Source organism: Buteo buteo, chromosome 12, assembly GCF_964188355.1.
Source record: "Buteo buteo chromosome 12, bButBut1.hap1.1, whole genome shotgun sequence".
In the NCBI taxonomy this organism is placed as follows: domain Eukaryota; kingdom Metazoa; phylum Chordata; class Aves; order Accipitriformes; family Accipitridae; genus Buteo; species Buteo buteo.
The window spans coordinates 23,227,636-23,370,110 of NC_134182.1; the positions used below are offsets into that span (position 1 = coordinate 23,227,636).

Sequence of the window (142,475 nt, forward strand, 5' to 3'; positions counted from 1 at the left end):
CTTGTTCACTTCTTGTGTGTTTATTTTGAACTTTAAGGAATACTAAGTTCTTAACTACCTTCACTCTCAAACTCTTCCAGAAAATGTACCGTTGATGTTTCCGCATGACAAGCCATACAGACTTTCATAGCTCATCAGTTGGAAAGTAGTTTTCCATACACTTATCACCTGAACATAACACAGCACCTTAAAACACGGATTCTTTTCTACACTTAAATCCCCATTTTCCTTATTCCAGTCCTTTCCTTCCTATTGCCAGTCCTTATCACATCTCTGCACTATTGTACAAAAACTTTGAGGCCTTTCAGTTTCCACACCTCTATCGGTGCTCCACAGACAGTTCACGTTTCACTATGTCAAGATAGATTTTTTTGGGGGATGGGGGACGGGGGACGGGGACTTAAAAGCTCAGGTGACTTACAAGATTGAATAGGAGGCTAAATAAGAGATATTCCACACACGTGGAAATACAAACTACTTCAGCTCACTACATTTTGCAAGTTCTATGGGTTATTGAAAAAGCCTCCGGAAGACAAGACAGGTTCAAGCATCTCTTCAAATAGCACTGCTTTCTCCATGGAGTCTCAGAAGGAAGATATTCTACGTAGCTCGCTATTCCTGGGCGTTACACATGCTGACCAACTCGGGCATCAAACAGAACCCTTACCCTATGCCACAAACCAGTACAGCCAGCCACTTCAATGGGCACACAAAGCCCATTGCATTAACTGTAGCACACATGTTCTCCCGCAAGCAAAGTTTTATGGTTGCTTCTTCCAGCGTGCACTAATAACCTATTTTCCTTACGGCATAGGAGGTTACAGCTAGTTCTGAAGACCAGACTCTGGGAGCAACACAAAGTTATTAAAGGGAAACGCTTATAAATAATACCATTTACACAGATTGTACTTCTGTGGAGAAAGGTTATGCTCTAAAGCCTGGGCATTGGAATCTACTATATTTCAGGTCACAGGCACTCTACCTGAGAACATGTTCCAGTATCTTCTGCCAGCATGAAAACAACGAGCGCGTGAAACGCAGGCAGTGTAAGCCAGGGTCCCGCACTAAGCGCAAGTCAACCTTTGGAAAAAAAGGTTGCCGATGGCAAAGCCAGTATTGCAGGACGCTGCTGCAGCCGGCCAGCCTGACCGCCCTGCCAGCATTCACAACTAGCACAGGTCAAGTTCCAAGTGGGACAACTCATTTGCAGTAGTTTTCTCGCGTTTGCTTTTTGGTACTTGTCATCCTTTCACAGGGACAGCGGGATGAACTTTTGCACTGCATCCAGGGGCTCCAGACAGTAAAAAGCCCCACAGTTTGACCAGCCTTCCGGCTCAGTTTAATTGTAATGATTTAATCCATATGTTTTATGAGTAACCCATAATACCAAATACAAATACAGATCTATTGGGTTGGTGAATAGCATCTCTCAAAGGCCTTCAACGTCCAGCTGTTTTGACAGGTGCCTTCAGCAATACCGTGATGCTGAATAAGAAAGGAGGAATGACCAGAGAAGATTATCACAGGAAGAAATTTCAGAAGAGGAAGAACAAGAGTCACCCTGCGTCACCCTGCCTTTGCCACTGCCTACCTGGACAGGCCAAGAGCACAGAACTTGGCGTGGCCAAATTGCACATCACATTTTAAGATACTCTACTGGGGAGAGTTGAGCGTAAAAACAAACCACTCGCCACCCCAAACTCCCCACCAAATCAGAAAGAATTCTTCTCTGGTGGAAAGCTCACACCTTGACACAGTGTACTCCTGCCTACAGTACACAACAAATGTGCTTATCAGGCCCATACCACCGCTAAGAACCATCAAGTACGTAACACTCCCATGCCCGGACCATTCATGGAACTTTAAATTTAATTCCGCTGCAGTTATTAACTGCATAGAAAAGCACGTGAAAACGCTAGACCATCAGGCATGCCCAGGTTTCTGCCAGTACGCCAATGGCCGTTTGAAACATTTTGTTCCTAGACATCTGGCTTGGTAATATGGAACTAGGAAAATAAACTCCACAATAAAGCCTGAACTGTATATACAGTGACCTGGCTATCAGGACGTTTTACTTGCATCATTCTGCTAAGTTGAACCAAGGATTACTGGCAAATCCACACAGTGGGAAAATAGTTAGATAGAACTAGGTTAAAGGCGTGAAGCCTCTCCTTTAAGAGCGATATCCAACACTAACTGCATTTCTGCTCTCTTTGAAAACAACAACTACAGTCACATTCCTCCTTCTGTCTGGTAGAAAACAGATCAGTGTAAAATGCCACAGGCCTACTCCATGTTCAGGAGGAAGCCAGAATCCAACCTCCCCGCTGTATGCTACACCAAAGTGGTCTGTGCACAAGTTGCCAAAATTACCGTTCTTCTTCACCCTTGCTACTTATGACCTCTAAACACCATGAACTGTTTCCAAAGAAAGGAACATGCCACAAGTCATAGACTGATGACAGATTTCTGGATTAAAAATCCCCAGGGGGAAAAAAAAAAAAAAAAAAAGAGAAATTACATGTTCAAGTGGAATCACATACAGCCAAGTCAGAGTTCTGTGATGTCAGTTCTGACTGACGGTAGTCCAGGAAAATCAAAGGCCAACAATGTTACAGGCTTACTGAAGAAAAAGCTAAAAATACGCTCAGTCGCAGCTGAAGACACGGTTTCACAAAACACGTTGCCTTCACTGCCGCCGGAAGAGAGGCCTTGCTGCCGCCTCCCATCTCTCCATCTGCTCCTTTGTTCTACTGCTGTATTCCTGCGGCTTACCTTGCACTGACTTGAGCACTTTTTAGAGCACTTTACGAGCCAGGTTAACTGCCTAAGCAGATGGGAAACGAACCCAGAAAAGTAGATAGTTTTCCACCAGCTTAGAGAGTTAAACTGGCTGGCAGAGAGAACTAGCAAGCATGAAAGTTGGCACAAGGAAGGAGGCAGGACAGTGCGTTGGGAAGAAGGAGAGGGAATTCGTCCGTCTCCATTTTGTGGCAGTAAGCCGTTACGCTAGCTCATACACGTGTGAAACTACACACGCAGTTTGCAAGGAGAGCTGCAGAACCCTTTCCTTTTAGAAAGGACACCACCCGAGACACAGTCAGTCAACTTTTAACTCCCTCGTGCGCGTAGAGACTCACTGTCTCACTGAGAAAGGCTGCAGCTGACAGGCGTCATTCTTTCATTCAGCCAGACGTGGAAGCTAAAGCGATTTCAGGGAAGCACTACCTGGTGATCAGAGAACGGACAACAGCGTGCAACACGATTCAGGTCACATTTTCCAAGGAAACAGGACACAGAGTGGGAAGAAGCCAAAGAAGAAGAAATGGAAGAAAAACTAAGTCCTTTTGAGAAACCAGCATCCACTTTGTTGAATAACAGCTAAAGATGACAATGACAGAATTTTTTGAATTATTATTAACGACTGGTTCAATGACATTTTCCCCAGAAAAGCAGGAGGCAGCTCACAAGCGCTGGAGGAGCAGTGGATGGAAAAGACACTTTCTGCACCTTAGTAGTCGGGTTCAGTGAATTTGCGCTTTGCCATATTTTACTCCAGCCGAAAGAGGATTTAGTGAGTGAGTTAGCAGGTGACTTTGTGAGTACCACCGGGTCATTTCTTTCCCACTTAGGCAGAAACATCCCCCCCGCCCCGATGCTTTAGGCAACCACCCTACATTTCATCCAAAGCCTAAGTTCTAGTCTAAAAAGCCACTAGCATAACAGAGACGGTCTGTATCGGAACTCCACAGCCAGGCTTATTTCACTCAAGCGCAGCCTACAGATTCTCTTGCAGAGTTTGTGCGGATGCTCCACAAGCCCAAACCTACAGCAGAAGGCAAGGAGAAGGAAGAATTTCAGCTCTCTAGCCCAACAACCCCCAACAGCTAAGACCATAGATTTGACTTCCCTTCAAAGGAAAACACAAACAAAACCAACACAGCTCAGAATTTGACACTGGAGCCAGTTTACCCAGCCACCTCCAATGGTTATTCTCTAACACGACCATACTTTCATTCAAGAGTCGCAGCCCCTGTCTAACGTGGCTAAGCTAGCAAAAGTTCCTAAAGTCCCTTCTGAACTTACGCTCTTTTTACATTGCTTGGCGTACCTGGACAGACAGACATAGGCGCTAAGTGTCTCAGTACAGAACACACGCGCAGCCTTCCTAAGAGAGGGAGACAGCAGCTGACATTTCCAGCATACCACACCGGTGTGCCATCGCCCCGGTGCCTGCCCCTCCCAGCACAAATTCTAGAATCACAGAATCACAAGGAAGAGAACTTCCAGAAGTTCTCTTCTGGAAGCAGGCGGCCTTCCAGAATCACTGGAGGTCATCTGGTCCAAGCCCCTGCTCAAGCAGGCTCACCTAGAGCAGCCTGCCCAGCACCACGTCCAGACGGCTTCTGAGTATCCAGCTCTGAAACGTACTTAGACAAACAGCAACCTGACAAGCTGAACCGCAAAAACATTGGCAACACGTGCAACAGGCCCAGGCTTTTGGTGACTCTCTCCTACCAATTTAAGTATTCTCTCCACCACACAGGTGAAAAAATACCACACCAGCAAAGGCTTGTCACCATTACTTCTCTAAAACTGTATCCAACAGCTTGCTGGGGAGAAGACTCAAAACTAATAGAAGCCCGATTAAGTTCATTTCACCGTCTTAAAAAAGCACACCCCGGGCAAATCAATGCAGGAAAACGAGCCGATGCAGTAAGTGGATGAGGAGCTGTCCTCAGCAGAACAGGGTCCTGTCCTGTGTGCCCAAACACCTGTGACAGCTGCCAGCCAAGACTGATGCCATCATCCAGACCGATGGGCCTAAGGCGGCACTTGAACTACCACGTTTAGCCATACACCCTACACGGGGTTCAGCATTCCCGACAGAATTCAGCCCCTGAATGTCCCCTAGTTTTACCAAACACCATCAGCAAACAATTACTAGAGCTGAAAGACTGACTCCATGCTTCCTTCTATTGGCAGAAGCTCCAGACCTCGAGTCAGGAAGAAATCAAGCACTTTTGTTTAAGTCAGCAACTTTGCTGCGTGATGCAGGCTTCATGCAAAAATCAAGAGACCCCCACAAAACGCGCAGGATTCCTGTAAAGCTCTGCTCTCCCCATCAAACCCAGCCCTCTTCCCGCAATCGATCGCCGCTCTATGCAGAGAGCCGATTTCCCAGCTCCTCTGTTTGGCAGTTACCCATGTTGAAGCAATAAAATGGTTCGTGAGAAGCAGCTGGGAGGGGAGCAGCGTATGGCCTTTCAGTGAAGGTGTGCCTTGAACGACTTATTCATCAAGTCACCATCAGGCCCCTTCTTTCCCAGAGCAGCCCGTCATGCACTCCTTGGCTCTCACGCACCGCCACAGCCTCCTACTGAAATGCTTCTGGCTGGCTAAATAAGTCATGTGAACATTGGTTGCTTTCAGAAACATGCCCAAAACTAAAAGGGGGGGGAGGGGGTGTTGGGTTTGGGGGGTTTGTTTGGGGGGGGGGGTTGGTTTGTTTTTTGGGTTTTTTTCAGAAAGTGCAAAGAACACATCTGCCCCAAGTTCTAGGGTGTTCATCTCATGACTGGTTTTAAAGGGAAAACCTCTGGTACTCCCTGTCAAGGACTTTGAAGTGACCCAAGCCTGAGCTGCTTTGACACGGCTCGGTACATTCACTGGCACCTTTTATTTCAGTCATGATTTCTCACAACTACAAAATGAAACCAAGAAACCGTAAGGTACTCAGAAGTAGACAGAATATGCTGTTATCTGAGCTCATGAGAGATTTGCTATTATGTTGTGGACCCGTAACCCAGGGCTACGTTATTGCCAGTTTACCCAGGCTGAAAAGCCCCTGGAGGGTCTCATCGGGGCATTGTTGGCACAGAAGTGTGTGAGCAACGAGTCTTAAAGATGACAAGAAGGGGAAAACATCAGAAGCAGAAGAGCAGAGGTTAAGGTATCTGGCCGCGATGCCCATTACTGGGAAACTCGCCTGAGCCACTGCAGCGTGCTGGTGCTCCCACTCCTTCTGGGCTTCCTCCAGCCAGGACTCCCACGTCGCCTGCGTGCTCCAGATCTGCCACTTGTTCTCAGCCAGCAAAAACCACACCTCTTGTGAACAGCAAGACAGCTTTAACCAGGGTACCTATGTGTAAAATATCAAACCCCGTGAGAGACGAGGACCAGCAGCGAGGAAGCCATGCAGTGGGAGGCGGTCTGGCCTCTTGCAGAGCAAGCCCTTCCAACCCAAACCTCCTGGGGACCGTACGGCACGTGGGGACACAAACCCACCTCGCTGCGGAACAGCCGAGACGTTTGTTGCTGCTGTCAGCATCCTGAACTGGAAATGAAAGCTGCCATCTTCCTTGTCCTCGTCTAACCAGAAGGTGATCAACAAAACACGGTGCCCAGAGCGTGCACAGGAGCCAACCCCCGCGAATCCTCCTCAGCTCCATTCCCACCGTACTTCTTCGGTGTTACAGATTACCAAAAATGCCTCCTGAGAATGTTTTGGGAAGTCAAAATCTGCTTGCTATTCATAGCTGTATTTATGCTGAAATACGTACGTGTTCCATCGGCTATTGGTCGCCCTGTGCTCCCGAGCCCAGCCAGTCTGCACAACAGTTTGTTATTTGCAGCCTGCGGTTGGTTCTCTTAGAAGCTTCTCACTGGGACTGGCATTTACCACTGCTTTGTTCCTGACCCGTTTTGTCCTTTTAAATATGAAAATACATAAAAGACAAAAAAGAAGCTGTTACCCAGACAATCCCAGCAAACGACAACGTTTCCAATCAAACGTGACTTTTGGTTTGGTTTTGTTTTGTTCTTTTCCCTGTTCGGAAATATCCCATGTAGCTCTGGAACTTCACAAGCGAAAAAGTCTCACAGCCACTTTGCTCCTTGGGTGGAAACATCTGATGCCCTCTCCTGTACCGCTACCAGCAATCACAGCCCGGTTTGGTTTTGCCCCTGCCAGCCCACGAAAACCCTTCTCTTCTCCAGCTAACCCTAACTTGCAGCAATGGAGCCATAGCCGCTCTGCCTCTAGTATGCAGGGCAATATGGGATGGGGTACTTCAAAACCACACCTCACCCACTGTAAGTGTGGGTACGGCAGGTAGGCAGGCAAAGGACAACTCCAGCTGCCCCTGCACGGAGCTGGCTCAGGCGTGGGGAGTTTGTTGGTCTGCGTTCATATCGGCACATGAAAGCAGTTCAGCTCTCTGCAGGACTGAACTGCTGCTGGAGACATTAAATCTTCTGCTCCTGACACCTGCGAACAGCCAGGCTGCTGCGGCTACAAGGTCACCGAGCCATCACCCGCTTTGGGATAACGGACTGGGGTGTAAGTGCCTGACCTCTTTTTATGGGAGAGGGAATAAGAAGGCATTAGTGCTGGAGTCCAGCAAAAGCCTGCCTGAAAGGACTGCAAAGAGAGCGGTTTTCAGTCCTGAGGCCCAGGAAGCGCAGGAGGAGAGCAAAGGGGAGCAGAGAGGGAACCTTCTCCTCCAGAAGGAGCTGACGGACTGGGAAAGTGGCCGGGAAAGCAAGCTGCTCCTGGGCAGGAAGGAATAGCTCTGTGTGGCACTATCGCTGGGATCTGGGATTGGGAAGCAGAGACGACAAATGCCTGGCAGCAGGCATCACTTCTATGTTCTACGTTTCAACCACGGTTGGGCTGTGGGACCCCAAACTACAGCTTAGTTTTAGAGGTGCTGTGTTACTGGGAGAGAAAGGGCAGGAAAGAAGCTCAATTAAGTCACACATATGAGGGAGACCTGGAATCCTCAGGAAATACAGTTACCTCTGTCGTACAACTTACCTGTAAAAACACATGCCGTTCGTTAATAAGGGTAAAGAATAAGCTCTTCATGTGCCGCCCCTGCCTATGGACAGATTCACCCTCTCTTCCTTCTGAGCTGTCAGTCCCGTTGAACTGGTATCTTCTGTCATTTTGCCCAGCACCTGACCGCAATGTGCACCAAGACCAGAAAGGGAAAACTTATGAAAGCGGACCTTTCAGCATATCGTAAGGTTGACAAAGTTTCTTCGTAACAGATGTCTGCTGGACTCAACGGCCGCAATCTCTAAGCATATGAAAAGTATTAAGTGACATTAGATTTTGAAGGAGGGTTTTTAAAATAGTTTTAAACGCTACCAAAAACCAGACAGGGATTAACGTGGAAAGATAGACCATTAAGTCCTCAAATATAAAAGGAGAACCCAGGTGTCTTAGCAATCTGGCCATAAATTAACTCTTTCTAACACTTGTGCCAGAAGAGAAATGAGACAGAAAGAAAGATGAGAAGATAGAGGTGGGTTTTGCAAAAATTAATACTGAAGGTGCTCGAATCCTGCTAACTCTGCCTTAATGCTAGCACCAACGCAAAAAAAAAGGGCGCAAAACCACTTTGATGGTCTTTGTACAAGTAGCAATTGAAGGATCTGTCCTTCAGTTTGTTCAAAACATCTCCGATGAATTACGCAAGCTAGCATTTGAAGAAACCCAGGTAAGCTGTTTTGAGAGTATCAGCATTTACAGTCAACCTTTTCACATGTGCACATTTTCTGTTCGTATTCTTCCACCTTTCATTTAATTGCACTTCCTTTAAAAAAAATACCTCTTCCAAGATGCTGGAGCATACAGTTAATTCACCTGAGACAAGGAAGAACCTAGGGGAGTTTCATCTCATTTAGGAATGCAACCTCTGGTGCACAGCACAAACGATAATCTCAGAAGTCAGGGAAAAAAGGACTTGTTTCATAATGCAGCCTAGTTTTAGGTAGGTAAAGAACACGGGTTTTATATAAAACAGGTGCCTCTGAGTTTTATAGCTACATTTACCTATATGTCAATAAATTTTTACAGATATGCAGAAAACTCTTTCAGAAGAAACAGAGGTTGTATCTCTAACGTAGACAGAGATATCTATTTTGCGCCAGCCACATTTCTGTTCCGAAAACAGAAGTGCTCTCCATTTGAGTAACACGTTTAGTAGTGGCTAGAAGCTTTTGACCAGCAGAAGGGTTCTCCCCTTTGTGTTGCACAGGAAGCAAGCTTAACTTTTAAATTACACTCACTTTCACCAATGTCAGAGCCGCACAATTCTATTTCAATGGGCAAAGCGGGTTATAAATTCAAGAATCAACTTACCATGATGGTCCTGCTTCTTCCCCCCTGAGCAGACTGCAGGAGTCTCGTCAGGACCAAGTCCCTGTATGGGATGTGCACCACTCTCTTTCCTGTAGCAACCTCAGCCAGAGCACTAAGGGAAAATAAAGTGAAAAGTAGAAGCATGACTATGAAAAGCAAATCTGGGGGGCCGGCGGCAGGGAAGAGGCTACCAGATTAGAACCTTCTGTATATTCATGCTTAGGCACAGGCTTCAGTATGTTTGCGCTTGTGGACATCTCAGGCTTTATTCATTTAAGTAACTTCTTTAGCCAGACGGCAAGGAATCCTGAATGGAGGGAAAACTATTTTTCACCTGCAGAAATTTAATTTTTACGTCACAGGGAAGGATTTTTTTAAAAAAAAAGAGGAAGAAAACCAGCTGGTGACATTTCCTAATGTGGTTAGGCTTAGATTTACCCACCTGCCTTCCTTCAACCTGTCTCCTTCAGATCCTTCAGAGGATTTTTGCCTTTCGCTTCCTGCCAAGTCCGCCAGATTTATAACTGTCTGTTTGGCGATGGCTTCGTCGAGAAAAATCTGTTAAAATACGGTATCAACAGCAGGAAAAATTACCAGATCCGTCCCTCAGACATTATGAAGTAAGATACAGAAAACGATACTCTGCAGAAACGCAGAGGAAATAAATAGGTTGCGACAGTTACCGCTCTTGGAACATCTGACCTAGGAAGAATTGCTGTAAAGACGAGAACCACAAAGGTGTGCCTCAAAGCAAACGACCTACCGCCTCTCAGGATGAAGCAGCAGACAAAGCCGCTCATCCCCTGCACCCGCAGAAAGGGGGTACGGAAGCACCGCTGGCTCCCAACCTCCCCCGGCTGCAAAGACGACGTCTCCCTCCCATCCCCGTCCCAGATGAGCCCGGGACTGGCCCTGCCTGCCAGGGCTGAGCAGCTTTCGGAGCTGCCTGCGCGAGCAGCCGTGGGGAGCTGAGCTCGCTTGTGCTCCAGAGACGGGTCACGCACGTCCGGGCCAGCCGGAGCCCCCTCCTCCTCAACCAGCCCCAGCCCGGGCTCGTCCTGCGTAAGCGGCTCTGCAGACCCCTCTCCAGCTCTGTCGACAGGGGACTTCAGCAAAAACGGTAGTTCTGGTGTCCGTCTCCCGAGGGGAAACGTTGGGGGAGCGAGCGATGATAGGAGCAAGGCCCGTTGTCCGGAGCAGAGCCGCGAGCAGTCGCCTCCCCCGGCCCGGCTGCTCTGAGGTGGTTCAGCCGCCCGTCAGCAGCAGCACCACGGTCACCCAGCACCCCTCCGCCTGGCCGGGGGCACACACAGCGAGGACAGCAGGATTCGGGCCACGGTGACCCTCTGGGGTCACGTCTCTGCCACCGCCGCGCTGCGGCCTTCCCTCACGCGGGGTCGGGGAGGTGCCGCAGACTGCCCCGCGCTTGTGCCGCGCCCTGTGAGCTTGCTCGCTGCAGGGCTGCTTGTTAGCGCGAGCCCAGGAGTTCTGCAGAGCTTTTCTCTCAACAGGCCAGATCCCCACCAGAAATCAACACCTAGGCTATTTCGGATTAGTTACATGGGAACCGATGAAACTCCAGCAAATAAATGGATTGCACTGACAACCCTGAGAGTTATCTGCGGCTTTATTGACACACTAGGCATGTTCTTGTAATACGATCCATTACAGATCTTAATATTGCAGCACATTTTGATGGGTTTCACTCTTCAAGCATCATAGGACTGCCACCAGGTCCTTGGGGGAAGGCCTCCTCCTCTGTGCTCTCCTCCAGTGCTAATCGTCTCTTTCTGCCCCGACGCCCTGTTCCTGCTGTAGTCCTGGGTGTGCTTGATTCCTCGTTTGGCTGGGCAGCTCTTTGCTCAGGAGCATCCGTTTTTTCTGGTTTAGCATGTGGGACTCCTCTTATTCTTCTGAACATGAAACAACTAGAGTTTTTACTTACTGCTTCTTTCACAATTTGGGAAATCCTAGATTTATTTTTTCTCCTCGACCTCAACAGAGGGGGTGAAAAGACAAATTGAGAAGACAAGTCCGGGTCTATATCCTTAAGCTGCACAGGATGGTCTTCTTTTCCAGCTAAAATGACAAGGCATTCTTAACATTCATGTACGTTATACATAAACGACAGTGACATTAAATTACAGCTAATAATCAAAAGCACAATAGATTCCTGACATAAAAGGTCCAATTGGGTTTATAAAAAATGTGCAGGTATTCTTCGCCTAGTAACTGCCTCTTGAGATCCATTCTTTTACATTATATAGTGAAACAAAAATAAGCCAGTGTAGCGATTTTACCTGCACTTACATAATGAAAGATACTATGCTCAAGAGGCATCGACAGTCCTTACTCATCTCAAAAAATATTTTTTTATCATGTACTCCAATACAAAGAACCCCATGAGCAGTAACTTCACTAACAAAGTATATGCCCATGAAAAACAATCATATAACTAAACAGCTGTATAGTTTGTTGCAAGTTGCAGCTCATGTTAAGTTAAAACATTAACAGAATTTGAAAGCATGTCTCCTTTATTTCTCCACTGGGGGGAAGTGATGACAACCACATATTAAGATATGTCCTCCAGTTTTCAAAACAGATAGACATTCAGCTCATGACAAAAAATTAAGCTTAAATTTCATTTCAGTGTACTCAGATCAGCCTCCTCTCCTGTCTCCACCACAGCTAGCCAGGCAGTCATAGAGAGTTCAGAAAAAAGATGAAATGCCTCTTTCCCAATTTTTTATTTCCTATGGTTATACTCTCACCATACTTAAAGCCATCCTCACAAGCTGTTTTCTGTGGTTTACAAAACAGCAACATGCCCTATTTTGCATATAAACATAGTGCACCTACCTTTACATTTCTTTGTCAGCTTTGTGAGAGGAGGAGAGAAAAGGAAGGACTCTTTTTCCTCAAGAGACAGTTTCTGATGCATAGAAGTTTTGCGGGATCTGGCTCTTGTAAAACGATCTGTTAAAGCATGTCCTGATGGGTTTCTGTCTTCAGGCAGCAAGGGACTGTCACCAGCTCCCTGGGGGAAGGCCTTCTCCCCTGTGCTCTCCTCCAATACTGACTGTCTCTTTCTGCCCCAATGCCCTGTTCCTACTGTAGTCCTGGGTGTGCTTGATTCCTTGTTTGGCTGGGCAGCTCTTTGCTCAGGAGCATCCGTTTTTTCTAGTTTAGCATGTGGGACTCCTCTTATTCTTCTCTTAGGAGTATCGAGGATTCCCACTTTCCCACCTGCACACATGTCTTCCTGAGCAGAGAGAGATTCTGTGTCTGCCAGGAGATTTTGTGCCCACTTCCTAGCACTTCTCCTCGGAGTGACGGGAAGTTTGAATTCTGTTTGAGGAAGCGATGATTTAGACAGATCAAGGTCAGAATTTTCTGAAACTTCTGATGAACTCATCTTTCTTCTTCTGCCTCTTTGAGTTGCCACCGGTAAAAGGAGTTGGGCACTAGGCTGCACCTCTTGATCCTTGACAATATTTTCCATAAATTGTAAATTAACGCTTTTCAGTTTTCTTGCACTTCTGCTGGGACTGACTGACGTTTTTATCTTATGACCCGTGTCAGTCTGGCCAGTTTCTTGACCTCCTGCTGAACTTTTCCCTCCTCTAGTCCTTTGGGAAGTAGCAGAAGCGATAACGCTACCTTCAGCAAGAGAAGTTTCCTCATTAGCCTCTCCCAAGAGTTCAGCTGCAGCTTCCTTCGCTCTCCTTAATCTTCTTCTTGGAGTAGCGGCTACGGACTGTGTAGGGAGGGACAATGTTTGTCCATCAGAAAGGCTGCTTTCTACTTTTCCTGCAGTGCTTGGTTTAGGCTTCCTGCCTCTCCTAGGAGTAACAGGCATCACAAGCGTTTGCTCCTCTTGAGCATTTTCTTCCGTTTGAAGACTAGAAGTCTCAGGTGCTTCTTTTGTTCGCCTGCTACTTCTCCTAGGAGACAGTGCAAACAGACCTGGTTTGCCTGTCTTCAGTAGCTGCTGAGTGCCTGCCGATGGAGTACTTAGCCTTCTACTCAGCTGTCCCCTTGCACGTGTTCCAGGAGCGATGCCGTACTCTACTTGACGTACGCTGGTTTCGTCTTCCACTCCTTCCGGCACAGTTCTTAAGGGAGCTTTTGCCTTCTGGAATCCAGTTACCTTTTTACCTATGGTTTCATGAATAGATTGTTCTGCAACTTCAGATGTAAATTCTTTACTTCTTGTGTCTTTGATTGCATCCATTAAGTTCTCAGCAGTAGCTGCCTTAATGGGTTCAGGCACATACGGGAGCGACTCTGCAATATTTTGAGATGCCTGATCACTAGTTACAGTGGACACCGAGTTGGTAACATGTTCTTGGTTTTCAGTATTGCCTACACTGTTGACAGGTTTTTCCTCTGTTGTTGTGCCAGCTGCTTTAGAAGCATCTACTAATGTAGGGTCTCCCATCTCTGCTTCACCTTCTTCTCCTTCCAAGACTAAAGTAAAATTACTCTGAGATAGAAAAAGCTCTCCATCTCCCTCAGCTGCATCACATTCACCATCTCTGTTATCAGGCAAATGACATGCAAACTGTTGCTCTGTACTATCATAGCTGTACTGAAGATTGCCTGAGGGATGTAGTTCACTACATGGTGATGTTTCAGGTGCTTCTTCTGAGGTTTGTGCCTTAACCGCACCATCTTCAAGAACCTAAAGTTAAAAAAGGTCTCTTAATGCAGTATCAGTTACCAAACAGACTAACTTCAGGCTGAGCTAGATGAAGCTGAGGACACTGAAATGCTGCTTTTCCTTTCCGATCACCACCAAATGTAAAGTTAGAAACATACCATGTACTCTCTACTACAGGTAAAAGTTTATGCGTTTAAGGGACAGAGAACAGAGTATCCCGTGTATGCAATCACATGCTCCATTTCTGATACTTCTGTTCATGACTAATGATTTGCCACCACCCGTGAACAAAGTGAGCAGTTTTACAATACAAGCTGTACACCCAGCTGGCAGTAATCATCACATTGCAGTACTTTCCGCACTGACTACAAATCCACACAGAGTGACCGACTCTGCATCTAACGGGGCAAAGTACAACGATGTCCCCCAAGCTTAAAGTTTCGCTCATCATAGGTGTCACCGCAACACTTAGTCAAACTGGCCAGGTATCACATCGCACAACTCAACACCGCACTTTAAGGAATCACTTGGATTGCAGGAGACAACACATAGATTCTAAATACCTCCATCGCAGCCTTTGTAGCTCCCCGTACTGAGCAATTATTCTCTCCTGCTAGAGCCACATGAGACACTCAAGCTTTTATGCTGAGAGCAAAAGTAGTCTCTGTTATGTATTTCAAGTGACTCAGGTGGCCAAGGTAATTTAATCAGCGCGTGAAGACCTTTGCCCAACCCTCTAAGTTATAGGGCTAGCCAAAGAGGGCAGAAGGAGGAAGCCACTCAGCGGGAGTCTCCATAGAATCTGCTTATTTTCTTGCCTCCTGCCTTGCCAAAAGTTGCTAAAGCATCATCTTTGATCGTATTCTTAAACAGTTGTTCAACCCTAAACAAGACCTGAACGACATGCAGGAGACCTCGCATAGGACCATGCTGGTTTCAGCAGCCCAAGGATATGCAAATTTTCAAAGTCCTCAAACACTATTGGAATTAGCCTGGCAGAGAAGGGGAAGATGCGGGAAGATTTCTCCTCCCTAGGCTGGCTCCCCAAGGAGAAAAGGTAAAAAGTGGAATCATTAACAGTCTCCAGGCGATGGCACCCGAAGTACGGAGATGCCCCCCATAGGCGGGCTCACCGAGGAAAAAAGCTAAAAGCTGTAATTACTGATAGTTTCCGATGGATGGCTCCCGAAGTACGAAGGTGACGGCAATACCGAGTACAAATACCAGACTAGTTTCACGACCACCAGCAATTCTACCCTGTCATAAGCCGGCGTTACAAAGTGCAACGACAGGGTAACTCCAGCCCGGTTCCCACCGGCCATTAACAGCACGGCAGGGAGCACAGACTGCAAGCGAGGTATTAGCGCAAATTTGAGAACAAGTGCATGGAGTTGCGCAACACGCATCTAGCAACATGCCACGCTTCAAAGCTAAATTCGAGAAATACTAGTCATAGAATCATAGAATCGTAGAATCATTTAGGTTGGAAAAGACCTTCAAGATCATCGAGTCCAACCATTAACCATGCCCACTAAACCATGTCCTGAAGTACCCTGTCCACTCGCTTTTTGAATATCTCCAGGGATGGTGACTCAACCACTTCCCTGGGCAGCACATGCCAATGTTTGACAACCCTCTCAGTCTGCATAAACTTTCCTTTTATGCTTACAAATCTACGACCAAGAAAGTAGTAAGTAGTTTGTCCTAAATTCAGTGAAGGTAGACAAGCCAAAAAGACACGTTTACGTATAACTCAGTAAGAACCACTCATAACGAAAGCAGGAAAACCTTCACTCTACTGCTACAGGAATGACTGCAGCAGCTTTGTGACCGTCTCACGTACCGGCTCCCTTCTTCCCATCACAAATTCTCCATTTACTCCCATAAGTGAGTGATTTATGTATTCCCAAGTCTATAATCATCTTCTCTAGAGCGTTGTCCTAAACCCCAAAGCCGAGACGAGCGACGTAAGCGACTGCCTATTCAACTTCATCTGAAATCTGCGACACCGAAAAGCATCTTCTGTTGCTTGAGACCAATCTATTTGTGCTACGCCTACCTTTCAGTTTGTATTTCACTCTAACTATTACTAATTCCCGTGAGTACAACCCTACAGGAAATCGACAGCATACTCTATATGGTACTTAGAGGACATCCACAATGAATCCAAACCACTCATCGGCCCCAGCAGAAGTGAGAACAATGGGGAAAACCTGCGACAACTGAGGAATCTCTGGCTCTGATTTTCAGCCCTTGTGAACAACCTTTTAAAATTCATACTTTACAAAGTTGAGATGTTAAAACCCCCGCATTTTCACACGCACACAAAAAGAGTTTTAGGCAGCTGGAAATATCTTGACACTGAAATTAACTCATTACTGGGAATCCTCTTTATGTTAATAAGGAACAAATAGCAAAGGATCTAAGCACCCAAATCATTCTGAAAATGAGTTTGGTTCCCACGCCATTTTGTCATTTGGTAAACGGCCTCCGGTATTGAAAAGCTGCACTCCCCAACTTTTCTTATTGTCTTTAACATTAAAACTATTTCTTTTTTTAAGTCAAATAAGAAACATTTACAGTCTAGCAAACCAAATGAAGGCATGGTGATTTTAAAAAATATTTAGGCGGGTTTTGGCACTCCTACAGCTCTCAAAGGCCCAAGTCTTGACAGGTTCTATTCTGTGTTATCGGTACAGCAAATGCGTAGGAGAAAAACCTATCTGCCCTTACCCAACGAGGTTTGGACTTGTGTTACCCAGCTAAAGAAACTGAGACGGTTTTGCGTGCCTTCTAATCCTCAGTTAGACAGGACTGTCCTCAATTTGCAAGGTGTTTTCTCTTTAGTAGAAAATGGGAAAATAGTTTACTTACATTAATTTCCTCAGTTTTAGGAAGATTGTTAGAAACAGTTACTTCTTCCTGTGGAAAAGGAACGTTTCCTTCATCTCCAGCTGCTTCTGGGTTACGTTCTTCAGGTAAATCCACACACTTCCCCTCAAGGCAATTTTCTGAATGAGTACTGACCACTTCCTCGCTGTCAAGGATACGTATCACAGCTGGAAGAGATTTATATCATTTTAACTTAACTGCTCTATAAATGAGATGCGTTTAAGCAACAGGAAGTAACAGAGGGAGCAGGCGCCAAGAATACAGTTCTCCATCCTGCCACATACATCGGGCTTTCCCCAAACGCTAGAAACCAGAACCATCTACCCGGCAGCTAGTAATTCTTCACAGCCTGAGTACTGAGGGATGCATCATCTTTCAAAATAGTAACTCAAGCAGCAGATCCCACAGCACACAAATTAGTAGTGGTGTACAACACCGAAATACATAATGATCTCTCCTTCTAATATTTGACATTCTACCCGTTTTCTCAGTACCTTTATCCAGAACAGGAACATTGGCTATGCATTTTCTACAAGGACTTTCTCTGAGGAGGGTATTCTTCTCTCTACAGTTTAATGAAAGGTAGCAGTAACATGCTAGTACTACTTCAGTCTGAGACACCTGTAGCGCTATGGCAAACTGCATGTTTTACTTGAGGCCTTCAGCTGCCTTAACTCACATAACATCTCCCACATACTGTACGTACATTCACCCTCTGCCTGCAGGGATTCAGAAAGCTGTGGGTTTGTTGCAACTGGTATGGCTTTTTCTTCCGATGAAGAGGACATTTTGGACTCCTGCTGGTTTGCTTCACTGCATGAGCAGAAAGAGAGAAATCCATCACAAAGCTTCAAAACAAACCTTGAAGAGCTTTACAAATTACTTTCTCACTGTAAGGTCTTCCAGTTTCCAAACAGAAAAAAACTAAGGAAAATGAGAAATTCCTTTACCAACACATCAACATTCAATTCCCGACTCATCTTGCGCAACGAATCAAGTACTTAACATTCTTCCCAGCTATCTCACACTGGATAATAACATAACAACAGAGTTGTATTAAAGAATAATATATTCTTTGTCTTCTGTAGAAAGAGTGCAACTGCCATACTCGAGGTCTAGAACCAACTGAACAAAAGTTTGTGCCACTGTAAGTTACCACTTGAAATTAAGGGTTATTTCATCGCTAACGTCTCTCACTAAGCAGTTGCAGCTTTTAAAGTACCTGGTGAGAAAACTGCTTCCCTTTCCAGAAACAAACAGGTGCTAATTGACCACACACAGAAAATAGAAATTAAGTGTATAAAATACTGCCAGAAAGTATTCTGGCCCCACAATAAACCCACTAAAGTTACAGGAATCTCAGGTGTAATTTGCACCGACATAACATTCAGACAAAAGCAGGGCTTCTCTTCACAGTATCTGCTTAGTAACCCCCTCAAACTGTAAAAAGGTGCATATAGCCTGCTGAACAAAATCCTTATCCCGCTACTTTGGGGTCTGCAATGATTTGAGAAAAAAAGGCTCAAACTGACAGCTCGTCAATTTGACTTCTATTCATGCCACATTAGTTCTGTCCACAGACAGAAAGGAACAGGAAACCTGTTGTATTTAAGAACACAGGAGAGAACCAATACCAGCTCAAAAATCATAGTTTTCAAACACAGGAAAGCCAGCAGTCACATGTTGTGTGAACCTAAAGGTGTATCTATATTTCATAAACTTACCCTTCACTTGCAGTCCCAGAAGTAGCAGCCTCAGCAGCTTTAAACAACCATTTACCATCCTCAGGAAGGGTAAGACGGTCAGCATTTGATTCTTCCACAAATCCTACAAAAACAGACAGATGGGTGACTTCCCTGTTGCACTTAACATCATTTCTTTCAAAATGCTCATATGATTTTCAAGAGAGCCGTAACGCATTTCACCTAGGATGGTGATCTAACAAAATAACGCTACCAAGACTTCAACTGCACAGAAGGTCTGAGTTCTTCTGTCCAGTAAAACCAGAAGTCTGATGCATAGTTTCCGTCAAGAAAACAACATGGCCATTGACATTCTGTTTACAAACTCAACTTGATATGTTACTGACCTAATACATAAAAACCTCAGGAAACATCCCTCCTTCTTAAAATTGGGTCAGAAGTTTTTCTTATTTCTCTTTGGATATTTAACTCATCCCAGCAATGCTTCTTTCCTTTCCTGATTTCGTTTCCCCTCTTCTACAAGAATGCATCTAAGGTCGTCTCCTGTTCTTTTCTCTAGCGGTTGACTGGTGGTGTTGAAACCCAACTGCTTGCTAGCCTGTTTTTCTCTCAACAGGCCAAATTCTAGAAACACCCTCCTCCTTTTCTTCTTTGTTTCTGCCATCTGCTTCCTCCAGATCCAACAATTACCTTTGCAGACAGTACGCAGGACTGGGATAATTTTGCTAGCTCAGCCCAAACAAGAGCTATACTGACTGCCCCCTAACGCTTCCAGAGGACTGAAATTGTACAGAACTGTTTGTACCATAGTCCGGCAATGACAAACTTTCTTCATAAGGTTATTCTTTAATGATTAGGACCTTATCATTGTTTTTAAGGAAAAGCACCCTTGATTTCTTGTCCAAACACAGGGCAGCTAAAAGCAGACAGGCAAATGTTTTGACCTATCTTACTAGAAACACTCAGACCTGGAGAACCCCTTTTACCCATGTACACGGAGTCCCTGTCTGGGCACTGCTCTTATTGAAAAAGAAAAGGAGCTGAGGAGCTTCAGGAGCAGCAGTCACTCTCCAGGATCCTCCGGAATCATCTCAGGCTTAGGACTGAATCAGGCTGCATATGATGCACTGATACCGGAGTACACGCTCCCCGCTACAAACTGTTTCGAGACCTCGGACGCAGAACTCCCGACACTTGCATACCTCTCCCAGGAATAGCAAACTTTTGTTCTAAGGAGCTGAGCGGACTGAGCTCTGTTTGTCCAATCCTGACTGTAGCTGTGTTTACACATCTTCTCCCTGTTCCTGCACCACTGTCATTCCCAGCTCTTCATCACTGCTCACCACCTAGTGAGCTACATCTCTTCTAATCTGCCAGCAGACCTGCTCATATGAACACATCCTCAGCAGCTGCACTGGCTTGAATGAGTTGAATTGAGCTGAATTACCAAAGACCAGCTGAAATAGGTTTGGAAAAGGCTGCAGAAGCTGTTGAGCCAGCAAAAGGAGCAAACATGGCTGTAATGAGAAGCAGATACACAAGCAGACTCACTTCCCAAAGAAAACTACTTAACTGAGCACTAACGAGGGGGGTAAAAAAACAAAACAACAAAAAATTACCTATCTAGTCAAAGCACGCCATAGGCTAAACGTGCTGTAAAAAAACCTGCAGCCTACAGAAGTCCCCCTAAAACAGAACCAGAAGCCTAAGTTTTCAGCTTGTACCCCTCTCAAAACTCCCACAAGTCGCTGCTGCCTCTCCGCTGCAATTACACACAAGAAATGCCAGCCAAAAGCAGTATACATGCAGAATGTCCACGAGACCTAAAAAAGGGCTCAAAACACAGTGGCAATTTTGAAAGCCTAGGACAAGGAAGTGCCTCGGACATTTGTGAATGCTCATCATGGACTGTTGCACCCGTCAGTAATTTAGCCTTTTGAAGACATTTGAAAAATGCAGAAGCTTAGGTTATCATAGCAGGAAACACACCAGCTGCTTTTCTCAGTTCTGATGAATCTGGTTGTCCCATCGGGAAGGGTTTCTCTTCAACTATTTCACTGTCTTCCTCCTTCTCCAGTTCTTCAAAATCGGCAGTTTCTTCAGCGGAAGAATTAGCTGGATTAGCAGCTATAAAGATGACTTCATCTTCAAAATCGCCAGGTGATTTTGCATCATGATACTCCAAAGCAGCTTGGTCTGACCTGGCAGAGAAGTTACTGTTTTCTTTGCTGACATCCGTTTTCTCCAAACCGTCTCCAGACTCTTCCACTTCAGCACCACCTTCCTCGGGATTGCTCAGAGGAAACAGAGCTGGTTTATCTCTACTTTCCGACCAAGCATCCTCCACCACTCCGTGATGATGCTCAGATGAAACTCCAGATGGTGCTTTGTTATCTTCCGTTACCTTTATTTTTTAAAAAGAAAGTTCACAATCAAGATCACACATATGCTTTTTGTCAAAGCAAGACAAAAAAAAAGAACAAATATATACCGATATTTGTCAGATTTGCAAGTGTCGCCTTAAGCGAGGCGCTACAAAATTAGTTCTCATGCTAGCACTATCTTAGCTTTTCAAGCGGAGTGTAAAAACCAATCCCACTGTTGACTGCTTATTGAGTTTCCACCACCTTGGAGAATTAAGATGAAGTGGGCCTTGTAAGTGCTTGCTTACCCTGTCGTCTCAAGGCTGTTCATTGGGTTCACTACTGTGTTTTCAAGAAGAGGGAGCTTTGCATACCTAAAATCATAACTCCAAGATTTCTCTTTTTTTATGCTTGCCCTTTCAGCTTGTATGCACTACTAACATATTTTAGCGTTCACTATGCCTGTGGCGTGGAACAAGTAAATTAATCCGGCCACACTGCACTATTACTAAGAACTTCCTACAGGAGAGAGAGCCTCTTCTTACAGTTGAGTAGCTCTTTATAACAGGCAATAACAGGTACGATAAAAACAGGTTAAGACAATTTGTTAGTACAGGTACGGAAAGCTCCTCCAGGTAGATACTAGCTTTGGAACATTACTTTGGCAACTGCATGACGAGCTGAATCAGGGAAGCCACCTGACAGAACAAAAGGAGGAGCAGAAGGGGGCAACTTCCAGGTGGACAGACTTCATTTGACAACTACACAAATGCTATCGCTGGTGCAAGGCAAGAAGCAAAACCAAGAACTTTAGGGCTAGAGAAGAGACAGCCATACAGCTCTCTTCATTGGCAGTCTATTTTTACCATAGCTTAAGGAAACCCAGGCCTTGCAAAAAGAGAGACTGAGAGTAAATGCAGCTCACAACTTTTGTTGCTTTCAGAGGTGTTTCATTCACAAAGCTTAACGAACCCAAACAACTGACTCAATCTGTATTCCTTACCCTCCTGCCATACCACCATTTCAAAAGGTATAGCGGGAAGCTGCACACATGCAATTTGGAACAATCACAGCGCCTAGTGATGCTGGAGTAAAAACCACCAAGGTGGCTGGTATTTGTTAAGAATATGTTCCTGCAGGCAGGTGATGTTACAGAAGGTCTAACATAACCTTTTTGGACCAAATTCAAGTCTGCCGTTCTGATTTGCTATTCCAGTTCTCAATATAAGGAGTATTGGAAAACTTGAAAAAAACTAAATCAAATCACAGTCTGTAAAGCCTTTAACTATAAAGATCACTAACTACAGGCCAGCTTACCCCAACAGTCCATTTTGCATTCAAGTTCTCTTCCCTGAAAGATACTCTACGCTCCTTTGCTCGTAGAGGAGGAGGTAGAGATCGTCCTGGAGATGCAGAAGGAGTTGCTAGGGGTGTAGTGCGAAGGCTGGATCTGAGAATAGACCAAGGAGTAAACGCAGGAAAAACAGAAGCAGCTGTGGCCAAAACTTTTGTTACTGTTGATAACGGCTTTGGTCTTGCGACTGTAAAGCAAGAGGGGAAAAAATATCAGCCTTGTGTGATCAAAGTCGTGGTCAGTTGTCCATTGTATTTCCCTCCTCTAAAGAATTACCTTCTCTTGAGACCGATGAAGGCAAGTGGTAAGGCTTGGCTCTCTCTCTGGCCAGCTTCCTTTGAACTCTAGGAAGGTTCTTGCCACATTGGTGCAATGTAGAATTCCTGGCAACTGCTCTCTCTCTCAAGCCAGGCTCACGATCATTCTGATGAACAAAAAGCATAAAGCAAGAAGGTAACTGATTACAAGAAGTTCACTGCACACAACTAAAGTATTAGTTCAAATTAAACCGAGTTTGTACCAGCAGAGAGGACAAAGTTTAGCCTCTGCACTGCTGTTTTTTCCAAAGGGACAAAAAACTTAATGGTATAAAAACCATGCATTTTATGTTTCTTATGAATCTACTGGCTTCTTTCTTCTTTTTTTTTTTTTTTTAATTAATGCAACATAAAATGTTAGCGTTCAAACTAACTTCCTGAAGAAACAAGGATATGGCATCTTCTTGTCACAAGCATCAATACGTAGAATCCCTGCAAAAAGCCATCACTGAATTTGACAGAGACTGACATCGCTTACCTGGCATCACTTACGTTGTCATTCCCTTTAGTGGATTAAGAAACTGAATCATATACCTTCTTGCTTGTCGGCATGCAAGTCAAACTCCACAGAGCTATCGAGCACTTAGACAATGAGATGGTTAAGCTACAAATTGCATCTCTAAGGATCTATGTGTACTCAGAAGTCCAATTTTTAACTTACACTCGTTTTTATTGCATGGAACAAAGTATTTCACAAAGCTATGGGACAATGTGCGTACGGCAGTTAACTTAGAACTAAACTTTCCCTCTTCAAGACTGTTCCCAACGTCCTGCTTCCAAAAGGATTCTACGTCCAATAACCACACGCATGCTGAAAATATTCCACAGTCTGAATCCAACAGGGTTTGTGTTAAATACTTTGGTGGTTTCATGTTAAACAAAGTTTACAGGCTTTTGGTTCGGTTGGTTGATCCTGTTTTCTAAAACACAAACCTTAACCACAAGAGGTGTCTCCAGTAAATTCAGCTCCGATGCTCTTGAAAAATTCTTTTGTGAGATGGAACCAAGCATATTTGATTTCAATGGGCTGGATGCCATGAATGAAGTAGAAGCGCTGCATGGTGACTGCCAGCTACCACCCTGTGCTGCAGAACTTGAAGGAACAGGACGAACCACCAAATCCGGCAATCTGTGAAGATACACAATTGAAAATATGAACATAAATAAATACATGAAATAAAATCTTGAGCTGCACTCAAGACATCTGAGATGATACATAACAAAAACATTCAATGAACAAGAAATACAGGTGAACCCGCACTGCTGGGCTGATGGATCAGGCCCATGAACAAGTTACAGGCCTTCTCTTGTTTTTTCATGATTTCGTGACATGTCACACTTAATTTCCTAAATCCCTGCCATCTGAGGCAAGAGTAATGCAATTTTACGTTGCACCAGTGATGTAATTCTCATGTCAGAAGAAAATTCCTCTGCATTTCAATGCTGGGGCCACTTCAAATTCTCCACTTAGTTGTGTCCCCAAGCCGACCTTTTCTTTAACAGGTACAAAGCTAAATTTTGTTAACGGGTGTCCCAACAAATGCGTCGGGCAACTCTGCATCAGGGAGAGGACGTGTTATGACTGGTGGTTCTGTAGCTCTAGGCCTAGAATTAAAAGGAAAATGTAACTGACTTGCACTCCCCTCAAGTCCAAACGTACCAGAATTCAAGTTTCACCTTGAATATACTACCTCTAGGAAAATCATCTGACAACTGCTAGCTTCTTTTTTGCTCTTTATAATTCTGCCTGGTTTTGAGTGAAAAAAAAAAGAAAAAGGCAGAAACGAAGCAGAAGCTGGGCACAAAGTGGTAAAAGATTGCTATTTGATCACACAATCAAGTCTACCAAAACCTGTACACCAATAGCTTGTTGGCAATCATGGGTTTCGTTTCAGCTACCTTAAATTCTGTAAACACTTTTACTGTAATGTAAATAGATGTATTCGCATAAATGAGACTATCATAGCAGAAGAACTCTCGCTCCAAGTATTACTTAAGATGAATTGATTCTTAAATGTTATATCTTGTAGGTGCAAAAAAAGCCAAAGAAAGCTTTATTCAGGTGCCCCTTCCCTCCAAAACACTAACATAATTCAAGTGGATTTCTCTCTCTCTCCCTCTCTCCAAACACGCAGCTCAAGACTAAACTTTGTTAAAAGGCTGCTTACCTCTCACGGCATGAGCAACTGGTTTTCTGCTCATTTCCTACCCCTACTTCTCCAATTTTGGACAATACATTACTGATGAACGTTGCTCTTGTACGCACATTTCCTGCATTTGCTTGTTTTGTTACTGTTGATAACGGCTTTTGTCTTGCGCCTGTAAAGCAAGAGGGGAAAAAATATCAGCCTTGTGTGATCAAAGTCGTGGTCAGTTGTCCATTGTATTTCCCTCCTCTAAAGAATTACCTTCTCTTGAGACCGATGAAGGCAAGTGGTAAGGCTTGGCTCTCTCTCTGGCCAGCTTCCTTTGAACTCTAGGAAGGATCTTGCCACATTGGTGCAATGTAGAATTCCTGGCAACTGCTCTCTCTCTCAAGCCAGGCTCATGATCATTCTGATGAACAAAAAGCATAAAGCAAGAAGGTAACTGATTACAAGAAGTTCACTGCACACAACTATCTCTGCTATTTCTAATTAGTGAATACATTTCCTCCACAGATACTGTATAATACCGCCACTGCACAGAGGAGCAGCAAGTTCTACTCCTTGGCACACACCAACTTCACCTCGTAATTTCAGCAAAGGGCAAGGCAGACTAGGATAAGAACAGAACCTACAACTTCAAGTTGAAACAATTCTGGCACTCGGCAGAACCTCACTCCGATACGCTTGTTCTCACCTGCAATTTTCAAATGGCTTACGAAATAGCAGGCTTTCCCTTGTTTTTCCTGAAACACCAATGTCCGAGATGACTGAATATTCAGGGCAACTGCAAATTACAGTGGACGCAATGATGTGAATATTAAAACAAGTAAGAAAAGGCTACCTACACACACCTTCTGGCCAAATGAAAGTTTTCAAATGCAGGACCTAAACCTTCCAAGACCACCTTATAAGTGCGATCCACTGGAAAACTATGGTTCCGGAAAACAGAAAATGTATCACAGATTCATAACAGAAGTTCGCAAAATGCAAAATTTAATGTGTCTGTTTTGAGAAATACAAGTTAGATAAGAATTTCTGTCATCAAAGGGGTAAAACAGAAGTTGTGGAGTCACAGAGCTCATGCTGTAACTGGAGGAAATAAAAAGAAAACCAAACCAGCACACAGATTTTACCTGTGCATTGGCATCCAGACTGCTCTCAGCTAGAAAAATAAAGTTGTGTGCAAGATTCAAGAGGTGACATACAACATACTCTTCATGCCACAGAAAGGAGTGACACAAACAGCGTTCAGCAATCTAAACCATTATTCCTTAGATGCAAACAAACTATTTTAAGTGGAGTCAACAATGGTCTGCAACACTTAGTTTATAACTTCACGCAGTAGCTTTGGAGTAGTGAAATATTTTGTTCAACTTTTAGGTTCAGCTGGAACGGAAAGTGTAGGAACTTATTCCTAGTATTTCAAAGAATGGTATAAAAACCAAAGCGTTGATTTTTATTTTATTTACTACCAAAAATGGTTAGTAACACCTAACAGAAACCTGCACACTTGACAGAACTTTCATGCTTACCGTAAGATTAACGTTCATTGAACGATTCGACTGCAGCGCTGGGATATAGTTGGCACGCTGCACATGGTGGTCTAAAGGAAATCTAAGATTCCGGACAGCAGCATCGCTCTGTAAAATCTTCTCCAAACACTCCTATGAGAAATAACACATTTCAAAAATCTGTTATGATTCTGCCTCTTCTCTTTTCAAAGAGACCATTAAGATTTTTTTCGTGTCCACACTTACTTGTTCAGTGCCTGTGAAAGGTAGCTTCAGTAAGTCTTCCATTAGTCCCATCTCCTGACAGATTTCATACACGTGTTTTAACAGCTCTTTGATGTTTAACCTGGTGGCATGTTGCTGCAACAGACCCCAAGCCTCCACCATGCACCTGTAATTCAATTTTTTGAGATGTAAAGGAATATTAATAGTATCACCAAAAAGATGCCCCCAAATGACTGTATTCAGAGTTTAAAGGGAATTTAGGGCATGGTGATTCGTATTAGTTGTTCTCCACCTTTCACAATATTGGAATGCCAAAACGGTGGGATAGGTTTCTTTACCTATTGGACAACAACACCGTGAGGAAAAGCCGCACTTCACTGCTGCTTGACATTGCTGGCTTCATCATCTGTATGTATCTGAGGGCTCGCCTACGCTCTCCTTGGCACATCAGGGATTGAATAATTCTCCTGTGCTGCCATGACACAGTTTTGATTGTGGCTGGATGAAAGAGCAGGGCCAGTGAATTCTGTAGAGGTTAGAGGTCAGGTATATTATCATATGCACATGCACGCACGCCACAAGAGCATTCAAAAGTATCTTAAGTAAGGGTGGGCGTGTGTCAAATAAACTTAGATGACTAACTACTGTAGATAAAAATTCTCACGTATTTGAAAAAAAAAATAATCCAGTTAGCCATACAGAACAAAGCGAGTGTTTTAAAAGGAGTAATTCACACTTTTCCAGAGTAACCAAATCTCTGTGTACAAACACCACTTTCTATAAATACATTACTAAATAATAAGCTATTCTCCCAGACAAACAGATATATTAACTTTGTGACAGGCAAAGAACAACCTTCAGCATCAGAAAGAACATGAATTAGGTTGAACAGTCACTTCTGCAGTCTTCTGCCTCAAACCTTGCTGCTATGATCATAGTTTTAATATTTAAAGTACCTAAAACACTGTCTTTGAGAAAGCGCTCCATCGGTCTGCTGGAAACAACCTAAATGGATGGCTTTGAAAACTCAAGTATCAAGCATTATTAAAGTTGATTTCTTCTTTGTTTTAATCCATTTCCTGTCAAAGTGGCTAAAAGAGAATTTCAGATTATAACTTATTGCTAAAGATGTCGTAGCAGTATGACAAAAGGGCTTCTAATGTTGTAGCACCTGTAATTAGCTAAGCACCGATTTTTTAAAATCATTTTACAGATTACAGCTTTGGACTGTAAGGGATGTCTAACTGAACTGTAACGTACTTACTTCGTAATCATTGTGATCTAGAAGCCAAAAACCTTCAACAAGCTTAACAAGTCCCCAAGGGATAGCAAAGGCAGTTGGGAAGGAGTCGATTGAAGCCTCTGTTTTATTCGGAAAGGAACGCGTGATATCTAGCAGCAAGTAAATTGTCTGACATCAAGTATCTAGTTAAGGCTAATCAATTTGGAAGACCAAACATTTATCACATCACGTTTCGAAAAACACAGTGAAGTCAGGATATACAAGTGGTAGGAAGCAGAAAATACTGCCGTATTAGTCTTGCCATTTTGAGCTATTCTGACTTGAGGACGGTCAGGTCCTAACCACAAAACTGCATTCTGAATAAATAGCCACAAAGAAATACTCTTTGATTTCTGTAAGGCATTCAGAAAGGTTAACTTTAGATACTTAAATACTTCCGTTGTTACAAACTCAGGCTCCCTCTTTAGTCACTGGAGCTACCAGTTGGACATTCAAAACACCTGAACATCCAATGCTTAATTATTAAAGCAAACAAATTCTACCGTTGGTTTTTTCCTCATTTCCAGAGTATATAGAACAATGTAAATTAAGATGTCCTTACAAGACAATGTAGCACTGAAAGATTGACACTGGATTTCAAACAGGATGCGGATCACTCATCGGTAGTGTCATTTTCTCCTTCTGACATCCGTTTTTAGGGACATATTCTAATAAGACAGCTCTGGGCTACAACCGTTTTTAAACCCCTTGCTCTCTAGGCTCCCCTCTCGGGTTAGGCAGCAAACAACAAAAAGTAATTCTGTATATTTCAGCAGCTTAAAAATTAAGTTTCTGCCTGATGACTTTTCTCTTCTCTCCCTTTCTTATTCGGTGTGCCTGCACTTCTAACAGAACAAAAGCAAGCACTGCTATCTGGGCTGGAAGACGGATGAATTGGGCAAAAATCAGGTACCGGTTAGAAATCCTTCTGCTCTCAAGCAGCACATATTACTGCATCATCCTAGTAAGCAGCCATTTGCTACAGGTACGGGTGCTTTAAAAAATTAAACACTGTGCTAAGTTTTGAGAAAAACCAACGGAGATTTTTATCTTTAACATTTCTCAGTAAATCTGTTTTCGCATGTCAGAAAAGACTTTGCAACAAAACATTAAAAAAAAAATCATAAAGAATCCACGGTACAAAGAAATAAAACAATGCTCCTGTCCACGCCTTCATTCTAAACTAAATGTTTTCACTTGCACTGTGTTGGAAGCATAAATTCAAAAACGTTATTAAAGGCGCAGGTGACAAACATTTAAGAACATTTATGTGCGTATGCTGAAGGTGTAGTAAAAATAACAAGAAAGGATACAATTGCATGTTTGTAGCTTTCTTCAATGCCTTCTAGCAAATAGAGATCCAGCAGTGCCTGAAAATGAAAAATCAAAAGTTTTTTAAAAAATCCTGTCTTTCATGAATCATGGGCTTTTGGGTGGGGCTTTGGGGGGTTCGTTGCTGTTTTCAGTGAACGTAACACTCACGTGTAAACTAGCAGGTGGGTATTTCCCAGTTCCTCCTTCATCTCTCCGCCACAACTTCTCAACTTGGTCTCCTAACTGGGAAACCATTCCATCAATCATCAAGCAGTCAGAATCCCATTTTCCTCTGGAACAAAAGGTAGCAAGGATTTGGAGAGTCAAACACTAATTCCAGCCTCTCAGTGTAACAGATCTCCTCCAGTCAAACCAAACAGAAAAAAGCTCCCATGAGGCAAAGAAAGTGACAAACACACAAAGGCATGATTATGACTTGAAACGCACATGAAAGAAATGTCCGAGTCAGGTGAAAGATGTTTGTTAGATCATAGTGAATGATTAGAGGAGTTCCAAACAGACATCCTGGAAAGCTCCCCTACTAAGGGACCTTTTCGTTTTCAGGTTCTCTCTTTTGCTGTCTTACTTGTAGTACAAAGGAAGTGTGAACAAAGTTTTTTATGTGCCAGAAATAACCACTCTCCTACTGTCTAACAGAGGAAACGGAACAGTATCAAAAGACCAGGACTATTCTTTAGCGCAAGTCTAATGCCTCCCGTTGGAGTGTCCCAATACACAGCTGTGAGAAGACAACACCGCGGAAAGTTCAGATTTTGTTCTCAGCAGCTCACTTTTGCTACTGAAAAAAAGTTGTTTTCAGAAAGCTGAGCATACAGGTGAAGCTTAGTGTCATCTTAAGCAGCATTTATGTTTCTGTGCACAGACCATTACAACCATGGATGGGTGAAGCTTTAAAAATTGCTTTCTTCACAAGTCCATCGCAATCTTTGGCTGACTGTGACACTACCCTTTAATTTCCCCATAATAAGAAGCAGAAAGAGCACACTGGAGGTTGTATGCTTCTAAGGAACACCTGAGCCGGTATGGAAGTTACTTGAGAAGTAAGCTAAGTAAGATGAACTTTAAAGTCAATAGCTACTACACCGCAGCTTGCACCTTAACTCATCTTGCAGCATCCTGTTTTTGTTTGCGGTACCATAGCCTAAGCTTCTTTAGCTCTTTATTTAGTTTTCAGCACAATTTCCAAAGAAAAATCTATTATCGTCTAATCCAAGGCATATCACCTATATGCTAGTGAGCTAGCGCAGCAAAGAGAGTTCACGTTCAGCAAGTGACTTTTATCCAACAGCCAGTAGAGTGCTAGGTGTGCCAACTACATCGAACTCTGACTATCTCATTAAATCACACAAATGTACTTGTGATTTAGGCCAATACAGTTATTACCCTTGCTCGCTAGTCAATAAACGAGATGAGGTTTGGTTTGGGTTTAAAACTGGCTTTCTTCTCTATCCAAAACACCTGTTCTGTGAACACCGTGCTTTGCTGAACGGGAGATCGCTGACCCTCTCCTGAACACATGACCTTTTTCAGTAGTACCAAATGATACAGATTGGCTGCTGGATTAAGTACACTACCAAGAAACGATGATGCCAACAAATGGTACTAAGCAGAGGTATACACAAATATTGTAACACAGGAAAGTAACCTCCGTGTTCAAGAGAACGCATGCATCACTGAAGCGAAGAGGATTGCCGGCAACTGCATTAAGCAGAGCAAATACCAACTGTTGATAGCAAAGCCACTCACTGCCACTTCTGATTTCGCAGTGGAAGTGTTCTCGAGTTCTCCTGTAAGGCTCACCTTGATAAACACTCAAGTTTCTGTCGATGACCAGTGTAGTAGCTCTGAATCAGAGGGTAATTGTAGAAAGGTCTACCCAAACGCGCATCATCATCTACAGGCAATAAAGTAAAAGCAAGTTAAAGAAGCAATATCACATGTTGAAACTAAAACGTTTGACTAAAAAGACAGAAGATCATACGAGCTAAGCATCAAGAAGCACAGGCAAGCCTCCCACTTTGAAAGAAGCCAATCCTCTTTCTGCCTTTGCTAACGGAGCGGTGAGACACAAGACTCAACTCCTTCTTCTCTCAAGTGCCATTTCAAGTTTACAATTGAGGTAGCATTCAGAACACGTACTGTAAGCAGAAGCTCACTACAGAAAGGACAATTCTCAAAGGGAATGGTTTCTTAAACATGTCATGTGAGCATTTGTGAGACAATGAAGGCTGACAATAGACTTTATAATCCACCCAAATAAAGAAGTATTGCCGAGGTGTATTTTTTCCTCAGGCAATGAATAAAAAGTTCCAAACACGCAGGTAATGCCTTTGCTGTAAAAACAAGCATTCCAGGATTTGTTGTGTAATAGTAATTTGTTTCAAATCCCAAGTCTTGCAAGCTGTGGACACAAGCAACTCCTTCAAGTCAGAGGCTTATTGCTCTTTCTAAGGAACATCCAGGAAAGAAACTGCTTGCATTATTCTACACTAGGTATTTGAAAAAAACAGTAAATCTCCGTTTCACCAACACAACTTCAGCACTGACAAAACATTTACAAAAACATGGCTAAGCATGTGTTCATCAGAATCACTTACTGGATAGTCTCCCTGTTAGAAATGAATTACAGTTCATGCTTACCTAAACCCTCTGGAAGGAGACTGGATCGACAGAACCAGATGACCACTCGTGCATACAAAGAAAGGAGACCAGTTACCACCTGCTTGTTTGTCAAGTCTGTAAAACCTGAAAAAAAGGCATGAGATGATTCTTGTTATCCAATTCCTTTCATTTTTACAAAACCCCCTTCATCATCCCAAATAGAAAGTATAAAAGTAAGGCGGTAGACATCGCGGTCTTTGCATTTCTCACTCTGTGGCACCTTCTTATTTGAAGAAAAAAAACACATTCACCACCAAACCAAAAAAGCAACCCCTACAAAGAACCAGATTCACTAAAGGTTCAAAGAAAAAAAACCTAAAGCCGGAACTATTACATACACTCACGAATAAGACATTTGTTTTTCACGTAGCGGGGGATTTTTACCGTAGCAAAGGGATAGTCTTCTTTTCCCCTCAATGTGCCAAGGACAAGTGATAACATAAAAAGCTACAGAAACTCAAGTAACTTACTTCACAAGTTACTCATTTGTGCTTCCTTTGTATTTTCTAGCAATTTGCAATACAACATTCGCATGCAATTATAAATTGCTAGCTAAGAATTAAAAGGAATCATTTGCAGCGCTACCACATCCGGTTGCTGGAATCTCCACCCAGCTGCTTACACAGCTTCTCGCTGAATGTAGCCTCCCCTACCCACTTGCATGAACCCCACAACCAACTATTTCCCTGAAATCAATGCATATTAAGTGGTAGTCCCAACTTCTCAGATTTCAGCCCCTTCTCCCAGCTAAATTTGGCTGTCTTCCAATCATCAAAACCAACAGAAGCTCATCTTTCCACACTTACAACTCAAGCATAATTCCAAATCTTAGTAAAACATACCAAAGATTTCATATATACGATTACAAACCTTTTTCAGTAAGCTCTTGTGCTTCTGTTAGAAAACAGGTTAAGACCGTGCTCAGGTTGCTCCAAAGCAACTGGCAGTGCTGAAGAGACTGTAACGTCTGCGGGTCAACAAAGTTGCGAGAGCCATCAAACAGCGGAACACCTTTTCAAGAATAAATATTACATCATTAGCCTTCAGAGCAATTTCAGAGTTTCAAAGTACGCTTAAAGAACCCCGTGCAGTACCATATACCGCCACGTTCCTGAATAAGCTCAATTAGAAAGAACCATTTTGTGTTGGCAGAATGACTACACTAGTACTCACATATTTGGTCAAACTCATCTTTTGCATAGATCACTTTCTTCCATGTCCACTCAAGAACAAACTGTAAATTAGCAGCAGAACTTGGCTGCGCTTTAAAAAAAGAAAACAAAAAAAGAAATGAATCGACAATTGCAAACTAGAAAAATATATAACGTAAGAACAACGTAAGAAGCATTACCTTCAGATGCCCAATGTTTAATGCATACAGTCAGAAGTTCTAAAGAACCTGTCTGGACGGCAGCTGACAATACCGCTTCTAACTGCTCCTCCTAAACGTAACCAACAAAATAAACTGAGAATCTTACATGCTTTCAATATCTGAACCAGCAACAGCAAGCGTTTGTTTCTAACTGTACACTCATTCAAACATCACACAGTCCACTAGTACACACGCAGCTAATTCCACATTCCTTTTCTTAACTCTAGCCACAGGCTGCACTGCTTGTTGGTCTGAGAAACACGTTAAACTTTTCCTCTAACATTTCAACTTACTGAAGGCTGATTCTAACCTTTATTTGCATGCCTCTGCAGTATAGTCTCAGTTTACCGAGTTCCAACTAACTATTTCCGGTAACATCCTCTGCTAATACCTGTCACGCATTTTGCACGTAGAAGTTTGCCATCAGGAATGCGTGAAGGGGACAGAGCAAAGACAACGGTGCAACGCTTGCACGGAAACAGGGAAGCTAAGGGCAAGCAGCTTCCTAGACTCTGAAGACATGAAGCAGTTCAGACACCCAAAACTTTACCATTTTCTAAAATGACAGAAAAAGACGTGACACATTTAAATTCTAATAGGTTTAAATTGTAGGCTGCTCAAATACTGTATTATAATGCAGTGGTAATCCTTGAGAAGGATAATGCACAGCTATGCACAGACGTGCGATTATTAAGTAGCAGCTTATTTCAGCTGGTGGTGTGATACTTCTTTCAGGTGAAATGACCCTTCACAAAATTTTACTTCTTTCTTTTTGTTTTTTTCTTTGTTTGTTTTTTTTTATGTGTTTTTTTTAAACACATTCAAAAGTAGCTTTCCCTTCTAGGCAAAATCATCACATTCAAAGCAATTTCTACACATTAGAATACACATATGATATGTCCATCTTTTTCTGAAAACGGGTTTCAGACAAGGAAACACACCAGATACTACTTACGGTGGCAAACAAAACTCCAAACCCAGCTTCTCGACCCTAATTCTGAAATTTGTCTCACTAACTTTCAAAAGAAATCCCTGCTCAAATGCATAACAAGTCTCTGAATGATATGGCCACAATTCAGCAAAGGTTATTAAAACACGTCTTGGTTGCCCAAGCTATTTCCAAACCGGAGCTGACATCAGAACATCCCATTTGAATGCAAGAGTCTACGCCAGGCTTGCAAAATAAGCAGTCTATGGGCTAGGGCAGCTTGCCAAGAAACTTCTTTTAGCTACCACACTGTGCAGAAGTGTTATTTGCCTTAAAGCATTTCCACAAATCTGGTGAACAGTCCAGTAGACAGGAAGATGAGGGCAGCGAGAAGACCGCTCTCCCCTTCCTACTAATGGCTCCACTGTGTGACGACTAGCTAGCTAATCGTTTAGCTTAGATCCTGCCTGGGTGAAGAGGGGCTGTTCATCACAAAGGCTCCGTCTCTCATGAAACTCTTCAGATGAGAGAGAAAGGTTGGTGCACTGCAAGTGGAAAACCTGTGACGAGGCAGGGGGAGTCACTATGGTGGGACAAAGCAGAGAGAAGATAGTGGGTGTCAGGAGATAAAGGCGATTCAGGTGTTGCAGCAACAAGGGGGCAGTCTAAGCAGAGTAAATTGGGCTACGAGGCTACAGAGGTGAAGATCTGCTTTGAGAGGCTGCAGGAAAGCCTACTGATGAAGGGAAGATGAGGGGGAGCGGTGATGAAGTTGTCGGGCAGAGCTGACAAGAGTAATTGTTTACCACAGCCCAATTCCTTGGAAGCAAGCGATCACGTCTAGTGCAGCAAGCTGATGTTTGCAACAGCTCGCATCCGAGTGAGGCACCCCCATAGTCAGCTACTGCACTGAACATAATGCTTTGAGAAACCGATGGGGTGAAGGTTGTTGTGAGGGAAAGATGCTTTATGCTGCGCATGACCAGCACTGCCTGCACGCTTCCTTGTGCGTATCTGTGGCACGGAATTAAGAGATGGGTCTCTCAACGCAGATCTCTTAGTGCTGCCCCCACTCAAACTCGGTAGTTTGGATTGAAGAATACTATAACTTCTGCTAACTCAAGTCAACACCTGCATTTCAGTGCAACTTGCGAATAATAGGAAAATCAGATTATCATGTCTTGTAGCCTCTACAGCCCTGTCAGACGAGATGGATGTATTTCCCCCTTGATTCCCTGATACGCACTCACCTGACTCAAACTGGATGGCTGGACATCAACGCGTCTTGGAGACAGCAAGCCAGCTACAAGACACCTGTTGTAGCTATCGTGAATGGTTTCACTTATAGAAGGACCACATTTCTTTAAAAATTTCAAGGCCTGAAACATTAATCAAAAACTACGGATTAAGACAGCAGTATTATTCAGTCACTAAGGTTCTGAATAATCGCTAAGAGAAATAAAAAAAAATGTTCACTTAAATTGTTAGAAAGCTTGCATCAGTAAGCACTACTACGTAGAGTCTTAAAGACGGCAGCCAAACTAACCGCTACGGTTTATAAAAAATATCCTGTAAAACAAAAGGTCAGCCCTTGCAATGCTTAATTAAGTATTCTCTAGCTTCTCTGTCAATACACAGACCTTTTTTTACCCTGAACACTGACACAAAATATATTCTATATAAGCTAAAGCTAGCACACAACTTTAAATCACGCTTTGGAAGACCCTTTCTGTGCTTGTTTGTGCAGAAGTTGATTTATGTTGGAAACACTTAGCGAGCTGAAGTTTAATTCAAAATTATTTGTCACAAGCTGTGCAGTGGCTTGGAAGTTTTAATTCGGGCAAGTGCGGGAGAAAAAAAAAATAATCGTTTCTTCTCAAACAGTTAAGTAATATTTCATTTTCTCCATTCTGCCCTCCTTTTTCAAGTTAATCAGGCATCAAAACCCTAACTCAAGACTATGGAGGCAGTTCCACTGATGGGTAATGCAGAAGTAACAGCTTTCCCCAACTTCCACAACAGTTTTGTTCCTGCTCCTACAGCAACGTTGTATTCTGCTCTAGACATTCAATCCCTCAGCGTGCTTCAACAGGAGACAGTGGTAGTTCTACAGTCCCAAGAGTGGACCTAAAATGTTACCATTTGCATAAAACTGGCAGGACACCATTGCAATCATGCGTGTGGATGGGCAGGATGGGCATAAAATGGTCTCCGACCCTGAAAGCAGTGCAATAGAAAACATAGGAAAGGTTCATCTCTTGCCATTCTCAATAAAGATACAGTAAAAGATCACCTCCTTCTGGAAGCCGGTGCAAGTCATACGAACAACTCCGGAGCTCAGCAAGCACGTACCATCTGCAGAGACAGTGAACGTTTGACAGCCTTCCATACTCTCGCACTTAGCTTATGACCAGTTTACGTTTTGTAAATAGCAGTATCTGGAAAGCTGTAACTGAGTACCCATTTTCTTCATCAGATCACTTCCAAACTTATTTTTTTGAAAATAATTACTGCGTGTAGCAATTTTATCTCTAGTGCTATCGAGGTGCTCTGCTCTGAGCTTCAGTTCAACGTCATTTCATTTGATGACCATCACCACTTCACAGGCTACATTACAAAAGCACCACAACCCAAAACTCAGCAGACTGTCAGATATGTGTCACAGTGTTAAACACCTTGTTAGTACAACGTAATCAAGGGTTGGGCTTGTGGGCGTTTGGGGCTTTTTGGTTTCGGATGGGGTTTGAGTGACAAACAATGAACAGGAGAACCAATAAATGGCATTTGACCTCACTTTAAGCTTCTCACTATCAAAAGCAGTGAAATACCTACCAAAATTGTAGGAGCTTGGATGAAAAAACTGCTCAGGTGGTGGACGAGAAAGAGGAACTCCCTGACTTAGACTCCGCTCGTGTACCAGAATATCCAAAATGGGGTTTGGAGAAGTCATGCTTATTACAGTATCCAGTGACCACAACGCAAAATAGGGGCAATCGTGAAGGAGTTCTTCTGGCCTGAAAGCAAGCAAGTGCATAAGCTAAACACCGACTTCCAAATGATTGATTTGTAGGGATATTGAAAACAACTTAATAAAAATATACCTTAGTGAATCTGGCATTTGAGCACGATACCAGCGATTAATGTCAAATACACCCAAGTAAGCAGATGGTTTTCCCTGACCACATGTATTCACTTGCCAGCTGAAGATTGATACACTGGTGTCAGGCGATATTACTGTAAAAGACAAGACATTGTTTCTTGTTTGTAGAAAATAACGCTATAGCTGATATGTTTAAAACACCACTTCCTATTTTGGCTTAATTCTGTTATATCACTCACTAAGCACAACACTCACTGAGAACAACAACAAAAAATTTACGGAATAGCAAACATCTCTGTGACAGGTTTCAGTCATACTGCCCCTTCTTCTGGTATCACTCAGCAGGCACTACTAATTTCCAGATCGGACTCAATTACAGGTTTTAAGAATAGCTCCTTTCCAGCACATTCAGAATGAACGAACACACTTATCACACAAAATAAATACAAAAACCCCAAACCCAACAAACGGGAAATTGGAACAAAGATTTTAACATAAAACATTCACGATGTTATACTCCAGTTCTCTCAATAAGTGGAATGGTTTGTCTTCTCTGGGGAGAACGCATTCTCCAGATGTAAGCAAAGGATGTGGTATATCATTTACCCTAGTAGAGTAAGGAAGAAGGCGACAGTTTGTTTGGCAAAAGGTTTCTCTGTTCTCTGCTGAATTCATCATTACGTTTAGGGATCCTCACACACTTTACTATGTTTCATTGTGAACATCTGTGCCGCTTCCGTTTTGTAGCTGCTGCAAGTGCCTTTGAAGATACCAATTATTTTCATAATTCAGAAGACAGCTTCTTTGCTAGCCTCAACCCACATCCAACAGCAGCTCATGTGTGCCTAGAACTTAACTCGAACAGATTCTGAATGAAAGCTAATTAGAAACCATCAGAGAAATTACAGGTATTTCTCCATGCCTCATGCTTCATAAAAAGGAGACAGAAAGGGGGTTTGTTGTTCTTATTTTGGTTTGGGGTTTTTTTTTCGGGTGTGGTGGAGTGGTGGTGTGTGTTTGTTTTTAACAAGCTTTTAGGAGGCACTCTCCTCAGAAACGTGACACAAGTGGAGAAAATCCAAAGGTGTTTTTGTTCGATTTTGACACACTGTTGATAGAGGATGGCATCACAAAAGAGATGCAAGTTGCCGCTTCAGGACTAAGTCAAAGATGATAAACAGAAGTAGCCTAGAAAGATCATGCAAGTGTCTTCTTTGTAAACATCATACATCAGTAAAGGCCAGTCAGAAGAGAGGGAAGGTGAATAATGCAGTCAAAACAAAGGGCCATGGAAGTTATCACTGCAGCAGGCTCAAAAATAGGGCCAGAACATAAGTGAATTTGTAAACCCAGAGAGGGACATTTAATTACTGCAAGATAATGAAAGACTTCGTAAGAGTTTTAACTGTGTATATGGACAAGGAGAGCTATTGCTTTAAGAACTTGCAGGTGTAGGAACCTATTAGATTTAGAGAGGAAGAAATGGACAGGCAGATCATAGAATCGTAGAGTTGCTTAGGTTGGAAAAGACCTTTACGTTCATTGAGCCCAACCCTAAAGCCAACTGCCAAGTCCACCACCAAACCACGTCCCTAAGCGCCACATCTCCCTGTCTTTTAAATACCTCCAGGGATGGCGACTCAACCCCGGGCAGCCTGTTCCAATGCTTCGTAACACAGTCAGTGAAGAAATTTTTCCTAATACCCAACCTGAACCTCCCCAGGCGCAACTTGAGGCCATTTCCTCTCGTCCTATCACTTGCTACCTGGGAGAAGAGACCAACACTACACCTCGCTACAGCCTCCTTTCAGGTACTTGAGGGGAGTGGTAAGGTCTCCCCTCAGCCTCCTTTTCTCCAGGCTAAACAATCCCAGTTCCCTCAGCCACCCCTGTAAGACTTGTTCTCCAGACCCTTCACCAGCTCTGTTGCCCTTCTTTGGATGCGCTCCAGCACCTCAATGTCTTTCTTGTAGCGAGGGGCCCAAAGCCAGGCAGCTTTCCAGCCACTCTTTCCCAAGCCTGTAGTGTTGCACGGGGTTCTTGTGACCCAAGAGCAGGACCTGGCATTTAGCCTTGATGAACTTCATACAGTTGGCCTTGGCCCATTGAGCCAGCCTGTCCAGATCCCTCCACAGAGCCTCTGTAGACCCTCAAGCAGATCAACACTCCCACCCAACTTGGTGTCATCTGCAAACTTACTGAGGGTGCACTCAATCCCCTCGTCCGGATCATTGACAGAGATATTAAACAGAACTGGCCCCAATACCGAGCCCTGGGGAACACCACTTGTGACCGGCCACCAGCTGGATGCAGATGCAGACATAGGTTGGAACAGGGAAAGAAAAATTCAGGTAACACTCCAAAGCAATGGGGAGCATCATCTTACTGTTCAAAGACGACAGCTGGAGGAATAGAACGACTGACAAGCTTCATGCAGGTGACCCCACCATACATCGCTATAGCATGTCAGCAAGCATAAAATACTACTTATTTTTTCCTTTAAAGAAGTCCCATATAACTTAAGCACCCATTTATTTTTTTTAAATAAGCCCAACAAGCTAGTCTGCAAAGGTATTCAAGACTCACAGACTGGGGTACAGAACAGCATTCATTGCTTAGATTCCAAAACTACTTATTTTAGAATAACCAAACAGGGACATTAGAACAAACCTGCATTAACGCTATCCTCTCCGTCGACACGTTTGGGAAGTTTTTCTACAGTCTGGCAGCTAAGTAATTTAATATCGCTGGCCTGCCCGCTCAAGGGAAAGACTCCACCTGTGAGACCTAAGCTGTATCTTTCGACACAGTATTCCAGACCCTGGGGAAAAAATAAAAGGAGAGAGAAAAGGTCATTTTGAGATAAAAACATACATTATAGCTAAATGTGAAAGAATGTATATATGTATAATATAATATGCATATTGTACCGTATATTTCCCATGAGCTTATTTCTGATGGCAAATAGAAACTACATCTGACATGCAAGAGAATGAAGCGTCAAATAGTAACGGGCTTTGCACATTTTCAGAATTTAGCATTTCCCTCGCTAAAATTTGCTCTGCAGTATGCACAGTTCATTCTACTTTATCAAGTAACTTTGGAAATAACAGACATGTGCAGAGTAGATAGGAAAATCTAAACCATCTCTTTGAAAAACTAGCGCGAAGCCTAAGCGAAGAATCCCATTTTTATTACAGAAGGAATAATCACCAAACACAGTTTATAATAAAAGATGTCCTGAACAGGTCCACCGTGCCAAAAGACCCTTTTGTCAGATAAAGTACTACAACTCCATCAACCTCTTAGAGATGAATTTTAACCGCTAGAAATTTCAACTTTTATTCATCTGTGAAGAGCCAGTCCCCCCCCAAAGTTAGGGCCGAGGGGAAGGGAAAAAAGATATCAAACAATTCCTGCCGAAGACAACTTCTGAAGCAAAACAGCGTATTTTAAATTCTCCACTGGGGCAAGCAAATCTAAGTTAAGGAACTCCACTGCGTGGAAGATGTTAAATAATGACTTTATTGACCCGTAAAATCTGAAGACAGTTTTCAAATGAGATGCACTCGTCAGACTCTGATGTGGACGTGGGGGCTGCATACTCTATCCACCTGCAAGCATCATGCAGGACAAATGTCAAGGTGCGCTCCATGACCATGGCCGGATGCACTAGATTTCAAGCTTTCTTTCAAGCTTCTGTGAACTCTCTTCAACGAACAAGGGTCAACAGTAGATTCCTCCTCCTTTCCTCCAATTTGGCCTGGCAATTGGGAACAACTCTTAAATTTTCTGCCACGGAAGACGGACAAGAAACTTGACTCAGCCAGTCACGCAGGCAGACAGTCATGTAGTACTGACCAATCTGTGGCTACAGGGAAGTATTCCGACACTCCAAGTGTCCTCTGTAGAACACAGATCCTGTACTAATGCTTCTTCTGGGTTTGTTTCCGGGGGGTGGGAGTTGTTGGGGGGTTTTTTTGGCAGGAGGTGTTAGCAAGTCTTGGTATGAAGCTACATGTGTAAGTGGCTCATCTGGAAGCTAGCTGAAGAACCTGACTTTTCCCCCCAGAGGTCCAGCTGTTTTGTTCTCTCTTCAACTACCTTGTGAGATTGGTTCCTGTTTCAACCCTGCACAACGCTCACCACAGGAACGCAGGAACAGCAGGGGAGTAAAATATCTCAAAGGCAGAGACTGGTGCCTGACACCTCTTAGAAGCCTGTGAATGTATTACTGGTTGCACTGTCTGTAGAGGGTTAAAAGTCTTACACTAACGACACCACAGCTTTCTCAGGTCACAAACGCAAACCACATTATTTAATCACTTTGTGTGCTTTTTTTTTAAACCGGAAATTTTAGCAGACCCATTTTTCAAAGCTGCTGAAACATTTCAACCCTCTGAGGTGAAATCTGACACTCGTCACACCTTTTTCAGGAAAATAAGATGACCAAGACAAAGCATTGCCAAATAGTAAAAGGTCCCCCATTTTAACATTAAAGCGTTGAGACAGAACAAAGTAGCCACGCGAGGAATGGATATCGACGACTGGGTTTTCTTCCAAAGCAGCACACAGTACAAGGTCTTTGCCACTGCTAAGACTGTAGCTACAAATAACTTTTGAAAGAGGATAAAGCAAAGCAGAAGTTCAAAAGTGAAACTGGAGAACGATTAAAGCATCTTTCTCCTGTCGACCTGCCAAAGTGCTTAGAGCACTACAAGAGATGCAGCAGCATAAAACATGCCCAAGAAGACTCAGCAAAAGATTGGGGTTTCAGTCACCTCTGAATTTTGATGGTAAAAATCACCCCTGACAACTTCACTGATACTCACATAGACAAAATCACTATTTTCATCTTTTCACATACGTGCACGCCTTACCTCATACATGACTTGTCCTGGGGCCAAGCGTTTTCTGTCACCAAATGCTAACTGCAACAGATGTAAACTCACGACGTCACCTTCACTGAAAAAGGTAGAAATTAGGACATTTGATTACAAAGCTGCTTTAGAGGCCTTGTTATCATTTTATTAGATCTAGACTGATGTTTTCTTGCTGAAAAGAAAAACACCACTTCCCAAACCATCAGATAACTGGTCACGTGCAGCCGCTACAACACAAAGGAGGACATTTGGACACTAACAGCTTCAGGGGCAAATGCTAACCATGCAATTTGAAAGCTTTAATATGTTGTACGGACTACAAATTGTTGCTTTAAAGTCAAACTTAAAAAGACTGCCACTCTGTGAACGGCTGAGCTGATTAAATAGCTTGCTGATGCTGAAAGAGAGAGATCTTTCTCCCCTTCCCTTCCCTTCCCACCAAAGTTCCAGCCCCTCTCTTGCATACACACGCTGCACCCTTCCACATACTGATTTGGGTCATTAGCCCAGCAGGAAACCATTGACTTTGCTGCTGAACAGTGATCGGTCTCTGCCAGGTGAGCTGGCCTGGCTCACAAAGGCTCCAAAGACCGCGCAAGTTGGCACAAGGTAATCCGCAATACTGTCACCTCCCTCCTTTAGGGGCAGCCGGCTGTCATATTGGCACGTTTAGCGCTCCAGGTCTGCAGCCCCAACTACTTTGAATGGTATTTTCATACCATGGTGCGAGTACCAAACAAATCGTGAAGCAGTCCTCAAGAAACAAAGGAAATCGTTTAAGAATGCAAGCACAAAGATACAGCCACTGTTGCTTTGCCTTCTTTCAGAAGGTAGGCACTAGTAGGTCCCTCTTCACATCTGTTAAATCCTGTAAAAATTGCAGTGTAAGCTTAACACCTTCCACACCTGAGAGAATCTCCTGCACGGCTACATAAACAAAACAAATTTACATGTATCAACGGTATGTGAACAAAGATACAAAAAAATTTAAATGCATTCAGTGGCTTATAGTAACTTTTTATTCACCTTTCTTGTGTAGACTGAACAGCCCACAAGTAGCAACAATTGCGAGGATCATTCTCAGGCTCCTGAAAAGTAACAGCATAGACAGGAATCCTTCCTCCTTCAAGCTGAGAGTGGTGCCTACGTGGTTGGGAGAAAAAAAAAAAAAAGAAAGAAAAAATAAAAAAAAAAAAGGAAAAGGGGAAAAGAGAGAAAAATAAAAACCTGTGAGCCTACGATGAGCCCTAACTGTTTGTAGAAGGGTAGAAGCATCTTCTGAGAAAAAAGCTTATCCTTCCATGCTTATCCCCAAAGTACAGAAGGTCACACTTCCATCTCAGACAAGTGAGTCAGGGAAGCGACTACTTTTTATGCAGCAGTCAAGAGCTGAGGAAATTACTGTCCATCAAATGCAATAACCTGGGTTTATATCCTCCTCTGCCTAGGGAGGAAGAACATAAACGATTACTTCAGCTGCCAGGCAAAAGATTGTTCCTCCTGTTCCAGCCGACTTCAATATTGAACTTAAAATGCAGCCTATCTTCTGAACAAATTTAAGACAGGGCCAAACACAAGTACTTTCTCATTTCTTTACTCGGATGCTACGTAAAGCATTTTTCCTCCAGACTTCTGAACCTTACGTGTACCTTCACAATCTATTCTTGCCACCCAGTTAGTCCTCCACTGTCTATTTATGCCTCCAACAGTTTCTGGTGAGTCACTGCAGGTTTGCTTAAGCCAATCCCTATCTGAATTTGGTCACATATTTCACGTGTGATTGCCCTTTGGCAGATATAAAATCGTCTCTTAATTTTTCTATTGCTTATAGATTTACATGCCCCTTATCCTCATCTCCAAGTGTTCCAAGCAAATTTTCATTCACACGCAACGTTGCCTCGGAATGGGTCAGTCCCCTATTTTGGACAAGGCTGACATGTAGGAAAGAATATCTTTTCAGGCACGGATCAGCTATTGATTTTTCGTGTCTCACTAGTTTCATCCTGGACGCTTTAAAGAATATTATCCCCAAACCCACATTATTAACATACGTAAGCTTCTCAATGTATGCCCTAATTGCAGTAGCTGGTTCTGAAAAATCATTCCTAAAATGGAATGGTTCATCAAAACACACACGTTTCCTGGCTTCACTGAACACTACTGATCGGACAAAGCGTCTTAGAAAAATGAGCTCCATCGCATCCTAAACTGCTTGACGTAACCCCAAGAAGCATGCTTTCCACAATCCCTCGAGCCACAGGCACAAGAAGGAAAACAATCCTAGTCCACTGGGGAGAAGGCGGTCCACTTAATCCATGTATGACTTTTAATAGTTATTTCAGAAGAGGATTTCTAAACATTCCAAGATTATACCCAAAATTTCACTCCCTAAAATGTTCTCTTTCATGAACATGCTTCCGTAAGCAAACAATTGAGACCCCTGCACCTCCGGGCATGGCCAGCTGTAAAGGCCTACTTACTCCCTCTTCAAAGTTTTCATATTCCACAGTGACAGGCAGCCATCTGAAAAACCCACAACAAGCTGATTGCTTCTGCTTATGTAGTACAGGGTTGATATTGCTGTTCCTGAAGGATTTTGTAGTTGAAAGCAGAGATGTCTCCCTTCTCTGGTCACAGCTTCTCTTCTTTGTGGAACTTCAGCAGGAATTCTAGTGACAACTTCTAGATCTACACACACAAAACCACGCCATGAGTTAATGTGTCAGGCCATTTAGGCTGCATTTTGAACACTGACGTGACAACACGTCTCATCCAATTCTACCGTCCGGGGCAAAATACCCATTTATGCAACGCTTTCTTTTGTATGTTTCCAAAGAACAGAAGAACTCTCTGATCGGACAGGTATTCTCACTCGTATTTTAAAACCAGGTAAGAGCGTAACCTTCGTAGACAAATTCTTCCTGGGCTCTATAAATCACGCGTTTGGGCCTCACGATGAAGCTGGCTGAAGCAACACCAACTCCTGAAGCCACTCTTGTAATAGCCAAAACAGCATATGCAATCCGAATATGCAAATTAGAGATTTCAGTCATCCAAATGCACGATTTTTGACAAGTCGGATTCATTTTAACAAGCAAGCCTAAAATTTGCCCCAAGTCAACCCACAGAAGCAGAAGAACATTCCCAAGAAATAGGGTGCCTCTGACACAACTTCCTCTCAGGCAGCTGCACTGACTCACGTGGTAAAATTCCTACACCTCACTGGCAAGCATCATAGTGACGTACGGATCTTGGTGGCAGGGGGGCATTTATAACATTAGAAGGAGTATTAAGCCACTCCCATTTTTAATCAGGTCGGGACTATACCAAGGCAAACCGCCATCTGTAACCAGCAGTCAGAAATGCCTGCACACTAGTGTCTTCCAAGTGGGATGCATGTTGTTTATACACAAGTTTTCCTACTCTCAAATTCAAGTTTAAAAACTGCAGGCTTACCCGATGCTTGTATTTCATTCTGACTGCAAGAGAAATCATCCAAACAAAGGTCCACCAGAAGTAGATGACCAACATCTGTAGCCACTGCTGCCACTCCAAAGAGCCATCGCAGACTCTGATGTAGGTGCCGAGTGCTCACGCTGGGTCCTCCGTGATTAGTTATGGGTTCTATAGCAGTTACCTACAGGAAAACTACAAGTTAGCATTTAAGCTGTTTGACAAGCTAAACAGAAATCATTCAAAAGTGAAGCCGGAATTAGCACATCAGAAACAAGAAAGTAAATGCAGAGGACCATAAGACTTAAAAGCAAAGCATTGTTTCCAGTTATATCAAGAAAAAACCAATATAGTCAATCTTGATGTTCTATTAACTTGCACTGATTCTTGTTTACATTAAGATAATGAGACTAGGGGACATTACATCATTGGACTTCCTGGGTTACAGAAGACAGAAAAAAAGGAGTAACATTCCACCAGCCTCTCCCATCTACACAAACACAATATTCAATAAGCAGAGATTCAAGGACTGCAGGTTGAAAGTCAATCGTTCAACAATCCGTCAGGTAACTCCCTATCGGCTCTTCTTTCCTATCCTAAGTCAACATAAAAATCTGTTCTGCTCTAAAGCCACCCGCTTGCTAGTCTGAGATTCAGGGGAATGTGTCTAGAGTCATTTACAGCACAACTATGGAAGTTTCAGACATTTTAAAGACAGTATTTCTAACATACATAGAAATCAAGCATTTCGGAAATGTATGTTACAGACACTGGGAACAGCGGGGGTTTTTTTCCTTTTTCACTCTGGCCAATAAAAGATAGTTCTCAATGCCTTTTTGTGGCAGTGGAGAATTAGGTAACTATGTGCTCTACCATAAACCCAGAAAACTTGTTTTACAATCAGTAAGCTCAAAAGATAACGGTACCGTTAAGCCCAAGAGTTTGCACCAAGGCTCTCTTGACTGGATACTCTGAAGTGACAGTCTGCACTAATGCAAGATAGAAAAAATACCGCCTACAAAGAGACGCTCCAAAGCTTCTCCTGAAACAGGATTACGCAGCACCTGACAATGCAAAAGCTTCGTTCCTCCGATTAAAGTGTACGTACCCTTCCTGGGAGAACAACTGCTTTAACCACTCTCGATATTCCAAGGTCGTACAGACAGAGAACACTTCCCTCTGCTTCTTCCAACCCAACCAGCAGTCCCGTTCTCTTCTGCCAGGAAAAATCCTTTACCACACGAATGGTGGGAGGCTGTTTCTTTACTCCACGGAAACGGTAAGCAAAGCGCCGCTCTCCCGTCACAGAGCTCACTACCTCCAGTTGAGGACCACACGCCAGCCATGCCAAGCCATTTCTCCCTGTAAGAGAAAAGAAAGCTGACTAAAGCAAATTTCCAATACAAGACTGAAAACAACTGAAAAATCACAGCCACTGCCCCTTTCCTTCACTAAAAGTACCCAAAAGGGAAGACCGACTTCCCTAGTTGTGGTCAATTATTCAAAGTCACCCATGGAGATCCTCCAGCACTACCTCTTAATATTAACAACCTTATTATTTTGCATTTCTACTTGTCATTCCCGCACTGAAGGATTTGGACTGCTTGGGATGAAGATGACAACATATTGATCTAGAGACTTCATCCCATATTCGGCTTGTTTTGGCTAGAAATCGTCTAAATACATACGGGAATACGAGTCTTAAAGCACACTTCAAAGATAACAAATCTAAACCAATTCATTTCTAGTTTATTAATTTTACTTGACACACGCCTACTTGGGGCAGGGATTTGGACGGCAGCAAGAAATTATCGTCAAATGGGCACTGCATGAGTACATCTGATCTTTTACACGGGCTGACGACAGAAAGAATTTAACACATTTTGTTTCACGGAACAAACTCGGAGGAAGTATTAACTCAATTACTGCACTTTCAGTCAGGTAGATGGATTCCACCTGGTCTAACAGAGCCTAGACAACCAGGTAGGCACCCAGCTAGCTCTACTTGCGGATCACCTAGAAAGTCAACTACCTAATCTGCTTAGCCACTTTCAGCAGCTCTCCCTGGGTACTCATCTGCACCCTGTTAAATACGTTGGAAATATGGCTGCAGCGCTTAACAGTGTTATCCTCTTCCTTTGCTGTTTGTATTCAGACTAGGAAAAGAAAAAGCCGGGGGGGGTGGGGGCGGGAGGGGGGTGCCTCTGTAACGTTGTAGAAGAACTAGTTCCGCATGTGGTGTTATGATGGTCATAGAGCTTGAGCTGGTACAAATAAATAGGGCCCAAAACAACACTATCACTTTTTTGAAAACTGCCTTTTATTTAATTAACAATTGAGTGACCACAACATTGAGGAAGGCCCGCTGACTCAGCATGCTTAACTAAATTATTTTAATAGCACAAGACTGGTGAAGGTTGCTGTAATTTCAAAGTTTAACTATACTAGTTTTAAGGTTTTAATATTAGCATTTTTAATAGTTAAAACTTCCTTCCTGTTCTCTCGAAACCTGATGCATCTTAACAACAGCACCAGCCTGACACAGTCGATACTGTGACCCTGTGCTTCAGGTAACCTCCAGGCAATAAGAACTTCAGACCGAGACCAAATTTAAAGGAGAACGCTCACCTCCAGAAAACTTCCCGCTCAGCACAGAACCTAGGGTTTTCTCATCTTCCCCAAGTGCCTCAGTAGTCACCTCTGGAAACTGCAGCAGACTGCTCGTTACCTGAGCTGATAGGTCTCGCATTCTTCACTGTAAATAAAAAAAAATATGCAAAACCAGACTCATGTCAGCCATAACTGAGATTTGCTTTTTGAGATTGACAGAAGTTTCATCAGTATGCCGCAAGTAATCTCCTAGACAGCTCCTGTAGCTCTTTTCCTCCAAAAAATGGCACTCAGGACAGTTTTTGATCTCACAGCAGAGCAAAAGGAGAATCCTTTTACTTTTCTAATGCCTATGAGATCACCAACAAAAAGCGACACAGGGGTATTGATAAGGTCAATAACAGGAAAAAAAACAATACATCGAGTTCAAGTCTACTCAGATATGTCAGTCTGTAGTAAGATGCAATCCGAGAAAAAGCGTATTTCAATTAGCGCTGCAGTAAGAGGTATGAGTTTCCATTAGTCCTTGCTCTTGATTTTGTACCTCATTATTTATTGCCAATTGTCTTCTAGTAGATTTCAGGCATCGTTTGTGTCTTGTTCACTTCTTGTGTGTTTATTTTGAACTTTAAGGAATACTAAGTTCTTAACTACCTTCACTCTCAAACTCTTCCAGAAAATGTACCGTTGATGTTTCCGCATGACAAGCCATACAGACTTTCATAGCTCATCAGTTGGAAAGTAGTTTTCCATACACTTATCACCTGAACATAACACAGCACCTTAAAACACGGATTCTTTTCTACACTTAAATCCCCATATTCCTTATTCCAGTCCTTTCCTTCCTATTGCCAGTCCTTATCACATCTCTGCACTATTGTACAAAAACTTTGAGGCCTTTCAGTTTCCACACCTCTATCGGTGCTCCACAGACAGTTCACGTTTCACTATGTCAAGATAGATTTTTTTTTTGGGGGGATGGGGGATGGGGGACGGGGACTTAAAAGCTCAGGTGACTTACAAGATTGAATAGGAGGCTAAATAAGAGATATTCCACACACGTGGAAATACAAACTACTTTAGCTCACTACGTTTTGCAAGTTCTATGGGTTATTGAAAAAGCCTCCGGAAGACAAGACAGGTTCAAGCATCTCTTCAAATAGCACTGCTTTCTCCATGGAGTCTCAGAAGGAAGATATTCTACGTAGCTCGCTATTCCTGGGCGTTACACATGCTGACCAACTCGGGCATCAAACAGAACCCTTACCCTATGCCACAAACCAGTACAGCCAGCCACTTCAATGGGCACACAAAGCCCATTGCATTAACTGTAGCACACATGTTCTCCCGCAAGCAAAGTTTTATGGTTGCTTCTTCCAGCGTGCACTAATAACCTATTTTCCTTACGGCATAGGAGGTTACAGCTAGTTCTGAAGACCAGACTCTGGGAGCAACACAGAGTTATTAAAGGGAAACGCTTATAAATAATACCATTTACACAGATTGTACTTCTGTGGAGAAAGGTTATGCTCTAAAGCCTGGGCATTGGAATCTACTATATTTCAGGTCACAAGCACTCTACCTGAGAACATGTTCCAGTATCTTCTGCCAGCATGAAAACAACGAGCGCGTGAAACGCAGGCAGTGTAAGCCAGGGTCCCGCACTAAGCGCAAGTCAACCTTCGGAAAAAAAGGTTGCCGATGGCAAAGCCAGTATTGCAGGACGCTGCTGCAGCTGGCCAGCCTGACCGCCCTGCCAGCATTCACAACTAGCACAGGTCAAGTTCCAAGTGGGACAACTCATTTGCAGTAGTTTTCTCGCGTTTGCTTTTTGGTACTTGTCATCCTTTCACAGGGACAGCGGGATGAACTTTTGCACTGCATCCAGGGGCTCCAGACAGTAAAAAGCCCCACAGTTTGACCAGCCTTCCGGCTCAGTTTAATTGTAATGATTTAATCCATATGTTTTATGAGTAACCCATAATACCAAATACAAATACAGATCTATTGGGTTGGTGAATAGCATCTCTCAAAGGCCTTCAACGTCCAGCTGTTTTGACAGGTGCCTTCAGCAATACCGTGATGCTGAATAAGAAAGGAGGAATGACCAGAGAAGATTATCACAGGAAGAAATTTCAGAAGAGGAAGAACAAGAGTCACCCTGCGTCACCCTGCCTTTGCCACTGCCTACCTGGACAGGCCAAGAGCACAGAACTTGGCGTGGCCAAATTGCACATCACATTTTAAGATACTCTACTGGGGAGAGTTGAGCGTAAAAACAAACCACTCGCCACCCCAAACTCCCCACCAAATCAGAAAGAATTCTTCTCTGGTGGAAAGCTCACACCTTGACACAGTGTACTCCTGCCTACAGTACACAACAAATGTGCTTATCAGGCCCATACCACCGCTAAGAACCATCAAGTACGTAACACTCCCATGCCCGGACCATTCATGGAACTTTAAATTTAATTCCGCTGCAGTTATTAACTGCATAGAAAAGCACGTGAAAACGCTAGACCATCAGGCATGCCCAGGTTTCTGCCAGTACGCCAATGGCCGTTTGAAACATTTTGTTCCTAGACATCTGGCTTGGTAATATGGAACTAGGAAAATAAACTCCACAATAAAGCCTGAACTGTATATACAGTGACCTGGCTATCAGGACGTTTTACTTGCATCATTCTGCTAAGTTGAACCAAGGATTACTGGCAAATCCACACAGTGGGAAAATAGTTAGATAGAACTAGGTTAAAGGCGTGAAGCCTCTCCTTTAAGAGAGATATCCAACACTAACTGCATTTCTGCTCTCTTTGAAAACAACAACTACAGTCACATTCCTCCTTCTGTCTGGTAGAAAACAGATCAGTGTAAAACGCCACAGGCTACTCCATGTTCAGGAGGAAGCCAGAATCCAACCTCCCCGCTGTATCCTACACCAAAGTGGTCTGTGCACAAGTTGCCAAAATTACCGTTCTTCTTCACCCTTGCTACTTATGACCTCTAAACACCATGAACTGTTTCCAAAGAAAGGAACATGCCACAAGTCATAGACTGATGACAGATTTCTGGATTAAAAATCCCCAGGGGGAAAAAAAAAAAAAAAAAGAGAAATTACATGTTCAAGTGGAATCACATACAGCCAAGTCAGAGTTCTGCGATGTCAGTTCTGACTGACGGTAGTCCAGGAAAATCAAAGGCCAACAATGTTACAGGCTTACTGAAGAAAAAGCTAAAAATACGCTCAGTCGCAGCTGAAGATACGGTTTCACAAAACACGTTGCCTTCACTGCCGCCGGAAGAGAGGCCTTGCTGCCGCCTCCCATCTCTCCATCTGCTCCTTTGTTCTACTGCTGTATTCCTGCGGCTTACCTTGCACTGACTTGAGCACTTTTTAGAGCACTTTACGAGCCAGGTTAACTGCCTAAGCAGATGGGAAACGAACCCAGAAAAGTAGATAGTTTTCCACCAGCTTAGAGAGTTAAACTGGCTGGCAGAGAGAACTAGCAAGCATGAAAGTTGGCACAAGGAAGGAGGCAGGACAGTGCGTTGGGAAGAAGGAGAGGGAATTCGTCCGTCTCCATTTTGTGGCAGTAAGCCGTTACGCTAGCTCATACACGTGTGAAACTACACACGCAGTTTGCAAGGAGAGCTGCAGAACCCTTTCCTTTTAGAAAGGACACCACCCGAGACACAGTCAGTCAACTTTTAACTCCCTCGTGCGCGTAGAGACTCACTGTCTCACTGAGAAAGGCTGCAGCTGACAGGCGTCATTCTTTCATTCAGCCAGACGTGGAAGCTAAAGCGATTTCAGGGAAGCGCTACCTGGTGATCAGAGAACGGACAACAGCGTGCGACACGATTCAGGTCACATTTTCCAAGGAAACAGGACACAGAGTGGGAAGAAGCCAAAGAAGAAGAAATGGAAGAAAAACTAAGTCCTTTTGAGAAAACCAGCATCCACTTTGTTGAATAACAGCTAAAGATGACAATGACAGAATTTTTTGAATTATTATTAACGACTGGTTCAATGACATTTTCCCCAGAAAAGCAGGAGGCAGCTCACAAGCGCTGGAGGAGCAGTGGATGGAAAAGACACTTTCTGCACCTTAGCAGTCGGGTTCAGTGAATTTGCGCTTTGCCATATTTTACTCCAGCCGAAAGAGGATTTAGTGAGTGAGTTAGCAGGTGACTTTGTGAGTACCACCGGGTCATTTCTTTCCCACTTAGGCAGAAACACCCCCCCCGCCCCGATGCTTTAGGCAACCACCCTACATTTCATCCAAAGCCTAAGTTCTAGTCTAAAAAGCCACTAGCATAACAGAGACGGTCTGTATCGGAACTCCACAGCCAGGCTTATTTCACTCAAGCGCAGCCTACAGATTCTCTTGCAGAGTTTGTGCGGATGCTCCACAAGCCCAAACCTACAGCAGAAGGCAAGGAGAAGGAAGAATTTCAGCTCTCTAGCCCAACAACCCCCAACAGCTAAGACCATAGATTTGACTTCCCTTCAAAGGAAAACACAAACAAAACCAACACAGCTCAGAATTTGACACTGGAGCCAGTTTACCCAGCCACCTCCTATGGTTATTCTCTAACACGACCATACTTTCATTCAAGAGTCGCAGCCCCTGTCTAACGTGGCTAAGCTAGCAAAAGTTCCTAAAGTCCCTTCTGAACTTACGCTCTTTTTACATTGCTTGGCGTACCTGGACAGACAGACATAGGCGCTAAGTGTCTCAGTACAGAACACACGCGCAGCCTTCCTAAGAGAGGGAGACAGCAGCTGACATTTCCAGCATACCACACCGGTGTGCCATCGCCTCGGTGCCTGCCCCTCCCAGCACAAATTCTAGAATCACAGAATCACAAGGAAGAGAACTACCAGAAGTTCTCTTCTGGAAGCAGGCGGCCTTCCAGAATCACTGGAGGTCATCTGGTCCAAGCCCCTGCTCAAGCAGGCTCACCTAGAGCAGCCTGCCCAGCACCACGTCCAGACGGCTTCTGAGTATCCAGCTCTGAAACGTACTTGGACAAACAGCAACCTGACAAGCTGAACCGCAAAAACATTGGCAACACGTGCAACAGGCCCAGGCTTTTGGTGACTCTCTCCTACCAATTTAAGTATTCTCTCCACCACACAGGTGAAAAAATACCACACCAGCAAAGGCTTGTCACCATTACTTCTCTAAAACTGTATCCAACAGCTTGCTGGGGAGAAGACTCAAAACTAATAGAAGCCCGATTAAGTTCATTTCACCGTCTTAAAAAAGCAAACCCCGGGCAAATCAATGCAGGAAAACGAGCCGATGCAGTAAGTGGATGAGGAGCTGTCCTCAGCAGAACAGGGTACTGTCCTGTGTGCCCAAACACCTGTGACAGCTGCCAGCCAAGACTGATGCCATCATCCAGACCGATGGGCCTAAGGCGGCACTTGAACTACCACGTTTAGCCGTACACCCTACACGGGGTTCAGCATTCCCGACAGAATTCAGCCCCTGAATGTCCCCTAGTTTTACCAAACACCATCAGCAAGCAATTACTAGAGCTGAAAGACTGACTCCACGCTTCCTTCTATTGGCAGAAGCTCCAGACCTCGAGTCAGGAAGAAATGAAGCACTTTTGTTTAAGTCAGCAACTTTGCTGCGTGATGCAGGCTTCATGCAAAAATCAAGAGACCCCCACAAAACGCGCGGGATTCCTGTAAAGCTCTGCTCTCCCCATCAAACCCAGCCCTCTTCCCGCAATCGATCGCCGCTCTATGCAGAGAGCCGATTTCCCAGCTCCTCTGTTTGGCAGTTACCCATGTTGAAGCAATAAAATGGTTCGTGAGAAGCAGCTGGGAGGGGAGCAGCGTATGGCCTTTCAGTGAAGGTGTGCCTTGAACGACTTATTCATCAAGTCACCATCAGGCCCCTTCTTTCCCAGAGCAGCCCGTCATGCACTCCTTGGCTCTCACGCACCGCCACAGCCTCCTACTGAAATGCTTCTGGCTGGCTAAATAAGTCATGTGAACATTGGTTGCTTTCAGAAACATGCCCAAAACTAAAAGGGGGGGGAGGGGGTGTTGGGTTTGGGGGGTTTGTTTGGGGGGGTTTGGTTTGTTTTTTGGGTTTTTTTCAGAAAGTGCAAAGAACACATCTGCCCCAAGTTCTAGGGTGTTCATCTCATGACTGGTTTTAAAGGGAAAACCTCTGGTTCTCCCTGTCAAGGACTTTGAAGTGACCCAAGCCTGAGCTGCTTTGACACGGCTCGGTACATTCACTGGCATCTTTTATTTCAGTCATGATTTCTCACAACTACAAAATGAAACCAAGAAACCGTAAGGTACTTAGAAGTAGACAGAATATGCTGTTATCTGAGCTCATGAGAGATTTGCTATTATGTTGTGGACCCGTAACCCAGGGCTACGTTATTGCCAGTTTACCCAGGCTGAAAAGCCCCTGGAGGGTCTCATCGGGGCATTGCTGGCACAGAAGTGTGTGAGCAACGAGTCTTAAAGATGACAAGAAGGGGAAAACATCAGAAGCAGAAGAGCAGAGGTTAAGGTATCTGGCCGCGATGCCCATTACTGGGAAACTCGCCTGAGCCACTGCAGTGTGCTGGTGCTCCCACTCCTTCTGGGCTTCCTCCAGCCAGGACTCCCACGTCGCCTGCGTGCTCCAGATCTGCCACTTGTTCTCAGCCAGCAAAAACCACACCTCTTGTGAACAGCAAGACAGCTTTAACCAGGGTACCTATGTGTAAAATATCAAACCCCGTGAGAGACGAGGACCAGCAGCGAGGAAGCCATGCAGTGGGAGGCGGTCTGGCCTCTTGCAGAGCAAGCCCTTCCAACCCAAACCTCCTGGGGACCGTACGGCACGTGGGGACACAAACCCACCTCGCTGTGGAACAGCCGAGATGTTTGTTGCTGCTGTCAGCATCCTGAACTGGAAATGAAAGCTGCCATCTTCCTTGTCCTCATCTAACCAGAAGGTGATCAACAAAACACAGTGCCCAGAGCGTGCACAGGAGCCAACCCCCGCGAATCCTCCTCAGCTCCATTCCCACCGTACTTCTTCGGTGTTACAGATTACCAAAAATGCCTCCTGAGAATGTTTTGGGAAGTCAAAATCTGCTTGCTATTCATAGCTGTATTTATGCTGAAATACGTACGTGTTCCATCGGCTATTGGTCGCCCTGTGCTCCCGAGCCCAGCCAGTCTGCACAACAGTTTGTTATTTGCAGCCTGCGGTTGGTTCTCTTAGAAGCTTCTCACTGGGACTGGCATTTACCACTGCTTTGTTCCTGACCCGTTTTGTCCTTTTAAATATGAAAATACATAAAAGACAAAAAAGAAGCTGTTACCCAGACAATCCCAGCAAACGACAACGTTTCCAATCAAACGTGACTTTTGGTTTGGTTTTGTTTTATTCTTTTCCCTGTTCGGAAATATCCCATGTAGCTCTGGAACTTCACAAGCGAAAAAGTCTCACAGCCACTTTGCTCCTTCGGTGGAAACATCTGATGCCCTCTCCTGTACCGCTACCAGCAATCACAGCCCGGTTTGGTTTTGCCCCTGCCAGCCCACGAAAACCCTTCTCTTCTCCAGCTAACCCTAACTTGCAGCAATGGAGCCATAGCCGCTCTGCCTCTAGTATGCAGGGCAATATGGGATGGGGTACTTCAAAACCACACCTCACCCACTGTAAGTGTGGGTACGGCAGGTAGGCAGGCAAAGGACAACTCCAGCTGCCCCTGCACGGAGCTGGCTCAGGCGTGGGGAGTTTGTTGGTCTGCGTTCATATCGGCACATGAAAGCAGTTCAGCTCTCTGCAGGACTGAACTGCTGCTGGAGACATTAAATCTTCTGCTCCTGACACCTGCGAACAGCCAGGCTGCTGCGGCTACAAGGTCACCGAGCCATCACCCGCTTTGGGATAACGGACTGGGGTGTAAGTGCCTGACCCCTTTTTATGGGAGAGGGAATAAGAAGGCATTAGTGCTGGAGTCCAGCAAAAGCCTGCCTGAAAGGACTGCAAAGAGAGCGGTTTTCAGTCCTGAGGCCCAGGAAGCGCAGGAGGAGAGCAAAGGGGAGCAGAGAGGGAACCTTCTCCTCCAGAAGGAGCTGACGGACTGGGAAAGTGGCCAGGAAAGCAAGCTGCTCCTGGGCAGGAAGGAATAGCTCTGTGTGGCACTATCGCTGGGATCTGGGATTGGGAAGCAGAGACGACAAATGCCTGGCAGCAGGCATCACTTCTATGTTCTACGTTTCAACCACGGTTGGGCTGTGGGACCCCAAACTACAGCTTAGTTTTAGAGGTGCTGTGTTACTGGGAGAGAAAGGGCAGGAAAGAAGCTCAATTAAGTCACACATATGAGGGAGACCTGGAATCCTCAGGAAATACAGTTACCTCTGTCGTACAACTTACCTGTAAAAACACATGCCGTTCGTTAATAAGGGTAAAGAATAAGCTCTTCATGTGCCGCCCCTGCCTATGGACAGATTCACCCTCTCTTCCTTCTGAGCTGTCAGTCCCGTTGAACTGGTATCTTCTGTCATTTTGCCCAGCACCTGACCGCAATGTGCACCAAGACCAGAAAGGGAAAACTTATGAAAGCGGACCTTTCAGCATATCGTAAGGTTGACAAAGTTTCTTCGTAACAGATGTCTGCTGGACTCAACGGCCGCAATCTCTAAGCATATGAAAAGTATTAAGTGACATTAGATTTTGAAGGAGGGTTTTTAAAATAGTTTTAAACGCTACCAAAAACCAGACAGGGATTAACGTGGAAAGATAGACCATTAAGTCCCCAAATATAAAAGGAGAACCCAGGTGTCTTAGCAATCTGGCCATAAATTAACTCTTTCTAACACTTGTGCCAGAAGAGAAATGAGACAGAAAGAAAGATGAGAAGATAGAGGTGGGTTTTGCAAAAATTAATACTGAAGGCGCTCGAATCCTGCTAACTCTGCCTTAATGCTAGCACCAACGCAAAAAAAAAAGAAAAAAAAAAAGGTGCAAAACCACTTTGATGGTCTTTGTACAAGTAGCAATTGAAGAATCTGTCCTTCAATTTGTTCAAAACATCTCCGATGAATTACGCAAGCTAGCATTTGAAGAAACCCAGGTAAGCTGTTTTGAGAGTATCAGCATTTACAGTCAACCTTTTCACATGTGCACATTTTCTGTTCGTATTCTTCCACCTTTCATTTAATTGCACTTCCTTTAAAAAAAATACCTCTTCCAAGATGCTGGAGCATACAGTTAATTCACCTGAGACAAGGAAGAACCTAGGGGAGTTTCATCTCATTTAGGAATGCAACCTCTGATGCACAGCACAAACGATAATCTCAGAAGTCAGGGAAAAAAGGACTTGTTTCATAATGCAGCCTAGTTTTAGGTAGGTAGAGAACACGGGTTTTATGTAAAACAGGTGCCTTTGAGTTTTATAGCTACATTTACCTATATGTCGATAAATTTTTACGGATATGCAGAAAACTCTTTCAGAAGAAACGGAGGTTGTATCTCTAATGTAGACAGAGATATCTATTTTGCGCCAGCCACATTTCTGTTCCGAAAACAGAAGTGCTCTCCATTTGAGTAACACGTTTAGTAGTGGCTAGAAGCTTTTGACCAGCAGAAGGGTTCTCCCCTTTGTGTTGCACAGGAAGCAAGCTTAACTTTTAAACTACACTCACTTTCACCAATGTCAGAGCTGCACAATTCTATTTCAATGGGCAAAGCGGGTTATAAATTCAAGAATCAACTTACCATGATGGTCCTGCTCCTTCCCCCCTGAGCAGACTGCAGGAGTCTCGTCAGGACCAAGTCCCTGTATGGGATGTGCACCACTCTCTTTCCTGTAGCAACCTCAGCCAGAGCACTAAGGGAAAATAAAGTGAAAAGTAGAAGCATGACTATGAAAAGCAAATCTGGGGGGCCGGCGGCGGGGAAGGGGCTACCAGATTAGAACCTGCCGTATATTCATGCTTAGGCACAGGCTTCAGTATGTTTGCGCTTGTGGACATCTCAGGCTTTATTCATTTAAGCAACTTCATTAGCCAGACGGCAAGGAATCCTGAATGGAGGGAAAACTATTTTTCACCTGCAGAAATTTAATTTTTACTTCACAGGGAAGGATTTTTTTAAAAAAAAGAGGAAGAAGAACAGCTGGTGACATTTCCTAATGTGGTTAGACTTAGATTTACCCACCTGCCTTCCTTCAACCTGTCTCCTTCAGATCCTTCAGAGGAGGATTTTTGCCTTTCGCTTCCTGCCAAGTCCGCCAGATTTATAACTGGCTGTTTGGCGATGGCTTCGTCGAGAAAAATCTGTTAAAATACGGTATCAACAGCAGGAAAAATTACCAGATCCGTCCCTCAGACATTATGAAGTAAGATACAGAAAACGATACTCTGCAGAAACGCAGAGGAAATAAATAGGTTGCGACAGTTACCGCTCTTGGAACATCTGACCTAGGAAGAATTGCTGTAAAGACGAGAACCACAAAGGTGTGCCTCAAAGCAAACGACCTACCGCCTCTCAGGATGAAGCAGCAGACAAAGCCGCTCATCCCCTGCACCCGCAGAAAGGGGGTACGGAAGCACCGCTGGCTCCCAACCTCCCCCGGCTGCAAAGACGACGTCTCCCTCCCATCCCCGTCCCAGATGAGCCCGGGACTGGCCCTGCCTGCCAGGGCTGAGCAGCTTTCGGAGCTGCCTGCGCGAGCAGCCGTGGGGAGCTGAGCTCGCTTGTGCTCCAGAGACGGGTCACGCACGTCCGGGCCAGCCGGAGCCCCCTCCTCCTCAACCAGCCCCAGCCCGGGCTCGTCCTGCGTAAGCGGCTCTGCAGACCCCTCTCCAGCTCTGTCGACAGGGGACTTCAGCAAAAACGGTAGTTCTGGTGTCCGTCTCCCGAGGGGAAACGTTGGGGGAGCGAGCGATGATAGGAGCAAGGCCCGTTGTCCGGAGCAGAGCCGCGAGCAGTCGCCTCCCCCGGCCCGGCTGCTCTGAGGTGGTTCAGCCGCCCGTCAGCAGCAGCACCACGGTCACCCAGCACCCCTCCGCCTGGCCGGGGGCACACACAGCGAGGACAGCAGGATTCGGGCCACGGTGACCCTCTGGGGTCACGTCTCTGCCACCGCCGCGCTGCGGCCTTCCCTCACGCGGGGTCGGGGAGGTGCCGCAGACTGCCCCGCGCTTGTGCCGCGCCCTGTGAGCTTGCTCGCTGCAGGGCTGCTTGTTAGCGCGAGCCCAGGAGTTCTGCAGAGCGCTGACGGGCAAGCAGCAGCTGCCAGAGAGAAACAGTGGCCGTAGGTTATTTCTGGACACCAGCGAGAGATTTTCAAAGACCGCCTGTAATATTTGGCACGCAGAGGATCTTAAATACGGAGCCAACCTGCAAGCAGGCAGTGGTTTCGGACACCTCTGCCTTCGGCGATCCCCGCTCCGAGAGCAGCGGCGGCGGACAGCGTGCAAGCGCCAAAAAGGTGGGCTGGCAAGGCTGGCCCTGCAGCCCGGGGTGAGGCAACCCAACAGGCTCTCATCTGCTCGCTGTCGTGGAGGTGCCAATAAACGAGGGTGGGTCTAGGTAAAACAGAGCCACCCTGGGTTTCGCGTCTGCATGAACTTCCACGAGTTCGTCTGACGGTGCATCTAAGAGGACTGAGTTCATGCAGAGTGCTAAACAGCTATACTGAACGGCGGAAACAGTGCCTGCACACTACACCTGTTCGAACTGGATGGTGACGACCCCCTGAGACCCACGGCTGGTGGCATTCATGGTAGTCGTAGCTGCTCTTCTCATCTTCTTCCCGCATTCCATTAACCTCTCCACCTCCACAGGGCACCAGCTTCAAACCGTCCACTTAAAAACCTTGCTGCTGCTCTTCTCTAATCTTGAGCCCACCAGGCTTCCTGGTTTTGGAGAGCCAAAATGTGTTACCAGCACCAGAAAAAAAATTGTTACGCTTAGTAAGGATGGAACAAAAATTAAGATCGACTACGGCGGAGCACGGGGTAGTTGTTCGCGAAATTCATTCCCGGAGAGTTCCACTTGCCCGGTAAGTTTAATCTACACCGAGAGCTCACATCTGTAGACTTAAGACGTTTGCAACATTCAGGACAAAGGCGTCATTTGCCTCTGCTTCTGTCATCGCCATTAGATAAGGGGTTTCAACAAGCTTATTCCATGCGCCGCTAAAATGAATGAGGTCTGTCTTCCCCTGTGCTCATTTTTTTCCTATTTTTTTCCTGCCCACTGCATCAAACCTGTCTGAAATTGGCCACGTGGCTCCAGACCAATGAGGAGGGAGGTACAGGGGAAAGTAGTTCACAGGCAAGTGGCAAACTGCATAAACCTTAGAAGGACAGCTAAAAATTCAGTGCTCTGACACACACACCATCTTCAAAATCCCCTCCCAGCTCAGGAGAAACAGATTACCCATTTCCAATTAGCAACGAGTCCCGTGTCTGCCAACGTCAGAGACTAACAAGACGAGGAGCATCGGGGAAAGAGAGCAGATAAAAATGCTAACTTTCTTCTTAACCCCCTTCTTCTTCACCAAGGAGCAAAATACAGAAAGGAGAAAGAAGAAAAGTACTACAAGGGATGAAACAGCTTGGCCACTGGTACGGCAGAGCAGCCGGGCAGCAAAAAGCAGCAAAAAGGTGCTGCTAGGTCCAGATAGCACCCACACACTTCAGCCAACGTGCCCAGAAGGGTCATGTTAAGATAGCAGAACGGATGACTTTCCAATTGCAATAGGCAAAAACAAAAGAAAGAAATGTACACAGAAAACTAAGGTTTGTTAATACTGAAACAAAGCGAGTTCGTCACCTGTTGGTTAGAAGTTCCCAGCATACTGGAAGTAATCTGTAAAGACGAGAAGTAACTAGAAGGTAACACGTGTTTGGGAAAAAACCCACCAGCTTCACAGAGTGTCATCCCGCTGTAAAAATAACACAGGTTACACAGATCAAAACTTGCCTTCATCCCAAACCATTACAAAAGCTTACTTCATGCAGTTATTTATCAGATCCATACTGTTTCATTCATCCCCACTCTCTTTCTTCTCCAGCATTTCTTCAACCTACTCTCACGTGCATAATCCTTATCGCCGTCTAGGTAGACGCCATCCTAAGGTACATTTCAATAACGCATTTTACTTAGAAATTAAGTTGTGCAGCATCTAGACAGCTATGCAGAAAATTCAAGAAGGGCAAATGTTAATTTCTGATAGCTGGGCACGGTGGTTCAACCAGTACTTATTTTCGAGGCTGTTTTAAGAAAGAAAAAGCCAATGGTTCCGATTTCTGGATGAACAGCTCCAGCCATACGTATTACCTGCGTAAGGGTACGTGTGACGTGAGAGCATCTGCTATGCTACATCATGGCGGTCAGATCGCATGAGGGTCCCCGTGCCAGCAACTGGTGGGACCACGGGTCACGGTTAAGCGTCAGCAACCGAAGTCAGGTCACGGGTGACAGAGGCGCGTGTGTCTGCGGTGTCAGCAAGCGGGGCGGTGAGGGTCTCGGTGCCAGCGGCTGGACGGGGGACCACAGTCACGCGGCGCAGGCGTCCGAGGTGCCAGCGAGGGGAGGGAGCAGGTGATTGTATTTTCCCCTAGCCCTAGGTGCACGTGTACATTGCTGGCAGACTTTGGGGTGGGCTAGGCAGCGAGCGGGAGGAAAAGCCCTCTCTGGAGAGACTCGGTGTCTCAGCCAGAGGTGAGTGAGGGAGCCCAGGGTGGGGGCACAGACGGCACCTGGGCTTGAGGCTGCGCTGATCTTCGGGGGCTCTGGAAACGTGGGCGCGCGTGGGAACCTGCAGGGTGACAGCATGCCTCTGGTGTCACCCGTGAGCTTCGACGGCAACGAGCCGGGGAGGAGGCTTTCGGCGAGTTGCCTTAGTGCCAGATGGCGGCTGGCAAAGGCACGGCCCATTCTCTGGCAGCCTGCGTAGCCGGCCGTGGTGTTGCCATGCATGTGCGTGGTGCACGCTCAGCCTCGCTACTGGCCGAACCTGCAAACGGGAAAGCAGCGGCCACATCCACGGGTCTGGCTCCGAGACACCCCCGGGCCTGGGGTGCCCCAGGCCAGGCTCCTGCGGCCCGCAAGGAGGAAGCCCCGGGCGAGCAGAGCTGTACCATCCCTTCCACCACTTGGCAGGCTCTGGCATCAACCGTTAAGCTTCGCAGTACGAAATCCGCTAACTTGAAAAAGAAACCTGTTCCCTACTAGCAAGACCATGGTTACGCATTAAAAGTAACAAGAAAGGTCCAGGACACGGTTTTTTTCCTCTGCCCGAGAACTGGCTCTAACGGGAGTAAATCCACACCAAACAGGGGCTTGCATGTCCCCGTGGCTATGGCGAGCGAGATGGGGAGGAATGAGTTGTCACTGCCGTGTGCGTTTCTCACAGGAGCGCACAGTGGACGGCGTCAGAGGAAAACAGAGACGTGTTCGCAAGTGGCATCCCTGCGTCATTTCTGCTGGCACAGAGCTGGGGAGGCTGGTTCGGGAAAACAACGTGCTCTTTCTGAAGGGAGGAGTAAATCACAAGCAGCCTCCAGCAACCGGGGTGGTACTTTTGCAGACAGAAGGCACTCCGTCACGGGAGCGAAGCTTTCTGCTTACAGCAGCGCTAGAACCCACCGGACCACAAGCGCAGAAGGCCACTTGATGGCGCGGGAGCATCCAGCAGCTATGAAAGCTGCGCCGCAAAGCTAAAAACATCGCTCGTACCGTGTAGCAGAGGTGTGGCAATACAAAGCTTCTGTACCCTATAAAGGCATACAGATGAAAGCATTCGTTTTCTTTATTGAGGTGCTGGGAAGACCGTCTCATGAATACCCTGTGCAAGAGTGAAGTTAGGAAGCATAGCGCAGATTAAAGATGTGCTCACTTTACGGTGGGTAAGGGAAGATCAGTGTTTCAACAGTTCTTAAAAAAAGGTTTACTACAAACTGACCTTTGGGGTTCTCATGTGAGGGATCAATTAATTACACCTGTGACAAATCATCATTTTAGGGTTTATCTGTAAATCTAGCTGTACTACATCAACTTATTTTCAACACTAGTTCATAGGATCCACTGTGGCTTGTGCTGTAAGTCGCTCCATATACTCCCGGTTTCTATTTTTGCTAATTTGATGTTAACTGAGTCTTTTAAAGTGCAGCCTGGCAAGACCTGGGAAATAACTGACACTTGGTGCTAATCCCACCTGGTACTGCTTGTTCTTTTCCTGATTCTGGGTCACTTTGAAGAGCTACCTCTCCACACACACAACGGGCACAAGGCCGCTGTTTGCACCGCAGCTGATCATCAAATAGCTCTTCCCTGAGCCCGTCTGACCATACGCCAGCAGGGGAGCGTTGTAACCTTGCCAGGCGTTCTCCAGCACTCCTCGACCACGATCACAAAAGACCTCTCTCTCTAAAAAAAAAATCAAGTCCGTCCTCTTCATAGATGAGCAAGCAAATGCATACACAAGCACTGCTGTCCGGTGGTGTTACAGATGCACAACTAACCAAATCAAACAGGTGTTAAAACTCAGATTTATTCTTCAGCAAAAGTTAGAAGTCCAGTAACATTTTATAAAACCACAGGCTCAATGATGTTGTGATGGGTTGACCCTGGCTGGATGCCAGGTGCCCACCAAAGCCGTTCTATCACTCCCCCCTCCTCAGCTGGACAGGGGAGAGAAAATATAACAAAAGGCTCGTGAGCAGATATGGACAGGAGAGATCATTCACTAATTACCGTCACGGGCAAAACAGACTCAGCTTAGGGAAAATTAGCTCAATTTATTACAAATCAGCCAGGGTAAGGTAATGAGAAATAAAACGAAATCTCAGAACACCTTCCCACCACCCCTCCCCTTCTTCCCGGGCACAACTTCACTCCCGGATTTCTCCACCAAGCCCCCCAGCGGCACAAGGGGGACAGGGATGGGGTTTACGGTCATCACATGTTATTTTCTGCCGCTTCACCTCCTCAGGGTGAGGGCTCATCACACTCTTCCCCAGCTCCAGCGTGGGGTCCCACCCACGGGAGACAGTCCTCCACGAACGTCTCCAACGTGGGCCATTCCCACGGGCTGCAGTTCTTCACGAACTGCTCCAGCGTGGGTCCTTTCCACAGTGTGCAGTCCTTCAGGAGCACACTGCTCCAGCGCGGGTCCCTGTCGTGGTTTAACCCCAGCCAGCAACCAAGCACCACGCAGCCGCTCACTCACTCCCCCCCCACCCAGTGGGATGGGGGAGAAAATCAGGAAAAGAAGTAAAACTCCTGGGTTGAGATAAGAACGGTTTAATAGAACAGAAAAGGAGAAACTAATAATGATAATGATAACACTAACAAAATGACAGCAGTAGTAATAAAAGGATTGAAATGTACAAATGATGCGCAGGGCAATTGCTCACCACCCGCCGACCGACACCCAGCCCGTCCCCGAGCGGCCAAAAAAAAAAAATCCCTGCCCCCCCCTTCCTAGTTCCTAAACTAGATGGGACGTCACATGGTATGGAATACACTGTTGGCCAGTTTGGGTCAGGTGCCCTGGCTGGGCATGAGAAGCTGAAAAATCCTTGACTATAGTCTAAACACTACTGAGCAACAACCGAAAACATCAGTGTTATCAGCATTCTTCACATACTGAACTCAAAACATAGCACTGTACCAGCTACTAGGAAGACAGTTAATTCTATCCCAGCTGAAACCAGGACAGTCCCCCACGGGGTCACAAGTCCTGCCAGAAAACCTGCTCCATGGGCTCCTCTCTCCGCAGATCCGCAGGTCCTGCCAGCAACCTGCTCCACCGCGGGGTTCCCACGGGGTCACAGCCTCCTTCGGGAACCCACCTGCTCCAGCGTGGGGTCCTCCACGGGCTGCAGGTGGAGATCTGCTCCACCGTGGACCTCCCTGGACTGCAGGGGGACAGCCTGCCTCACCAGGGTCTTCACCACGGGCTGCAGGTGAATCTTCACTCCGGCGCCTGGAGCATCTCCTCCCCCTCCTTCTTCACTGACCTTGGTGTCCGCAGGCTTGTTTCTCTTACATGTTCTCACTCCTCTCTCCAGCAGCTGTTTCTCACTCTCCCAACTTTTTTTTCCTTCTTAAAAATGTTATCACAGAGGCGTTACCACTATCACTGATTGGCTCGGCCTTGGCCGGCGGCGGGTCCGTCTCAGAGCCGACTGGTATGGGCTCGCTCTCTCTCGAACACAGGGGAAGCTTCCAGCAGCTTCTTACAGAAGCCACCCCTGTAACCCCCCCCGCTACCAAAACCTTGCCACATAAAACCAATACAGATGTAAAGAGAATTAATGCTACACGGCCGACTTAAGCATCCCCAAGAATTAAAGTGATGGCTCAAAACGCACGTATCACTCACCTAAAAGCTGAGAGCTTTCTCCCTCGAGGAGTTACCTCAGGCGGTACCCCAGCCCAAGGGGCTCATCTCGACTGGCCAGTTCAAATTTCAACCTGCGGGCTCCAGGGTTTCCTTCCCCTTCTCCCTTCCTGGAGAAGCTTCATTTCTGGCTGGCAGGATTGGGGGGGGATATGTACTGCCACAGGTGGGAGTGCCCCCACTAATAGTTTAAATAAGGAATCAAGATTCAAAAACTTGAACATAATACTGAGTTTCAGGACGACAGAAATGTAGACAAAATCTAGATAATGCTTCAAACCAGTAAACTGATAAATGCCAGTCATTTGCATTACACTTACCTGAAAGTTAATAATGGGAGATAAACAAACTGACCAGCCTACCACCGCGAAAACTGCTTTTTGTTGGTTCTTTCAGTAAAACATTACCTGGCCTGCGTACCTCTTGGATCCTGCCAAGGTGAGCATACCATTCTCGCCCTCTAGGAAGCCACTCTTTGCGGCCAAAAGGCCAGATCAAAAGTACAGGTTTTCCTGTGCCCTGGAGATTCCTAGGGGCATATATGCTTGTGCTGTTGGTGCTCATAGAAACCACACACCTACCTCCTCACCTTTCTCTCTCTGTGTATTGAAGTTGCAGTCGTAGTATCAAAATACAAGCAATCAATCATTCACTAAGAATTCACGGTTTAGTCTGGATTTAAACCAAGTGCAACAGCAATGCACACCACACCAATGACTGCTGTGGGATAAGCCTGCTCTTGGACCTTGCCAGGTCAGAGTCACAGCCAAGGAGTGAGTGACCTGAACGAACAGGCACATCAGTGACCGTAACTTGCATTTTTCCCTCTACCTCACAGATGGGTCATCCACACAGCACAGTGCATTGGAAAATGCATTTTATTTTAGGAACAGCTTTAATTCAAAAGGAACCGCGGTACATTTATCTCCAGGCATATCAAAGACACTCATGATCTTGACTGCTTTGGTGAAAAAAGCATTCCTGGAATGGAAACCTGGAAGTTTTGCATAGAAGACAAAAGTACAAACAGAATAGGAAACAAATGCTGTCTTATTACTTGAAATCCTATTCTCTCTTCGTATTTTCAGATTGGCCTAGACTAATAGGTTATAAGCATTGCCTAACAACTCACAAGAAACTATGGACTGGTTTCTGCCTGTAGCTTGTTTTTTTCCCCACCAGAAATCAACACCTAGGCTATTTCTGATTAGTTACATGGGAACCGATGAAATTCCAGCAAATACATTTATTGTGCTGACAACCCTGAGGGAAGTCTTCCATGAGAGGAAGTTCTGATGGGGGATTAAATTAGTTATCTGCACCTTTAATTGAACACTGGGCATATACAAATATTAAGGCAAATAAACTAAGTCAACATGAATCAGTTAATGCTTTTAGCACCGAGTGTCTATCGAAAGTAAAATAGATTTGCTTTCATTTTCCTTCATGTTATAACCTGGAATGAATACTTTCATCAGCCCTGCCTTCTAAACATTTGAAGAAAAAAAAGTCTTATTTGTGATAACTCTCTGAGTTGACTCAGAGAACCATTTCTACCAAAACATTTCTTTTCTTGACAAATTCCCTACTAAAACAGCCCTTAATCTTACTAATGTTCATTCTCCCTTCACTAACACCTCCTACTATGTGTTTCCTGGAAATAAAACTGCCATTACACTTACGTTTATTCTTTCTGAAAGATGAGAAAGTCTGCTGTCCCAAGGCAGTCAACCTTCCAGCAGAATTTTCTCTGGGGTTACAACCCCAAATGTATAGATGCACATTTTAGCTTCAGCTTTTAGCCATCTGACATTGGATCAAAGCAGATGCATCAAAACACTCATGAGAAATTCTAGCTTTTGTTTAGGGGGAGAAAAACACACACCTCTCAAGCAATTAACTTTCTTACAGAAAAACTTCAGAATTGCTCTATTTAGTGAACAACTGTACCGAGTAGCTCCTGGGCAATTCTCATCTTGCTCACAAGGGAATTGCTGCTCTGTGCCCCTATAGCCTTCTGCATGCATCCACTACAATGATGCATCACACCTCTTTCTTTCACGGGCCCCTCATGCCCTTCTCTGGCACCATGAATACATATGCAAACACCTGCAATTCTCTGTTAAGACTCCTAGCCTGCTCCGCCCCTCACCTCCATGCCATTTTAATCTTTTAAAAGGCAGTCTCCTTCGCAATTCATCCTGTTAAGAAGTAACTGCCCATGCACTGGCTCTTCCTCACCCTTGTTGAAATGATCTTTTCCACTCTATCCTTCACATACTTAGAGCAAGCCTACACAAAAAACACCCAAGTAAAATCTATTTTCTCCACTTCATTATAAACCCATCCTTGAGTTGCCATCTTGACGTTGTTAGCTAGTTTCTTTTCCTTTTCTCAGACTCTAAATAAAAAATCCCAGTACCTTATTTTGCCTTCTTTTCTTTCTATGTCCTTCAATTCTCTGAAAACCCATTTCTTATTACACATTACGCTTATGCTCCTATTCTTTTTAAACTGCCCCCTGGGGAAACTGGTTAGCACCCAAGATCTGTGCATTGAATCTAAGTAACTGAAAAAAAAAGGAGGAAAACATTTTTACACATAATTGGATTAAAACTCCCTTAAAGTAAAAAATTACTAGACGATTACAAACCTTTAGAAAGTTATTAAATCTCATGCCAATTTTCTTGTTATTACTATTGCTTTCTTTTTTTCTCCAAAGCACTGCCAAATGAGGATAATTCAGCTGAGCTGGTTATAAAATAAAGAGGCTAAAAATTACTACAAATTATTACTAAAATTAGTTAATATCATGTTTTCATTTGTTCTAATTGATTGTCACACTAAAAAAATATAATGCAAGTTTAAATGACAGAAACATGTTAAAACCCTATTAAGCAATCTTCACTAGTATTTCATCAGTCAATTCTATTTGATCAGGAATCGGAGCATTTTATAAATACACTTGTGCACTACACAAAACATATATTCAGATTTGACATCCATTTTCTATTCCAGTTTTGAAAGTTTGATCTTTTGCTCAATTTTCTGAGCTATTCACTGCATTTCTGTAAAATGTGAATTTAAAAAAATATTGCTAGAACTTCCCCCCCTCCCTTAACCATATTTATATTGTAGTTCAAGTACAAAATATTCAGAGTAAATGATTACTAACCTGACTGAAAGGTCTCACTGAAACTGCCACTTTCACGCTGTCAGCATTTGGCATTTTTTTTAAGCTTTCATTCAGACATGAATACTCTCAAGGACAAAAATATCCAAGTGCATGCAACTGCTTCTCCAGAATGACCTGTTTTGAGTTAGAAAAATCATGGCCCCAGAAGAAACTCTTTTATAAGTTTAGTCTGTTACTAATACATTCAGTCATGATGCACAAGGTATCAGTTAAGCAATAAATTATTTCTTAGAGTAACTGTAGTAGTTTTTACTAACTGAAAAGTTTAATGTCAGGTTCAACCATTCTGTAATCTTAAAAGTTGCAACCATATATAAATTAACATACAGAAAAATAATCCATTGTCTAAAAGACTGCACATCAAAATAGTACTTCCATGTCTGCTTTTAAAAGAATAGGGTTTTTTAATTTATTTTTACAAATTGAAGCTTTATAGGGACATTTAGTCCATAACCCAAGATTATTAATGTAATAATTTAAAAAAAAATATGGTTCGTATGTAAGATTTCTGTACATTTTGGTACCTTTTTCAGACTATTATGTTAGCTTTACCATCAGGTTTTCAGTGTTGTGATATGCAGGGTTCAAATACTGCAAAATATGTTTACAGACAATAATTATTTCAGTTATAGTAGCACTCCTATTAACCTTATGAAAATAGTTTTGGCTCAAATTTCAAACTATGTGGGTGATATCCCTTTAAATTTGATATGCTATTGTAAGCATCACACCTATAGAGTTAATTTTTTGCTGACAACAAACTGTAAAAAATAGTGAAGTATCTGAGGTGCAATCTAGTTTTATGAACTAAAGAGCAGCTTTCCCAAAGTTTAAGACAAATACAAAAAATATTGCACAGCTTAAAATATAACTGTTTACATTCTGACTTCAACACAGTACAACTTAACTGTGAATGTAAAGAACTACCAGTTTGTATTGTGAGCCCATTTATTTGTGCCAGAAGGTCAAACATCATATATAAAATTTAAACTAGTATGTTTTAAATGTTTACTTGTTATAGGAATTCTAAGTGAAGCTTTTGGCCTCACTTTTGAGCATCTGCAACTCTTGCAAACCAACATTAAAATTTCTGAGCAATACAGGCCATTCAACCCACTATTCCCTCAAAAAGCTATCAGACAGTAAGCATATTGTGAAGTATACATTTTTATTTAACATTCCTAAAATAAGCTGTATTTACATATTATATAAATGTATGAAGTCTTAATATAAAATAGAAAACTGCATTGACTGAAGAAATCACACTCCATATGGAGTTACTTACTGAAGACCATTTGTTTATGAAATTTTACAATAATTTATATAAATTATCTCTTCCAAATTAGGTGATTTTTTTTTCTTTTTACTAACCCCCACAATTTTGATGACTTTACAAACAGTGGTGTACAGTATAAACTTAAAAAACAGTTACAGCATCTTCCGGCGCCCAACTGGCTTTGGAAAATTAGACAGTCTTTTTTTGTTCTTTCGTAGCATCTTCTCTGCCACATCTGCGGTTTCTTGCTGCTTGCTTTTTGTTCCATCCACTGGACTTCCAAAAGGAGAGATGAATTTTATTTCCACTGGTGGAGGTGACCAAGAACCTTCTTTTCTTGTGGTTCTGATAAGAAAGAGAAGTATCAAATTGATTTTTTATTACCAACAGTATTTAGTAGAGGAAAAAAACTCCATGGAATTACAAAATCCATGCCAAAGGATTATTTATGGGCTTCTTTGTAGACAGGATCAAGGCAGAAAAAGTGCATAAATAAGCATCTGTTTGCTTTCATTCCTTACCAACTGTCCCAAGCATTCTCAGTCGCTATTCATACAAGCTTTTAGAGGCCCCCACCCCAGCTTTTAAGAGGCAAATGCCCTCAAACAGTTTTCCAGAAGGAACCAGAGAACATGTCCGGAGACAAGGAGTTCTCTCTACTCATTGTCTGACCCTCTCTTGCCTTGTATGGGGAACAAAAGAGCATAAGTGTGTGGCTTCATAAGGTGGAATAAGATAGCGTAAGAGCACGCCATCATTGCAAAGATTAGTATCCACTTGCCCCTCTCCATTCCCTTTCTCTTCTGCTTCCATTAGAAAACTAAATCGTTAAGTGGGGAAAAAGGTGCCTATTAGACCAGTAAGCTTGACATACTCATAAAGTCAGAGCAGAACTGCACAGCCAAGAAAGGAAGAGGAAGTTAGGTAGCTAACAGTGGAATCACTACCACGATAAAGGAATGCAAGTAAGTGTTGAAAAAAAATTTCGTACTTGCTTGGTTTTTTCATTTTTGATTTTGCAGCTCTACCTCTCTTCAATTTTTGCTTTCCCACAGACTCTATGGATTTGGTATCCTCTTCCTCTTTAGTTGGAAGGTCCTGTATTAAGGCAACAAAAACGTTAATCATGCACAAGTTCTTACACTTCTACAGAATACAAATGAATGTTTCTTTCATGAAGTAATCACGCCAAAGTTATTTCCAAAAGCATTACAGTTTCTCCACGCAAAAACCTGCCATCTCAAATAACTGTACCATCCTCAAAGGTCCATGCAGATATTAACAGATAACACAATAAGTATGTTTAAAGAAAGCCACTGTGGCTTTTGTTAAAGACAAAGCAGTACTTATTAATCCTTGACTTACATAGATTCAAAATTGATTTCTGTAGCTAGTTTTCATGAAGAAAAAAAAATAAACTGTTTAGCTGATTAATTTAAAGCTCTCTTTTTAGATATACTTTCCAGGAAAAAGGCAAGGGATCGCAAAGTATGATTTGAAAAAGCAGTACAGAGCAAAAAACAAGAACGTGAAACAACTAGAGTTTTTACTTACTGCTTCTTTCACAATTTGGGAAATACTAGATTCATTTTTTCTCCTCGACCTCAACAGAGGGGGTGAAAAGACAAATTGAGAAGACAAGTCCGGGTCTATATCCTTAAGCTGCACAGGATGGTCTTCTTTTCCAGCTAAAATGACAAGGTATTCTTAACATTCATGTACGTTATACATAAACGACGGTGACATTAAATTACAGCTAATAATCAAAAGCACAATAGATTCCTGACATAAAAGGTCCAATTGGGTTTATAAAAAATGTGCAGGTATTCTTCGCCTAGTAACTGCCTCTTGAGATCCATTCTTTTACATTATATAGTGAAACAAAAATAAGCCAGTGTAGCGATTTTACCTGCACTTACATAATGAAAGATACTATGCTCAAGAGGCATCGACAGTCCTTACTCATCTCAAAAAATATTTTTTTATCATGTACTCCAATACAAAGAACCCCATGAGCAGTAACTTCACTAACAAAGTATATGCCCATGAAAAACAATCCTATAACTAAACAGCTGTATAGTTTGTTGCAAGTTGCAGCTCATGTTAAGTTAAAACATTAACAGAATTTGAAAGCATGTCTCCTTTATTTCTCCACTGGGGGGAAGTGATGACAACCACATATTAAGATATGTCCTCCAGTTTTCAAAACAGATAGACATTCAGCTCATGACAAAAAATTAAGCTTAAATTTCATTTCAGTGTACTCAGATCAGCCTCCTCTCCTGTCTCCACCACAGCTAGCCAGGCAGTCATAGAGAGTTCAGAAAAAAGATGAAATGCCTCTTTCCCAATTTTTTATTTCCTATGGTTATATTCTTACCATACTTAAAGCCATCCTCACAAGCTGTTTTCTGTGGTTTACAAAACAGCAATATGCCCTATTTTGCATATAAACATAGTGCACCTACCTTTACATTTCTTTGTCAGCTTTGTGAGAGGAGGAGAGAAAAGGAAGGACTCTTTTTCCTCAAGAGACAGTTTCTGATGCATAGAAGTTTTGCGGGATCTGGCTCTTGTAAAACGATCTGTTAAAGCATGTCCTGATGGGTTTCTGTCTTCAGGCAGCAAAGGACTGTCACCAGCTCCTTGGGGGAAGGCCTTCTCCCCTGTGCTCTCCTCCAATACTGACTGTCTCTTTCTGCCCCGACGCCCTGTTCCTACTGTAGTCCTGGGTGTGCTTGATTCCTCGTTTGGCTGGGCAGCTCTTTGCTCAGGAGCATCCGTTTTTTCTAGTTTAGCATGTGGGACTCCTCTTATTCTTCTCTTAGGAGTATCGAGGATTCCCACCTTCCCACCTGCACACATGTCTTCCTGAGCAGAGAGAGATTCTGTGTCTGCCAGGAGATTTTGTGCCCGCTTCCTAGCACTTCTCCTCGGAGTGACGGGAAGTTTGAATTCTGTTTGAGGAAGCGATGATTTAGACAGATCAAGGTCAGAATTTTCTGAAACTTCTGATGAACTCATCTTTCTTCTTCTGCCTCTTTGAGTTGCCACCGGTAAAAGGAGTTGGGCACTAGGCTGCACCTCTTGATCCTTGACAATATTTTCCATAAATTGTAAATTAACGCTTTTCAGTTTTCTTGCACTTCTGCTGGGACTGACTGACGTTTTTATCTTATGACCCGTGTCAGTCTGGCCAGTTTCTTGACCTCCTGCTGAACTTTTCCCTCCTCTAGTCCTTTGGGAAGTAGCAGAAGCGATAACGCTACCTTCAGCAAGAGAAGTTTCCTCATTAGCCTCTCCCAAGAGTTCAGCTGCAGCTTCCTTCGCTCTCCTTAATCTTCTTCTTGGAGTAGCGGCTACGGACTGTGTAGGGAGGGACAATGTTTGTCCATCAGAAAGGCTGCTTTCTACTTTTCCTGCAGTGCTTGGTTTAGGCTTCCTGCCTCTCCTAGGAGTAACAGGCATCACAAGCGTTTGCTCCTCTTGAGCATTTTCTTCCGTTTGAAGACTAGAAGTCTCAGGTGCTTCTTTTGTTCGCCTGCTACTTCTCCTAGGAGACAGTGCAAACAGACCTGGTTTGCCTGTCTTCAGTAGCTGCTGAGTGCCTGCCGATGGAGTACTTAGACTTCTACTCAGCTGTCCCCTTGCACGTGTTCCAGGAGCGATGCCGTACTCTACTGGACGTACGCTGGTTTCGTCTTCCACTCCTTCCGGCACAGTTCTTAAGGGAGCTTTTGCCTTCTGGAATCCAGTTACCTTTTTACCTATGGTTTCATGAATAGATTGTTCTACAACTTCAGATGTAAATTCTTTACTTCTTGTGTCTTTGATTGCATCCAGTAAGTTCTCAGCAATAGCTACCTTAATGGGTTCAGGCACATACGGGAGCGACTCTGCAATATTTTGAGATGCCTGATCACTAGTTACAGTGGACACCGAGTTAGTAACATGTTCTTGGTTTTCAGTATTGCCTAAATTGTTGACAGGTTTTTCCTCTGTTGTTGTGCCAGCTGCTTTAGAAGCATCTACTAATGTAGGGTCTCCCATCTCTGCTTCACCTTCTTCTCCTTCCAAGACTAAAGTAAAATTACTCTGAGAGAGAAAAAGCTCTCCATCTCCCTCAGCTGCATCACATTCACCATCTCTGTTATCAGGCAAATGACATGCAAACTGTTGCTCTGTACTATCATAGCTGTACTGAAGATTGCCTGAGGGATGTAGTTCACTACATGGTGATGTTTCAGGTGCTTCTTCTGAGGTTTGTGCCTTAACCGCACCATCTTCAAGAACCTAAAGTTAAAAAAGGTCTCTTAATGCAGTATCAGTTACCAAACAGACTAACTTCAGGCTGAGCTAGATGAAGCTGAGGACACTGAAATGCTGCTTTTCCTTTCCGATCACCACCAAATGTAAAGTTAGAAACATACCATGTACTCTCTACTACAGGTAAAAGTTTATGCGTTTAAGGGACAGAGAACAGAGTATCCCGTGTATGCAATCACATGCTCCATTTCTGATACTTCTGTTCATGACTAACGATTTGCCACCACCCGTGAACAAAGTGAGCAGTTTTACAATACAAGCTGTACACCCAGCTGGCAGTAATCATCACATTGCAGTACTTTCCGCACTGACTACAAATCCACACAGAGTGACCGACTCTGCATCTAACGGGGCAAAGTACAACGATGTCCCCCAAGCTTAAAGTTTCGCTCATCATAGGTGTCACCGCAACACTTAGTCAAACTGGCCAGGTATCACATCGCACAACTCAACACCGCACTTTAAGGAATCACTTGGATTGCAGGAGACAACACATAGATTCTAAATACCTCCATCGCAGCCTTTGTAGCTCCCCGTACTGAGCAATTATTCTCTCCTGCTAGAGCCACATGAGACACTCAAGCTTTTATGCTGAGAGCAAAAGTAGTCTCTGTTATGTATTTCAAGTGACTCAGGTGGCCAAGGTAATTTAATCAACGCGTGAAGACCTTTGCCCAACCCTCTAAGTTATAGGGCTAGCCAAAGAGGGCAGAAGGAGGAAGCCACTCAGCGGGAGTCTCCATAGAATCTGCTTATTTTCTTGCCTCCTGCCTTGCCAAAAGTTGCTAAAGCATCATCTTTGATCGTATTCTTAAACAGTTGTTCAACCCTAAACAAGACCTGAACGACATGCAGGAGACCTCGCATAGGACCATGCTGGTTTCAGCAGCCCAAGGATATGCAAATTTTCAAAGTCCTCAAACACTATTGGAATTAGCCTGGCAGAGAAGGGGAAGATGCGGGAAGATTTCTCCTCCCTAGGCTGGCTCCCCAAGGAGAAAAGGTAAAAAGTGGAATCATTAACAGTCTCCAGGCGATGGCACCCGAAGTACGGAGATGCCCCCCATAGGCGGGCTCGCCGAGGAAAAAAGCTAAAAGCTGTAATTACTGATAGTTTCCGATGGATGGCTCCCGAAGTACGAAGGTGACGGCAATACCGAGTACAAATACCAGACTAGTTTCACGACCACCAGCAATTCTACCCTGTCATAAGCCGGCGTTACAAAGTGCAACGACAGGGTAACTCCAGCCCGGTTCCCACCGGCCATTAACAGCACGGCAGGGAGCACAGACTGCAAGCGAGGTATTAGCGCAAATTTGAGAACAAGTGCACGGAGTTGCGCAACACGCATCTAGCAACATGCCACGCTTCAAAGCTAAATTCGAGAAATACTAGTCATAGAATCATAGAATCGTAGAATCATTTAGGTTGGAAAAGACCTTCAAGATCATCGAGTCCAACCATTAACCATGCCCACTAAACCATGTCCTGAAGTACCCTGTCCACTCGCTTTTTAAATATCTCCAGGGATGGTGACTCAACCACTTCCCTGGGCAGCACATGCCAATGTTTGACAACCCTCTCAGTCTGCATAAACTTTCCTTTTATGCTTACAAATCTACGACCAAGAAAGTAGTAAGTAGTTTGTCCTAAATTCAGTGAAGGTAGACAAGCCAAAAAGACACGTTTACGTATAACTCAGTAAGAACCACTCATAACGAAAGCAGGAAAACCTTCACTCTACTGCTACAGGAATGACTGCAGCAGCTTTGTGACCGTCTCACGTACCGGCTCCCTTCTTCCCATCACAAATTCTCCATTTACTCCCATAAGTGAGTGATTTATGTATTCCCAAGTCTATAATCATCTTCTCTAGAGCATTGTCCTAAACCCCAAAGCCGAGACGAGCGACGTAAGCGACTGCCTATTCAACTTCATCTGAAATCTGCGACACCGAAAAGCATCTTCTGTTGCTTGAGACCAATCTATTTGTGCTACGCCTACCTTTCAGTTTGTATTTCACTCTAACTATTACTAATTCCCGTGAGTACAACCCTACAGGAAATCGACAGCATACTCTACGTGGTACTTAGAGGACATCCACAATGAATCCAAATCACTCATCGGCCCCAGCAGAAGTGAGAACAATGGGGAAAACCTGCGACAACTGAGGAATCTCTGGCTCTGATTTTCAGCCCTTGTGAACAACCTTTTAAAATTCATATTTTACAAAGTTGAGATGTTAAAACCCCCGCATTTTCACACGCACACAAAAAGAGTTTTAGGCAGCTGGAAATATCTTGACACTGAAATTAACTCATTACTGGGAATCCTCTTTATGTTAATAAGGAACAAATAGCAAAGGATCTAAGCACCCAAATCATTCTGAAAATGAGTTTGGTTCCCACGCCATTTTGTCATTTGGTAAACGGCCTCCGGTATTGAAAAGCTGCACTCCCCAACTTTTCTTATTGTCTTTAACATTAAAACTATTTCTTTTTTTAAGTCAAATAAGAAACATTTACAGTCTAGCAAACCAAATGAAGGCATGGTGATTTTAAAAAATATTTAGGCGGGTTTTGGCACTCCTACAGCTCTCAAAGGCCCAAGTCTTGACAGGTTCTATTCTGTGTTATCGGTACAGCAAATGCGTAGGAGAAAAACCTATCTGCCCTTACCCAACGAGGTTTGGACTTGTGTTACCCAGCTAAAGAAACTGAGACGGTTTTGCGTGCCTTCTAATCCTCAGTTAGACAGGACTGTCCTCAATTTGCAAGGTGTTTTCTCTTTAGTAGAAAATGGGAAAATAGTTTACTTACATTAATTTCCTCAGTTTTAGGAAGATTGTTAGAAACAGTTACTTCTTCCTGTGGAAAAGGAACGTTTCCTTCATCTCCAGCTGCTTCTGGGTTACGTTCTTCAGGTAAATCCACACACTTCCCCTCAAGGCAATTTTCTGAATGAGTACTGACCACTTCCTCGCTGTCAAGGATACGTATCACAGCTGGAAGAGATTTATATCATTTTAACTTAACTGCTCTATAAATGAGATGCGTTTAAGCAACAGGAAGTAACAGAGGGAGCAGGAGCCAAGAATACAGTTCTCCATCCTGCCACATACATCGGGCTTTCCCCAAACGCTAGAAACCAGAACCATCTACCCGGCAGCTAGTAATTCTTCACAGCCTGAGTACTGAGGGATGCATCATCTTTCAAAATAGTAACTCAAGCAGCAGATCCCACAGCACACAAATTAGTAGTGGTGTACAACACCGAAATACATAATGATCTCTCCTTCTAATATTTGACATTCTACCCGTTTTCTCAGTACCTTTATCCAGAACAGGAACATTGGCTATGCATTTTCTACAAGGGCTTTCTCTGAGGAGGGTATTCTTCTCTCTACAGTTTAATGAAAGGTAGCAGTAACATGCTAGTACTACTTCAGTCTGAGACACCTGTAGCGCTATGGCAAACTGCATGTTTTACTTGAGGCCTTCAGCTACCTTAACTCACATAACATCTCCCACATACTGTACGTACATTCACCCTCTGCCTGCAGGGATTCAGAAAGCTGTGGGTTTGTTGCAACTGGTATGGCTTTTTCTTCCGATGAAGAGGACATTTTGGACTCCTGCTGGTTTGCTTCACTGCATGAGCAGAAAGAGAGAAATCCATCACAAAGCTTCAAAACAAACCTTGAAGAGCTTTACAAATTACTTTCTCACTGTAAGGTCTTCCAGTTTCCAAACAGAAAAAAACTAAGGAAAATGAGAAATTCCTTTACCAACACATCGACATTCAATTCCCGACTCATCTTGTGCAACGAATCAAGTACTTAACATTCTTCCCAGCTATCTCACACTGGATAATAACATAACAACAGAGTTGTATTAAAGAATAATATATTCTTTGTCTTCTGTAGAAAGAGTGCAACTGCCATACTCGAGGTCTAGAACCAACTGAACAAAAGTTTGTGCCACTGTAAGTTACCACTTGAAATTAAGGGTTATTTCATCGCTAACGTCTCTCACTAAGCAGTTGCAGCTTTTAAAGTACCTGGTGAGAAAACTGCTTCCCTTTCCAGAAACAAACAGGTGCTAATTGACCACACACAGAAAATAGAAATTAAGTGTATAAAATACTGCCAGAAAGTATTCAAGCCCCACAATAAACCCACTAAAGTTACAGGAATCTCAGGTGTAATTTGCACCGACATAACATTCAGACAAAAGCAGGGCTTCTCTTCACAGTATCTGCTTAGTAACCCCCTCAAACTGTAAAAAGGTGCATATAGCCTGCTGAACAAAATCCTTATCCCGCTACTTTGGGGTCTGCAATGATTTGAGAAAAAAAGGCTCAAACTGACAGCTCGTCAATTTGACTTCTCTTCATGCCACATTAGTTCTGTCCACAGACAGAAAGGAACAGGAAACCTGTTGTATTTAAGAACACAGGAGAGAACCAATACCAGCTCAAAAATCATAGTTTTCAAACACAGGAAAGCCAGCAGTCACATGTTGTGTGAACCTAAAGGTGTATCTATATTTCATAAACTTACCCTTCACTTGCAGTCCCAGAAGTAGCAGCCTCAGCAGCTTTAAACAACCATTTACCATCCTCAGGAAGGGTAAGACGGTCAGCATTTGATTCTTCCACAAATCCTACAAAAACAGACAGATGGGTGACTTCCCTGTTGCACTTAACATCATTTCTTTCAAAATGCTCATATGATTTTCAAGAGAGCCGTAACGCATTTCACCTAGGATGGTGATCTAACAAAATAACGCTACCAAGACTTCAACTGCACAGAAGGTCTGAGTTCTTCTGTCCAGTAAAACCAGAAGTCTGATGCATAGTTTCCGTCAAGAAAACAACATGGCCATTGACATTCTGTTTACAAACTCAACTTGATATGTTACTGACCTAATACATAAAAACCTCAGGAAACATCCCTCCTTCTTAAAATTGGGTCAGAAGTTTTTCTTATTTCTCTTTGGATATTTAACTCATCCCAGCAATGCTTCTTTCCTTTCCTGATTTCGTTTCCCCTCTTCTACAAGAATGCATCTAAGGTCGTCTCCTGTTCTTTTCTCTAGCGGTTGACTGGTGGTGTTGAAACCCAACTGCTTGCTAGCCTGTTTTTCTCTCAACAGGCCAAATTCTAGAAACACCCTCCTCCTTTTCTTCTTTGTTTCTGCCATCTGCTTCCTCCAGATCCAACAATTACCTTTGCAGACAGCACGCAGGACTGGGATAATTTTGCTAGCTCAGCCCAAACAAGAGCTATACTGACTGCCCCCTAACGCTTCCAGAGGACTGAAATTGTACAGAACTGTTTGTACCATAGTCCGGCAATGACAAACTTTCTTCATAAGGTTATTTTTTAATGATTAGGACCTTATCATTGTTTTTAAGGAAAAGCACCCTTGATTTCTTGTCCAAACACAGGGCAGCTAAAAGCAGACAGGCAAATGTTTTGACCTATCTTACTAGAAACACTCAGACCTGGAGAACCCCTTTTACCCATGTACACGGAGTCCCTGTCTGGGCACTGCTCTTATTGAAAAAGAAAAGGAGCTGAGGAGCTTCAGGAGCAGCAGTCACTCTCCAGGATCCTCCGGAATCATCTCAGGCTTAGGACTGAATCAGGCTGCATATGATGCACTGATACCGGAGTACACGCTCCCCGCTACAAACTGTTTCGAGACCTCGGACGCAGAACTCCGACACTTGCATACCTCTCCCAGGAATAGCAAACTTTTGTTCTAAGGAGCTGAGCGGACTGAGCTCTGTTTGTCCAATCCTGACTGTAGCTGTGTTTACACATCTTCTCCCTGTTCCTGCACCACTGTCATTCCCAGCTCTTCATCACTGCTCACCACCTAGTGAGCTACATCTCTTCTAATCTGCCAGCAGACCTGCTCATATGAACACATCCTCAGCAGCTGCACTGGCTTGAATGAGTTGAATTGAGCTGAATTACCAAAGACCAGCTGAAATAGGTTTGGAAAAGGCTGCAGAAGCTGTTGAGCCAGCAAAAGGAGCAAACATGGCTGTAATGAGAAGCAGATACACAAGCAGACTCACTTCCCAAAGAAAACTACTTAACTGAGCACTAACGAGGGGGGTAAAAAAACAAAACAACAAAAAATTACCTATCTAGTCAAAGCACACCATAGGCTAAACGTGCTGTAAAAAAACCTGCAGCCTACAGAAGTCCCCCTAAAACAGAACCAGAAGCCTAAGTTTTCAGCTTGTACCCCTCTCAAAACTCCCACAAGTCGCTGCTGCCTCTCCGCTGCAATTACACACAAGAAATGCCAGCCAAAAGCAGTATACATTCAGAATGTCCACGAGACCTAAAAAAGGGCTCAAAACACAGTGGCAATTTTAAAAGCCTAGGACAAGGAAGTGCCTCGGACATTTGTGAATGCTCATCATGGACTGTTGCACCCGTCAGTAATTTAGCCTTTTGAAGACATTTGAAAAATGCAGAAGCTTAGGTTATCATAGCAGGAAACACACCAGCTGCTTTTCTCAGTTCTGATGAATCTGGTTGTCCCATCAGGAAGGGTTTCTCTTCAACTATTTCACTGTCTTCCTCCTTCTCCAGTTCTTCAAAATCGGCAGTTTCTTCAGCGGAAGAATTAGCTGGATTAGCAGCTATAAAGATGACTTCATCTTCAAAATCGCCAGGTGATTTTGCATCATGATACTCCAAAGCAGCTTGGTCTGACCTGGCAGAGAAGTTACTGTTTTCTTTGCTGACATCCGTTTTCTCCAAACTGTCTCCAGACTCCTCCACTTCAGCACCACCTTCCTCGGGATTGCTCAGAGGAAACAGAGCTGGTTTATCTCTACTTTCCGACCAAGCATCCTCCACCACTCCGTGATGATGCTCAGATGAAACTCCAGATGGTGCTTTATTATCTTCCGTTACCTTTATTTTTTAAAAAGAAAGTTCACAATCAAGATCACACATATGCTTTTTGCCAAAGCAAGACAAAAAAAAAGAACAAATATATACCGATATTTGTCAGTTTTGCAAGTGTCGCCTTAAGCAAGGCGCTACAAAATTAGTTCTCATGCTAGCACTATCTTAGCTTTTAAAGCGGAGTGTAAAAACCAATCCCACTGTTGACTGCTTATTGAGTTTCCACCACCTTGGAGAATTAAGATGAAGTGGGCCTTGTAAGTGCTTGCTTACCCTGTCATCTCAAGGCTGTTCATTGGGTTCACTACTGTGTTTTTTCAAGAAGAGGGAGCTTTGCATACCTAAAATCATAACTCCAAGATTTCTCTTTTTTTATGCTTGCCTTTTCAGCTTGTATGCACTACTAACATATTTTAGCGTTCACTATGCCTGTGGCGTGGAACAAGTAAATTAATCCGGCCACACTGCACTATTACTAAGAACTTCCTACAGGAGAGAGAGCCTCTTCTTACAGTTGAGTAGCTCTTTATAACAGGCAATAACAGGTACGATAAAAACAGGTTAAGACAATTTGTTAGTACAGGTACGGAAAGCTCCTCCAGGTAGATACTAGCTTTGGAACATTACTTTGGCAACTGCATGACGAGCTGAATCAGGGAAGCCACCTGACAGAACAAAAGGAGGAGCAGAAGGGGGCAACTTCCAGGTGGACAGACTTCATTTGACAACTACACAAATGCTATCGCTGGTGCAAGGCAAGAAGCAAAACCAAGAACTTTAGGGCTAGAGAAGAGACAGCCATACAGCTCTCTTCATTGGCAGTCTATTTTTACCATAACTTAAGGAAACCCAGGCCTTGCAAAAAGAGAGACTGAGATTAAATGCAGCTCATGACTTTTGTTGCTTTCAGAGGTGTTTCATTCACAAAGCTTAACGAACCCAAACAACTGACTCAATCTGTATTCCTTACCCTCCTGCCATACCACCATTTCAAAAGGTATAGCGGGAAGCTGCACACATGCAATTTGGAACAATCACAGCGCCTAGTGATGCTGGAGTAAAAAACACCAAGGTCGCTCGTATTTGTTATGCATATGTTCCTGCAGGCAGGTGATGTTACAGAAGGTCTAACATAACCTTTTTGGACCAAATTCAAGTCTGCCGTTCTGATTTGCTATTCCAGTTCTCAATATAAGAAGTTTTGGAAAACTTGAAAAAAAAAACCTAAATCAAATCACAGTCTGTAAAGCCTGTAACTATAAAGATCACTAACTACAGGCCAGCTTACCCCAACAGTCCATTTTGCATTCAAGTTCTCTTCCCTGAAAGAAATTCTAGGCTCCTTTGCTCGTAGAGGAGGAGTAACTGATCGTCCTGGAGATGCAGAAGGAGTTGCTAGGGGTGTAGTGCGAAGGCTGGATCTGAGAATAGACTGAGGAGTAAACGCAGGAAAACCAGAAGCAGCTGTGGCCAAAACTTTAGCTCTCTATGAAAAGAAAAGAAAATATTTAATTTAAGACCTGTTAAATCTTCAAAACAGAAGACTTCACTTGTCAAAAGTATTAGTTCAAATTAAACTGAGTTTGTACCAGCAGAGAGGACAAAGTTTAGCCTCTGCACTGCTCTTTTACCAAAGGAACAAAAAACTTAATGGTATAAAACCCATGCGTTTTATGTTTCTTATGACTCTTTTGGCTTCTTTCTTCTTTTTTCTTTTTTTTTTTATTAATGCAACATAAAATGTTAGCGTTCAAATTAATTTCCTGAAGAAACAAGGATATGGCATCTTCTTGTCTGCAATGCTGTCTCCCATCCCAGTAATTTTTGCCATATCTACACTGCTCTTCTAAAAGGCATACAACTTCAAATGCTATCCCAGATACAGCAACTGAAAACACTGCCTTGAGAAATGGCAATCGACAAAGCAACAGCGATACCTTCTTTCTTCTCTGATTAATCAATCCACGCACTGGACTGAATGAAGTGACACTGCTGTAAACATACCTACACATCTTCGTCTAGAAGCGTTCAGGTCTTCTTACCTCAGCTCAGAAAAGATTTTACAGTATTGAATGGGTTTAAAAGGAAGATAATGAAACCAGCTTAATGATATGGACAGTAGTTAGTAAGAAGAAAAAGGTTATCATTCAGAGAGATCACTACTATTCTGTTCAGGTAGGCAAAGGCAAAAAGATCAGCACCAAGAAGATTGGTCAGTTGTTATTTCCTTACATGAGGAGAGTTTGATGGCGGTGAATGGGAAGAGAGTTTAACACAAGCATCAATACGTAGAATCCCTGCAAAAAGCCATCACTTAATTTGACAGAGACTGACATCGCTTAACTGGCATCACTTACGTTGTCATTCCCTCAAGTGGATTAAGAAACTGAAGCATATACATTCTTGCTTGTCGGCATGCAAGTCAAACTCCACAGAGCTATCGAGCACTTAGACAATGAGATGGTTAAGCTACAAATTGCATCTCTAAGGATCTATGTGTACTCAGAAGTCCAATTTTTAACTTACACTCGTTTTTATTGCATGGAACAAAGTATTTCACAAAGCTATGGGACAATGTGCGTACGGCAGTTAACTTAGAACTAAACTTTCCCTCTTCAAGACTGTTCCCAACGTCCTGCTTCCAAAAGGATTCTACATCCAATAACTACACGCATGCTGAAAATATTCCATAGTCTGAATCCAACAGGGTTTGTGTTAAATACTTTGGTGGTTTCATGTTAAACAAAGTTTACAGGCTTTTGGTTCAGTTGGTTGATCCTGTTTTGTAAAACACAAACCTTAACCACAAGAGGTGTCTCCAGTAAATTCAGCTCCGGTGCTCTTGAAAAATTCTTTTGTGAGATGGAACCAAGCATATTTGATTTCAATGGGCTGGATGCCATGAATGAAGTAGAAGCGCCGCATGGTGACTGCCAGCTACCACCCTGTGCTGCAGAACTTGAAGGAACAGGACGAACCACCAAATCCAGCAATCTGTGAAGACACACAATTGAAAATATGAACATAAATAAATACATGAAATAAAATCTTGAGCTGCACTCAAGACATCTGAGATGATACATAACAAAAACATTCAGTGAACAAGAAATACAGGTGAACCCGCACTGCTGGGCTGATGTATCAGGCCCATGAACAAATTACAGGCCTTCTCTTGTTTCTTCATGATTTCGTGACATGTCACACTTAATTTCCTAAATCCCTGCCATCTGAGGCAAGAGTAATGCAATTTTACATTGCACCAGTGATGTAATTCTCATGTCAGAAGAAAATTCCTCTGCATTTCAATACTGGGGCCACTTCAAATTCTCCATTTAGTTGTGTCCCCAAGCTGACCTTTTCTTTAACAGGTACAAAACTAAATGCAAACAGAACACTTTGCAAACACTGAAAATATATACATGCACACAGTATATAAGAAGCAACACCTTTCTGAAACATTCATTCTGTGGTTCTACTATACCTGGAACAGGTTCGCGAAAATTTTGTAATAGGTGTCCCAACAAATGCACTGGGCAACTCTGCATCAGGGAGAGGACGTGTTATGACTGGTGGTTCTGTAGCTCTAGGCCTAGAATTAAAAGGAAAATGTAACTGACTTGCACTCCCCTCAAGTCCAAACGTACCAGAATTCAAGTTTCACCTTGAATATAACTACCTCTAGGAAAATCATCTGACAACTGCTAGCTTCTTTTTTGCTCTTTATAATTCTGCCTGGTTTCGAGTATGAAAAAAAAAAAAAGAAAAAGGCAGAAACGAAGCAGAAACTGGGCACAAAGTGGTAAAAGATAGCTATTTGATCACACAATCAAGTCTACCAAAACCTGTACACCAATAGCTTGTTGGCAATCATGGGTTTCGTTTCAGCTACCTTAAATTCTGTAAACACATTTACTGTAATGTAAATAGGTGTATTTGCATAAATGAGATTATCATAGCAGAAGAACTCTCGCTCCAAGTATTACTTACAATGGATTGATTCTTAAATGTTATATCTTGTAGGTGCAAAAAAGCCAAAGAAAGCTTTATTCAGGTGCCCCTTCCCTCCAAAACACTAACATAATACAAATGGGTTTTTTTTTTTCAATCTCTCTCTCCAAACACACAGCTCAAGACTAAACTTTGTTAAAAGGCTGCTTACCTCTCACGGCATGAGCAACTGGTTTTCTGCTCATTTCCTACCCCTACTTCTCCAATTTTGGACAATACATTACTGATGAACGTTGCTCTTGTATGCACATTTCCTGCATTTGCTTGTTTTGTTACTGTTGATAACGGCTTTGGTCTTGCGACTGTAAAGCAAGAGGGGAAAAAATATCAGCCTTGTGTGATCAAAGTCATGGTCAGTTGTCCATTGTACTTCCCTCCCCTAAAAATTACCTTCTCTTAAGACCAATGAAGGCAAGTGGTAAGGCTTGGCTCTCTCTACGGCCAGCTTCCTTTGAACTCTAGGAAGGATCTTGCCATATTGGTCTAATATAGAATTTCTGGCAACTGCTCTCTCTCTCAGGCGAGGCTCACAATCATTCTGATGAACAAAAAGCATAAAGCAAGAAGGTAACTGATTACAAGAAGTTCATTGCACACAACTATCTCTGCTATTTCTAATTAGTGGATACATTTCCTCCACAGATACTGGGTAATACCGCCACTGCACAGAGGAGCAGCAAGTTCTACTCCTTGGCACACACCAATTCCACCTGGTAATTTCAGCAAAGGGCAAGGCAGACTAGGATAAGAACAGAACCTACAACTTCAAGTTGAAACAATTCTGGCACTCGGCAGAACCTCACTCCGATACGCTTGTTCTCACCTGCAATTTTCAAATGGCTTACGAAATAGCAGGCTTTCCCTTGTTTTTCCTGAAACACCAATGTCCGAGATGACTGAATATTCAGGGCAACTGCAAATTACAGTGGACGCAATGATGTGAATATTAAAACAAGTAAGAAAAGGCTACCTACACACACCTTCTGGCCAAATGAATGTTTTCAAATGCAGGACCTAAACCTTCCAAGACCACCTTATAAGTGCGATCCACTGGAAAACTATGGTTCCGGAAAACAGAAAATGTATCACAGATTCATAACAGAAGTTCGCAAAATGCAAAATTTAATGTGTCTGTTTTGAGAAATACAAGTTAGATAAGAATTTCTGTCATCAAAGGGGTAAAACAGAAGTTGTGGAGTCACAGAGCTCATGCTGTAACTGCAGGAAATAAAAAGAAAACCAAATCAGCACACAGATTTTACCTGTGCATTGGCATCCAGACTGCTCTCAGCTAGAAAAATAAAGTTGTGTGCAAGATTCAAGAGGTGACATACAACATACTCTTCATGCCACAGAAAGGAGTGACACAAACAGCGTTCAGCAATCTAAACCATTATTCCTTAGATGCAAACAAACTATTTTAAGTGGAGTCAACAATGGTCTGCAACACTTAGTTTATAACTTCACGCAGTAGCTTTGGAGTAGTGAAATATTTTGTTCAACTTTTAGGTTCAGCTGGAACGGAAAGTGTAGAAACTTATTCCTAGTATTTCAAAGAATGGTATAAAAACCAAAGCATTGATTTTTATTTTATTTACTACCAAAATGGTTAGTAACACCTAACAGAAACCTGCACACTTGACAGAACTTTCATGCTTACCGTAAGATTAACATTCATTGAATGATTCAACTGCAGCGCTGGGATATAGTTGGCATGCTGAAGATGGTGGACTAAAAGAAATTCAGGATTCTGAACAGCAGCATCGCTCTGTAAAAACTTCTCCAAACACTCCTATGAGAAATAACACATTTCAAAAATCTGTTATGATTCTGCCTCTTCTCTTTTCAAAGAGACCATTAAGATTTTTTTTCATGTCCACACTTACTTGTTCAGTGCCTGTGAAAGGTAGCTTCAGTAAGTCTTCCATTAGTCCCATCTCCTGACAGATTTCATACACGTGTTTTAACAGCTCTTCGATGTTTAACTTCGTGGCATGTTGATGCAATAGACCCCAAGCCTCCACCACGCACCTGTAATTCAATTTTTTGAGATGTAAAGGAATATTAATAGTATCACCAAAAAGATGCCCCCAAACGACTGTATTCAGAGTTTAAAGGAATTTAGGGCATGGTGATTCGCATTAGTTGTTCTCCACCTTTCACAATATTGGAATGCCAAAACGGTGGGATAGGTTTCTTTACCTATTGGACAACAACACCGTGAGGAAAAGCCGCACTTCACTGCTGCTTGACATTGCTGGCTTCATCATCTGTATGTATCTGAGGGCTCGCCTACGCTCTCCTTGGCACATCAGGGATTGAATAATTCTCCTGTGCTGCCATGACACAGTTTTGATTGTGGCTGGATGAAAGAGCAGGGCCAGTGAATTCTGTAGAGGTTAGAGGTCAGGTGTATTATCATATGCACATGCACGCACGCCACAAGAACATTCAAAAGTATCTTAAGTAAGGGTGGACGTGTGTTAAATAAACTTAGATGACTAACTACTGTAGATAAAAATTCTCAAGTATTTGCAAAAAAAATAATCCAGTTAGCCATACAGAACAAAGCGAGTGTTTTAAAAGGAGTAATTCACACTTTTCCAGAGTAACCAAATCTCTGTGTACAAACACCACTTTCTATAAATACATTACTAAATAATAAGCTATCCTCCCAGACAAACAGATATATTAACTTTGTGACAGGCAAAGAACAACCTTCAGCATCAGAAAGAACATGAATTAGGTTGAACAGTCACTTCTGCAGTCTTCTGCCTCAAACCTTGCTGCTATGATCATAGTTTTAATATTTAAAGTACCTAAAACACTGTCTTTGAGAAAGCGCTCCATTGGTCTGCTGAAAACAACCTAAATGGATGGCTTTGAAAACTCAAGTATCAAGCATTATTAAAGTTGATTTCTTCTTTGTTTTAAACAATTTCCTGTCAAAATGGCTAAAAGAGAATTTCAGATTATAACTTATTGCTGAAGATGTCGTAGCAGTATGACAAAAGGGCTTCTAATGTTGTAGCACCTGTTATTAGCTAAGCACCGATTTTTTAAAATCATTTTACAGATTACAGCTTTGGACTGTAAGGGATGTCTAACTGAACTGTAACGTACTTACTTCGTAATCATTGTGATCTAGAAGCCAAAAACCTTGAATAAGCTTAACAAGTCCCCAAGGGATAGCAAAGGCAGTTGGGAAGGAGTCGATTGAAGTCTCTGTTTTATTCGGAAAGGAATGCATGATATCTAGCAGCAAGTAAATTGTCTGACATCAAGTATCTAGTTAAGGCTAATCAATTTGGAAGACCAAACATTTATCACATCACGTTTCGAAAAACACAGTGAAGTCAGGATATACAAGTGGTAGGAAGCAGAAAATACTGCCGTATTAGTCTTGACATTTTGAGCTATTCTGACTTGAGGACGGTCAGGTCCTAACCACAAAACTGCATTCTGAATAAATAGCCACAAAGAAATACTCTTTGATTTCTGTAAGGCATTCAGAAAGGTTAACTTTAGATACTTAAATACTTCCGTTACAAACTCAGGCTCCCTCTTTAGTCACTGGAGCTGCCAGTTGGACATTCAAAACACCTGAACATCCAACGCTTAATTATTAAAGCAAACAAATTCTACCGTTGGTTTTTTTCCTCATTTCCAGAGTATATAGAACAATGTAAATTAAGGTGTCCTTACAAGACAACGTAGCACTGAATGATTGACACTGGATTTAAAACAGTATGCGGATCACTCATCGGTAGTGTCATTTTCTCTTTCTGACATCCGTTTTTAGGGACATATTCTAATAAGACAGCTCTGGGCTACAACCGTTTTTAAACCCCTTGCTCTCTAGGCTCCCCTCTCGGGTTAGGCAGCAAACAACAAAAAGTAATTCTGTATATTTCAGCAGCTTAAAAATTAAGTTTCTGCCCAATGACTTTTCTCTTCTCTCCCTTTCTTATTCGGTGTGCCTGCACTTCTAACAGAACAAAAGCAAGCACTGCTATCTGGGCTGGAAGACGGATGAATTGGGCAAAAATCAGGTACCGGTTAGAAATCCTTCTGCTCTCAAGCAGCACGTATTACTGCATCATCCTAGTAAGCAGCCATTTGCTACAGGTACGGGTGCTTTAAAAAATTAAACACTGTGCTAAGTTTTGAGAAAAACCAAGGGAGATTTTTATCTTTAACATTTCTCAGTAAACCTGTTTTCGCATGTCAGAAAAGACTTTGCAACAAAACATTAGAAAAAAAAAATCATAAAGACTCCACAGTACAAAGAAATAAAACAATGCTCCTGTCCACGCCTTCATTCTAAACTAAATGTTTTCACTTGCACTGTGTTGGAAGCATAAATTCAAAAATGTTATTAAACACGCAAGTGACAAACATTTAAGAACATTTATGTGCGTATACTGAAGGTGTAGTAAAAATAACGAGAAAGGATACAATTGCATGTTTGTAGCTTTCTTCAATGCCTTCTAGCAAATAGAGATCCAGCAGTGCCTGAAAATGAAAAATCAAAAGTTTTTTAAAAACTCCTCTCTTTCATGAATCATGGGCTTTTGGGTGGGGCTTTGGGGGGTTCGTTGCTGTTTTCAGTGAACGTAACACTCACGTGTAAACTAGCAGGTGGGTACTTCCCAGTTCCTCCTTCATCTCTCCGCCACAACTTCTCAACTTGGTCTCCTAACTGGGAAACCATTCCATCAATCATCAAGCAGTCAGAATCCCATTTTCCTCTGGAACAAAAGGTAGCAAGGATTTGGAGAGTCAAACACTAATTCCAGCCTCTCAGTGTAACAGATCTCCTCCAGTCAAACCAAACAGAAAAAGGCTCCCATGAGGCAAAGAAAGTGACAAACACACAAAGGCATGATTATGACTTGAAACGCACATGAAAGAAACGTCCGAGTCAGGTGAAAGATGTTTGTTAGATCATAGTGAATGATTAGAAGAGTTCCAAACAGACATCCTGGAAAGCTCCCCTACTAAGGGACCTTTTCGTTTTCAGGTTCTCTCTTTTGCTGTCTTACTTGTAGTACAAAGGAAGTGTGAACAAAGTTTTTTATGTGCCAGAAATAACCACTCTCCTACTGTCTAACAGAGGAAACGGAACAGTATCAAAATACCAGGACTATTCTTTAGCGCAAGTCTAATGCCTCCCGTTGGAGTGTCCCAATACACAGCTGTGAGAAGACAACACCGCGGAAAGTTCAGATTTTGTTCTCAGCAGCTCACTTTTGTTACTGAAAAAAAGTTGTTTTCAGAAAGCTGAGCATACAGGTGAAGTTTAGTGTCATCTTAAGCAGCATTTATGTTTCTATGCACAGACCCATTATGTTTCTATGAACAGACCATTACAACCATGGATGGGTGAACCTTTAAAAATTGCTTTCTTCACAAGTCCATCGCAATCTTTGGCTGACTGTGACACTACCCTTTAATTTCCCCATAATAAGAAGCAGAAAGAGCACACTGGAGGTTGTATGCTTCTAAGGAACACCTGAGCCGGTATGGAAGTTACTTGAGAAGTAAGCTAAGTAAGATGAACTTTAAAGTCAATAGCTACTACACCGCAGCTTGCACCTTAACTCATCTTGCAGCATCCTGTTCTTGTTTGCGGTGCCATAGCCTAAGCTTCTTTAGCTCTTTATTTAGTTTTCAGCACAATTTCCAAAGAAAAATCTATTATCATCTAATCCAAGGCATATCACCTATATGCTAGTGAGCTAGCGCAGCAAAGAGAGTTCACGTTCAGCAAGTGACTTTTATCCAACAGCCAGTAGAGTGCTAGGTGTGCCAACTACATCGAACTCTGACTATCTCATTAAATCACACAAATGTACTTGTGATTTAGGCCAATACAGTTATTACCCTTGCTCGCTAGTCAATAAACGAGATGAGGTTTGGTTTGGGTTTAAAACTGGCTTTCTTCTCTGTCCAAAACACCTGTTCTGTGAACACCGTGCTTTGCTGAACGGGAGATCGCTGACCCTCTCCTGAACACATGACCTTTTTCAGTAGTACCAAATGATACAGATTGGCCGCTGGATTAAGTACGCTACCAAGAAACGATGATGCCAACAAATGGTACTAAGCAGAGGTATACACAAATATTGTAACACAGGAAAGTAACCTCCGTGTTCAAGAGAACGCATGCATCACTGAAGCGAAGAGGATCGCCGGCAACTGCATTAAGCAGAGCAAATACCAACTGTTGATAGCAAAGCCACTCACTCACTGCCACTTCTGATTTCGCAGTGGAAGTGTTCTCGAGTTCTCCTGTAAGGCTCACCTTGATAAACGCTCAAGTTTCTGTCGATGACCAGTGTAGTAGCTCTGAATCAGAGGGTAATTGTAGAAAGGTCTACCCAAATGCATATCATCATCTACAGGCAATAAAGTAAAAGCAAGTTAAAGAAGCAATATCACATGTTGAAACTAAAACATTTGACTAAAAAGACAGAAGATCATACGAGCTAAGCATCAAGAAGCACAGGCAAGCCTCCCACTTTGAAAGAAGCCAATCCTCTTTCTGCCTTTGCTAACGGAGCGGTGAGACACAAGACTCAACTCCTTCTTCTCTCAAGTGCCATTTCAAGTTTACAATTGAGGTAGCATTCAGAACACGTACTGTAAGCAGAAGCTCACTACAGAAAGGACAATTCTCAAAGGGAATGGTTTCTTAAACATGTCATGTGAGCATTTGTGAGACAATGAAGGCTGACAATAGACTTTATAATCCACCCAAATAAAGAAGTATTGCCGAGGTGTATTTTTTCCTCAGGCAATGAATAAAAAGTTCCAAACACGCAGGTAATGCCTTTGCTGTATAAACAAGCATTCCAAGATTTGTTGTGTAATAGTAATTTGTTTCAAATCCCAAGTCTTGCAAGCTGTGGACACAAGCAACTCCTTCAAGTCAGAGGCTTATTGCTCTTTCTAAGGAACATCCAGGAAAGAAACTGCTTGCATTATTCTACACTAGGTATTTGAAAAAAACAGTAAATCTCCGTTTCACCAACACAACTTCAGCACTGACAAAACATTTACAAAAACATGGCTAAGCATGTGTTCATCAGAATCACTTACTGGATAGTCTCCCTGTTACAAATGTATTACAGTTCATGCTTACCTAAACCCTCTGGAAGGAGACTGGATCGACAGAACCAGATGACCACTTGTGCATACAAAGAAAGGAGGCCAGTTACCACCTGCTTGTTTGTCAAGTCTGTAAAACCTGAAAAAAAGGCATAAGATGATTTTGTTATCCAATTCCTTTCATTTTTACAAAACCCGCTTCATCATCCCAAATAGGAAGCATAAAAGTAATGCGGTAGAAATCGCGGTCTTTGCATTTCTCACTCTGTGGCACCTTCTTATTTGAAGAAAAAAAACACATTCACCACCAAACCAAAAAAGCAACCCCTACAAAGAACCAGATTCACTAAAGGTTCAAAGAAAAAAACCCTAAAGCCGGAACTATTACATACACTCACGAATAAGACATTTGTTTTTCACGTAGCGGGGGATTTTTACCGTAGCAAAGGGATAGTCTTCTTTTCCCCTCAATATGCCAAGGACAAGTGATAACATAAAAAGCTACAGAAACTCAAGTAACTTACTTCACAAGTTACTCATTTGTGCTTCCTTTGTATTTTCTAGCAATTTGCAATACAACATTCGCATGCAATTATAAATTGCTAGCTAAGAATTAAAAGGAATCATTTGCAGCGCTACCACATCCGGTTGCTGGAATCTCCACCCAGCTGCTTACACAGCTTCTCGCTGAATGTAGCCTCCCCTACCCACTTGCATGAACCCCACAACCAACTATTTCCCTGAAATCAACGCGTATTAAGTGGTAGTCCCAACTTCTCAGATTTCAGCCCCTTCTCCCAGCTAAATTTGGCTGTCTTCCAATCATCAAAACCAACAGAAGCTCATCTTTCCACACTTACAACTCAAGCATAATTCCAAATCTTAGTAAAACATACCAAAGATTTCATATATACGATTACAAACCTTTTTCAGTAAGCTCTTGTGCTTCTGTTAGAAAACAGGTTAAGACCGTGCTCAGGTTGCTCCAAAGCAACTGGCAGTGCTGAAGAGACTGTAACGTCTGCGGGTCAACAAAGTTGCGAGAGCCATCAAACAGCGGAACACCTTTTCAAGAATAAATATTACATCATTAGCCTTCAGAGCAATTTCAGAGTTTCAAAGTACGCTTAAAGAACCCCATGCAGTACCATATACCGCCACGTTCCTGAATAAGCTCAATTAGAAAGAACCATTTTGTGTTTGCAGAATGGCTACACTAGTACTCACATATTTGGTCAAACTCATCTTTTGCATAGATCACTTTGTTCCATGTCCACTCAAGAACAAACCGTAAATTAGCAGCAGAACTTGGCTGCGCTTTAAAAAAAGAAAACAAAAAAGAAATGAATCGACAATTGCAAACTAGAAAAATATATAACGTAAGAACAACGTAAGAAGCATTACCTTCAGATGCCCAATGTTTAATGCATCCAGTCAGAAGTTCTAAAGAACCTGTCTGGACGGCAGCTGACAATACCGCTTCTAACTGCTCCTCCTAAACGTAACCGACAAAATAAACTGAGAATCTTACATGCTTTCAATATCTGAACCAGTAACAGCAAGCGTTTGTTTCTAACTGTACACTCATTCAGACATCACACAGTCCACTAGTACACACGCAGCTAATTCCACATTCCTTTTCTTAACTCTAGCCACAGGCTGCACTGCTTGTTGGTCTGAGAAACATGTTAAACTTTTCCTCTAACATTTCAACTTACTGAAGGCTGATTCTAACCTTTATTTGCATGCCTCTGCAGTATAGTCTCAGTTTACCGAGTTCCAACTAACTATTTCCAGTAACATCCTCTGCTAATACCCGTCACGCATTTTGCACGTAGAAGTTTGCCATCAGGAATGCGTGAAGGGGACAGAGCAAAGACAACGGTGCAACGCTTGCACGGAAACGGGGAAGCTAAGGGCAAGCAGCTTCCTAGACTCTGAAGACATGAAGCAGTTCAGACACCCAAAACTTTACCATTTTCTAAAATGACAGAAAAAGACATGACACATTTAAATTCTAATAGGTTTAAATTTCAGGCTGCTCAAATACTGTATTATAATGCAGTGGTAATCCTTACCAGCAAGGTAAGGATAATGCACAGCTATGCACAGACATGCAGTATTAAGTAGTAGCTAATTTCATTTTGTGTTGTGATACTTCTTTCAGGTGAAAAGATCCTTCATAAGCTCTTACTTCTTTCTTTTTGTTTTTTTCTTTGTTTCGTTGGGTTTTTTTTAACAACTCACTAGTTTGGATCTAAGAATACTATAACTTATGCTAACGCAAGTCAACACCTGCATTTCAGTGCAACTTGCGAATAATAGGAAAATCAGATTATCATGTCTTGTAGCCTCTACAGCCCTGTCAGACAAGATGGATGTACTTCCCCCTTGATTCCCTGATACGCACTCACCTGACTCAAACTGGATGGCTGGACATCAACGTGTCTTGGAGACAGCAAGCCAGCTACAAGACACCTGTTGTAGCTATCATGAATGGCTTCACTTATAGAAGGACCAGATTTCTTTAAAAAATTCAAGGTCTGAAACATCAATCAAAAACCACAGATTAAGACAGCAATATTATTCAGTCACTAAGGTTCTGAATAATCGCTAAGAGAAATAAAAAAAAATGTTCACTTAAACTGTCAGAAAGACTGCATCGGTAACATGCTTTAGGTTAGCAATCTGAATAAGCAGTACTATGTAGAGTCTTAAAGATGGCAGCCAAACTAACCGCTACGGTTTATAAAAAATATCCTGTAAAACAACTATAGTGTTACGATGGCTAACATTTAGGTATTTTCTAGCTTCTCTGTCAATACACAGACCTTTTTTTACCCTGAACACTGACACAAAATATATTCTATATAAGCTAAAGCTAGCACACAACTTTAAATCACGCTTTGGAAGACCCTTTCTGTGCTTGTTTGTGCAGAAGTTGATTTATGTTGGAAACACTTAGCGAGCTGAAATTTAATTCAAAATTATTTGTCACAAGCTGTGCAGTGGCTTGGAAGTTTTAATTCGGCCAAGTGCGGGAGAAAAAAAAAATAATCGTTTCTTCTCAAACAGTTAAGTAATATTTCATTTTCTCCATTCTGCCCTCCTTTTTCAAGTTAATCAGGCATCAAAACCCTAACTCAAGACTATGGAGGCAGTTCCACTGATGGGTAATGCAGAAGTAACAGCTTTCCCCAACTTCCACAACAGTTTTGTTCCTGCTCCTACAGCAACGTTGTATTCCGCTCTAGACATTCAATCCCTCAGCATGCTTCAACAGGAGACAGTGGTAGTTCTACAATCCCAAGAGTGGACCTAAAATGTTACCATTTGCATAAAACTGGCAGGACACAATGGCAATCATGCGTGTGGATGGGCAGGATGGGCATAAAACGGTCTCCGACCCTGAAAGCAGTGCAATAGAAAACATAGGAAAGGTTCATCTCTTGCCATTCTCAATAAAGATACAGTAAAAGATCACCTCCTTCTGGAAGCCGGTGCAAGTCATATGAACAACTCCGGAGCTCAGCAAGCACGTACCATCTGCAGAGACAATGAACGTTTGACAGCCTTCCATACTCTCGCACTTAGCTTATGACCAGTTTACGTTTTGTAAATAGCAGTATCTGGAAAGCTGTAACTGAGTACCCATTTTCTTCATCAGATCACTTCCAAACTTATTTTTTTGAAAATAATTACTGTGTGTAGAAATTTTATCTCTAGTACTATCGAGGTGCTCTGCTCTGAGCTTCAGTTCAACGTCATTTCATTTGATGACCATCACCACTTCACAGGCTACATTACAAAAGCACCACAACCCAAAACTCAGCAGACTGTCAGATATGTGTCACAGTATTAAACACCTTGTTAGTACAACGTAATCAAGGGTTGGGCTTGTGGGCGTTTGGGGCTTTTTGGTTTCGGATGGGTTCTGGGTGACAAACAATGAACAGAAGAACCAATAAATGGCATTTGACCTCACTTTAAGCTTCTCACTATCAAAAGCAGTGAAATACCTACCAAAATTGTAGGAGCTTGGGTTAAAGAACTGCTCAGGTGGTGGATAAGAAGGAGGAACTCCCCGACTTAGACTCCGCTCGTGTACCAGAATATCCAAAATGGGGTTTGGAGAAGTCATGCTTATTACAGTGTCCAGTGACCACAACGCAAAATAGGGGCAATCGTGAAGGAGTTCTTCTGGCCTGAAAGCAAGCAAGTGCATAAGCTAAACACCGACTTCCAAATGATTGATTTGTAGGGATATTGAAAACAACTTAATAAAAATATACCTTAGTGAATCTGGCATTTGAGCATGATACCAGCGATTAATGTCAAATACACCCAAGTAAGCAGATGGTTTTCCCTGACCATATGTATTCACTTGCCAGCTGAAGAGTGATACACTGGTGTCAGGCGATATTACTGTAAAAGACAAGACATTGTTTCTTGTTTGTAGAAAATAACGCTATAGCTGATATGTTTAAAACACCACTTCCTATTTTGGCTTAATTCTGTTATATCACTCACTAAGCACAACACTCACTGAGAACAACAAAAAATTTACGGAATAGCAAACATCTCTGTGACAGGTTTCAGTCATACTGCCCCTTCTTCTGGTATCACTCAGCAGGCACTACTAATTTCCAGATCGGACTCAATTACAGGTTTTAAGAATAGCTCCTTTCCAGCACATTCAGAATGAACGAACACAATTATCACACAAAATAAATACAAAAAACCCAAACCCAACAAACGGGAAATTGGAACAAAGATTTTAACATAAAACATTCACAATGTTATACTCCAGTTCTCTCAATAAGTGGAATGGTTTGTCTTCTCTGGGGAGAACGCATTCTCCAGATGTAAGCAAAGGATGTGGTATATCATTTACCCTAGTAGAGTAAGGAAGAAGGCGACAGTTTGTTTGGCAAAAGGTTTCTCTGTTCTCTGCTGAATTCATCATTACGTTTAGGGATCCTCACACACTTTACTATGTTTCATTGTGAACATCTGTGCCGCTTCCGTTTTGTAGCTGCTGCAAGTGCCTTTGAAGATACCAATTATTTTCATAATTCAGAAGACAGCTTCTTTGCTAGCCTCAACCCACATCCAACAGCAGCTCATGTGTGCCTAGAACTTAACTCGAACAGATTCTGAATGAAAGCTAATTAGAAACCATCAGAGAAATTACAGGTATTTCTCCATGCCTCATGCTTCATAAAAAGGAGACAGAAAGGGGGTTTGTTGTTCTTATTTTGGTTTGGGGTTTTTTTTCGGGTGTGGTGGAGTGGTGGTGTGTGTTTGTTTTTAACAAGCTTTTAGGAGGCACTCTCCTCAGAAACGTGACACAAGTGGAGAAAATCCAAAGGTGTTTTTGTTCGATTTTGACACACTGTTGATAGAGGATGGCATCACAAAAGAGATGCAAGTTGCCGCTTCAGGACTAAGTCAAAGATGATAAACAGAAGTAGCCTAGAAAGATCATGCAAGTGTCTTCTTTGTAAACATCATACATCAGTAAAGGCCAGTCAGAAGAGAGGGAAGGTGAATAATGCAGTCAAAACAAAGGGCCATGGAAGTTATCACTGCAGCAGGCTCAAAAATAGGGTCAGAACATAAGTGAATTTGTAAACCCAGAGAGGGACATTTAATTACTGCAAGATAATGAAAGACTTCGTAAGAGTTTTAACTGTGTATATGGACAAGGAAAGCTATTGCTATAAGAACTTGCAGGTGTAGGAACCTATTAGATTTAGAGAGGAAGAAATGGACAGGCAGATCATAGAATCGTAGAGTTCCTTAGGTTGGAAAAGACCTTTATGTTCATTGAGCCCAACCCTAAAGCCAACTGCCAAGTCCACCACCAAACCACGTCCCTAAGTGCCACATCTCCCTGTCTTTTAAATACCTCCAGGGATGGCGACTCAACCCCGGGCAGCCTGTTCCAATGCTTTGTAACACAGTCAGTGAAGAAATTTTTCCTAATACCCAACCTGAACCTCCCCAGGCGCAACTTGAGGCCATTTCCTCTCGTCCTATCACTTGCTACCTGGGAGAAGAGACCAACACTACACCTCGCTACAGCCTCCTTTCAGGTACTTGGGGGGAGTGGTAAGGTCTCCCCTCAGCCTCCTTTTCTCCAGGCTAAACAATCCCAGTTCCCTCAGCCACCCCCGTAAGACTTGTTCTCCAGACCCTTCACCAGCTCTGTTGCCCTTCTTTGGATGCGCTCCAGCACCTCAATGTCTTTCTTGTAGCGAGGGGCCCAAAGCCAGGCAGCTTTCCAGCCACTCTTTCCCAAGCCTGTAGTGTTGCATGGGGTTCTTGTGACCCAAGAGCAGGACCTGGCATTTAGCCTTGATGAACTTCATACAGTTGGCCTTGGCCCATTGAGCCAGCCTGTCCAGATCCCTCCACAGAGCCTCTGTAGACCCTCAAGCAGATCAACACTCCCACCCAACTTGGTGTCATCTGCAAACTTACTGAGGGTGCACTCAATCCCCTCGTCCGGATCATTGACAGAGATATTAAACAGAACTGGCCCCAATACCGAGCCCTGGGGAACACCACTTGTGACCGGCCACCAGCTGGATGCAGATGCAGACATAGGTTGGAACAGGGAAAGAAAAATTCAGGTAACACTCCTAAGCAATGGGGAGCATCATCTTACTGTTCAAAGACGACAGCTGGAGGAATAGAACGACTGACAAGCTTCATGCAGGTGACCCCACCATACATCGCTATAGCATGTCAGCAAGCATAAAATACTACTTATTTTTTCCTTTAAAGAAGTCCCATATAACTTAAGCACCCATTTTTTCTTTTTAAATAAGCCCAACAAGCTAGTCTGCAAAGGTATTCAAGACTCACAGACTGGGGTACAGAACAGCATTCATTGCTTAGATTCCAAAACTACTTATTTTAGAATAACCAAACAGGGACATTAGAACAAACCTTCATTAACGCTATCCTCTCTGTCAACATGGTTGCGAAATTTTTCTATGGTCTGACAGCTCAGCAGTTTGGTATTGCTGGTCTGCCCTCTCAAGGGAAAGACTCCCCCCGTAAGATCTAAACTGTACCTTTCATCACAGTATTCCAGACCCTGGGGAAAAAATAAAAGGAGAGAGAAAAGGTCATTTTGAGATAAAAACATACATTATAGCTAAATGTGAAAGAATGTATATATGTATAATATAATATGCATATTGTACCGTATATTTCCCATGAGCTTATTTCTGATGGCAAATAGAAACTACATCTGACATGCAAGAGAATGAAGCGTCAAATAGTAACGGGCTTTGCACATTTTCAGAATTTAGCATTTCCCTCGCTAAAATTTGCTCTGCAGTATGCACAGTTCATTCTACTTTATCAAGTAACTTTGGAAATAACAGACATGTGCAGAGTAGATAGGAAAATCTAAACCATCTCTTTGAAAAACTAGCGCGAAGCCTAAGCAAAGAATCCCATTTTTATTACAGAAGGAATAATCACCAAACACAGTTTATAATAAAAGATGTCCTGAACAGGTCCACCGTGCCAAAAGACCCTTTTGTCAGATAAAGTACTACAACTCCATCAGCCTCTTAGAGATGAATTTTAACTGCTAGAAATTTCAACTTTTATTCATCTGTGAAGAGCCAGTCCCCCCCCAAAGTTAGGGCCGAGGGGAAGGGAAAAAAGATATCAAACAATTCCTGCCGAAGACAACTTCTGAAGCAAAACAGCGTATTTTAAATTCTCCACTGGGGCAAGCAAATCTAAGTTAAGGAACTCCACTGCGTGGAAGATGTTAAATAATGACTTTATTGACCCGTAAAATCTGAAGACAGTTTTCAAATGAGATGCACTCGTCAGACTCTGATGTGGACGTGGGGGCTGCATACTCTATCCACCTGCAAGCATCATGCAGGACAAATGTCAAGGTGCGCTCCATGACCATGGCCGGATGCACTAGATTTCAAGCTTTCTTTCAAGCTTCTGTGAACTCTCTTCAACGAACAAGGGTCAACAGTAGATTCCTCCTCCTTTCCTCCAATTTGGCCTGGCAATTGGGAACAACTCTTAAATTTTCTGCCACGGAAGACGGACAAGAAACTTGACTCAGCCAGTCACGCAGGCAGACAGTCATGTAGTACTGACCAATCTGTGGCTACAGGGAAGTATTCCGACACTCCAAGTGTCCTCTGTAGAACACAGATCCTGTACTAATGCTTCTTCTGGGTTTGTTTCCGGGGGGTGGGAGTTGTTGGGGGGTTTTTTTGGCAGGAGGTGTTAGCAAGTCTTGGTATGAAGCTACATGTGTAAGTGGCTCATCTGGAAGCTAGCTGAAGAACCTGACTTTTCCCCCCAGAGGTCCAGCTGTTTTGTTCTCTCTTCAACTACCTTGTGAGATTGGTTCCTGTTTCAACCTTGCACAACGCCCATCACAGGAACGCAGGAACAGCAGGGGAGTAAAATATCTCAAAGGCAGAGACTGGTGCCTGACACCTCTTAGAAGCCTGTGAATGTATTACTGGTTGCACTGTCTGTAGAGGGTTAAAAGTCTCACACTAACGACACCACAGCTTTCTCAGGTCACAAACGCAAACCACATTATTTAATCACTTTGTGTGCTTTTTTTAAAACCGGAAATTTTAGCAGACCCATTTTTCAAAGCTGCTGAAACATTTCAACCCTCTGAGGTGAAATCTGACACTCGTCACACCTTTTTCAGGAAAATAAGATGACCATGACAAAGCATTGCCAAATAGTAAAAGGTCCCCCATTTTAACATTAAAGCGTTGAGACAGAACAAAGTAGCCACGCGAGGAATGGATATCAACGACTGGGTTTTCTTCCAAAGCAGCACACAGTACAAGGTATTGTCTTTGCCACTGCTAAGACTGTAGCTACAAATAACTGTTAAAAGAGGATAAAACAAAGCAGATGTTCAAACTGGAGAAAGATTAGAGTCTTTCTCCTGTCGACCTGCCAAAGTGCTTAGAGCACTACAAGAGATGCAGCAGTGAACCAGTGGTGAAAGCCCTTTTAAAATTAAAACACCCAATCAGGGTGCTCTGTTCCTCTACAGCACTGTATATTTATGTCATTAAAAAACTGCACATCAACAAAGATAAAGACATGACATCCATATTTAGAACATACTGAACCACTTGAAGGTACTTCTGTTTTGTCACCAAGATAGATAATGCATTTTAAAGAAACACCGCCTTTTCCAAACACCTAACATCTATTCAAAAGCAATCTGCACAAAAGAAGAAGGAGCTTTCCTTCGCATAAGGAAAAAGGTCAAAATTTAAATGCATTCAAAAAAACTAAAGCACACAGTCCCTATAGAAACAGAGTACCATGATACAAGAATCACCCCTATTTCATTCCGTACCTATTCAGAATATGCAAGAGAAAGTATCAAAATAGGAGGAAAGAATTGCTCTGAATTAAGATTACTTTCCCCTCAAAAAGATTTTGGAAAAGTTTCAAGCATACTGCTGAGTAAAATTAAACATTATACAGATGCGTCTTCTATCTGTTAGGTATCTGAGATATAATGATACCTTATGTATATTTTAAACGACATCTCTGAAGTGAGTTCTAAAAATTTATGTATGCTCTTTTGACCAAATCATTAACACTGTATTTACGTATTTTTCTGGCTTTAGTAGATCACACAGGCAACCAAGCCAAAAAGTAGAAAGAGTTATCTTCGCAGCTACTAAGTTTTAGGATCAACACTTAAGAGACACTGTAGGTACACTTCACTTGAAGTTCAGCTGACAAAGCTCAACAGAAAAATAACAATAGAAAACCGAGATTCACAAAAGAATATACTTATACGAGTGCAAGAAAAGGAGACAGACAGAAGCTTATTTCAGTCTGCAGTTTGGTTGAACAAAGCTATTCCAAGCCCTGCCTTTTCTTCTAAGATACCATAAATTTGGTGGTAAGATTAAGAGTAATTCTATTTGTAAAAGCTGCTTCCTCTTCACGAATGGAATTTATATGGGTTCTTTGCAGATGCATCTAGTCAGAACACAGGACACTACACTATAAAACTGCATGGCTTGTTTTTAAAAAGTATGGACAAAAGCCATGCCCAAGAAGACTCAGGAAAAGCTTGGGGTTTCAGTCACCTCTGAATTTTGATGGTAAAAATCACCCCTGACAACTTCACTGATACTCACATAGACAAAATCACTATTTTCATCTTTTCACATACGTGCACACCTTACCTCATACATGACTTGTCCTGAGGCCAAGCGTTTTCTGTCACCAAATGCTAACTGCAACAGATGTAAACTCACGACGTCACCTTCACTGAAAAAGGTAGAAATTAGGACATTTGATTACAAAGCTGCTTTAGAGGCCTTGTTATCATTTTATTAGATCTAGACTGATGTTTTCTTGCTGAAAAGAAAAACACCACTTCCCAAACCATCAGATAACTGGTCACGTGCAGCCGCTACAACACAAAGGAGGACATTTGGACACTAACAGCTTCAGGGGCAAATGCTAACCATACAATTTGAAAGCTTTAATATGTTGTACGGACTACAAATTGTTGCTTTAAAGTCAAACTTAAAAAGACTGCCACTCTGTGAACGGCTGAGCTGATTAAATAGCTTGCTGATGCTGAAAGAGAGAGATCTTTCTCCCCTTCCCTTCCCTTCCCACCAAAGTTCCAGCCCCTCTCTTGCATACACACGCTGCACCCTTCCACATACTGATTTGGGTCATTAGCCCAGCAGGAAACCATTGACTTTGCGGCTCAACAGGGATCGGTCTCTGCCAGGTGAGCTGGCCTGGCTCACAAAGGCTCCAAAGACCGCGCAAGTTGGCACAAGGTAATCCGCAATACTGTCACCTCCCTCCTTTAGGGGCAGCCGGCTGTCATATTGGCACGTTTAGCGCTCGAGATCTGCAGCCCCAACTACTTCGAATGGTATTTTCATACCATGGTGCGAGTACCAAACAAATCGTGAAGCAGTCCTCAAGAAACAAAGGAAATCGTTTAAGAATGCAAGCACAAAGATACAGCCACTGTTGCTTTGCCTTCTTTCAGAAGGTAGGCACTAGTAGGTCCCTCTTCACATCTGTTAAATCCTGTAAAAATTGCAGTGTAAGCTTAACACCTTCCACACCTGAGAGAATCTCCTGCACGGCTACATAAACAAAACAAAGATACATGTATCAACGGTATGTGAACAAAGATACAAAAAAATTTAAATGCATTCAGTGGCTTATAGTAACTTTTTATTCACCTTTCTTGTGTAGACTGAACAGCCCACAAGTAGCAACAATTGCGAGGATCATTCTCAGGCTCCTGAAAAGTAACAGCATAGACAGGAATCCTTCCTCCTTCAAGCTGAGAGTGGTGCCTACGTGGTTGGGAAAAAAAAAAAACAAAAAGAAAGAAAAAATGAAAAAAAAAAAAGGAAAAGGGGAAAAGAGAGAAAAATAAAAACCTGTGAGCCTACGATGAGCCCTAACTGTTTGTAGAAGGGTAGAAGCATCTTCTGAGAAAAAAGCTTATCCTTCCATGCTTATCCCCAAAGTACAGAAGGTCACACTTCCATCTCAGACAAGTGAGTCAGGGAAGCGACTACTTTTTATGCAGCAGTCAAGAGCTGAGGAAATTACTGTCCATCAAATGCAATAACCTGGGTTTATATCCTCCTCTGCCTAGGGAGGAAGAACATAAATGATTACTTCAGCTGCCAGGCAAAAGATTGTTCCTCCTGTTCCAGCCGACTTCAATATTGAACTTAAAATGCAGCCTATCTTCTGAACAAATTTAAGACAGGGCCAAACACAAGTACTTTCTCATTTCTTTACTCGGATGCTACGTAAAGCATTTTTCCTCCAGACTTCTGAACCTTACGTGTACCTTCACAATCTATTCTTGCCACCCAGTTAGTCCTCCACTGTCTATTTATGCATCCAACAGTTTCTGGTGAGTCACTGCAGGTTTGCTTAAGCCAATCCCTATCTGAATTTGGTCACATATTTCACGTGTGATTGCCCTTTGGCAGATATAAAATCGTCTCTTAATTTTTCTATTGCTTATAGATTTACATGCCCCTTATCCTCATCTCCAAGTGTTCCAAGCAAATTTTCATTCACACGCAACGTTGCCTCGGAATGGGTCAGTCCCCTATTTTGGACAAGGCTGACGTGTAGGAAAGAATATCTTTTCAGGCACGGATCAGCTATTGATTTTTCGTGTCTCACTAGTTTCATCCTGGACGCTTTAAAGAATATTATCCCCAAACCCACATTATTAACATACGTAAGCTTCTCAATGTATGCCCTAATTGCAGTAGCTGGTTCTGAAAAATCATTCCTAAAATCTGGTTCATCAAAACACACACGTTTCCTGGCTTCACTGAACACTACTGATCGGACAAAGCGTCTTAGAAAAATGAGCTCCATCGCATCCTAAACTGCTTGACGTAACCCCAAGAAGCATGCTTTCCACAATCCCTCGAGCCACAGGCACAAGGAGGAAAACAATCCTAGTCCACTGGGGAGAAGGCGGTCCACTTAATCCATGTATGACTTTTAATAGTTATTTCAGAAGAGGATTTCTAAACATTCCAAGATTATACCCAAAATTTCAGTCCCTGAAAAAATTCTTTCATGAACATGCTTCCGTAAGCAAACAATTGAGACCCCTGCACCTCGGGGCATGGCCAGGTGTAAAAGCCTACTTACTCCCTCTTCAAAGTTTTCATATTCCACAGTGACAGGTAGCCATCTGAAAAACCCACAACAAGCTGATTGCTTCTGCTTATGTAGTACAGGGTTGATATTGCTGTTCCTGAAGGATTTTGTAGTTGAAAGCAGAGATGTCTCCCTTCTCTGGTCACAGCTTCTCTTCTTTGTGGAACTTCAGCAGGAATTCTAGTGACAACTTCTAGATCTACACACACAAAACCATGCCATGAGTTAATGTGTCAGGCCATTTAGGCTGCATTTTCAACACTGACGTGACAACACGTCTCATCCAATTCTACCGTCCCGGGCAAAATACCCATTTATGCAACGCTTTCTTTTGTATGTTTCCAAAGAACAGAAGAACTCTCTGATCAGACAGGTATTCTCACTCGTATTTTAAAACCAGGTAAGAGCGTAACCTTCGTAGACAAATTCTTCCTGGGCTCTATAAATCACGCGTTTGGGCCTCACGATGAAGCTGGCTGAAGCAACACCAACTCCTGAAGCCACTCTTGTAATAGCCAAAACAGCATATGCAATCCGAATATGCAAATTAGAGATTTCAGTCATCCAAATGCACGATTTTTGACAAGTCGGATTCATTTTAACAAGCAAGCCTAAAATTTGCCCCAAGTCAACCCACAGAAGCAGAAGAACATTCCCAAGAAATAGGGCGCCTCTGACACAACTTCCTCTCAGGCAGCTGCACTGACTCACGTGGTAAAATTCCTACACCTCACTGGCAAGCATCATAGTGACGTACGGATCTTGGTGGCAGGGGGGCATTTATAACATTAGAAGGAGTATTAAGCCACTCCCATTTTTAATCAGGTCAGGACTATACCAAGGCAAACCGCCATCTGTAACCAGCAGTCAGAAATGCCTGCACACTAGTGTCTTCCAAGTGGGATGCATGTTGTTTATACACAAGTTTTCTTACCCTCAAATTCAAGTTTAAAAACTGCAAGCTTACCCGATGCTTCTATTTCATTCTGACTGCAAGATAAATCATCCAAACAAAGGTCCACCAGAAGTAGATGACCAACATCTGTAGCCACTGCTGCCACTCCAAAGAGCCATCGCAGACTCTGATGTAGGTGCCGAGTGCTCACGCTGGCTCCTCCGTGATTAGTTATGGGTTCTATAGCAGTTACCTACAGGAAAACTGCAAGCTAGCATTTAAGCTGTTTGACAAGCTAAACAGAAATCATTCAAAAGTGAAGCCGGAATTAGCACATCAGAAACAAGAAAGTAAATACAGAGGACCATAAGACTTAAAAGCAAAGCATTGTTTCCAATTTTATCAAGAAAAAAAACACACACCTATACAACAATCTGTTATTGCCTTCCACTTACTAGATTTCCTACAGTTATTTAACTGAATTAACTTCCACTTCAATGGTGCATTCTATTATTACATCTTACTAATTTCCATTTCCTACTGAGAAATAATGAACTCTATGAACCCACATAAGATCAATTATATGCAAGAAACTTTATCATATTTAAGGGATCTGAGTAAGGAAGACAAAAGTAAATCTCATTCTCCACTGCTCACAGCCCATGAGCACCGTGATACAGTCTATGCCTTCTTTGCCAAACGGGTATTACGATAAATCATGGCTGTCAGTCAGATGAGGCAGCGGTCTACTTGCATGGTAGACACACCATTTCCACGGGAATGCAACACTTGTAGGTAGTATTGAACAGAGATACCAACTTAGTAAAATTTACAGTAGTCCTCATTTAGAATAACAACCACATAAAGCAAAAAAAGTTTTAAACGCACACCAGCACTTTTATGAGTGTTAACAAAAGTGTTAAAAGCCAGCCTAAAACAACGGCAAAAAGAACAGCAGCTTGTTAGATAAAAAGCTAACTCCAGCTAAGGAAGAAGTGCACACTGCTCTTTAAGGTGTGAAGCAGCCTACATGCAACTTTATTACAAGGCGGGTGAAGACAGGCTTTTCAGCACCTGCAAGACATCCCAGGACAATACTGAGTGCTATAGCAGAGATAAAGCACATAGAGACTCCTGCACTAAAGCTAAACAACAAAAGAACATGGGCTATCCTTTAGCCTTCCAAAATGCAACACAATGAAAACAGGAATCCTTACGTCAACAACAAAGTTTTACACAAAAATAAAACAAAGAAGAGAGCATGACAAGATAGTCCATTTTTTTATTTATTTTTTTACCCCTAGAAGTGGGGAAAAATAACCAAACCCCTAAGCTCCAAAGTTTTCTCCTCTCCCATATCAAGCAGGTGCTATGACTACACTGCCTGGCAATCTACTACAGAATTTACCTTTCACCTCGGTCACAAGAATTGTAATCTTAGAAGCACCTAGAGTAACTTAGCTTTATTTTGTTTCAGGTTTCCTATAAATCGAATTAAAATTCCAATCTTCTCTGTTACTCAAAGGACTATCAAAAGCATTTTGATTATTCAAATTCTTGCTGCTCCAAGTCTTGATGACTGTTATGAGGAAAGCAGAAATACTGTACATATCTTGCTGCAGGATTAGCCGAAGTTCAAGTGTTGCTTCTAACTTCTTTTAAGATTTTTTTCTGTTGTACAATTGGCACCAAATGAATCTTTTCCATTTTTGCATACAGTCTTCCAAAAACATTTCCCAGTTTTCACACTTTAGTTTTCCATGTAGAAACTCCTGAAACAGCGTATTTTTCCATGGCACTATGCACTGGCTTTTCCTATTCTCCTAGACTACTGCCAACTCATTCTGGGAATGAACAAAGCAAGCTTTTCTCAGCTCACTGAATCTGAATGCTACCCTTCTGCCTCATACAAAACAGGAAAATTTGTGAAAATAACACTCAATAGTTCTGAAACATACAACCATTATAAAGCAATTTCATATAATTAATGTTTTAAATTCAGATATGCTTCTACTAGACTCCAATCCAAATAATACTCCATTAACATTTTCAGTTTTCTGCTACATTTCACATGTACATCCAGAGGGCAATGAGAGATGCTCCCACAAACAAAAAACAAAAAAAAAATTATGCCAAAATTCTTTCTAATCTTGTGAGTTTGTTTTTTTTAACTCATTCCTTCACTCTCTGAATGACTACACAGCTACTCTTACACTAAAAGGCAGTCATACAGTCACTTCAAACACCCTGCATTAATACACTGGTGGCTTGACACCTTGAACCATAGTTACTCTAATTTAGCATTAACCTGTAAAACTTAGTTGTCCACAGAAAATAATTCCTGGACTGTTTTCCATGTGGGTACAAGGTGCTCATTAAAGCCTTAAAACAGTAACAACAAAAACTGTGGAAAGTGATGTTAAGAATAGATCTGCATTTTACTTTTAAAAATAATCAGTCTGAAAATCAGAGAAACGTTCAGGCAGATTAAAAGCGCATATTACGTAATGCAGAATTGGGAAGTATTAGCTGCAGAATAAATTCAAAACTTATGGACAGTGGCCAAGTGCAAGTTTTACCTACTTGTTTTTCCTTACCCTTATTGCCACTCACAACTTAGAAGTTAACAGTCCAACTTGCAATACCTGTGTCCTGTCTATGCTGACCTACCTAATCTAATAGCAAAAAGACAGGAAGTAAAATGAAAGCAACAGACCAAACATGCTTGTCATCAGGAGTATTTGGGGCATAAGAGCAAAAATTCAGGCAAGCTTTGGCTTTATTTCAAAATTCATAACCTTTATCACACAACAGCCAACTTTACTCCCCAAGGCTTATTCGTATTTTCTCCTGAACAATTTTTCTGTGCTATAGAAAAACTCCCTAATACAACTGGTAACTACATTCAATTTCAAATCACTTCTGCAGACACAAATTCAATATCTGACATGACGCTTCTTAACCTTTCCTCTTCCTATTCCCACCATACTTAGATTTAATACATAAAACTTAACAAAGCTCGTCATTTTTCACAAACACAATTTACTTATTGATTATATGCTTTTGTCAGCACACACCTAGCCTTTCCATGTAAAACTCTAAGACTTATTAAGGTGATAGGCAAACTAACACGGTACACCACCAAACCAACTCCTATCGTTAGAAATTACCACAATACAAATGCTTACTACTAGTAATCACACTGCAGCATTACAAACAAACAAAACTCCACCTGTATACTAGTAAGTCAAGCAAAATAAAGTTATGGGAAGCCAAGTAATAAATACGTATTTATTTGTTGCAGATTCTAAGCTGATAAAAAAAATATAGTGAATCTTGATGTTCTATTAACTTGCACTGATTCTTGTTTACATTAAGATAATGAGACTAGGGGACACTACATCATTGGACTTCCTGGGTTACAGAAGACAGAAAAAAAGGAGTAACATTCCACCAGCCTCTCCCATCTACACAAACACAATATTCAATAAGCAGAGATTCAAGGACTGCAGGTTGAAAGTCAATCGTTCAACAATCCATCAGGTAACTCCCTATCGGCTCTTCTTTCCTATCCTAAGTCAACATAAAAATCTGTTCTGCTCTAAAGCCACCCGCTTGCTAGTCTGAGATTCAGGGGAATGTGTCTAAGTCATTTACAGCACAACTATGGAAGTTTCAGATATTTTAAAGACAGTATTTCTAACATATAGAGAAATCAAGCATTTCGGAAATGTATGTTACAGACACTGGGAACAGCGGGGTTTTTTTTTCCTTTTTCACTCTGGCCAATAAAAGATAGTTCTCAATGCCTTTTTGTGGCAGTGGAGAATTAGGTAACTATGTGCTCTACCATAAACCCAGAAAACTTGTTTTACAATCAGTAAGCTCAAAAGATAACGGTACCGTTAAGCCCAAGAGTTTGCACCAAGGCTCTCTTGACTGGATACTCTGAAGTGACAGTCTGCACTAATGCAAGATAGAAAAAATATCGCCTACAAAGAGACGCTCCAAAGCTTCTCCTGAAACAGGATTACGCAGCACCTGACAATGCAAAAGCTTCGTTCCTCTGATTAAAGTGTACGTACCCTTCCTGGGAGAACAACTGCTTTAACCACTCTCGATATTCCAAGGTCGTACAGACAGAGAACACTTCCCTCTGCTTCTTCCAACCCAACCAGCAGTCCCGTTCTTTTCTGCCAGGAAAACTCCTTTACCACACGAATGGTGGGAGGCTGTTCATTTACTCCACTGAAACGGTAAGCAGAGAGCCGCTCTCCCGTCACAGAGTTCACTACCTCCAGTTGAGGACCACACGCCAGCCATGCCAAGCCATTTCTCCCTGTAAGAGAAAAGAAAGCTGACTAAAGCAAATTTCCAATACAAGACTGAAAACAACTGAAAAATCACAGCCACTGCCCCTTTCCTTCACTAAAAGTACCCAAAAGGGAAGACCGACTTCCCTAGTTGTGGTCAATTATTCAAAGTCACCCATGGAGATCCTCCAGCACTACCTCTTAATATTAACAACCTTATTATTTTGCATTTCTACTTGTCATTCCCGCACTGAAGGATTTGGACTGCTTGGGATGAAGATGACAACATATTGATCTAGAGACTTCATCCCATATTCGGCTTGTTTTGGCTAGAAATCGTCTAAATACATACGGGAATACGAGTCTTAAAGCACACTTCAAAGATAACAAATCTAAACCAATTCATTTCTAGTTTATTAATTTTACTTGACACACGCCTACTTGGGGCAGGGATTTGGACGGCAGCAAGAAATTATCGTCAAATGGGCACTGCATGAGTACATCTGATCTTTTACACGGGCTGACGACAGAAAGAATTTAACACATTTTGTTTCACGGAACAAACTCGGAGGAAGTATTAACTCAATTACTGCACTTTCAGTCAGGTAGATGGATTCCACCTGGTCTAACAGAGCCTAGACAACCAGGTAGGCACCCAGCTAGCTCTACTTGCGGATCACCTAGAAAGTCAACTACCTAATCTGCTTAGCCACTTTCAGCAACTCTCCCTGGGTACTCATCTGCACCCTGTTAAATACGTTGGAAATATGGCTGCAGTGCTTAACAGTGTTATCCTCTTCCTTTGCTGTTTGTATTCAGACTAGGAAAAGAAAAAGCGGCGGGGGTGCGCCTCTGTAACGTTGTAGAAGAACTAGTTCCGCATGTGGTGTTATGATGGTCATAGAGCTTGAGCTGGTACAAATAAATAGGGCCCAAAACAACACTATCACTTTTTTGAAAACTGCCTTTTATTTAATTAACAATTGAGTGACCACAACATTGAGGAAGGCCCGCTGACTCAGCATGCTTAACTAAATTATTTTAATAGCACAAGACTGGTGAAGGTTGCTGTAATTTCAAAGTTTAACTATACTAGTTTTAAGGTTTTAATATTAGCATTTTTAATAGTTAAAACTTCCTTCCTGTCCTCTCGAAACCTGATGCATCTTAACAGCACCAGCCTGACACAGTCGATACTGTGACCCTGTGCTTCAGGTAACCTCCAGGCAATAAGAACTTCAGACCAAGACCAAATTTAAAGGAGAACGCTCACCTCCAGAAAACTTCCCGCTCAGCACAGAATCTAGGGTTATCTCATCTTCCCCAAGTGCCTCAGTAGTCACCTCTGGAAACTGCAGCAGACTGCTCGTTACCTGAGCTGATAGGTCTCGCATTCTTCACTGTAAATAAAGAAAAAAATGCAAAAACAGACTCATGTCAGCCATAACTGAGATTTGCTTTTTGAGATTGACAGAAGTTTCATCAGTATGCCGCAAGTAATCTCCTAGACAGCTCCTGTAGCTCTTTTCCTTCAAAAAATGGCACTCGGGACAGTTTTTGATCTCACAGCAGAGCAAAAGGAGAATCCTTTTACTTTTCTAATGCCTATGAGATCACCAACAAAAAGCGACACAGGGGTATTGATAAGGTCAATAACAGGAAAAAAAACAATACACCGAGTTCAAGTCTACTCAGATATGTCAGTCTGTAGTAAGATGCAATCCGAGAAAAAGCATATTTCAATTAGCGCTGCAGTAAGAGGTGTGAGGTTCCATTAGTCCTTGCTCTTGATTTTGTACCTCATTATTTATTGCCAATTGTCTTCTAGTAGATTTCAGGCATCGTTTGTGTCTTGTTCACTTCTTGTGTGTTTATTTTGAACTCTAAGGAATACTAAGTTCTTAACTACCTTCACTCTCAAACTCTTCCAGAAAATGTACCGTTGATGTTTCCGCATGACAAGCCATACAGACTTTCATAGCTCATCAGTTGGAAAGTAGTTTTCCATACACTTATCACCTGAACATAACACAGCACCTTAAAACACGGATTCTTTTCTACACTTAAATCCCCATTTTCCTTATTCCAGTCCTTTCCTTCCTATTGCCAGTCCTTATCACATCTCTGCACTATTGTACAAAAACTTTGAGGCCTTTCAGTTTCCACACCTCTATCAGTGCTCCACAGACAGTTCACGTTTCACTATGTCAAGATAGATTTTTTTGGGGGATGGGGGACGGGGGACGGGGACTTAAAAGCTCAGGTGACTTACAAGATTGAATAGGAGGCTAAATAAGAGATATTCCACACACATGGAAATACAAACTACTTCAGCTCACTACGTTTTGCAAGTTCTATGGGTTATTGAAAAAGCCTCCGGAAGACAAGACAGGTTCAAGCATCTCTTCAAATAGCACTGCTTTCTCCATGGAGTCTCAGAAGGAAGATATTCTACGTAGCTCGCTATTCCTGGGCGTTACACATGCTGACCAACTCGGGCATCAAACAGAACCCTTACCCTATGCCACAAACCAGTACAGCCAGCCACTTCAATGGGCACACAAAGCCCATTGCATTAACTGTAGCACACATGTTCTCCCGCAAGCAAAGTTTTATGGTTGCTTCTTCCAGCGTGCACTAATAACCTATTTTCCTTACGGCATAGGAGGTTACAGCTAGTTCTGAAGACCAGACTCTGGGAGCAACACAAAGTTATTAAAGGGAAACGCTTATAAATAATACCATTTACACAGATTGTACTTCTGTGGAGAAAGGTTATGCTCTAAAGCCTGGGCATTGGAATCTACTATATTTCAGGTCACAAGCACTCTACCTGAGAACATGTTCCAGTATCTTCTGCCAGCATGAAAACAACGAGCGCGTGAAACACAGGCAGTGTAAGCCAGGGTCCCGCACTAAGCGCAAGTCAACCTTCGGAAAAAAAGGTTGCCGATGGCAAAGCCAGTATTGCAGGACGCTGCTGCAGCCGGCCAGCCTGACCGCCCTGCCAGCATTCACAACTAGCACAGGTCAAGTTCCAAGTGGGACAACTCATTTGCAGTAGTTTTCTCGCGTTTGCTTTTTGGTACTTGTCATCCTTTCACAGGGACAGCGGGATGAACTTTTGCACTGCATCCAGGGGCTCCAGAGAGTAAAAAGCCCCACAGTTTGACCAGCCTTCCGGCTCAGTTTAATTGTCATGATTTAATCCATATGTTTTATGAGTAACCCATAATACCCAATACAAATACAGATCTATTGGGTTGGTGAATAGCATCTCTCAAAGGCCTTCAACGTCCAGCTGTTTTGACAGGTGCCTTCAGCAATACCGTGATGCTGAATAAGAAAGGAGGAATGACCAGAGAAGATTATCACGGGAAGAAATTTCAGAAGAGGAAGAACAAGAGTCACCCTGCGTCACCCTGCCTTTGCCACTGCCTACCTGGACAGGCCAAGAGCACAGAACTTGGCGTGGCCAAATTGCACATCAAATTTTAAGATACTCTACTGGGGAGAGTTGAGCGTAAAAACAAACCACTCGCCACCCCAAACTCCCCACCAAATCAGAAAGAATTCTTCTCTGGTGGAAAGCTCACACCTTGACACAGTGTACTCCTGCCTACAGTACACAACAAATGTGCTTATCAGGCCCATACCACCGCTAAGAACCATCAAGTACGTAACACTCCCACGCCCGGACCATTCATGGAACTTTAAATTTAATTCCGCTGCAGTTATTAACTGCATAGAAAAGCACGTGAAAACGCTAGACCATCAGGCATGCCCAGGTTTCTGCCAGTACGCCAATGGCCGTTTGAAACATTTTGTTCCTAGACATCTGGCTTGGTAATATGGAACTAGGAAAATAAACTCCACAATAAAGCCTGAACTGTATATACAGTGACCTGGCTATCAGGACGTTTTACTTGCATCATTCTGCTAAGTTGAACCAAGGATTACTGGCAAATCCACACAGTGGGAAAATAGTTAGATAGAACTAGGTTAAAGGCGTGAAGCCTCTCCTTTAAGAGCGATATCCAACACTAACTGCGTTTCTGCTCTCTTTGAAAACAACAACTACAGTCACATTCCTCCTTCTGTCTGGTAGAAAACAGATCAGTGTAAAATGCCACAGGCCTACTCCATGTTCAGGAGGAAGCCAGAATCCAACCTCCCCGCTGTATGCTACACCAAAGTGGTCTGTGCACAAGTTGCCAAAATTACCGTTCTTCTTCACCCTTGCTACTTATGACCTCTAAACACCATGAACTGTTTCCAAAGAAAGGAACATGCCACAAGTCATAGACTGATGACAGATTTCTGGATTAAAAATCCCCAGGGGGAAAAAAAAAAAAAAAAAGAGAAATTACATGTTCAAGTGGAATCACATACAGCCAAGTCAGAGTTCTGCGATGTCAGTTCTGACTGACGGTAGTCCAGGAAAATCAAAGGCCAACAATGTTACAGGCTTTCTGAAGAAAAAGCTAAAAATACGCTCAGTCGCAGCTGAAGATACGGTTTCACAAAACACGTTGCCTTCACTGCCGCCGGAAGAGAGGCCTTGCTGCCGCCTCCCATCTCTCCATCTGCTCCTTTGTTCTACTGCTGTATTCCTGCGGCTTACCTTGCACTGACTTGAGCACTTTTTAGAGCACTTTACGAGCCAGGTTAACTGCCTAAGCAGATGGGAAACGAACCCAGAAAAGTAGATAGTTTTCCACCAGCTTAGAGAGTTAAACTGGCTGGCAGAGAGAACTAGCAAGCATGAAAGTTGGCACAAGGAAGGAGGCAGGACAGTGCGTTGGGAAGAAGGAGAGGGAATTCGTCCGTCTCCATTTTGTGGCAGTAAGCCGTTACGCTAGCTCATACACGTGTGAAACTACACACACAATTTGCAAGGAGAGCTGCAGAACCCTTTCCTTTTAGAAAGGACACCACCCGAGACACAGTCAGTCAACTTTTAACTCCCTCGTGCGCGTAGAGACTCACTGTCTCACTGAGAAAGGCTGCAGCTGACAGGCATCATTCTTTCATTCAGCCAGATGTGGAAGCTAAAGCGATTTCAGGGAAGTGCTACCTGGTGATCAGAGAACGGACAACAGCGTGCGACACGATTCAGGTCACATTTTCCAAGGAAACAGGACACAGAGTGGGAAGAAGCCAAAGAAGAAGAAATGGAAGAAAAACTAAGTCCTTTTGAGAAACCAGCATCCACTTTGTTGAATAACAGCTAAAGATGACAATGACAGAATTTTTTGAATTATTATTAACGACTGGTTCAATGACATTTTCCCCAGAAAAGCAGGAGGCAGCTCACAAGCGCTGGAGGAGCAGTGGATGGAAAAGACACTTTCTGCACCTTAGTAGTCGGGTTCAGTGAATTTGCGCTTTGCCATATTTTACTCCAGCCGAAAGAGGATTTAGTGAGTGAGTTAGCAGGTGACTTTGTGAGTACCACCGGGTCATTTCTTTCCCACTTAGGCAGAAACACCCCCCCCGCCCCGATGCTTTAGGCAACCACCCTACATTTCATCCAAAGCCTAAGTTCTAGTCTAAAAAGCCACTAGCATAACAGAGACGGTCTGTATCGGAACTCCACAGCCAGGCTTATTTCACTCAAGCGCAGCCTACAGATTCTCTTGCAGAGTTTGTGCGGATGCTCCACAAGCCCAAACCTACAGCAGAAGGCAAGGAGAAGGAAGAATTTCAGCTCTCTAGCCCAACAACCCCCAACAGCTAAGACCATAGATTTGACTTCCCTTCAAAGGAAAACACAAACAAAACCAACACAGCTCAGAATTTGACACTGGAGCCAGTTTACCCAGCCACCTCCTATGGTTATTCTCTAACACGACCATACTTTCATTCAAGAGTCGCAGCCCCTGTCTAACGTGGCTAAGCTAGCAAAAGTTCCTAAAGTCCCTTCTGAACTTACGCTCTTTTTACATTGCTTGGCGTACCTGGACAGACAGACATAGGCGCTAAGTGTCTCAGTACAGAACACACGCGCAGCCTTCCTAAGAGAGGGAGACAGCAGCTGACATTTCCAGCATACCACACCGGTGTGCCATCGCCTCGGTGCCTGCCCCTCCCAGCACAAATTCTAGAATCACAGAATCACAAGGAAGAGAACTACCAGAAGTTCTCTTCTGGAAGCAGGCGGCCTTCCAGAATCACTGGAGGTCATCTGGTCCAAGCCCCTGCTCAAGCAGGCTCACCTAGAGCAGCCTGCCCAGCACCACGTCCAGACGGCTTCTGAGTATCCAGCTCTGAAACGTACTTGGACAAACAGCAACCTGACAAGCTGAACCGCAAAAACATTGGCAACACGTGCAACAGGCCCAGGCTTTTGGTGACTCTCTCCTACCAATTTAAGTATTCTCTCCACCACACAGGTGAAAAAATACCACACCAGCAAAGGCTTGTCACCATTACTTCTCTAAAACTGTATCCAACAGCTTGCTGGGGAGAAGACACAAAACTAATAGAAGCCCGATTAAGTTCATTTCACCGTCTTAAAAAAGCAAACCCCGGGCAAATCAATGCAGGAAAATGAGCCGATGCAGTAAGTGGATGAGGAGCTGTCCTCAGCAGAACAGGGTCCTGTCCTGTGTGCCCAAACACCTGTGACAGCTGCCAGCCAAGACTGATGCCATCATCCAGACCGATGGGCCTAAGGTGGCACTTGAACTACCACGTTTAGCCGTACACCCTACACGGGGTTCAGCATTCCCGACAGAATTCAGCCCCTGAATGTCCCCTAGTTTTACCAAACACCATCAGCAAGCAATTACTAGAGCTGAAAGACTGACTCCACGCTTCCTTCTATTGGCAGAAGCTCCAGACCTCGAGTCAGGAAGAAATGAAGCACTTTTGTTTAAGTCAGCAACTTTGCTGCGTGATGCAGGCTTCATGCAAAAATCAAGAGACCCCCACAAAACGCGCGGGATTCCTGTAAAGCTCTGCTCTCCCCATTAAACCCAGCCCTCTTCCCGCGATCAATCGCCGCTCTACGCAGCGAGCGAATTTCCCGCCTCCTCCTGGAAAACGACAGCGAAAGGGGGAAGAGGGTAAGAAAGTCACTAGAGAGAATAGAAAAACCCTCCGAAAAAGTGACCGAAGGAGCGAGAGGCGAGGGCCTCCGCCGGCCGGGCGGCCGGTGGCCGGGCCGAAGAGAAGGCTCCCGGCGGCTGCCGCCCCATCTCCCACGCCCCCCCAGCCTCTGACGGCCGCCTCCCGGCTGCGGAGCCTCGCACGCCGCCTCCGCCGCCGCCTCCCATGTGCGCTGCCCAGGCCGCGCCGCCGGCCGCCCCCGCCGCGGCCGGGCCACGTGCGGCGGGGCAAGGCGCCGCCGGCCAGGGGGTCACTTACATAAGGGGCCGGTCGACGGCGGCCAGGCCCGCCCAGGGGCCCCGCCGGGCCCGCGCTGCGCCAGCGGCGGCCGAGCCGGCCTAGCCGCCTCAGGAGCGGCCGGTACCTGCTGGTAGGCGGGGGGAAGGCAGGCTGCAGGCCGGCCCGCCCGCCGGCCGGCCGGGGTCGCCACCGCCACCGCCTTCTCTCCGCGCCGCTCCCTTCTGCCCGCCCCTCTCCCGGCCCGTTTTTCCCCCGTACGTGCCGATGAGGGCGGCGGCATCTCCCGCAGCGGCTGCGGTGGCCTCCGCCTGCCCGGCCGCGCCACGCGGGGCTCCTGCGCCACAGAGCGTGCCGCGTTCCGCGCTCGGTTCCTGCTCTGCCGCCCGCGCGCCCCGTTCCGTGCCGCGCCGCTCCCCTCCCCTCCCCCCCACGCGCGGCACCCACCTCGCTCGCTCACCCGCCGCGCGGGGGGGCGGGGCGGCCGAGTTCTCGCGAGACCTGCCGCGGGCACCGCGGGAATTTTCAAATTCGCGGGACACGGCCCCGGGCTGTGGCCGCCCCCGGACTACGTGTCCCAGCGTGCCGCCAGCCGCTTCCGCTCCCCGCCCGGCTCCTTCCGGTGCGGGCCGGCTTTGCGCGGGGCACGCCGGGAACTGTAGTTTCTGGCCTACCAGGGCGCCCGTCTCTTCGGCGGGTTGTAGTGGGGGCAGCAGTCTTCCTCGGGTCCCAGCGGCCACCTCAGCCGCCGGGGAGCCTGGAAGGCGGGCGATCCCACGGCGCACAGGGAGCACTCCCACCCACAGCAAAACCACATGCCCTGCAGAGCCCACTCTCGGCCCCCAGCACCTCACCCTGCGGGGCCGGGCCTGTCCCACTAAGAGGGAGCTCGCCATGGCCGGGAGATGGCCTGCTCGGGCCAGCCCTGCCTACGGGTGTCCCTCTCATCGCCGGGGCCACCTGTCCCCCTTGGGGCACTTGGTTGATGCTGAAAATGGGTTTCAGAGGAGCTCGGCCTTCCCCAGGCATGAGGCCCTGCTGTCAGGGCAGCATCCCTCACCACTGGGCTCCACTCCCGGCAAGCTTAGCCTGGAAATTGAACTCCTCACGAGTAGTTTGCAGGCTTCCTTTGTGGTCTTTTACACCTCATTACACACTCTTGCCAGCACAGCTGTTTCAGCAACAACTACAATCTTGGCAGTGTCAGTGAAAACTCGGAAGAAGATGCAACCATATTGCAGTGAAGCTTAAGCCTGGTACCAGCATGTGAGGTGTCTGTAAAGGCCGTGGTTCTGTATTAACATCCTTCAGCAGTCTGAATGGGGTTTACACCAGAAGTATTTGCTCGTAGAACATGCTAAGTGCCAATGAGAAGAGGACTTTGTACATTTTGTAAACAAGCAGGTTTCCAGGCATGCTGGATTCCTGGTCTCCAGTGTATTTCAGTTGTTCCTACTTGATTGTAAAGGTCTAAACAGGAAGGAAGCAGAAACACAGCTAGACACTAATGAAATAATACTGACAATTAAAAATACTTAAAGTAGTTTAGCTCTAGACATTAGATAACATTTTAGCTAAAAAAAAACCCATATGGCAGCATAAATAAGCATTTCTCTACAAATAGAAACCATGATTATCTCATGCATTTACCACTGAAGAGAGGGCAGCAGGAGGAACTTACCTGTACAAAACTATTTACAACTGTCATGATGATAGTTCTTTGTGTCAATTTGCCAAGCTGAGTTGTGACCTTCTTTCCATTTACTTTGCAGCACAAGGTACATGTCACCATCACCTTGGCAAGATACTTACCCTTTCGGGTTTTGCCTCTTGGAGGTAGAACACCAGCGAGAGAGAAGTATCACTGTACTTGTGAATTACTGTTCACTGAATCCTAGTTCATGACTTTTGATGTTCTGGATGTTGTTTCAGTTAGGGTGAGACTGTGACAACAGGCTGATGTATCTCTTGAGCAACATTGTTTATGTACAAAGAATGAGCAAAGTCCCACTTTCCTGTACTGAGCAAGAATTAGGTGACAGAAGATATTTCCAACCCCCTTTCCACCAAACAATTGCTGCTAAGACCACATCTTTTTCTCCAGGTAGCCAAGAACAAGACATTTTGTTCCTTTTTATCATGTGTGTGAAAATCTCCATCAACATGCAGAAGAAAGTTTTTAATCAATCTGCACACGCCTGTTTAGAATATGGTACTCCTTTTATTTCAGCTACCAAAAGAGCTCAATTTATTTTATACTTATCTTAAATAAAAGAAATCCAATAGCCATCCTAGCTTCAACAGAGCATAACACAGCCACTAACACACTTAAATGGCAGCCACCTAATTTCTTTTACGTGAGTGTTTTGCTCTTGTCACAAGTTAAGTAAAGCTCACTGAAGTTACAGTAGTGCCTGCAGCATAATTTCTCTTCATCCCTCAGTTTAAACTAAGGAACTAAGTCTTCTGTTTTCAACTTTAAAAACAAAAGGAGAGAATTTTGGTGTTTGGCATTTTAACAGAATTTTCACTTCATGCTATTTTTTTCTCCAACCCACATAGTATTCTTCACAAAGAGATTCATTGCACATCACATTCAAGATAATTTTCATTACAATTTACAAATTGTCCAGAAAATACCAGAGCTATTAAGTCTCACTCCAGCAGTTTCATACCTACCTTTTCTCTCACACTCCCACATGTATGTCCTAAAATACCCTACAAATGGTAAGAGTGAAAATCAGAATACAAGCCAGTTCTTGCATTCCAGACCTCTTCAGCACATCCATAATGAGTTTAATTGATTTTAGAGCAAAGCAGCTAAACTTTGAGATGAATGTTTAAACCTGCAACACAGTAATACATGCTCAAAAAAGTTTACTGAAAAAAAAACGAACCAGGTAATAACACTAAATGATCCTACTTCAGATTCCTGTATACTCTTTCAGCACAATAGCTTCTTGTAAGTAAGGACTAATCTGTTTCCCATTACAGCAAGGACTCCCTGTTAGAGTTTATTTAAGGACACAAATTTATTCAACACAAAATTCAGAAGAAAAAACCCTCAATATAAAACATTTCCACTGAACACTCTAGAATATAGTCTACATAAACCATCTAAGGCGTGTGGTTCAAAGATGACTAGCAGACACCCACCTCTTTCTTCACCTCCCCTTTCCCAGGAGAGGAAGCCCCTGCCAATATCCCAAACTTGTCTGATAACAGCTTGCCCTCCCCCCGCCAGTGCCTCTGGATTTTAAAGGGATAGGCTATTTAGCTGCAGTTTTCCTCTTATCTTTAATAAGAAAGTATACGTAAAAAACCAACACAGTTAACATAAAATTAAGGTTACACCGTTAGTCACTGAAAGGAGAGAAAGTAAGTATGAAGCAAAAAGTGCAAGCCTAATGATACCCCTTTGAGTGTATGTATTGTAACATGGTCAAAACACTCTTGACTTTAAAACAGACATTTTCAGATATTAATAAACAAATCTGCAATGCTTCTAAGAAGTGGCAGGACCATCAAAGGAGTGACAAATAATGCTCAATTTCTCCCAGCACTATTAGCAGCATACATTATCTCTAAATTACACCTGTGCCTCTTAAGGTTAAATCTACTATTCTTTATATTATTATGCAAATGCTGATCGTGACTCAGTGGCTGCTGTTTAGATCTATTAATTTGTAGCATATAAGAGCACCAGTGTAGGATAAGGAGCCCACTGTGCCAAGGCAGTGAAGTCGCATGGAACAGCCGGGCTCCTGACCTAACAGGGGAGGCTGTGCACAGTCACAAGGCATTGGTGAGACAGTATTTTCCTGCACAAAAGGAAGCCTAACCCTTGTCAAGTGTTTTTTGTGAGGAAACGGGGCATTCTGAAGGTGCATTAGTTTTGCAGCTGTGTGCAGGCAGCTCCTCCCAGACAAGCTGAGCAGTGTGACACCGGTGGCACTGCATATGAGAACGTACTGAGCGGGTGATACCACCAGCTGATGGGTGATGGCAGGACTGACTCTGTTATGTGTGAGAGGCTGTGCCTGAGTCAGGCAGAGTTGGGGTGGACTATGGAAGGTCTTGAAAGCGAGGACAAGTGGCTCTTATCTGATGTGACAGGCAGTAGGGAGCTAGGGGAGAAATGCAAAGATAGGCATGGCAGCACTGGAGGACCAGTTAGGACCATAGCCTTTGCTGAGGCATTTAAAGTGATTATGTGCAGGACAGGGCTGCATTTATTAAGGGCAGGACAAGCACTTTGGCAGTAAGCACGATTCAAAGTGGCAACAGCTTGGGTGAGAGTCTTATCTGTATGTATGGAGACAGAAAGGCTTCGTGTCAATAATTATTTATAGAACAAACCTTGCAAGGCTCAGACATGGCCTGAATAAGGACACAAGGAGAGATCTGGACCAAAGATGTCCCCCAGTTGTAGGCATACATGAACATAGGCCTAAACAGCAACTGAGGAGCAGCATGATGAAGTAAGTGGTCTGGTTCAGCTGAGCTTGAGCTTGAGCTTGAGCTTGAGCTTGAACTGACAGCGAGGCTTATCTGAGCAGGCATCAGAGGCAGGCAAGGCTGTGTTTGGAAATAAGGTCTGCTATTCATCTTGCCCAGTTTTAAGTGTCTACAGTGCAGTCATCAGCATCAGCATCAGAGCCGCTCAGCTAGGCTCCCTTTTTAGGTAGAGGAGGGAGAAAGGTTTTTCCTGGGTGCCATTCATCTGACCTGCTTTAGATACCTCCTATAGGATTAGCTGTAAAGGGAGTCTAGACAGCATTGCAGGTGGAGACACCTACACTGTACCCTTTATTTTTGGTCAGGTTAATCCCACCTTGAGAGACTGATCTGAATATAGCACTGGATCTTTAAGTTGCTCAGCAGCTGAATTTATGTTTGCCGTTGGAATTACCCAGAGATAAGGCATAGGAGAGAAAGAGGACAAGGACGGAGCTTTATACTACCCGTGCTGGAGTCTGGCAAGCAACATAAAGAGGAACCTCCAAAATCCATACTGGCTGAGTGAGGGAAGGGAAAGGGGAGGCCAGAGCTGTGAAAGACAGAGGGAATAACCTCTCAGCAAGAGAAGCTCAGTTGACTTGTGGCAAGTGCCTGACAGGCGAACAGAGATGTAGGGGAGAGCTGGAGCTACCTAAGAGGAGGTCATTTAAGGCTCCCACAAAAGCATTGCTGACTGAATGCAGGAGCAGAGGTCAGGTGAGGGAGAAGAAGCCGCAGTAGGAGGACTCCAGGCTTTCACCGAGCTTAAAAAGCAAAAAGAACTGAGTTGCATGTTTGTATTGGGTCTGCATGGCCAGGTTTTGGCAGCAGGGGGGCTACAGGGGTGGCTTCTGTGATAAGCTGCTGGAAGCTTCCCCTACGTCCGACAGAGCCAATGCCAGCTGGCTCCAAGATGGACCCGCTGCTGGCCAAGGCTGAGCCCATCAGCGATGGTGGTAGCACCGCTGTGATAACAGATTTAAGAAGGGAAAAAAAAAACTGGTGCAGCTGGAGAGACGAGTGAGAACTTGTGAGAGAACCAACCCTGCAGACCCCCAGGTCAGTGAAGAAGGAGGGGAGGAGGTGCTCCAGGTGCCAGAGCAGAGATTCCCTTGCAGCCTGTGGTGAAGACCATGGTGAGGCAGGCTGTCCCCCTGCAGCCCAGGGAGGTCCACGCTGGAACAGATATCCACCTGCAGCCTGGGGAGGACCCCACGCCAGAGCAGGCGGATGCCTGAAGGAGGCTGTGACCCCTTGGAAAGCCCGCACTGGAGCAGGCTTCTGGCAGGACCTGTGGCCCCACGGGGGACCCACGCCAGAGCAGTCTGTGCCTGAAGGACTGCAGCCTGTGGAAGGGACCCATGCTGGAGCAGTTCATGAAGAACTGCAGCCCATGGGAAGGACCCACGTTGGAGAAGTTCGTGGAGGACTGTCTCCCATGGGAGGGACCCCACGCTGGAGCAGGGGAAGAGTGTGAGGAGTCCTGCCCCTGAGGAGGAAGGAGCGGCAGAGACAATGTGTGATACACTGACTACAACCCCCATTCCCCATCCCCCTGTGCCGCTGGACAGGGAGGAGGTAGAGAAAATCAGGAGTAAAGTTAAGCCTGGGAAGAAGGGAGGAGTGGGGCGAAGGTGTTTTAAGATTCGGTTTTATTTCTCCTTATCCTACTCTGATTTGATTAGTAATAAATTAATTTTTCCCGAGTCAAGTCTGTTTTGCCTGTGACGGTAATTGGTGAGTGATCTCTCCCTGCCCTTATCCCGATCCACGAGCCTTTCATTATATTTTCTCTCCCCTGTCCAGTTGAGGAGGGGGAGTAATAGAGCAGCTTTGGTGGGCACCTGGTGTCCAGCCAGGGTCAACCCACCACAATGTTGTTTAAAAGAAAGGGAAATGTATAAAGAGTAGTTACTGGGGGCAGGGGGGGAGAGAGGGGAGAAGGTCGGTTGGTTGTAAACAATAAGAGGATTAACAGATGCATTTATTGAAATTATAAAGAGCCAGAAAAGGGTGAGCAATTAAAGAGAGTGAGGCAATTAAGGAGATGAGAGAAAGTGGAACAGGAGCAAGCAGAGGAGTGAGAGGACAAAAACAAGGAAGAGAGCTCTGTGTCTGCAGCACCAGTAAAGAATTAGAGACAGATAAGTGGATGTGAGACAGTGGGGGGGGATCCAAAGTCAAAACACTGGAGGAAAGCATTGAGATCTTGTGCAAATAGAGAAGGAAGGCAGGAAGATGCAGTGAGGAGGGGAGATGCTGCAACTGAAATTGTATGCAAATTGTATGCAGATTGAAAATGTTCAGCTAAGATGGAAAAATCAGGCTGTTTGGCGTACAAAATGTCATTAGGCTTCATGCAGTTAAGATTGTTGAAAACCTAGTGGACAAGCTATATTTGAAAGCTAATGTTCTTATTTAGCTCAGTTAGTGATTGCCAAATCTAATTGTTGGGGCTGTGTAAGGAACAAGTGGAGTCAGAGCTGCAGCAGTACAGCAGCTCTGAAACGGGGCCCCGAGACCTGGGCACTAACTCAGCTGCTCACCGCCTGCTGCTGTGCAGCTGCGGGTGCCTGAGTGCCCGGTGCTGGTGCAGCCCTCGGGGGTACCTGGCCCTGGCGATACCCCCTCCCCAGAGGACTGGGAAGCCTGGAGCACAGTGCTGGGTGTGGGGAAGGGCTCCAGCACTGCTGCCTTCCTCACTGAGACAAACCCTCTCCTTTGGGAGAGCTGGGGGAAGAGCCCAAAAGCAGTTTATGAGTTACAGGGAGCCGGAGGTGGGGCTCAGACACCCCAGTGGTGTCCTGGGCAGCACAACCTTCCTTCCAAGTCGATAAGTCGATATCTAATTACAGGTGAGACTCACTAGCACAGTCTGCTGCTTTGTGCCATGCTGGCACTGCCTTGCGGCCGTCACTCCGGTATAACCAGTCAGCATCTACTTTGCTTTTGTGTTGTATTCGAGTTTCTGCAAATCTGCCTCAAAAAGCTAAAATGGAAAGTGATGCAGTTTTGATAATACATTTTTCAAATCATTGTGAAGAGCATACAGTAGCATCCTCTACAAGCACTTCTTAGCTGGTGCTCACACTTTGGAATTTTCAGTAGGCTGTACTGAATTAAGCCAGTTGTCAGATGAAGAAAGCCCTGTGTTAAATGAAGTTCAGACTGTAAGCGTGTATCAGGGACATAAAGGTGAAACAAAAAAAAATGCTGCAGTGGTGTAATAATGATTTTCAAGCACCCAATTGTTTATAAACACAGGATGCTGAGAGATGTGGTTATACTTATCCAATAAGTAATTGCAAGGATACAAGTTTAAAAACAAGAGTTAATGCTGCCTTTCAGTAATTACATAGGAGGAATCTATTTGGAAAACATATCCTGTGTCTTTAAAGAGAAATATTAAAAAGCCTAAAACACAACAGACAGGAGTTTGGGCTGTTTGAGAGGTTTCATTGTGAATTGTTTCAGCTGAGAATTATTTATTTAGTCTGTTTTATGGTTTTTAAAAGATTAATCTTAATTTAATTTTCTGGATTCAGAAAGATGGGTTATGAGATACTAGCAATTAGTTCTATATATTTTTTACTCATAAGTAATTTATAAATATTCTCAGCCTTTAATTCTACTATATATTTCATTGGGGATAAATATTTTCTATTTTTCCTTTAAAATGGTATTAATTCAATTGTAGGGCATTACTAATATTACACATTAAAAGCATTAATTAGTGCTTTTCAATATCAAAACCAAAGTAATTAGAAACTTAATGAACCAAAAATAGTATAACAGGATCTCTTTTATTCTCCACTAGAGCAGCAATAATTTAATATAAAGAGAGGCACTCCGGAATTACCCAGAGAAAGAGAAAATTAAATGGTGGTTGGAACTGCAGTTGCTAAAGAGCCATGCAGCCATTAAAAAAAAGAGAGAGAGAAAAAAGTGTCCACATTTCAGTTCAAGCAGAAAAAGGGACCTTACAAGACCTTGAAAACTGCTTTCTGAAGCAGCACACTGTGTATTGGTTGCATCTTGGTTTCATCTGTAAAAAATGTTACAGCTTGATTGTCAGAGCTACTCCCAGCTGCATTTTATGCATTACAAAGTTATGTATTATGAAGTTTTGATATTTTTTTTCCATTGGGAGCAATTGTTTGAAGCCTAGACATCTTCCTCTTGCTAATTTAAAATGTGGCTTTTCTGTCCTTAAATCAAGTTGGGACAGGAAGGTGCTCTCTGTATCTGATCCTCTGTCACCCCTGTGCTGTGCATGGCAATTGGGGAAGTACTGTCACTAGCAGGTTTGGTGTGAGCTGTGGCGCTAAGTCTTTGCTCTAACACTTAGTTTGCATACATATGTTCCTAACTGAGCAGCAGAGAGAAGACAAACACTGTAAGGTCTGGCTTCAGGGAGGTGGGAACCTATGTGTCGTGGTTTAAGGAAGAAAATTAACTCTATCCCAGCTGAAACCAGGGCACTGAGTAGTATCAGTAGCTTGACTAGTGCCATTCAGGCTTTTAATTTCATAATTTCATAATTTAGGGACACCATGTCATCTACTTAAAATCTACAAAAAGCTTCTGTAATAGCTTAAAAGCGAGGAAATGAGGGATTTCAAATGTTTTGCATTGCCCACATAAGCAGGGTTTTTTTCTCCTGAAGTACATGTATTTATTCACAATGCAATAACCTTCATGTTAACTCAAAATTAATACTGTTGTGTCAACCACAAGGCTGAGAAGGAATGCAGATATACCTTCAAGGGTTATGATTGCTTCTAGAAACAAACTGGTCATCATGACAGGACTGATCTCATGTAACTTTAGCCATATGAAAGATGACTATCTAGTTTAAGTGTGCCCAAAAGACTGTTTTTCTTCAGCTATGCTGACTGATCCGTAAGTCAGATTTCCCTCACTTACAACCCTGCAGTGCCCTGGACCTTACACCCTCCCACCTACAGCACCACTGCCAATAAACAAAAGAAGTCATCTGGGTTCCCTCTGTAGCTGGAGGCAAGAGTATGCACTTCAGAAGACCTTGTTTGTCCCATTGCAGGAGCAGCTCCTGGGTCGGTCAGCATGAATGTCCCTCTGGGGTACCTGGGTACCTCTAACATCAGAGGGAACCTGGACAAGTTGCAAGGAAGGCTGCTTCCGTTTTAGATAGCTACAGATGGCTGGGAGGAATTGCTCTGTTCATCAAGGGTTGGGAAGCTGCTGCTGCTACACCTTGCTTAGTGCATAGCCAATTAAGTCTTAAAGCAAGCTTCTCCCATATGTTGTGCTTGTTAGACTGCTTTAAGACCTTCCAATTATCCATACTGATCATGAAATGAAAGGCAAAATAAATCCCCAGATGCAGGAGTCTCTAATTATATATCGCAGTTCTTTATAGGGAAGTTCATGGCCCGCATTTGTTTACCCTTCCTTTTAAGTTTCTTTTTGGGTTCTTGCAGGTAAAGGTAGGTGGTTGCTTCAATGTTTCTAAAATGACCAACATATCAAAACAAATGGTAAGCTGTGCTAATGTGGATATACCTTATACCAGTTAATTCAGAGCAGGCAGTTTCTTTCCTTTCAGTTTTTTTGTTACCTGACCACACAAGAAATTCCCAAGTTCTCCAGCAGCATTATACTTGCCCAGCCTTTTTGATAATTGGTGTCCCTCATTGTGCAATATGAAGGTCACACAATTAAAGTACCCACCAGTCAACAAAGTGGGACGTTCGCATTCCAGTAGTAGCACTTCGTTTGCATTGCACTTCTTGAGAAAATTGGGGTTTATACTTGATGGTGTAAACAACAGATACTCTTTTACATAGGAGAGGAATAGAAGTCCCTGCATAGCACGTGTGCAATGTGGCTGAATTAATTATAGTGTTTGAGCGCGATGGGTTTTATCCCTACGGTTCTACTGATAAATCTCAATGGTCATTAGTTCAAAATCAAACTTTTCCCACAAAATAAAAAAGAGAACTTATTCAGATCTGAGGTTGCATTTCTGGTGTCTCTTGTGACTCTGACAAATCCCCATCACCTTCATATTGAAACAAAGGAATAATGACTTTGCACATTTGGAAAGAAAAGAAATTAATCCTAAAGAGTAAGATCTTAAAATCTAACTTCGAAGTAGTTTCCCCGTGATTTCTGGTGCAGAGGGATTTTTTAACTCAGTTTATGCAACACAATAGCAACAGGCACTGCACTGGAACTGAGAAGTGGGTTGCTATGCTGAGGTGCTGCAAACTAGCCTGCAGATGCTTCCTGACTCTAAAATAAAAATATTCCAATAACTAAGAGAGGGGTTGTTTCACTGGCACCAAAATCACTCTGCTGCCTTCAGTTCATTACCACTGTGCAAATACTGCATGTGTAAGGTGGTTTATACCATGTTCAAATTTGGAATGCCCTAATTTAACATAACGAGCTGGGGAGAGATCAGTTTGAGATTGTTGGTATTAGGCATTTTCTTTGGTGGTTATAGTCTTCATGTGACCTTAGGTCAAAATACCAAGAGGTGTAAACTAGAAAACTTGGAGGCAATCAAATCCAAACTTATGTAGTGAAAACCTGTATGCTGGAAAATACAACCTGAAAAAGGAAAATAAATCAGACTGGCTTCTTTTGATAAGGAATGTGGTCATATATGTTGAAATGACTGTCAAGTACAGATTTTTAAAAAGCGTGCAGTAACTGGCAGTTCCTCTCTAAGCAGACAAAGCAAATTCTAGAAGTTCCTCGTGGCTGTGTGCAGGGGAGCGCAGGATATCTGTTTCCTCTGCAACAGACTGGCTTTTGAAAATATTTGAGAGAAAGAGTCATTTGCCTGTGCAGGTAAGGTTTAATGTCAGTGTGCCCAGCTGTGCAAGAAGCAGTGCTGAGTGCAAGCAACTAATACATTTGCCAGCACACCAACTGCGATGTCTAATTTATTGCTGTGTGGGCTGTCTGTGTAGCTCAGCCCTGCAGCCTTTTATTCTGCCAGATTCTGATCACCTCCTGAGAGGTGCTAAGACATCTCATTTGTCAATGGGTGCTTGGCACCTTGCAGAAAGTGATCAGCGCCTTGTTGGGTTTGACCCACAAGTACAGAAAAATAAAGGTTATCCATCCTCTTGCATACAGAGACAGCTAACACAAAGCCGGTGCCCTTGAAAGAGCCACTGTGACCTCTGGTGTGAGCAATTTAGAGGATGAGACATCACTCAGTCTGCTGAATCTGCTCATTAGCTGCTGGAACAAAGATTCACTGTGAATAAATAGTCCTTTTAGCTTCTCCTACTCCACCATTTCAAAGCTAGAAAACATTTTTCTGGAAGTGGCATAACGGAAATGAACTGAGTGCCACCAGCTTGAGGGTCTACCTGGGTAGCCTCAGGCATGGGGCAGGCTCCAAGGGAGGCTGTGGAGAATCACCCTCATGCTTTGCCCTCCCGCCTGCCTGCATGCATGGGTTGGTTTGTGCTGGGGAGGGCTCTTTTTCCTGCCAGAGAGCCCCAGCTTGTATGTAGCACCAACTCCATTGGAACACATCACCTGAGGCAGGGATCAGCTGGATTGTCTCCCCATCTTCACTAGAAACTACACCAGCAGCTTGTACCACGCTAATTAAACAAGTCAGTGCAGCTTTCAGGAAAAAAACGGATGCTGATGTCCTACAAGGAGCATTTAAAATGAGTTCATTTGCCAACCTGTGTTGCTGTTCCTTTGCTGATTGTAAGAAAAGTACTTCTTTTAAGTGAAGAAACAAACAAGTATATTTACTATTTTCTCCCTTCTGCTAGCAAGCATTTCTGCTGCAGGTTGTATGGCTTTCAGCATCAGCCAGTGGGAAAAACATGGGGTTCCCTGAAAAAATGCTGACAAAGGAGCAATTTATTTTCTTGTTTCTTTGCCCTCTCCTTGCACTGTGAGCCTTAAACAGTGGATGAATCTAGGAATTATTTCCGTAGCTCAACAGGGACACAGGGCAGGGTGCTGCCTCCCTGCCGTCAGCACATCCAGCAGAGCCAGCTCCTCCTTCTGGGTGCCACCGCATGCAGCACATTTGCATGGGACTGCCATGCTGCAGCACCATAGCTGGCACCCTGGTATTTATCTTCTTCCTGTGGAGGGTTATTTCCACCCAGAATTTCATAGGACTTGGAAAGGGACTGAACGTTTAAAGGCTAGCAGGGGTTTCCAGAGCAAGGAAGAAAAGCCAGTACATGCGTGCTGTTAGATCCATCACCAGTTGTGTGATCCACAACTGGTTGTGAGCAAGTTGTATGATTTCACTTACAATCATTTATATTACAGTACTGTCTAAACCAGCACCAGTCAGTGAAAGGATTCCAGTCGGGGATCTCAGTGAAAGCAAGTCTTGCCTGGTTTCACTATGAGACTTGTCCTGCAGTCCTAGAGGAGATCCCAGATTTCTTTGCAGTCTCCCAGTCACTTCATTGTGCTCCTGGCTCTGCTGCTGCTGGCAAACAGGCTGCTGAGCCCTTCTGGTGTTTTTTGTTTGATTTTTTTTATGTACGTAGCAAAAAAACATAGGTTCAACAAGTTTGGTCTAGATGCACTGGCTGAGATCAGAGTCCTGTTTCATTAGGCTTCATATAAAGACAGGATTATACTCAGCCTGTCTCACAACGTGCTTGCAACTTGACAAACTGGAAGGGAAACAGCTATAAAGAGAAATGCCTTGCCAAAATTCATGCAACAGATCAAATGCTGAGCCAGAAACATTAGCCAGGTAGAAACATTAGCCACAGACTGGGTAGCAGGTGGATCTGTGTATTTATTCATACCAGTGGCTGCTGCCTCTTAAGAAATGCGCTCAGAAAATTACACTGCTAAATTAAATATATTTCAAAGGAATTGCTGGCCGCTGGCTGAGCAACACTTCAGCCAAGGAACAGCTCTAGCAGCAGCTGCTCATGCTGGATGATTAACATCACCTTCCCTGAATTTTGCAAAGCTAACAGCATACAAAGACCTACCGAAGGGCCAGATGGCACCATTCACTTCTAGTCCACATTCACCCTTGATTTCAACAGAGAATTCTACCTAAAAATAATCTCTGTGATTTGGCCCTGGCTTTGGAGAAAAAAGATGCATAGATTTTTCAAGCTATAAGAGGCTAATTCAGTATTCTAACCACTCGTTCTGCAGGAGGACAAATCACTGGATTTTACCTAGTCATTTCCACATCAAGATCGTGACTTTTGGTCATATGAAAAATTATACTGCTATAGTATGCATGCTAGCTGAGTGCCTCTCACTTCAGCTGCAATTAAACTGTGGGAGTGGAAGTCCTCCTCCCCAGCCCCCTACCCTCCTGAGTGACTGTGGTTTGTCCCAAAGTATCACAAATCATTTTAGCTCCTTGTATATGTGATAGATTCTAGCTGCTCTGGACCTTCCACTTTATTAATCAAAATCAGCTCCCTGTGAAGGAGGATTAGGTCTAGCATTTGCATTTGATTGTGTTGCCCATTAGGTCTGCCAGAAAAGAAGTACTGCTGTAACTCAAGAAACATAACCCTGGAGAGAGATTGATACACTGGATCCCTGGACAGACACTTAGAATTATGTACTTAAGAGTTCTGTTGTGGTTAACCTGCTGCATTTTTAATAAGGGAATTCAAAGTCCTTAATACTAGTCAATCTCTTTTAAGACTATTTTGCAGTGAGCTGATCCAAATCATTTCACCTCAGCCTGCAGCCTTTTTTGGACAGTACCAGGATATAGTGCAATGTGCCAGTGAGACAGACAGAGGGACAAAGGTGAGGTCTGCAGAATGAAAAGGAGGGAAACAAGGATCTGAACTATGGAGGTTACGTACGGTGTTAAAACCCCACAGCCAACTGAGGGAAATCAGGGGTGATCCTGAGGATGATAACTGAGCAGCTTGGCTGGAAAAAAAAGAAGAAAAATCAGAACTCAAGGGTTGCCTGTGCTGAGAAGGTGATTTTTTTTCTGTGATACGTAGTAATAGGGATTGGGATTGCTCAGCAAGGTTTAGCTGCCCTGTAGGGCTAGCGCTACATGGGTTGCTGGTTGCTGTACTACCCAGGCTGCCTTGACACAGCTTCCCCTGAGAAAACTGTTCTTGTGGCCATGGCACTGAACAGTTATAAGAAAATATGTGTGCAGGACCAAAATGACGTGTTTCCATCTACTTCATTAGCTCAGGTAAGGAGATGTCATATTTCTGAACCAGACAGAGTTTGCAAGTGTCTGCCAGGAGCAGAGAGCAGAGCAGGCAAGCAGCCACGTGCAGGGAAGCCCCGCCATGCCGTTTAATTGTCATAAGGCGGGCACTTTCTCATGGCTCAAGTAGAACAAATAAAGTTTCTATCAAGAAAGCGACTTGCTGCCAAGAGGGAGAAGGAGCACAGTTGTTCATATAGCAACAGAAAAAGACTTGAAGTAAATCTAAGTCAGCACCCCACTGAGTGACAAGTGGTGATAATTTCTTCTGCTGCTGCCCTTCTTTCTAGGTTAGTGAAAAGGACAGGTCTGGTTTCAGGGCCGTTACATCCCCATGTGGCCAGATTATTCTTTTTCCTTATTTGGGTGCCAACCATCGGAAACAAGCTCTATTCATTGCACAACTTTTACCATTTTGGGGTTCTTTTTGTTTTGTCTGTTATAAAATTCTGTATGGGATGAGCATCAATAGGGCAAGAATTACACTTGCCAGAGGCAACAGCTGTTATGATTGTGCTTGAAGAGGAAGAAGGAAAATCTTTTTCCAATGACTGCCAACAACTTCTTCATGCTTTTTGGATAAGTGAAAAAACAGCTGGTGCAGACACATGTTGCTCTCCCTCCTCATCTGGCATTATTAGCAACTGTTAGTGCAAGTCAAAGTAATAGTCATTTACTGGTAATAAGTAATTTTATCTGAAAATATTTCATTCCCTACATGTGCGAACACATTCTCAAATAGAAAGGTACAAATTAGTCATGGTAATTTTATTGAAGTAAATGGCATTTTAGGCTGTTTGGACTGAAACTTGCACAGCATCTGATGTTTATGGCTATAGCAATAAAAGAATCCTGATATTTTCATCAAATCATTTGAATGAGAGGTTAGAAACTTGTAATGCTCTGTCTGAGAAACTAGTAACGTGACAACACTCTGCATTAAGCAATTGCAGAATTGCAGTTGGTAGGAAGTGAGACTGTCGACATCTCCTCAGACTGAGGGACAAAAACATCACCAAAACACACTTTGCTGTGACTGAGAAATCCTTCTGGTGAAGAGAAATAAAAGACAATACCAAAGGGTTTCAAACCCAGCATCAAAAGCAGGTGACACGCAGCACTTGGCATGACTCAGGCAATGTGCTACTAATGAGCTGCTCCTCCAGCCACCTGCCTTCTTCACTCCTTGCTCCTCAGAGAGGAACAGGCCCAAAACACCTTTGCTTTCACCATTTCCACTCAGGATAATATATCATTGCTTCTGTTACCTTTCTCAACTCAAGCAAGGGAGGGGGGGGAATAAATCCATGTCCTATCTTGGGTGCCTTTTTTTTTTTCCAGGGGAAGGAGTCTGCTTTACTCTTTGAGCTCTTCTGAATACGTTTCTTAGCCCTTCCTGCCATTTCCCATGGTAGCAGCTAGGCAACATGTTTTCACGCAGAAGGACTGTCTCCAGCAGGATGGGGAGGGCATTGCATCCACCTCAGGAGAGTGAGTGTGCATCTGGCTCTCACAACAGCTTCCCTATGACAGGTCTGGCTGGAGGGTGGTACCAAGAGCTGCTTCTTGCATGGATCAACTGCTGAAGCTGAGGAGTTCTCCAGGCTGGACAAAGCCTCCACAGGCTTTGTCCTTCCAAGTTCCACAGAGATACCTTGAGCAGGTGTCATGGGTGGTCACCATGGTGCATTAATCAACCACAGGACTATGATGAGTACCCAGTGTGATACAGATATGAAACAAGGTAAATACAGTTGTCGGATGTGTCAGGCTGGGCTTTGGTGCTATTGCATAAAGGCAGAGGTTGAGCCCTTGCCTGCAATCCCGTGACTAAACCTGGTCACTTTTGTTCAGGGAAGATTAAGTCAGATGGAAGCAGGTGAACATTTGGGACATTTTTTAGCAGAGAATGTGCTAAAGGTTGCCAAGAAGAAGTCACGGCATCCTTTGTCGGGGTTGTTAGTAAGGAGAGTGTGCTGGGAGCTTCTCCAGCTCCAGCACTGCCTGAGTCAGCCATGGCAGTCCTGTGATATAAGGCTGCAGCGGGCCTGTGAGCCAGCTCCACCGCTGAGTCATTGCCGGGTCTCCAGCATTGCCATGAGTCATCCCTCCTTGGCTGTTCCTCCTCTCAGAGTTTAAGCACGGCAGGAAACCCCAGACAAAAGGGTGTTGGGTAGAGGAAGTGTGGTGCTCTTGTCAGAAACCATCACACACTCGCTGCCTTCCTGAGGGATGCCCAGACAGACTCACTGCTGCGGTTAAAATCTTTCCCTCTCTGTAATGCACCAATTGCCCAGGGCATCTGGCATAATCAAAACCATTCCTCTGATTTACTCAAATTCCAGTTTACTCAGATCCCAGTCACTGGTTCACCCAGGGGAGCAGTGATGGCTGGGGCTGGCAAAGAGCTTGTCATGTCCTCTGAGCAGCAGCAGTGACGCAGTGTCAGTAAGCCTCAGACGAGATGTGCTCACAGCTAGAAAAACTGAGGAAACACGGTGCTATGGCACCGGCTGGCCCGTAAAGCCAGGGCTTGGCCAGAAGGTGGGGATCGGTTTTATGGAGTATTGGTTGCAAATTAATGATAATGATTAATTAGATATTACCAGATGATGTCTGGATTACAAGAACAGAAGAGTAAGTTTGGGGGAGCATCAGAATCCACCTTATCTTATAAAGGAAGCCCAATTAGTAAACATTTTCTTGGTAGCCTTTCTAGCCAGGAGTCATTCATCTAGTCTGGGATAAGTCAGAGATAGTCTGGGTCTAAACAGAGCCTTGGCCAACAGAGAGTCTGTTGTGGTTTAACCCCAGCCAGCAACTAAGCACCACGCAGCCACCCACTCACTCCCCCTCACCCAGTGGGAGGGGGTAAAGAATCTGAAGGAAAAAGGTAAAACTCATGGGTTGAGATAAGAACAGTTTAATAGAACAGAAAGGAAGAAACTAATTATGATAATAATAACAATAATAAAATGGCAATAACAATAATAAAAGAATTGGAATATACAAAACAAGTGATGCACAATGCAATTGCTCACCATTTGCCGACCGATGCCCAGTTAGTTGCCGAGCAGCGATTCCTCCCATCCTCGCTCCCCCCAGCATATATACTAGGCATGACATCATATGGTATGGAATACCCCTGTAGCCAGTTTGGGTCAGCTGCCCTGGCTGTGTCCCCTCCCAACTTCTTGTGCCCCTCCAGCCTTCTTGCTGGCTGGGCATGAGAAGCTGAAAAATCCTTGACTTCAGACTAAACATTACTTAGCAACAACTGAAAACATCAGTGTTTTATCAACATTCTTCTCATACTGAACCCAAAACACAGCACTATACCAGCTACTAGGAAGAAAGTTAACTCTGTCCCAGCCGAAACAAGGACATAGTCCCAGGAGACTCGCAGCCCAGCATCGACCACTAGCATCACCCCACTTCAGGGAACATAACAGCATGCTCAGAGCAAGGATGATGCCCTGAACACATGGAGCTGTCCACTGCTAGCCATCAAAGCTGATGTTAAAGGTGCTTCTTCACCCTTAGCCTGAAGAGCTAAGTCTTGGGCTGACTTTTCTGGGCGAGGAGCACTGGCCCTACCATTGCCTTCACGCCATCCTGAACTCCCTTCTCAAAGTCCCAAGTGACCTTCCTAGCCACGTGCATGTAGCTTTCCTGTTTCTTACTGTCATTGAACCTTATATGGAGCTCCTCATCTGACCTGGACTGACCTCCCAAGCAAGCCGATCCTGCCACTGTCCATCTGCCCTGGTCTGGGAGCTGACCGTTTTGTCCCCCCCAGGGGGTACAAGGAAGTCACCCCTGCGTTGTCCTCCTCCATGACCTGCTGAAGGGTGAAAATTCAGTTCTTTCATGGTCTCTTCTGACTTCACTTCCTTTTAGAGCAGGAAACTCCATTAGTTTTCTTTCCTTCACTGGCTTATATTCAGCACCTGAGATTGCAGGCTGCATGCTGGGCAGGTGCATCAGAAGCACACAGGGTGCAGGCTTGCATTTCCCAGGGTGGCAAAATCCCAACTGCAGCATCCCAGAGAGCCTGAAACTCAAATCCTCCAAGTGGAGGGCAAATGCTGAGATCCATTTTAAAAGCAGCAGGTTGGGTGGCAAGAGGTGGCAGGGCATCAACCCCACAGAGCCAAGCCACAGCTCAGGGACTGCCAGCTCAGGTGGGGTCTGAAGTGTGACACTGGACTTGCTGACACAGACCCAAACAACACACCACGTATTTGCAAAGACTTCAGAAACCTTGGAAGGGATTGAAAGAGAGGAAACTCTTCAAGGAGGTTGTTCTTGGCACATGAACAAGAGAAAACCAATGCAAAATGTAAGTTAATCAAGTAGGATCAAATGGTGCAAGGCTTTGCCATCATGGGATGCTGAGGGAGGAAGAGCTGTGTGGATTGGCCTCCATCCTGCCAGACGGGCAAATACTCTCAGCTGGGTTGCATGAGTGGCAGTCTATACTTGAGCTGGTGGCTAAACCAGACTGGAAAGCATTACTCTGAAAACAAAAAGCAGGGGAAGTGTATTGGGTCTCTGTGGCCAGGTTTTGGCAGCAGGGGGGCTACAGGGGTGGCTTCTGTGAGAAGCTGCTGGAAGCTTCCCCTGTGTCCGACAGAGCCAATGCCAGCCGGCTCCAAGAGGGATCCACCGCTGGCCAAGGCTGAGCCCATCAGTGACGGTGGTAGCACCGCTGTGATAACAGATTTAAGAAGGGAAAAAAACTGGTGCAGCTGGAGAGACGAGTGAGAACTTGTGAGAGAACCAACCCTGCAGACCCCCAGGTCAGTGAAGAAAGAGGGGGAGGAGGTGCTCCAGGTGCCGGAGCAGAGATTCCCCTGCAGCCCGTGGTGAAGACCCTGGTGAGGCAGGCTGTCCCCCTGCAGCCCAGGGAGGTCCACGGTGGAGCAGATATCCACCTGCAGCCCGGGGAGGACCCCACGCCAGAGCAGGTGGATGCCCGAAGGAGGCTGTGACCCCATGGGAAGCCCACGCTGGAGCAGGCTTCTGGCAGGACCTGTGGCCCCATGGAGAGAGGAGCCCACGCTGGGACCCATGCTGGAGCAGTCCGTGAAGAACTGCAGCCCATGGGAAGGACCAATGTTGGAGAAGTTCATGGGGTCTCCTGTCTCCCATGGGAGGGACCCCAGGCTGGAGCAGGGGAAGAGTGTGAGGAGTCCTGCCCCTGAGGAGGAAGGAGCAGCGGAAACAATGTGTGATGAACTGAACCCAATCCCCCTTCCCCATCTCCCTGTGCCGCTGGAGGGGAGGAGGTAGGGAATTCAGGAGTGAAGCTGTGCCCAGGAAGAAGGGAGGAGTGAGGGGAAGGTGCCTTAAAATTTGGGTTTATTTCTCATTACCCTACTCTGTTTGATTGGTAATAAATTAATTTTCCCCAAGTCAAGTCTGTTTTGCTCATGATGGTAATTAGTGAGTGATCTCTCCCTGTCCTTATCTTGACCCACAAGCCTTTTGTTATATTTTCTTTCCCCTGTCCAGTTGAGGGGAGTGACAGAGCGGCTTTGGTGGGCACGTGGAGTCCGGCCAGGGTCAGCCCTACCACAGGAAGGCATAGGGGTACAAGCTCAGTCTATTCTACTCTCCCTTGTAGGTAATGCATTGAGAGCCCAAGACTTAGGCAGAGAAGAAATTCTGAAAATACCTGTAAAACAGCATCTCTGTCAGAAATGGGGGAAAATGGCAATATTGCTTTATGAAAAGAAGCTTGCCTGAGTTGCTATGGCTAACACATGGCTGGATGCTGGGTAGTAACAGTGCTGAAAATTACTGGCTACAGGCCACTAATATGTCTGAACAGAGAAAATGCGGGTAAAACCAGAGCCTTGCCGAAGTCAGGGAGAATGTCATCATTTGATGTGCTGCAAAGCACCAGTTGCCAAGCCTGAGTTCAGCCCAATGTTATTAGCACAGCTCCAGGGTGTCCATCTCAGTTTAGGGACACTCACTGTGTTTTGCTGTTTATGACTTTGTCTACAGATATGTTAATAACCACTTGGGCTCAGGCTCTAGCTTGCTGGCTGTGAAGCTGAAGTTGTATCACATATAAAAGCATGGCTGGACATAGCTCAGTTAACACCCCCAGAAACATTTCTCGGTGTGCGAGGCTGCCAGGACACACAAGGGTAAGGTTTCACCCCACCGCACAGAAGACAGGATTAGTACTTTCAGTGCTGAAATACACATTTTCCTATTTACTATCAGAGTGCCAGTTCTAAATTCCCAGCAGAGGGAAAAGAGGATTTAGATCAGGCAGCTCCATTGATGCAAATGTATTTTAACTCCTCCAAACCAGCTTTTTATCCCAAGAGTGATTTTTGCTGGTATTTTAAAATTATCTGTAGGCCTGCCAGAGCCAGCTTCCCACGTCTCCAGAAATCCACTGTGTTCCTCTATGTGAATGCTCTCCAAGTTTGTAATTGGTGAAAGGACAGGTTTTCTGTTCCTACAGAGATCCGAAACACAGATTTTCTGGTCAAACGGCAGAGATACTATTTTGGCATAGGCAGATTTCCAAATCATCTTCAAGCTGCTTTCTTGCTGGGAAGACAGGAGTCATTTCAGGAGCTTCCGTCACAGAAAATAAATTCACTCAGGGCTGCGTGCATGTACCTGGCTGTGCTGGGCAAGGAGGGCTTTGCTCTGATGTAGCATCCCGAGCTGCAGCAGTCCGCTATTAGGGAGGACAAGGATGAGGAAGATGAGAATAAGGATGCAGATGAGGAGGAGGACTCTCCCGGGGTTACCAGAGAGCTGAGTTCCCCTTCACAGGTGTGATACCCAGCACCCTGTGGGCAGGGGGAGCCTGTGGCCAGCTCCCGAGGGCTGGTGGCTGCAGCACAGGGGCACAGGGGGCTCGTGGACCTGCTCCCCCTCTTACCACTTGGCCAGGCAGGGGAAACCCACTCCACCCAGACTCAGTTCAAGCCCAAGCAAGACTGCTGTGAACCTGTTAAAATGAACCCCTCAGCAGCCTCCTCATCTTTTACCACACAGCATAAAAATGCAACACATCGCCATATAGTGAAGGGCCTTTCCTCGTGGCAGCAACACTGCAGGGTGAAAAAAATTCAGCCCAAACAGACTTGGTCTGTTTGGTATAGTGGGGAAGTATGGCTGTGACAATATTATGTGTAATCTCACATGGCAAACTTGGGAAAAGTAAGCAAGTAGACTGGAAGGCAACTGTGATGCTGGAGTTGATATGAGAAGTGTTCACATAGGATAACTCAGTTTCTGGGAATGACACTGCAGGTCAGAGTGCCCAAATACAGCTGTCTCCCACCTGGCCACAGGCACTGCGTATGCCATTAACGGACGGATGTGGGCTCACTGAGGTGTACTTCTAGCATCCCTGTCTCCTATGTGGGATTGAAGGCTTCCAGCTTGGGTGTTGTGAATCACTGCATGGCGGAGCTAATGTCTCCACTGACTCTGCTGGGGGCAGAGGCCTCTGCACCTAGCTGAAAGGCATGGTGGTAGGATTATTCGAAACATTGCATCAGTTAAGGTCAGTCTGTTCTCTTCTGAATATGCAAAGGAACTTAACTTAATGAACTTCTGAAAACTGTGTGTCTTTTACCTTTTAGACTTAGAGTGCTAAAGACAGGTTCATTGGAAAGGCACTTGTAACTTGTGGTAACATAAACCAGAACCAGACCTCAACATCTTCCTTTACTTTTCCAGGTGTTACCATTAGGCACTTCTTGATGTCTGCCCACCAACTTTGCTCCCACAGAGATCAAACTATCTACTTGTGTTTGTATTCAATAATGACATATTCTTGAGCAGCTCAGTGGCCATCTGTGCCTTTACTCACAGACTATGGTAGTACTCATGAGGAACCAGCAGGCCCTGGCCCTGAATTAGTATCAGATATTTGTGTTTCCTAGATCACATCACTCATGCAGGGACAGCAGTGTTTGGGTTTGAGAGGAGACGTCTCTAGAAAAGCCTGCTCTGAGAAATTAGACCAGTTCAGGAGGACCCCAGAGGTGGCAGGAGAGAGGATATGAGGCTTCCAGGACTATGCTTGGATTTAAATGAGACCCTATGGTCATTTGCATTAGAAACAAATTTGTTAATTTGACAAATGAATCAAATACAAGCAGGCAATCCCTCTACTGCCAGCAAATGATCCTAAGGTTCAATGGGTGATATGTATTAGCCTTTTTCTGTGATGTAATATCACGGAAATATCTCCTTAAGATGCATTTCAGTGCATTTGGATATCTTACATGTCTTTAGGATATTTTGCAATATTATAATAACTCTGTCTCCCTAATAATATGCAACAGGATATATCTTATTTGTGTTCTATCAGTACCTACAGGCCTCAACTGAGTTTGGGACTGCTTTGCCAAGTACTATGAAAATAAATCCTGGCCTTCAAGACCATTTCCAGAGACAAGAAATAGAAAGGAAAATGACCCCAAAAGTGGTGAGTAACTTGCTGAGGTTCATCAGTCCATCGGTGACACCGTCAAGAGTACAAAACAGATATTCTTGAGCCCAAGCCATTAGAGCACTCTATCTGCCTAGGGAGAGTTCCTCAGTGTTTGTGGTTCCAGGACACACCGTGGTTTGGTATTTCTGCAGAAACATTCAGAGCTTCTGGCCAAGCATCAGAGGCTTCATGTTCCAGGTGAGTAAGGGAGCAGGAGTACAGCTCCCACATGAGTGCTTTTCCTAAAGACAGTCACTCAAGGGCCAAAATCGGTGGGTTTTTTGCCTTTTGTGTAAATATATTATGTAAAACATGTACTTTAAAACAATAGCTACAAATGCCCTACGTTGCCTGGAGCTGGTTTTCTATTGTCTTGAGTGACATCTCATCTCAAGCATGGATTAAAGCCACACGAAGGCTGAAGTGTGTGTGGCACATAGAGATGGGAATGAGGGCTGGCAAGTGCCATTGTTCTCCTCTTTGCCTCCCAGTGAACAGTGTTTAATTCTGGTTTTGGCTGTCAGAAGAGATTAGATATCTAAATCCTGGTATCAATAAGTGGTCTGTCTGATCACTTAAGTGCAGAAAACACATTTCACAGAAGAAACCATCAGATGCATGATTAAGCCATTTGTGTATTACCACAACTGTATAGTGCCTGTTTACGGAAAGTCAGCTTTTGAAAAAAGAACTCAAACAATACAAAAATAATTAAATTAACAAGAGTCCTGGGGATAAAGGATTAATCTTCCCAGCAGGCTGTCAGTGAGGATGAAGGCTGGGTTACCAGCTCCATGTAAGTGAGGTCTTCCTAGCACAGTAGCAACACCCAGAGCTGTCCTGAGGAAGGCCCTCTCCAGGGGAACAGCACCCGAACATAAATGTTCCTCAAAGATAAGTGAAAACTAAAATGTGAATGATGGGAGGAAATCAAACAGAAAAACAGTATTCCAAAAGGGGGAGAAAAGGAATGAGCTATTATTTTAAATGCTTACCAGCAGAGGACACTTCTGTTAGCTTTTGGCAGAGCAAAAGGACATTGCAAAGAAAGTCAGAAAAGTGCTGCTTTTCAAAGCACTTTACTGTCAACTCTGAAATCATATGTGTACATAGCCTCCAGAGGCTTGAGCAGAGGGATATGAAAATCTCTGCTGTGTTTTTTCTCCCAGAGGCAAGGGGAATATATTTTTCCTTATAAAAATAAGGAATCATGAAAGAAATTTCTCAGGAGCATTGTGGCCCCAGGTGTGCTGCCCTGGGGCATTCCTATGCCCAGTGGGGCAGGGCAGGCTGGTGTCTCTGCAGGGAGGGCAGCAGCCATCAGCCTCTTGGGGCAACTTGACATGGGGAGAGCCTGTGTCTCCTCTCCATCACAATTAACTGCAGTCATTGCTTGTAGGGGGTTTAAAGCACACATGTGTTGCCTCTGCTCTCCAAAAATGACACGGGAGAGGGCAGAAGGAAGATGTGCTCCTTTCCCCCCTGCAGCCCTTTTCCACGCAACAGGTCCAAGGCCCATGACAGAGAGGAAGGAGTTGCTCCTGCAAGGCTTCCAGCAACTCGAGGCACCCTGTGCTTGTCCGGTGCAGGGGCAACAGGCTGGGGCCCCCCCCCAGCCTGAAGGCAGGCCATCTCCCACCTTGAGCCAGTACTGGTTCTCCCACCCTGATCCCCAGCTCCTTGCAGTGGATATCTGGGCCTGGGACTGACAGTGGCAATAATGGTCCATCTGGTGCAAATATTAAGCAAGACAAAACAAATTCAGGGAATAGTCCTGTTATGATGGGAGGGGTAT

At 43.8% G+C, this 142,475-nt stretch overlaps 3 protein-coding genes across 3 annotated transcripts; all 3 read right to left on the minus strand.

Annotated features, from left to right (window-relative positions):
- Positions 1-10,718: 10,718 nt before the first annotated feature.
- LOC142038056 (protein ELYS-like) lies at positions 10,719-55,256 on the minus strand. The gene is made up of 35 exons (XM_075043049.1): positions 54,834-55,256; positions 54,535-54,687; positions 47,969-48,095; positions 46,449-46,702; positions 45,344-45,524; positions 44,368-44,575; positions 42,914-43,030; positions 41,885-41,969; positions 39,675-39,825; positions 37,006-37,138; positions 36,737-36,918; positions 36,198-36,259; positions 35,155-35,283; positions 32,956-33,046; positions 32,778-32,867; positions 32,475-32,615; positions 31,584-31,688; positions 30,744-30,837; positions 29,091-29,214; positions 28,922-28,978; positions 27,591-27,737; positions 26,665-26,852; positions 26,348-26,492; positions 26,123-26,254; positions 24,852-24,999; positions 24,612-24,762; positions 23,962-24,048; positions 23,373-23,596; positions 22,090-22,286; positions 20,399-20,813; positions 18,431-18,533; positions 17,413-17,519; positions 16,689-16,873; positions 12,011-13,835; positions 10,719-11,230 (listed from the first exon to the last, which is right to left on the minus strand). The coding sequence occupies exons 3-35, from the start codon at positions 48,087-48,089 to the stop codon at positions 10,854-10,856; spliced, it is 6,756 nt and encodes a 2,251-aa protein (XP_074899150.1). The 5' UTR covers positions 48,090-48,095; positions 54,535-54,687; positions 54,834-55,256; the 3' UTR covers positions 10,719-10,853.
- Positions 55,257-56,124: 868 nt separating this feature from the next.
- On the minus strand, positions 56,125-62,575 carry LOC142038057 (kinesin-like protein KIF28P). Its single transcript, XM_075043050.1, has 4 exons — positions 59,665-62,575; positions 58,150-58,268; positions 57,709-57,820; positions 56,125-56,507 (listed from the first exon to the last, which is right to left on the minus strand). Exons 1-4 carry the CDS (start codon positions 59,758-59,760, stop codon positions 56,412-56,414), a joined length of 423 nt encoding a protein of 140 aa, XP_074899151.1. The 5' UTR covers positions 59,761-62,575; the 3' UTR covers positions 56,125-56,411.
- Positions 62,576-68,789: 6,214 nt separating this feature from the next.
- Positions 68,790-117,899, minus strand: LOC142038058 (protein ELYS-like). The gene is made up of 36 exons (XM_075043051.1): positions 117,760-117,899; positions 111,418-111,544; positions 109,917-110,170; positions 105,904-106,084; positions 104,928-105,135; positions 103,475-103,591; positions 102,446-102,530; positions 99,165-99,315; positions 96,500-96,632; positions 96,231-96,412; positions 95,692-95,753; positions 94,622-94,750; positions 93,612-93,702; positions 93,435-93,524; positions 93,132-93,272; positions 92,242-92,346; positions 91,402-91,495; positions 89,722-89,845; positions 89,553-89,609; positions 88,222-88,368; positions 87,297-87,484; positions 86,981-87,125; positions 86,755-86,886; positions 85,485-85,632; positions 85,246-85,396; positions 84,568-84,675; positions 83,885-84,080; positions 82,375-82,572; positions 80,678-81,092; positions 78,711-78,813; positions 77,693-77,799; positions 76,969-77,153; positions 72,291-74,115; positions 71,377-71,510; positions 70,814-70,920; positions 68,790-70,167 (listed from the first exon to the last, which is right to left on the minus strand). Exons 2-36 carry the CDS (start codon positions 111,536-111,538, stop codon positions 69,975-69,977), a joined length of 6,807 nt encoding a protein of 2,268 aa, XP_074899152.1. The 5' UTR covers positions 111,539-111,544; positions 117,760-117,899; the 3' UTR covers positions 68,790-69,974.
- Positions 117,900-142,475: the final 24,576 nt, after the last annotated feature.

What these genes read in the sequence shown, in the direction of transcription:
- LOC142038057 (XM_075043050.1), bottom strand. Translation starts at nt 59,760, where the DNA reads ATGGAATGCGGGAAGAAGATGAGAAGAGCAGCTACGACTACCATGAAT. An exon ending in TCACCATCCAGTTCGAACAG is followed by an intron (nt 58,269 to 59,664) that starts GTGTAGTGTGCA and finishes GTATTTTAACAG; the next exon opens with ATTTTTCTCGACGAAGCCAT. An exon ending in GAAGGAGCAGGACCATCATG is followed by an intron (nt 56,508 to 57,708) that starts GTAAGTTGATTC and finishes CATTGCGGTCAG; the next exon opens with GTGCTGGGCAAAATGACAGA.
- LOC142038056 (XM_075043049.1), bottom strand. Translation starts at nt 48,089, where the DNA reads ATGCGAGACCTATCAGCTCAGGTAACGAGCAGTCTGCTGCAGTTTCCA. An exon ending in TCTCCTTCCAGAGGGTTTAG is followed by an intron (nt 30,838 to 31,583) that starts GTAAGCATGAAC and finishes TATTGCCTGTAG; the next exon opens with ATGATGATGCGCGTTTGGGT. An exon ending in TCTGGGACTGCAAGTGAAGG is followed by an intron (nt 17,520 to 18,430) that starts GTAAGTTTATGA and finishes CTGCTCATGCAG; the next exon opens with TGAAGCAAACCAGCAGGAGT.
- LOC142038058 (XM_075043051.1), bottom strand. Translation starts at nt 111,538, where the DNA reads ATGCGAGACCTATCAGCTCAGGTAACGAGCAGTCTGCTGCAGTTTCCA. An exon ending in TTTTCGCGAACCTGTTCCAG is followed by an intron (nt 84,081 to 84,567) that starts GTATAGTAGAAC and finishes GTGTCTTCACAG; the next exon opens with ATTGCTGGATTTGGTGGTTC. An exon ending in AAAATGAAAAAACCAAGCAA is followed by an intron (nt 70,168 to 70,813) that starts GTACGAAATTTT and finishes CTTTCTTATCAG; the next exon opens with AACCACAAGAAAAGAAGGTT.